At 42.0% G+C, this 121,896-nt stretch overlaps 1 protein-coding gene and 1 long non-coding RNA gene across 2 annotated transcripts; one reads left to right on the forward strand and one right to left on the reverse strand.

Annotated features, from left to right (window-relative positions):
- Window positions 1-40,000: 40,000 nt before the first annotated feature.
- Window positions 40,001-61,007, reverse strand: ADTRP (androgen dependent TFPI regulating protein). Its single transcript, XM_070749110.1, has 6 exons — window positions 60,552-61,007; window positions 56,612-56,746; window positions 51,745-51,846; window positions 44,767-44,882; window positions 40,911-41,062; window positions 40,001-40,154 (listed from the first exon to the last, which is right to left on the reverse strand). The coding sequence occupies exons 1-6, from the start codon at window positions 60,720-60,722 to the stop codon at window positions 40,108-40,110; spliced, it is 723 nt and encodes a 240-aa protein (XP_070605211.1). The 5' UTR covers window positions 60,723-61,007; the 3' UTR covers window positions 40,001-40,107.
- On the forward strand, window positions 60,376-112,647 carry LOC139165872 (uncharacterized). Its single transcript, XR_011558827.1, has 3 exons — window positions 60,376-60,569; window positions 68,137-68,226; window positions 112,569-112,647. It is a non-coding gene; the product is annotated as an uncharacterized lncRNA (long non-coding RNA).
- The last annotated feature ends 9,249 nt before the right edge of the window (window positions 112,648-121,896 follow it).

Here is a 121,896-nt window from a genome sequence, read left to right on the forward strand (position 1 = left end):
CAGAATAAAAACCAATGGAAAGCTGCCCTGCTAACATTTTTGTGAGAATGTGTAAGGCTATAGGATCTGAAATGCAAAAATTGGGAATACCAGTAGATGGCAGCAAATCAGAGGTGACTCTGTCTCTTTGCTGCCATCTAGAAGTTTGTAGACCACAACTCTGGTAGCTGTACATTCTTGTTGTGATAAGCATATCTGCTACCCATGCCGTTCACCACACAAATTTGCCGACTCCATTCTAATGGCCTCCAAGTCTGCAGTGCCCAGGTTCCTCCGACAGCCATTGGAGGATGCTGACACGAAATACTGTAGAAGTACTTGAACATCTTACTTGGGGGAACAGATGGTTATTTTAAATATATATATACAGTATTTATAACACTGGTGCACAAAGCATCTGGCCTAGATAATATACATCATGTTTAATTTTAGAACCAAATCAATGTCCTAGTCACATTGTTTCCTATAATGGGCATCCTGATTTTTCCATAGCTTATAGACATGATGGGAATCTACTTTCCCTGCAGATGATGCTCAAATGGTTAATATTAATAGGTTATGAGCCCATTCCTTTGTCTTTTGTAGCAAACATGCTGTGGCTTAAAGGCGGAACTCTTACTTACGGGACCGCCTTCTGCCGCACAAATCCCAGGTCCTACAGAGTTGGTCTTCTCCAGGTTCCATCGACTAGACAATGTCGTCTGGCGGGAGCTAGGGGAAGAGCCTTCTCTGTGGCAGCCCCGGCCCTCTGGAATCAGCTCCCCCCAGAGATTCACACTGCCCCCACCGTCCTTGCCTTTCGCAAAAGCCTTAAGACCCATTTATGTCGCCAGGCCCGAGGCAGTTAGAGCATGCCCCCCCCTTCTTTCTGACCATGAAATGTTATGTGTGGATGTGATTGAGTTAATTGATTGTTTTTTAAATATAAGGGTTTTTTAGAATTTTAACTATTAGATTTGTATGCATGTTATTATTGTATTGTATTTTGTGAGCTGCCCGAGTCCTTGGAGAAGGGCAGCATACAAGTCTAAATAATAATAATAATAATAATAATAATAATAATAATAATAATAATAATAATAATAACAACAACAACAACAACAACAGATGATCCACTGGAACTTGTGTCGGAATTACCATTTACCAGTGGCAAAGAACTGGTGGGATCATAAGCCTGAAAAAGTGGTCAAAAATGAGCTAGCAAAACTACTGTGGGACTTCTGACTTCAAACTGACCGAATTCTGAAGCATAACACACCAGACATTATGATTGTGGAAAAAAAGAAAGTATGGATCATCGACATCGTAATCCCGGGAGACAGCACAGTTGAAGAGAGGCAGTTAGAGAAATTAGTGAAATACGAAGATCTAAAAATCAAGCTGCAACGACTCTGGCATAAGCTCGTGAAAGTGGTCCCAGTGGTACTTGGCACGCTGGGCGCAGTGCCAAAGGATCTCAGCGGACATTTGAAAACCATCGGAATTGACAAAATCTACATCCGTCAATTGCAAAAGGCCGCTTTGCTGGGATCGGCAAACATAATTCGCCGCTACATCACACAGTCCTAGGTGCTTGGGAAGCACCCGACTGGTGATGAAATACGAAATCCAGCATAGTGATCTCGTTTGCTGTGTTGTATTGATAATGATGATGATGATGATGATGATGATGATGATGATGATGATGAAGAAGAAGAAGATGATGTTCAGTAGTGGGCTGCTGCATGGACAGTGCACAGTCCCAGTTGTAAAAATGGAAAGGCACACGCATCTCTGTGTCCCCAATGCGTGCACATGCCTACCCTTGTGGGATTCAGCTGTGCATGCGCAGGAAGTGAAATTTTGTGCGAGGATGCTCACGAGAGAGATATTTCACCGATTTTTGGTGTTTTTTGCTTCCGCGCAGATGCAAAAACAAAGAAATTGGCAAAAATCTGCAAAATTTCACACAGGCAAGCATCCTCATGTGAGATTTCGTTTCCTGCGCATGTGCGGAAGCCAAATTTTGTGCCAGAACACACATGCACGCACACCGGACGTGCCTGAGACCAGGAGCACACCGGGACAATCGGTGACAGGGAGCCCTTCACTGTGGAGTTTGTGAGTTTGATGCTAGGTAGAGGCAGATATAAGGTCTCCTGCTTGGGCAGGGGGTTGGATTGGATGATCTTGCAGGTCCCTCCCAACTCTGATAATCTGTTGAGTTAAATACTCTTCTGTGGTTTTATGAGTACAGTAGTACCTCTAGATACGAGCTGCTCCACATGCGAGTATTCCAAGTTATGAGCCAAGACGCGAGCAAAATTTCTGTTCGACACCCGAACTCAAATTTGGGATACGAGCCGAGCTTCCACTAGGTGGCGCAAGAATTCCATGCTTCCAGTTATCTCGGTGTGAAAAACAAAGTCTAAAGGCATTCGTTCGAGATGCGAGTTGATCGACATACGAGCTCGGGTCTGGAATGAATTAGACTCATATGTCGAGGTACCACTGTAAAGAGAATCTGGTTTTTTTTGTAAAAATCAAGAATCTTCTGCACTTTTCTTACTGATTTTGGATGTATCACCACTGAGATAAGTTATAAATCCTTCTCTTAAATACTTAACATAAGTCCTGTCCGTGATTTGTAATTCTGGAAAAGGAACTGTCCTCTTCCAGAGGGCCCATTAATTATTACATACACTAAGCGTATGTTGTTAGTGTAGTGTATTATAAGGTTAGCCTATAAATCTAACCTTACATCTGGCAAAGTAAATGAATCAGCTCCATGATTCAGGAACGATCAGTTTGTTGTGTTTTAAAATAAAAGACAGAATTAATTAACTAAAGCTGACTGAAGACCAAGCAAACATTTGTAAATTTATTTTTGCACAAGTCTGCTCGCTGAGTGAGTAGAAATTTATTTATCTATCTATCTATCTATCTATCTATCTATCTATCTATCTATCTATCTATCTATCTATCTATCTATCTATCTGCCGCATGAATCCCAGCGACCGATTAGGTCCCACAGAGTGGGCCTTCTCCGGGTCCCGTCAACTAAACAATGTCGGTTGGCGGGCCCCAGGGGAAGAGCCTTCTTTGTGGCGGCCCCGACCCTCTGGAACCAACTCCCCCCAGAGATTAGAACTGCCCCTACTCTCCCTGCCTTCCGTAAACTCCTTAAAACCCACCTTTGTCGTCAGGCATGGGGGAACTTAAACACCTCCCCCGGGCATGTACAATTTATGTATGGTATGTTTGAGTGTGTTTGTTAGCAAAATGGGGTTCTTTTAAATATTTTAAATTATATTTGGATTTGTTATAATTTGTTGTGTTGTGCTGTGAGCCGCCCAGAGTCTGCGGAGAGGGGCGGCATACAAATCTAAATAATAAATAAATAAATAAATAAATAAATAAATAAATAAATAAATAAATAAATAAATAAATAAATAAATAAATAAATAAATAAATAAATAAATAAATAAATAAATAAATAAAATATTTATTTATTTTTTGGATTTGTATGCCGCCCCTCTCCATAGACTCGGGGGGGGGGGCTAAAAACAGTGACAAAAAACAGAATGTAAAAATCCAACACTACAACAGCTAAAAACCCTTGTTACAAAATCAATCATACATACATACCATGCATAAATTGTAGAAGCCGAAGAGGAAAGATTATCTTAATTCCCCCATGCCTAATGGCAGAGCTGCGTTTTGAGGAGCTTACAAAAGGCAAGGAGGGTGGGGGCTATTCTAATCTCTGGGGGGAGTTGGTTCCAGAGGGCCGGGGCCACCACAGAGAAGGCTCTTCCCCTGGGCCCCGCCAACCGACATTGTTTAGTGAATTAAATTTGAAGTGAGCAATAAATGAGGTAGCCCCCTGAAACAGTGTCCACCGATTCTTGCCCATATTCTACTTATTTAATAGGTAGCTGACTCCCTGTGAGCATCAAGTCTCATATTCAAAGTTGTTTAAAGTATGGCACCAACAACTTTTCACCTTCTAGAAAAGAAAGTTGGAACTGCATTTCTTTCATTAGAAAATATAGGATCGCATAGTGTCAGGTATCTGGTGGATAGGGTTTATGGGGCTAAATTGAATAGCCTGCCTTACGTGACTTGAGGATCTTCCAAAGCAGATTTATTTTATTTTATTTACTATATTTTCGGAACACAAGATGCTTTCCCCCCAAAAAAGAGGGTGAAAATCTGGGTGCTTCTTATACTCCAAATGTAGTCCCACTCACACACTCCATGCATCGCATTTTTGTTTCAATGGAGACTCTTCAAAAGCATTTGCAGTTGGCAGCACTACGATCCCTTCCCTGATTCCAAAACAGCTCATGTGGAGGCCAAAAAATAATAATTGTTGTGGTTGGCTCTGGCCCAGCTCATGCCCCAAGGACTGTGGATGTGGGGGAGACATCCACATGCTGCAGGCCTGTTTTGCCCCCAGTGGAATCTGTGATGAAGGCTCCTCTGACCAAGAAGACATGAGTGACAGGGAGGAGGAGAGTGTGGTAGACAGCTCAGAAGGAGATCAATTATCTATCTCCTCCTTGGATTCAGAACAAGAGTTAATGATATAGCCACGCACGCGGAGAGCAATGCATAGGCAACAACAACTGAGAGATTATTATCAAAGAAAATGAGGCCACCTGTGGTTGGGTGGGGCTGTGGTAATAAGTGAGGCTGCTATAAATAGCAGCCTGTGGGTTTGGCCATTGAGGAGGATTATCTGATCCTTGTGTTTCGTGCCTGCTTTGCTGACTTTGACCTTTTGTGTGCTGATTCTTCCCCACTTTGAAACTAAACCAGGGCAAAGTGTGTTTCACTTTGTGAAAGAAGAAGGACTGTAAATTGCCTCACAGCTGCAAGCTAAGTATCACAGAACTGATAAGGGACTTGTACCAATTACCAGTTTGTTTGGAGACAAGTGCTCTTTGCTATACCAAAAGAGGGCTTGGTTTAATTTTCATTATAAAGAACATTGTTTTGAATTTTCAAACGTGTGTGTGTCTGAATTTTGTACCTGTGAATTTTCGGGAGGAGTCTACCAGAGAGCCCGACAGAACAATAATTAATAATAATAATAATAATAATAATAATAATAATAATAATAATAATAATAATAATTTATTAGATTTGTATGTCGCCCCTCTCCGAGGAATCGGAGCGGCTCACAAAAGCAATAACAATACAATACAATACAAATCCAATATTAAAAAAACTAAATGAAAAACCCCTTATTACTAAAAACCAATCAATTCTATACAATCACACCACTCTCAAATGCTAAAGTCAGAAGGATAGGGGAGAGAATTAATCCCCCCATGCATGGCAGCATAAATGGGTCTTCAACATCTTGTGGAAGGCAAGGAGGGTGGGGGCAATTCGAATCTCTGGGGGGAGTTGATTCCAGAGGGACGGCCCCCCCACAGAGAAGGCTCTTCCCCTAGGCCCCACCAGATGACATTGTTTAGTTGACGGGACCTGGAGAAGGCCAACTCTGTGGGACCTAATTGGCCGCTGGGATTCATGTGGCAGAAGGCAGTCCTGTAGGTATTCTGGTCCGATGCCATGTAGGGCTTTATAGGTCATTACCAACACTTTGAATTGTGACCAGAAACTGATCAGCAGCCAATGCAAGCATCTCATTTCAGGCGATGGGCCTGAAATGTGAGGATCATGGAGGGAAGTATTTTCAGGTGGCGGATCCCGTCCCCGATTCCAAAAATGGTGAATGTGGCAGGCATTGCCAACTGAAAATGCTTTCCTCCAAGATCCTCGTATTGCAGACTTCGTTTTTGGAATCAAGAGGATTAGAAACAGTATCAGTTGTAAGGCGGGTTGCAAAAGTATGCAAAAAAAGGAACGATGCTTTGAACATAGTCTTTGGCTAGGCTGAGCACTTTGAGTTTGCATCTAAGTGTGCAATATTTCTTTGGTGAATATTGTCAGCTTATTTAAATTTTGAAAGGCGTTCTTTAAAATTAATCAGAGATAACTTCCATCCTTGGTGCACATAGCAGACATTGTCTTTGGTCATGTCAAAAAAACATATGGAATGTAGCATGTTGGAAAGATTTGAGGTTGACCTGCAGTTTTCAATGTTCTCTCTCTCAGTTCTCCCATGGTGAATTGTTTCTTCATGTCCAGAGGACTAAGACAAATCCTATATTGATTTCTTATATGCTTATCATTCACAGTAAGCGTTCAGAGCTCTTCAAGAAATCATATTTGTTGAATAGATTTCACTATTCACTCGGTTGCAGAAACAAACCACAGGCTCAGCCATTTCACTTTGGAAAACGAATCTCCTCAAATAAAAATGCTAGTGCTCTCTTGGTGGAGGAAATGGCTTATAATAAAAATAAAAGGCAAAATACCACTGAAGTGCTTAGCAATCATTCAGTCTTCCCAGTAGGGCAATAGAAGAGATTTTAATGCAATCTTCTATCTGCAGCCTGGAGAACAATAGAATGCTGGAATGTTTTTCAATTTGTTATTATAAAGTTTTGTGTCACATAGATGAGCCAATAATGCTAACACAAGATTAGAGAAATAATTAGAATGGTGCAAAAATATTTCATCTTCAGAATAGATTGTCCAGAATATTAAAGTTCTTTGAGACAACTTCCTTCTTTACTTCTGGCAGATCAAAGTGAATACAATGATACCTCGTCTTACGAACCCCTCTTCATATGAACTTTTCGTGATACGAACCTGGAGCTTAAGATTTTTTTGCCTCTTCTTCTGAACTATTTTCACCTTACGAACCAGAGCCGCCGTTGCTGGGATGCCCCGCCTCCGGACTTCCATTGCCAGCCGAAGTGCTGGGATTCTCCTGAGGCTCCCCTTGCTGGGAAACCCCACCTCCGGACTTCCTTTGCCAGCCGAAGCGATGGGGTTCTCCTGAGGCTCCCCTTGCTGGGAAACCCCACCCCCGGACTTCCTTTGCCAGCCGAAGCGCTGGGGTTCTCCTGAGGCTCCCCTTGCTGGGAAACCCCACCTCCGGACTTCCTTTGCCAGCCGAAGCGATGGGGTTCTCCTGAGGCTCCCCTTGCTGGGAAACCCCACCTCCGGACTTCCTTTGCCAGCCAAAGCGATGGGGTTCTCCTGAGGCTCCCCTTGCTGGGAAACCCCACCTCCGGACTTCCTTTGCCAGCCGAAGCGCTGGGGTTCTCCTGAGGCTCCCCTTGCTGGGAAACCCCACCTCCGGACTTCCTTTGCCAGCCGAAGCGCTGGGGTTCTCCTGAGGCTCCCCTTGCTGGGAAACCCCACCTCCGGACTTCCTTTGCCAGCCGAAGCGATGGGGTTCTCCTGAGGCTCCCCTTGCTGGGAAACCCCACCTCCGGACTTCCTTTGCCAGCCGAAGCGCTGGGATTCTCCTGAGGCTCCCCTTGCTGGGAAACCCCACCTCCGGACTTCCTTTGCCAGCCGAAGCGATGGGGTTCTCCTGAGGCTCCCCTTGCTGGGAAACCCCACCTCCGGACTTCCTTTGCCAGCCGAAGCGCTGGGGTTCTCCTGAGGCTCCCCTTGCTGGGAAACCCCACCTCCGGACTTCCTTTGCCAGCCGAAGCGCTGGGATTCTCCTGAGGCTCCCCTTGCTGGGAAACCCCACCTCCGGACTTCCTTTGCCAGCCGAAGCGCTGGGATTCTCCTGAGGCTCCCCTTGCTGGGAAACCCCACCTCCGGACTTCCTTTGCCAGCCGAAGCGCTGGGGTTCTCCTGAGGCTTCCCTTGCTGGGAAACCCCACCTCCGGACTTCCTTTGCCAGCCGAAGCGCTGGGATTCTCCTGAGGCTCCCCTTGCTGGGAAACCCCACCTCCGGACTTCCTTTGCCAGCCGAAGCGCTGGGGTTCTCCTGAGGCTTCCCTTGCTGGGAAACCCCACCTCCGGACTTCCTTTGCCAGCCGAAGCGCTGGGATTCTCCTGAGGCTCCCCTTGCTGGGAAACCCCACCTCCGGACTTCCTTTGCCAGCCGAAGCGCTGGGGTTCTCCTGAGGCTTCCCTTGCTGGGAAACCCCACCTCCGGACTTCCTTTGCCAGCCGAAGCGCTGGGGTTCTCCTGAGGCTTCCCTTGCTGGGAAACCCCACCTCCGGACTTCCTTTGCCAGCCGAAGCGCTGGGATTCTCCTGAGGCTCCCCTTGCTGGGAAACCCCACCTCTGGACTTCCTTTGCCAGCCGAAGCGCTGGGATTCCCCGGAAGCTCCCCTTGCTGGGATTCAAAGCAGCGCCGGCAAAAATGAAGGGAATCACACCAGAAACTGGGAGACAAACCATCCAGTGCGCATGCACACGCCAGGAAAATGATCTTCCAATTTTCGGCACATGCTAACCTGCCACTTGTCTTCCAGTTTCTGGTGTGCATGCACACGCAAAGACCAGCTGGCCGGTGAGCATGTGTGTGCCAGAAACCAGAAGATTGTCTTCCCAGCGTGTGCCATTTGCAACTGGGTGGCTGCTCTTCAAGTTTCCGGGACTCCCGCATGCTTCTCTCCTCCTTCTCAGGTTCATACACACAGAGCAAACATGAGAAGGAGACGAGAAGCAGCCAGGTTGAAAGCTAGAAGACTTGGCCAAATTTTTCTGTCGGTTCTGCAGGCGCAGCTTGATAGGCTTGGCTTGGTGGGGTGGTGCCTCCCCTCCTTGCTGTGAGTGATCTCAAGTTGGCCATGCCACATGTCACATGGTACCATCACCACCAAGCCACACCCACAGAATCGGTCGGGGAAAAATTGAATGTCACCCCTGAATAGGAGCACACCAATGGCAAAGGCCATCTAATTTTAAATCCAAGCATCCCAAGGGCATCATATTTATCTCTAGGATATGTATCTCTAGGATATGTAGTTAGATTTGATTTCGGGAAGATGCACACAGTACCTAGTCTTGATGCATAGTGTGAATTTTATGAGTTGGCGCACAGTGGCTGTGACAAAGGAAAGACTACAGTTTGTAGCCAAATAGTCATGTATGTGCACATGTATGTAGTTTTTTTTTTATTCTCTTGATGAAGAGAGTGACATAGGGGAAGGTTTGGTAGGGAAGGTTTGCCTGTTTGAAGATGACTCTAAAGTGTGCAATTGGGTTGATATTCCTGAAGGCGTCTGTAATATGGCAAATGATTTAGCTTTACTAGATAAGTGGCCAAAGCAATGGAAACTGCAGTTTTATGTTTCCAAATGTAAAATAATGCGCTTGGGGAAAAGGAATCCTCAATCTGAGTATTGTATTGGAGTTCTGTGTTAGCAAAAACGTCAGAAGAGAAGGATTTAGGGGTAGTGATTTCTGACAGTCTCAAAATGGGTGAACAGTGCAGTCAGGTGGTAGGGAAAGCAAGTAGAATGCTTGGCTGCATAGCTAGAGCTATAACAAGCAGGAAGAGGGAGATTGTGATGGTGAGACTGTGGAATACTGTGGAATACTGTGTTCAGTTCTCGAGATCTCACCTACAAAAAGATATTGACAAAATTGAACGGGTCCAAAGACGGGCTACAAGAATGGTGGAATGTCTTAAGCATAAAACGTATCAGGAAAGACTTAATGAACTCAATCTGTATAGTCTGGAGGACAGAAGGAAAAGGGGGGACATGATCAAAACATTTAAATATGTTAAAGGGTTAAATAAGGTTCAGGAGGGAAGTGTTTTTAATAGGAAAGTAAACACCAGAACAAGGGGGCAGAATCTTAGGTTATTTGGGGGAATGATCAAAGGCAACATGACAAAATATTATTTTTCTGAAAAAGTAGTAGATCCTTGGAACAAACTTCCAGCAGACGTGGTTGGTAAATCCACAGTAACTGAATTTAAACATACCTGGGATAAACATATATCCATTGTAAGATAAAATACAGGAAATAGTATAAGGGCAGACTAGATGGACCAGGAGGTCTTTTTTCTGCCGTCAGTCTTCTATGTTTCTATGTTTCTATAACTATTTGCAATACATATTTTCCACATGCTACATGTAAAAAGAGATGCAACTCGCCAACTATCTGTTTGGTCCTATGGCTATCCAACAAAGCAACAAGAAATAGTGAGGGGAGGAGGTGTGTATCTTCCTTTCTCTGCAGCATTTGTTTTTGGCCCGTCTGGAATGTGACCCATTGTTATTGCAGTTGCTTAAATCAAGCCTTTGGTTTATCGTATAGTCCAGGCTTATGAATAATTTCCCTGGGGGATGGGGCAGCATTCTTCATTCGTACGGCGTCTCTCGGCCAGTCGGCAGCATTTAAGTTCTTGTCCTCTTAGTATCCTGTTGTGATGTATGACCTTCTGTTCGCCCCTCTTGGATTCAGGCTGCTGTTGGACAAAATGCCTTTGCTCAGGAAAGTCTCATGTGGCGCCTGGAAAGGGGGGGGAAACAGCGCTGGAGTTGGGCTATGTTCATTATATTTGTGGTGCGCGTACACATTCACACATAACATTCGCAAACATGTGGTCCTGCTGGAGCAAAAGGAAAGCGGACTCCGTTCCCATTTTGGAAGGTTTGATGATCCGGAAGAATTTGACACACCCGCAGAACAGGTGGAACAAAAGTACCTGTGCTACCTGCACAAAAGCGGAAGGGGGCAGGTGCCTTCTTTTGAAACTCTCCCTGAAAGCCTCCAGCTGAAATGAATAAAAATTACAGTGTGTTTGTGTGTGTGTTTTTGTGTGTGTATGTGTGCGAGAGAGAGGGAGACAGAGAGAGAGAGAAAGAGAGAGAGAGAGAATTAGATCATGAGTGTCAAACTTTGCCATCACATGAAATATCACGACATTTTGCCCCTTTGTGAAATGGGGTGGACATGGCCAGCACGACATGCACCCAGACCAAGAACCGCCAGTTTGACACCCCTGATCTATCTGTCTGTCTGTCTGTCTGTCTGTCTGTCTGTCTGTCTGTCTGTCTGTCTGTCTGTCTGTCTATCTATCTATTTATTGTTAGAGTTGAAGGGGACCATGCAAGTCATCAAGTCCAACCCCCTGCCTGAGCAGGAATTCTAAAGCACCCCAGCCAAATGGCAGTCCAATCTCCTCTTGAAAGTGTCCAGAGTTGGGGAGTTCACAACCTCCGCAGGCAGGTTGTTCCACTGGTTGATCGCTCTGACTGTCAGGAAGTTCTTCCTTACTTCTAGGTTGAATCTCTCCTTGGTCAGCTTCCAGCCATTGTTCCTCGTCCGGCCCTCTGGTGCTCTGGAGAATAGAGTGGCCCCCTCCTCTCTGTGGCAACCCCTCATATACCTGTATACAGCTATCATGTCCCCTCTGGCCTCCTTTTCTCTAGGCTATCCATGCCCACTTCCTGCAATCTCTCTTCGTAAGTCTTGGTTTCAAGTCCCCTAATCATTTTGGTTGCTCTTTTCTGCACCTCTCCAGAGTTTCAATGTCTCTTTTGAAGTGTGGTGACCAGAACTGGATGCAATACTCCAGATGTGATCTGACCAGGGCGTAGTAGAGCGGTATTAATACTTCCCTGGTCTTGGAGTGTATCCCCCTGTTGATGCAGCTTAGGATAGTGTTGGCTTTTTTGGCCGCTGCTGCACATTGCTGGCTCATGTTTAGTTGATTATCCACCAAGACTCCATGATCTCTTTCGCAGTCACTACTGCTAAGTGGGGTTTCTCCCAAGCTGTATGTGTGTCTAGGTTTTTTTTTTACCAAGGTGAAGGACTTTGCTCTTGTCGACGTTGAACATCATGTTTGTGTGTTCATGCCAGGTGTGTTTGTGTGTGTGCATGTGTGTGTGAGAGAGAGAGAGGGAGGGAGGGAGAGAAATAGATATATAGAGACAGGGAGCCAGAATTGTGGTCTTTGTTCCAACCAGTTAAATTAGATCGTATAACATAAAATATAAATACTAATAATGAGAAATAGCATAATGATCAATATTGTATATAAGCAGCAGTATCCATAATAACAAATGTTGCTAGTTGTTATGCTTTTGCTTCTCTGGAAAAGGGTCTTGGTCTGTTTTATTTAATAGTTACTATCTACCAATTTGACCACTGCTCTCCACATCCCTAACCCTTAGATCTTCAGCCCCAGAATTTTCCCTTAGTATTATTTTTCCTTCCCGTCTCATTTCTCACAAATGGAAATTCCCTTTTCGGCATATTTGGTGACTTAAGCTGCACTCCTGAAGTCATTGAGTCATTTCTGAAGTCATTAATCTAGAACAGGCATAAAGAAATTCCTAGATCTGTGGGGAATTCCCCAGAATCCTTATTTCAACTCCTTATTTTTTTTAAAAAAACCATTTATAATAAAGAGATAACAATTGTCTGTCTCCTAATCACCATCATCATCATAATCCCCAAGAAAAATGTAGGTTTCCCAAAGGAAATATTTGCGTGGATCTAGCATGCTTTTTGCAAGAGTGAATCAGGGTTACCCTACACGGCTGAGCTCAGCATTTCTCAAGCTGTGTGTTTGATTGAGACGAAGGCTTAGTTTGGGTTATCCCGCTTGCTTGAAAGAGAACTAGAATATATCAAATACTTCTTGAACAGGATAGAATAAAAGAGATAACTAAAAAAACCAATGATAGCATATGAAAAAAATTTACAACACGAGATACATATAGCATACTGGGAAAGAACTTGGACTACAATAACTAAAATAACCCTCTCAGATGCATATAAAGAAAACTACTATAAATTCTTTTACAGATGGTATATCCCTCCAGCTATGTTAGCAAAGATTTACCCAACATTACAAGATACATGTTGGAAATGTAAAAACGAAAAAGGCGCCTTTTTTCATATGTGGTGGTCATGCCCTAAAATACAAAAAAGTTGGAAAATAATTCATAACTGGCTCACTGAGATAATCAAAGAAGAAATAGAATATACCCCAGAAGGTATGTTGTTAGGAATCTGGAGGAGACATTACTCCAAACAAACCTTACTTCTTATAACCCATGTAAACACAGCAACAAGATTAGCAATAGCACAATTATGGAAGAACGAACAGACCCCAATGGAAAATTTAATAATAGATAAAATATATAATTGTGTGGAAATGGACGAAATTACTAATTCAATTAAGGGAAATAAAATCAACAAATCAAAAAGAACATGGCAAAAATGGCATGAATGGATTCAAAAGGGAATATAGAAATAATATAATAACAGGCAACAGTACAATTGAAATGAATGACAGATACCTTGTAAATATTTTTATTTATCATTCAGGAATTGTAATAAATATTAGACAACAAATGTATAAGAAATAATGCACACGAATGAATGTAGTAGGTTAAAAAATAATGTAACTCACTAACAAAGAAGTTTTGTGATCTGTAAAAACGGAACAAAATGTGATCTGAATTTTCTTCAATGTGAAAATATAATAAAGAAACTTTTAAAAAGAAAAAGAAAGAGAAGTTGGAAGCAAATGGCCTGAAGAGGCCATATGCTGAAGAAGTTGCAGCTTAAAGATGGGTGTAATTGGAGGAGGAGGAAAAAATATTTCTTGCCCTTGTTCTAATGAAATAAATCTTCCTTCCAGAAAACAGTGACGATTGCGATATGTGGTGACTGTGAATAGCTGACTGGGGTGATTTGCAGCTTTTTATAGTGGACTCCAGGCTGAAATTTGACCATCTCTGCTCCAGCTAGATACCTGCCTTGGGCTCACAAATCGGTGGACAAGCAAGAACAGGTGCTTAAGTAAATATAATTCCCACCATGTTATCGGCCAAATTATCAGACCTAAGGCAAGTTTCAGCCATGGGCAGTCCAGAGGGGTGCATTCTTCATTAATTTGTTTGAAAGCCCTTCATGGCACCGGACCAGATTATCTCAGGGCCCGCCTTCTGCTGCACGAATCCCAGCGACCAGTTAGGTCCCACAGAGTGGGTCTTCTCCAGGTCCCGTCAACTAAACAATGCCGCTTGGCAGGACCCAGGGGAAGAGCCTTCTCTGTGGCGGCCCCGGCCCTCTGGAACCAACTCCCCCCAGAGATTAGAATTGCCCCCACCCCCCTTGCCTTTTGTAAGCTACTTAAAAACCACCTCTGCTGTCAGGCATGGGGGAACTGAGATACTCTTTCCCCTAGGCCTTTACTATTTTATGCATGGTATGTCTGAATGTATGTTTGGTTTTTACTTTAATGGGTTTTTAATTGTTTTTACTATTGGATTATTGTGTATACTGTTCTATTATTGTTGTTAGCCGCCCCGAGTCTCCGGAGAGGGGTGGCATACAAATCCAATAAATCAAATCAAATCAATCAAAGAGAAGCCCTAGTATCGGGGTGGCACAGTGGTTAGAGTGCAGCTCTGCAGGCTACTTCAGATAACTGCTAGCAGTAGTTCAGCAGTTCAAATCTCACTACTGGCTCAAGGTTCACTCAGCCTTCCATCCTTCCCAGGTGGGTAAAATGAGGACCCAGATTGTTAGGGGTAATATGCTGATTCTGTAAAGCGTTTAGAGAGAGGGCTGTAAAGCACTATGAAGCAGTATACAATTGCTGCCAACCTGCCTTCCATTGAGGACCTGTATACTGCACAAGTCAAAAAAGACAGTGGTAAAAATATTTACTGACACCTCGCATCCTGGACATGAATTGTTTCAACTCCTACCCTCAAAACGTCGCTACAGAGCACTGCACACCAAGACAACTAGACACAAGAACAGGTTTTTCCCGAACGCCATCACTCTGCTAAACAAACAATTCCCGCAACACTGTCAACTTTTTACTAAGTCTGCACTTCTATTTCTACTAGTTTTTTCCTCATCATTCCTATCATGCTTTTTCTCCCACTTAGGACTGTATGACTGTAACTTGTTGCTTGTATCCTAAGATTTTTAATAATATTGATTGTTTCCTCATTGCTTATTTGACCCCTATGACAATCATTAAGTGTTGTACCACATGATTCTTGACAAATGTATCTTTTTCTTTTATGCACACTGAGAGCATATGCACCAAGACAAATTCCTTGTGTGTCCAATCACACTTGGCCAATAAAGAATTCTGTTCTGTTCTATTCTATTCTATTCTATTCTATTCCATTCCATTCCATTCCATTCCATTCTATTCCATTCCATTCAAGTCTAAATGCTATTGCTATTGCTACTGATGGTGGAGGGAGAAGAAATACTGCTGGGGCAGCTGTTCCCAAGGAAAAAGGTACCCTGTGACCTCACGGCTGCTGCAACATGCTAACCCACTGACAGAAACAGTTGCAAGCTGTTCTCTCTGCTTTTTAGCCTGTGAGTGAACACACTGGAACAGTGTTTGGCAACTTTTGGCAACTTTAAGAAGACGGGACTTCAACGCCCCAGAGATCTGAATGTTGCCAAGGCTGAGAAAGACCACATTGGAGTATTAAAAGGGGATTCCCAGAGTTCTGTTGCCCCCCCAAAATGTCCAATGAACATACCTTTTGTCTGTGACAAAGGCATCTATTGGGGTCAAAAAATATCAAGACAATAGCCAAGAGCACACTTTAAAAATAAAAATCCACCCTTTTAGATCATTGGGGTCATAAATTCAATCAGAGGAACAATAGTTCTCCTATTTACAAGTTTGGCAACATTTTCAGAATAAAGGAGATTGATGAAACTTTCTCTTCATTTGGGCTCTACGAGAATTTTTAAGAGCAAACTTTGGCATTTAAAAAATGCTCCTGTCTCCATCGATTTTTTTTTTGTCTGGCTGGAAAGGATAACAAAGGTCAAGACCTTCAAATTATCTTTCATAATTTCTTTGGTACAGGATGAGTTCAGTTAGAGATAACATTCAGCCCTATAGTCAGAGCTTTGGAAGCACAACACAATGGATTTTTGCTAGAAACAATCCAGTTTGTCAGTGTCGGGGATGCTTCTATCCGTCAAGTTCTATATTTTCCAATGCCAGGGAGACACCCTGGCCAGATTATATTGCAAGAAAGATAAAACTTTATTTAGCTGTCCAGATTGTTCTGTCACAGCAGGTTGGCTATAAATACTGCCAAATTAAAATTGGCAACTAACTCTCTCTAATGTATAGAGTGAGTTTTTGCCTAATGGGTTTTGTTTGAGTTACAGTGAACTTTACAGTAAGACCAGAATGGTGCAGTCAAACCTTTAAATTTTGCTAATTGACAACAGAGACTCCATGATTGTATTCACATTTATTATTTAGTCAGCAGTGGGCTACGAGCCGGAATGCTAAATTGCGCTTGCCGCAGCGGCTCATAAGTTTGTTTGTTTGTTTGTTTGTTTATTTGTTTGTTTATTTGTTTGTTTATTTGTTTGTTTATTTATTTATTTATTTATTTATTTGATTTGTATGCCACCCCTCTCCATAGACTCGGGGCGGCTCACAACATACAATAAAACAATTCATAGCAAATCTAATAAATAAGAAAAAACATTTAAAAAACCCATTATTAAACCAGACATACACACAGACATACCATACACAAATTGTATAGGCACAAGGGGTGGGGAATGCCTCAATTCCCCCATGCCTGATGGCAGAGGTGAGTTTTAAGGAATTTACAGAAGGCAAGGAGGGTGGGGGCAGTTCTAATCTCCGGGGGGAGCTGGTTCCAGAGAGTCGGGGCCACCACAGAGAAGGCTCTTCCCCTGGGACCCGCCAGACGACGTTGTTTAGTCGACGGGACCCAGAGAAGGCCAACTCTGTGGGACCTAACCGGTCGCTGGGATTCGTGCAGCAGAAGGCGGTCCCGGAGATATTCTGGTCCGATGCCATGAAGGGCTTTATAGGTCATAACCAACACTTTGAATTGTGACCGGAAACTGATCAGCAACCAATGCAGTTCTAGCGGGACCACCACGATTTTGCTGCTGTACCTGTGGAGGAAGCAAAACCGGGCACAGAACTGCAGGCAGCACGCGCAGAAGCAAAAAACCCTCACCAAAACACAGGCACACCTGTGGTTCCGTGCGCGATTTTGCTTGCTCCACAAGTGCAGCAGCAAAATCGCGCTGGTGTGGCAAGCACAATTTAGCATTCTGGCTCGTAGCCCACCGCTGTATTTAATCCATTTAATATCCAGTATATATTTTATATTATATTCAGTCAGAATACAGTAGTACCTCTAGATACGAGCTGCTCCACATGGGAGTATTCCAAGTTACGAGCCACGAGGGGAGAGAAATTTCTGTTCCAGACCCGAGCTCAAATTTGGGATACGAGCCGAGCGTCCACTAGGTGGCGCAAGAATCCTTGCTTCTGGTTATCTCGGAGGGGAAAAACAAAGTCTAAAGCCATTTGTTCCAGATACGAGTTGTTCGACATACAAGCTCCCTTCTGGAACGAATTAAACTCGTATCTAGAGGTACTATTGTATTGTTGTTTTTTTCAGGCACAAACTGCTTTTTTAAACTGCTTTTCATCCCTTATTTACTTTTATTAGTAACTCAAGACAGGGAACAGATATAATATTTCTTCCTCTTCCTATTTTCCACGCAACAACCACCCTGTTGTTCTAGAGAGAAATCCCAAATTAAAAAAACGATGTAATCTCAGATAGGACAGGAGTGGGAGAAAGAGGTTCAGGGTAGCCACACCCTAGAACAGTGATGGTGAACCTTTTCTTCCTCAAATGCCAAAAGAGCATGCACGCACTCTATCATGCATGCACGAGTGCCCGTACCCATAATTCAATGCCTGGGGAGGGCAGAAACAGCCTCCCATGCCCTGGAGCCCCTCTGGAGGCTGGAAATGGCCTGTTTCCCAACTTCTGCTGGGCCCAATAGGCTCGTGTTTCACCCTTCCCAGGCTCCAAATGCTTCTGGAGCCAGGGGAAGGTAAAAACACCCTCCCCCATTCCCTCAGAGGCTCTCTGGAAGCCAAAAATGCCCTCCCAGAGCCTCTATGAGAGCCAAAATCAGCAGGCCAGTACACACATGCATGTTGGAGCTGAGCTAAGGCTCATGTGCCAGCAGATATGGCTCCAAGTGTCACCTGTGGCACCCATTCCATAGGTTCGCCATTACTGCCCTAGAATCTCTCAGGATAAATCTGTAGGTAGTCCTCAGTTTATGACTTTGCTTTTCGAGAGATCACAAAAGGTGATCACGTGACCCTTGGATATAAACACATGCCCAAGCATCTGAATTTTGATCACATGACCAAAGGAAGCTGCAACAGTTGAAAATGGTGATAAGTTACTTTTTCCAGTGCGGTTTAACTTTGAACAGTCCCTAAACAAAAGCCTCTAAGTCAAAGATTACCTGTTGTAGGTTAGAAGGCTATAGCTTTAGTCTGGCAAGATTCTGTCTCCCAGTTGTAAGCAAATATAGAATTGGACTCTATTGGATTTCTTTGTGTGTTTGGTCTTGGGCTTGGGCTTAACATCTATGGATTGGACTGACAGAGAATGACTTACCCAAATTCATGCCGCTGCCTTTTTGATAAAGGTGGGACTAAAACTCACAGTCTCCTGTTTTTTAGGCCAACCCCTTAATTACTAAGGGGTTGCCACAAAGAAGAAGGACTCAACCTATTCTCCAAAGCAATTAAAGGTAGAACAAGAAGCAATGGGTGGAAACTAAACAAGGAGACAAGTAACTTAGAACTAAGGAGAAATTTCCTGACAGTTAGAACAATTAATCAATGGAACAGCATGCCTCCAGAAATTGTGAATGATCCAACACAGGAAGTTTTTAAGAAGTTGGATAACCATTTGTCTGAAGTAGTGTAGGGTTTCCTGCCTAAGCAGGGGGTTGGACTAGAGGTCCTCCAAGGTCCCTTCCAACTCTGTTGTTGTTGTTGTTGTTGTTGTTGTTGTGGTTATATTATTATTATTATTATTATTATTATTATTATTATTATTATTATTATTATTATTATGTCAATACAACACAGCAAACGAGATCACTATGCTGGATTTCATATTTCAGTCGGGCGCTTCCCAAGCACCTAGGACTGCGTGATGTAGCAGCGAATTATGTTTGCCGATCCCAGTAAAGCGGCCTTTTGCAATTGACAGATGGAGATTTTGTCAATTCCGATGGTTTTCAAATGTCCGCTGAGATCCTTTGGTACTGCGCCCAGTGTGCCAAGTACCACTGGGACCACTTTCACTGGCTTATGCCAGAGTCGTTGCAGCTCGATTTTTAGATCTTTGTATTTCACTAATTTCTCTAGCTGCTTCTCCTCAATCCTGCTGTCTCCTGGGATTGCAATGTCGATGACCCATACTTTCTTTTTCTCCACGATCACAATGTCTGGTGTGTTATGCTTCAGAATTCGGTCAGTCGGAAGTCCCACAGTAGTTTTGCTTGCTCATTTTCGACCACTTTTTTGGGCTTATGATCCCACCAATTCTTCCCCACTGGTAAATGGTAGTTCCGGCACAAGTTCCAGTGCATCATCTGTGCCACAGCATCATGTCTATGCTTGTAGTCAGTCTGTGCGATCTTTTTGCAGCAGCTGAGTATGTGATCGATTGTTTCATCATCATCATCATCATCATCATCATTATTACTATTATTATTATTATTAGTAGTAGTAGTAGTAGTAGTAGTACTACTACTACTACTACTACTACAACATCTGGGGTAAAATATATATATATATAGAATGGGAGATGATGAGATAGATTACAGTAATATGCAGCAAGTTGCCAGAAAGGAGGGACACATTTCAAGAAAATAAAAAGACAAGAGACAGAACAATTTGGAACTGGATTGTGGGAAGAGGAAAGAGATTTAGGATAGGCACTCTTGAGAATCTGCCATTCTGCAGATACCAACCATACCATCTGCCATGGTATATCTGTTAGGTTAGGGTAATACAGTTTAATATGGCAAGGTTCTGTCTATGTGGTATAAGCAAATAAAGAACTGAAACATAGAAACATAGAAAACGTAGAAACATAGAAGATTGACGGCAGAAAAAGACCTCATGGTCCATCTAGTCTGCCCTTATACTATTTCTTGTATTTTATCTTAGGGTGGATCTATGTTTATCCCAGGCATGTTTAAATTCAGATACTGTGGATTTACCAACCACGTCTGCTGGATGTTTGTTCCAAGCATCTACTACTTCAATGCATTTTGACATGAAAATTTTGTCCCAGTACACATTGCTTGTTTGGTACTCAATGCACAAGCTAGAATCACAGGGTGCTGCCTTGTGACTAACTACATTTTTCCTTATGGGAAAATTTTGTTTGGAACTCGTTATTTTTGGTACTCATCATGCCTTTTGGAACAAATTAACTATGAACACTGAGGTACCACTGTACATTTTTCTTAGGTTAGATCAAGTTTGTTCTCTTTTTCTTTTTTCTTTTCTTTCTTTCTTTTTTTTTTTTTTTTGCAGTTATTTCCCTGCTGTGATCAGCTAGTTCTAATCTCAGTATGTTACTGAATCACTTGCATGTCCTAATACAGTTTTCCCCAGCCTTGGAATTCTTATGATGTAAAGATTTAAAATCCCAGGATTCTTAGCCGACATTTCTGTTGCAGCCAATTCCAGGATTTCAAAGTCTACACTGTACATTGAAAGGATACCATCATGTAAAGCAGTGTTTCCCAACCTTGGCAACTTGAAGACATCTGGACTTCAACTCCCAGAATTCCCCAGCCAGCATTTGCTGGCTGGGGAATTCTGGGAGTTGAAGTCCAAATACCTTCAAGTTACCATGGTTGGGAAACACTGATGTAAAGGATAAAGACTCTTTTGAATCCAGCTTGACTTCTGGTGATTGCAATAATTAAACATCCCTGTAATTTTTTTGGCAACAACATGAAAATCGTTGCCTCTGTTTTCTTCTGGGATGTTTTGCCAACTTCTGTGTCTCATCTACAGCTTAGGAATTTCCTGGTGCTCTCCCATTTGAATTAATATAGCTGTTTTATCTTCCTCCAAACAGCCAAGGTTGCACATATGCTTCTTCTAACTGGGCACTGCAATTTTTATGAATTTGCTTAATGCAAGGTTGGTTTCTATTGTCTAATTCTGCCTCTATGTCTAGATGTAAATCGAAGGCAATAGAGAAGGTATTTCAATAAGGACATTTGCCATGTCCTGGCTGAATGGGTTAAAATCAATGGGGAAGAACTGTTTTGAACAGAGAGGCAATTATGCTTTAATAATGAATGGTATTTATTTATTTATTGTTAGAGTTGAAAGGGACCATGCAGGTCATCAAGTCCAACCACCTGCCTCAGCAGGAATCCTAAAGCACCCCAGCCAAATGGCAGTCCAATCTCCTCTTGAAAGTGTCTCCAGAGTTGGGGAGTTCACAACCTCCGCAGGCAGGTTGCCCCACTGGTTGATCGCTTTGACCGTCAGGAAGTTCTTCCTTACTTCTCGGTTGAATCTCTCCTTGCTCAGCTTCCAGCCATTGTTCCTCGTCTGGCCCTCTGGTGCTCTGGAGAATAGAGTGGCCCCCTCCTCTCTGTGGCAACCCCTCATATACCTATATACAGCTATCATGTCCCCTCTGGCCCTCCTTTTCTCTAGGCTATCCATGCCCAGTTCCCACAATCTCTCTTCATAAGTCTTGGTTTCAAGTCCCTTAATCATTTTGGTTGCTCTTTTCTGCACCTTCTCCAGAGTTTCAATGTCTCTTTTGAAGTGTGGTGACCAGAACTGGATGCAGTACTCCAGATGTGGTCTGACCAGGGCGTAGTAGAGCAGTATTAATACTTCCCTGGTCTTGGAGTGTATCCCCCTGTTGATGCAGCTTAGGATAGTGTTGGCTTTTTTGGCCGCTGCTGCACATTGCTGGCTCATGTTTAGTTGATTATCCACCAAGACTCCATGATCTCTTTCGCAGTCACTACTGCTAAGCGGGGTTTCACCCAGGCTGTATGTGTGTGTCTAGGTTTTTTTTTTACCAAGGTGAAGGACTGTGCTCTTGTCGACGTTGAACATCATGTTGTTATTGTGGGCCCATAGTGTTAATCCGTCTAGATCTTTCTGTATTTTGAGCCTGTCCTCTAGGGTCCTCTATAATTTTTTATTCTCCATGAATGTAAGCATACTGTATTTGTTTAGTACTCTATGTTGGACAAGATACCACAGCATGTGATCTGAAAACAAGGCAATTGAAGTTCAAAACTATCTGCCTGAAAATGAAAAATAATAACAAAAAATAGATAGTTTTATCCAATGCCCAGCTTCTCCAACCTAGATTTTTCAGCTGTAGCTGAAACCAGTTCATATTTCTCCCTACCAATAAATGAAAGTATGTCACACTGTGAGTGAGTCAGTATTGCCAGAAGCTACAGTCAAAAAAGAAAACAGCCAAGGTATCTTTTAAAGTTAATACTATTTAAAAGAGTAAGATACCTGCAAAATAAGATACTCATTTACAAAATTAATATCCCATTTACAAAGATTCATCATTTCCTATTTCAGTTACAAATTGTTTGTGCATACTAGCCTTGATGAATGTCTATGGAGATTATCAGTCATCCAAGTCATGGTTGTCCCAAAGGTGATTTTGTTTATTGCAAGTGGCATGTTGTAATTAAAGGTGAGCATTAAATTATTCCATTGATTTTTATCAGATGGTACTGTATTTAAATAAATGCCTAGGTCAGGGGTAGGCTGTTGTGGTTAGCTCTGGCCCAGCTCCTGCCCCAAGGACTGTGGTGGCCTGTTTTGCCCCCGGTGGAATCTGCTGATGAAGGCTACTCTGACCAAGAAGACATGAGTGACAGGGAGGAGGAGAGTGTGGCAGACCGCTCAGAAGGAGATCAATTGTCTAGATCCTCCTTGGATTCAGAACAAGAGTTAATGATACAGCCACGCATGCGGAGAGCGATGCATAGGCAACAACAACTGAGAGATTATTATCAAAGAAAATGAGGCCACCTGTGGTTGGGTGGGGCTGTGGTAATTAGTGAGGCTGCTATAAATAGCAGCCTGTGGGTTTGGCCATTGTGGAGGATTATCTGATCGTTGTGTTTCGTGACTGCTTTACTGACTTTGACCTTTGTGTGCTGATTTTTCCCCGCTTTGAAACTAAACCAGAGCAAAGTGTGTTTCACTTTGTGAAAGAAGAAGGACTGTGAATTGCCTCACAGCTGCAAGCTAAGTATCTCAGAACTGATAAGGGACTTGTACAAATTACCAGTTTGTTTGGAGACGAGTGCTCTTTGCTATACCAAAAGAGGGCTTAGTTTAAGTGAATTTTCATTATAAAGAACATTGTTTTGAATTTTCAAACGTGTGTGTGTCTGAAATTTGTACCTGTGAATTTTTGGGAGGAGTCTACCAGAGAGCCCGACAGAACATAGGCAAAGTTGGCTCTTCTATGACATGTGGACTTCAACTCCCAGAATTCCTGAACTAGTATGAGTGGCTCAGGAATTCTGGGAGTTCAAGTCCACAAGGCATAGAAGAGCCAACTTTGCCTACCCCTGGTCTAGGTAGATTGTTGAAATTGGTGGAAATTTGTGTTCTTTGCGAGGTTTGTGGCTGGCACCTTGGGGGTGAAATCCAGCAGGTTCTAACAAGTTCTTGAGAATTGGTAGTGGAAATTTTGAGTAGTTCAGAGAATCATTAGCAGAACTTTTGAGTACGTTGGAAAACGGGCAAATACCACTTCTGGCTGATCCCAGAGTGTGGTGGGAATGGATATTTTGCAATAGCCTTCCTTCAGGAGTGGGTTGGGAATTGAGATTTGCAGTATCCTTCCCCTGGAGTGGGGTGGGAATGGAGATTTTGAAGTATCCTTTCCCTGCCACGCTCACCAAGCCAGGCCACAGAAGCAGTAGTTTAAAAAAATTGGATTTCAGCACTGTGGCACCTTTGCCTAAAATATTCCTTTCTTTGAAATGCACTATTTCCAGTGGTGCACAGTTCAGGAGCTCTACAGCGATTGACACAATGAAGTGTTTCACCCACTCCCAGGGCAACTTTTTCTCCTTGCCAGAGTTGATACAGTTTTGCAATGGTAGGAAATCATGGTGGTAGGCAGTGTTCCCTCTAATTTTTTTTGGGGGGGGGGGGGGGCGGAAAAGTATAGTGTCTGAGCGGCAGTCCCTTCGGGACTGGGCGGCACAGAAATAATAAATAAACAAACAAACAAATAAACAAACAAACAAACAAATAAAAAACCCACCCTGTTTTGCCTCAGAGAATTTCAAAATAATATACAGTGGTACCTCGAGATACGAGTTTAATTCGTTCCGGACCTGGGCTCTTAAGTCGAGCAGCTCTTATCTCGAACGACTTTTCCCCATAGGAATTAATGTAAATAATTTTAATTGGTTCCAGCCCTCAAAAAACTCACAAAGTTAGTCTAAATTATGCAGAAAGACATGTTTTTAATGAAGAAATGTACATGTACATATAAATGAATAATGAAGTTTCTTTCACTTAACTTGTAAACTTTCTTAAACTTTTAAATTTACATATGTTCAACTTCTCTGCCACCCAATCCTGTAGGACAGAGGTCCCCAACCCTTTTTGCACCAGGGACCGGCTTTAAGCGATCAAGAGAGGAATGGGTGAATGAATGGACGGAGGGTGGGAAGGAAGGAAGGAAAGAGGGAAGGGACAGGAACAGAGGAAGGAAGCAAGGAAACTTATGAAAGGGGAGAGTAAGAGAGGAATGAGTGAAGGGAGGGAGGGAGGGAAGAAGGTGGGAAGGAGAAAGAAAAGAAGAAATAGAGGAAGGGAATGTAAAAGAGAGAAAGAAAAAGAGCAAGAAAGAAAGAAAGAAAGAAAGAAAGAAAGAAAGAAAGAAAGAAAGAAAGAAAGAAAGGGGGAAGGGACAGGAACAGAGGAAGGAAGCAAGGAAACTTATGAAAGGGGAGAGTAAGAGAGGAATGAGTGAAGGGAGGGAGGGAGGGAAGAAGGTGGGAAGGAGAAAGAAAAGAAGAAATAGAGGAAGGGAAGGTAAAAGAGAGAAAGAAAAAGAGCAAGAAAGAAAGCTGCAAGCACCCCCCCGAGCCCCCCAGGCCGGCTGCAACCTTTTAAAACACGCGCGCCGCTTCGCAGCTGTCTCCTGAAGCCGAACGCGGAAGTTAGCGTTTGGCTTCAGGAGACAGCTCCTTGGCGCTTGTATCTCGAATTTGGGCTTGTAAGTAGAACAAAAATATCTCTCCCCTCCCAGCTCTTATCTCGAGTTGCTCTTAAGTAGAGCAGCTCTTATGTCGGGGTTCCACTACTGTACTGTGTGTCTATAACAGTGAGCTCATAATAGGGCAACTCTATCAATATCAAAATGCCACTTAAATAGTTGAGCTAGTTTCAAACTAGATGTTGATTTTCTTTCTCTCTTCCTTACTCCCATTCTTTTTCTTTCTCTTTTCCTTCCTTTCTTTTTTCTATCTGTTTCTCTCTCTTTCTCTCTTCCTCTCTCTCTCCTTCCCTCTCACTCTTTCTCTCTTCCTCTCTTCCTCTCTCTCTCCTTCCCTCTCACTCTTTCTCTCTTCCTCTCTCTCTCCTTCCCTCTCACTCTTTCCCTCTCGGCTTCTGGGCAGGTTTGGAAAACTCTGAGTTGATGATGATTTTTAAGTGAGAGATTGCTCACTGCTCAGCTTAGAGGGAACCATGGTGGTAGGGATGATCAACAGAAATAATTATCCACTAACAACTCCTAGGAAAGTTCAAAACTTGCAAATGTGGTTTAGAATATCCCGAGGCAGCCATCCTCTCTCCTTCACACATCATGTAACACGAGAATACAGTAATCAGGGAAATATGTGTTAGTTATTTAGCAAAAGGGTCAAATCCATTTAGCTGGCATTACATTCTTGCTGTAATAACAATGGCAGGAAACCTGGGCGAGATGGGGAAACTTCTTAGTTGACTTCTGCCTGCAAACCTCAAGCCCAGGGTTGTTGAAAGAGTTGGCAGGACTTCAGCTGCTTTCTGTTTCTTTGTACCGAAATACCATGATTTGTTCGAATACAATGGTAGACCCTGGGGCCTCAAGCCAACTGAAGCAAAATTACAGGAACTTCACTCTCTTTTTAAAAAAAGAAATTGGCCAGGTAAACTGTGCTTGGCTGCATATTGCCACATTTAGAATAGAATAGAATAGAATTCTTTATTGGCCAAGTGTGATAGGACGCACAAGGAATTTTCTTTGGTGCATATGCTCTCAGTGTACACGAAAGAAAAGTTTGTTTGCCAAGGAGGTAAACAAAAAAATTGTTTGCAAAGGAGGTATATAAATCTAAGCTTCTGTATTACCTTTGGGGAAAACGTGTTCAAAATAAATCCACATGGTGGACATATGCATGAATAGATAGAAGACGTTTCAAACCATTTGCATTAATCTGGGCAGTGAGCTCCTGTATTCATTTTTTTTTTTTTTTTTAGAATTCAGATACATCCATGGGATGGCCTCCGGTTTCTTCAAATATTTGGAGAAATTACATTAAAAGCTATCTTGCCCAGTTTATTTTATTTATTTATTGGATTTATATGCCACCCCTCTCCAAGGACTCGGGGCGATTCACAACATATCAAAACAATATACAGTATACATATCGAAAAATCCAATTAATATAGCTAAAATGTCTTTAAAAACCCGAATAATTTTTAAAATCACTCATTCCCATTCGTACAGCAAGACATACAATGAAGAATGTCCGCTCCAAGTCCTCGGAAAGGGGCGGCATACAAATCTAATAAATTACAGTGATACCTCGTCTTATAAACCCCTCGTCATACCACCTTTTCGAGATACAAACCCAGGGTTTAAGATTTTTTTGCCTCTTCTTCCAAACTGTTTTCACCTTACAAACCCAAGCCGCCGCCACTGGGATTCCCCACCTCTGGACTTCTGTTGCCCGCAAAGCACCCATTTTTGCGCTGCTGGGATTCCCCTGAGGCTCCCCTCCATGGGAAACACCACCGACAGGGCGGGATTTCCCAGCAAGGGGAGCCTCAGAGAAATCGCAGCATCACAAAAACATAGAAGTCCGGAGGTGGGGTTTCCCATGGAGGGAAGCCTCAGGGAATCCCAGCAGCGCAAAAACGGGCGCTTCAGCTGGCAAAATGGGTGAGTTTTGGGCTTGCACGCATTAATCACTTTTCCATTGATTCCTATGGGAAACATTGTTTCGTCTTATAAACTTTTCACCTTACAAACCTCGTCCCGGAACCAATTAAGTTCGTAAGATGATGTATCACTGCATTATTATTATTATTATTATTATTATTATTATTATTATTATTATTATTATTATTATTATTATTAATTATTATTATTATTATTATTTATCATCATCATCATTATTATCATTATCATTATGTTTTTAGCATTTTATTTTATTATGTGGGTATGACATATGCTCATATGTCACACTCAAGGCCCAGCGGCCATACTTCGCCCATGGGCTGCTTAAGATCTAGCCGGTAGGGTCACCCTGCAAATAGAGAGGGCCAGCCTGCAGTGCCTCTGCCAGTGAAAACGAAGCTCGCGAGGGCCACAGGTGGCTCTCCCGAGCTCTGTTTTCTCTGGCAGAGGATTGCAGGAGGTTGTCACAAGGAAAAACGGAGCTTGGAAGCCCGACAGAAGTGACATTAAGTTGGCTGTGCTCACGGCCCGGCTGTGGCTATCTTGCCCCCCCCCCCCCGAAGTCAAATGCAACCCTGATGCAGTTCTCAATGAAATTGAATTGGACACCCTTATTCTAACCCAGTGTTTCTCAATTATTTTCTGTTACACACACACACACACACACCCCAGGGAGAAGTAAACATTTCACGCACATGATTGTTTACAATATTCAGCACGTTTTCGCTGAAAAAACTCAAGCAGCTTATCAGTGTGATTGGGTGTAATGTCTTTAAGTGACACCTTAATTTATTTGGCTTCATGCTGTCCGCTGCCAACATTTTTAGATGCAGTGAACATACCGGTCTTTCCTTGCCTCCCACCATAGTAACAATGAAGCCAAGCGCTACATACGCTTCGTCATATTTCCTCAGCTTTCGAGAGACCTACGTTTGTCACATTATCTCGGTCTCTCTCCTCCTTTCTTTTCATCCCTGTTCAATATTTTTCCATAGTGTCTCTTAGGGGTTTGTTATATGCACTTCATATCTCCTACTCTGTGCTGTGTGCTATTATTCGGTGCAAATAACCCCTACTCCCTGCGGCAAAAAAAGCACATTCCCCAGGGTCATGTGCCCCCCGCATCACTCCACACCCCCACAAGGGGGGGGCACTATTTGAGAAACACTGCTCTAAATCAAAATTAAGTTTCTTATTTTATTTATTTATTTATTTATTAGATTTGTATGCTGCCCCTCTCCGTAGACTCGGGGCGGCTCACAACACAATAAAACAGTTCATGACAAATCTAATAATTTACAATTTAAAATTAAAATATTTAAAAACCCCATTATTAAGCAGACATACATACAAACATACCATAAATAAATTATATAGGCCCGGGGGAAATATCTCAGTTCCACCATGCCTGACGACAAAGGTGGGTTTTAAGGAGTTTACGAAAGGCAAGGAGGGTAGGGGCAGTTCTAATCTCCGGGGGGAGCTGGTTCCAGAGAGTCAGGACCACTACAGAGAAGGCTCTTCCCCTGGGGCCCGCCAACCGACATTGTTTAGTTGACGGGACCTAGAGAAGGCCAACTCTGTGGGACCTAATCGGTCGCTGGGATCCGTGCAGCAGAAGACGGTCTCAGAGATATTCTGGTCCGATGCCAAGAAGGGCTTTATAGGTCATAACCAACACTTTGAATTGTGACCGGAAATTGATCGGCAACCAATGCAGACTGCGGAGTGTTGGTGTAACATGGGCATACCTAGGGAAGCCCATGACTGCTCTCGCAGCTGCATTCTGCATGATCTGAAGTTTCCGAACACTTTTCAAAGGTAGACCCATGTAGAGAGCATTACAGTAGTCGAACCTCGAGGTGATGAGGGCATGAGTGACTGTGAGCAGTGAGTCCCGGTCCAAATAGGGCCGCAACTGGTGCACCAGGCGAACCTGGGCATGAAGCAGATATTTCAAATTCTCCCAGTAAAACCAATGCACTTAACAATATTTAACGCTGACTGGCTCATACCTGTTTTTTCCCTCATAAAACATGTATGGCTGAAGATATTCAGGCTGATAACACATCCGTGGGATTTATTTTACACTGTACACCAGTTGCTCCCAGTTGGCACCATAAGGCAGTTGCCTGAGGCATGATAGAATGAGATAAGAAAGCATGGAAGATGTTAAAGGGCTGAGCTGGTGCTACAAATTCCCAGCCACTGCAGAGTTAAGCAGGATTTGTGTAGAAATCTTGTTCTTTGGAAAACATTTTCTCTTAGCTCTTGGGCTTATCTCTCTTTGGCTGGGTCAAAGAGAGAAAAGTTCATACAGATCTACAAAACAGCTCTCAGCATTATATGTACAAAGTCAAGCACTAAAATGGCAAACACCCACAAAAAATGCTTGCAGTTTTAGCCAAAAATAAACCACAAGAGGGCTTTGACACGAAACTCTCTTCCTTCCAGCACTTAAAACTTGATAACATTTTTGTCAGTTGGCTTTTAAAGAGGAGCTTTGCCAGAGTTCTTCCACACTTTTTATTCTAAAAATATGCAAAATAGGGTAAGATGAAAAAAAAACACCAAGTGGAGAAATACATTAAAAAAAAAAGTCTACCAGGATTATAATACACACTCATGTATTATGAGAAATCCGTTCAAACTATCTTCCTTTTTTTGTAGCTTTGCATGCAGCTTGCATTATATGGACCGAGGTGACTGGAATGAATGTGAAGGAAACATCTCCAAATAAAACAGATGGTGACTGTTTTAAACAGGAAGATGCTTTACATGCATGACATATTTGTAGGACAATCCTTCTTCCACTGGAAATGAACATTCAGATTAAAGGATGAAAGGCAAACCTGTCATTCAAAAAGACTCCTATTACGTTCTTTTCAACAATGCAATAATCTATTAATAAACACATGACATAAAGAGAACTTAGAAATGTACTGCTCAAAAAATTAAAGGGAACACTTGAACAACAGACTATATCTTCAAGTAAATCAAACTTAGGAAGCAACACTGATTGACAATCAATTTCATTTTGTTGTCAGCACATTCAACTTTGTACAAAACAAAGTATTCAATGAGAATATTTCATTCATTCAGATCTAGGATCTAAGTGTTTCCTTTATTTTTTTTGAGCAGTGTACAATTACAGATTTTTTTAAAAAAGAGTCTTGCAAGTGTTTATTCCCATCCGAGGCAACAATGATAGTGTTGTGGTTAGCTCTGGCCCAGCTCCTGCCCCAAGGAATGTGCAGGTGAATGTGGGGGAAACATCCACATGCCGCAGGCCTGTTGCTCCCGATGGAATCTGCCGACGAAGCCTCCTCTGACCAAGGAAGCGTTAGTGACAGGGAAGAGGGGAGTTTGGCAGACAGCCCAGGAGGAGATCAATCATCTGTATCATCCCTGGATTCTGAACAAGAATTAATGACACATCCATGCATGCGTAGAGTGATGCATAGGAGACAACAACTGAAGGATTATTACAAGAGAAAATGAGGCCACTCGTGGTTGGGTGGGGCTGCTGTAATTAGTGCTAGATAAAAGTGCAGCTTGGTGTTTTAGCCTTATGGCAGTTTATCTGATTCATTGTTTCGTCAAGATCGTGGTTTTTGTGCTGTTCAAGATTGTGTGTGGACTCTCTGGAATTTAGAATTGGACTCAATTTCCCAGTTATTGGGTGAGAAATTGGATTGCATTTAACCTGTGCCTTGTGTGTACCAGAAAATCCCTTTGACATTTTCTGTTTATAAAACCTTTTGGGTTTTCCTTTTACCATGTGGTGTGTGTCTTCCTGGACTAATTACCCTGTAATTACGGATGGTTGAAACACGTCGACAGAACAGATAGTTTCAAGGTATGGCTTACCAGCAGACTTGCAAAAATGCATGTTCATATTTGCAGGGGGCACAAATGATTTCTTTATATTACTACTTCTTCAGCTATTTGCACAGGTTGAATGCGGTTGCTGCATTTATGTATGCCGCCCCGAGTCTACGGAGTCTACGGCATACAAATTTAATAAATAATAATAATAATATTAAAAAAATTAATAAATAATAATTTGTGCACTTGAGCAAAACGAGAGGAATCCTTTCAGTAAAATACAGCAGTCTGGCTGCCCTTTCCAATCTGATTTTCCCGAGTTAAAATAAACATTTATTTACAACTTCCCACTGATATTTTATTTTTCATTCCTCCACCTCCTTCTTTGAATAATTGTCACTGGCATTTTTGAAAGGCTGACTTGGTGTGCCATTTTGGATGCATAATAGCCTCCATACAAAGCAGCCCCCAGCTCTAGAAACTGTTTTGTTTTCAAGAGTTGTCGCTGAGCCAGGAGTGGGAGCACACACAGTAGCACCAAATATTAGTTTTGGCAGTCCTTTGAGCCACGCACAAGGACCATTGTTCACTTACTGGCAACAAGGAAGAACTGAGAATGTGTAGCTGCTTAGAATGGGGGGGGGGCATGTTCCTTATCGGGGCATGTCTTAATTTTTTGATACATGCACAATGTAAAGTTCAACCAAATTAAGTAGTTGAGCAATTCAGTAGAATAAATTGTTTGTCGATGAAATGGCACAGAACAATTTGTTCGATGGGAAAGTACGTTCTGTGCTCTGAGGCTACCAGGTAAGAGTTTGGCTTTATTTTCCAATCAAATGCTGTGCTGTATTTAATAACGCAAACGGAACTTTTGCTCATGTCATTGAATTTCTTGCCTCCTTCCCCTTCTAGAGTGAATTGCAAGTATTTCTCCGATGGTCCCCAGCTCTTCAGAATAAACCCTGGGTGAGAAACCGAAGTCATCTGCGTGGCAAAGGTTGTGGTGCAAATGACATGGAAAAACTACTGCCTACAATCATTAAAAGCATTTACACTTGCAGGGAAATTTTGGTACAATGCAGGAAGATTATCATGCAGATGTTTTATTAATGAATGAAAAGGCAACTCAGAGGAAGATGTCTAAGGCCAGATTAAAATAATAATAATAATAATAATAATAATAATAATAATAATAATAATAATAATAATTTATTGGATTTGTATGCCGCCCCTCTCTGCAGACTCGGGGTGGCTAACAACAATAATAAACACAACATGCACAATCCAATAATAAAACACAACTAAAAACCCCTATTATAAAACCAAACATACACACAAACATACCATGCATAACTTGTAATGGCCTAGGGGGAAGGGCTATCTCAACTCCCCCATGCCTGGCGGTATAAATGAGTCTTGAGTAGTTTACAAAAGACAGGGAGGGTGGGGGCAGTTCTAATCTCCGGGGGGAGTTGGTTCCAGAGGGCCGGGGCCGCCACAGAGAAGGCTTTTCCCCTGGGGCCCACCAAACAACATTGTTTAGTCGACGGGACCCGGAGAAGGCCAACTCTGTGGCACCTTATCGGTTGCTGGGATTCGTGCGGTAGCAGGCGGTTCCAGAGGTAATCTGGTCCAATGCCATGTAGGTCTTTAAAGGTCATGACCAACACTTTGAATTGTGACCAGAAACTGATCGGCAGCCAATGCAAGCCACGGAGTGTTGAAGAAACGTGGGCGAATCTTGGAAGCCCCACGATAGCTCTCGTGGCTGCGTTCTGCACGATCTGAAGTTTCCGAACACTTTTCAGAGGTAGCCCCATGTAGAGAGCGTTGCAGTAATCGAACCTCGAGGTGATGAGGGCATGAGTGACTGTGAGCAATGACTCCCTGTCCAAATAGGGCCGCAACTGGTGCACCAGGTGAACCTGGGCAAACGCCCTCCTCGCCACAGCCGAAAGATGATGTTCCAATGTCAGCTGTGGATTGAGGAGGATGCCCAAGTTGTGAACCCTCTTTGAGGGGGTCAGTAGTTCCCCCCCCAGGGTAATGGATGGACAGATGGAATTGTCCTTGGGAGGCAAGACCCACAGCCACTCCGTCTTGTCTGGGTAGAGTTTGAGTTTGTTGACACCCATCCAGGCACCAACAGCCTCCAGGCACCGGCACATCACTTCCACTGCTTCGTTGACAAGTCTTCATCTTGTCCGGTATTAACCCAGTGGTTTTCAACCTTTCTAATGCCATGACCCCTTAATACAGTTCTTCATGTTGTGGTGACCCCCAACCATAAGTCTAGCACAAGTTCTCCCAACAGAGCTATAAACTGATTGGCAGGAAGGTCAAAGGGATACCCCCACTGTAAACGCCTGATTGATGGGATTCTAAAAATATGTTCCAAGTCGCCAGAATAGAAGCTTTTGTCTGTTCCCATGGTCTTGGGTGACCCCTGTGAAATGGTCGTTTGACCCCCAAAGGGGTCCCAATCCCCAGGTTGAGAACCACTGTAATAACCTTTTCAGTTAATAGGGAAAGGTACAATTTTTGTAAAGACCTTTGTAAAGATCCAGTTGTGTCCAATCTAAGAGGTGGTGCTGATCTCCATTTCTTATCTTAGGGAGCTAGCAATGTCCAAAGATGTTTCTGTGGTCATGTGGCTAGCGTGACTATATTTATTTTATTTATTATTTATTACTTAGATTTGTATGCCGCCCCTCTCCGAAGACTCTCCTGCCGAGGCCAGGAGTGGGTTATAACTTACCTTGCCTCCGGTTCATTTCTTCTAATGTGCAGTTTACTCATGCACACCATTGGCCTTTCTCCCTGCATCTGTTGGCCAATGTTGCTCACAAGTAAACTCTAGCTAGGATCTCCCGTATGCTTTTCTTGCAGACTAGGTCAGCTGGGAGAAACACATGGGAAGGGCTCCAGGGTTCCAGGAGGGAGAGCTGGCAGAGGGGTGGTACCGGCAGCGGTTGGACCGATGCATGAAGCGAAGCACATGGGAGATCATGCCACTAGAGCCTTTCTCATGTGTTCCCCCCACCTGCCTGGCCTGAGGAAAGCATGCAGGAGATCCTAGCTGCCATTTACTTGTAACGATTTCCCGCACAATCCCCTCCCTCCCTACCCGAATCGCATCAATCCATCTCCTGCCAGTATTACCCCTCCAACAGCTTTCCGCCTTGGAGCCAGGGGTGGGTTTTAACTTACCTTGCTGCTAGTTCACTTCCTCCCACGTTGCGTGGGTATACCGCATGGGCTGGGCGTACCCAGTGGCAAAAAAATTAAAAAGCCAAAAACAAGATACTGACCCATGCGCAGTGTAGGAAACTCGGCTTCTGCACATGTACAGAAGGAAAAAACTCTGGGGGGTTTTTAATGTAAAAAATAAAAAAATGGCAGCTGCCATAGACCAGCATCAACCAAACTGGTTCCGTGAAATCATCGTGACACCACCAGTGGTTTGCTACCAGTTCCTGTAAACCAATCCAACCCGGGAGGAACCCATCTCTGGTGTAAGCATTGCTATGGACTGAAAGTCTACTTGAAAAGTAATAACATTTTACCAATAGATGGTGCCAAATAGTTGCTCTTGAATCACTTTTTCTTTTCATTTTAAATTAACATAAAGTTTAGTTTATGGAGATAGTTGACAAAGATACTATTGAGAAGCTTTTAGAAACTAAAGAAACTAAAAATGTGATTCCTCTTAAGCTTTGTTTCAGCTGGACGTTAAAAACTATGTTTTATGACTGGAAAAGGTGTAGAAATAATGGCCAAAATAATCAAAAGGTTGGAAAAGCCATAAAGTTAGTGTTTAACTATTTAAAAAAGGTGCAAAAAAGGGCAACAAGTATGATGAAGAAAATGGAGCACCTCCCTTATGAAACCAGGTTACGCCTTTTTTGCAGCCTTGAAAGACAGCGTTTAAGGGGTGACTTAATCGAAGTGTATAAAATCATGCATGGGATAGAAAAGGTGGATAGAGAAAAAATCTTCTCTCTATCACACACTAGGACGAGGGGGCACTCCCTAAAGCTCGTAGATAAGAAAGTGAGGATAAATAAAAGGAAATATTTCTTTACCCAGAGGGTCGTTGGTTTATGAAATTCACTTCCAGAAGAGGTTGTGACAGTTGTCAGCCTTGATAGCTTCACGGCAGGATTAGACAGATTCATGGATGCCTAGTTATTGAAACAGATGTCCATGTGCCGCTTCTATGTTGGTTGAGGCAGGCAGGATTCCCTTGAGTACCATTTGTTGGGGATCAGGGGAAAGGGAGGGTCTTGCCTTCTCTTCCTGCTCAAGATCCCCATGGACAATAGATGGGCCACTGTGAGACACAGAATGCTGGACTCGATGGGCCTTGGCCTGATTCAGCATGGCTCTTCTTATGTTCTTATGTAAAACCTAAATATTGGGGAGGTGGAGCCACGACATTTGTATAAATTAAGGGAGTATATAAAAATTATTTGTCACACATCTAAATTCTAATGAGTAATAATTTTCAAGGACAACAAACATTGCAAAGTCAACCTATAAGCTGAGCTGCATCAGGGTTGTGTATGATCTTGTGGATATGTGGGCGTGGCCAGCTCGACGCCACTTGTGTCAGGAGTGCCTGTGGTGCGCCAAGCACTCTGCCAGCAAAAACAGGCTCACAAGCTCCATTTTCAGCCGTGACAGCCTCCTGCAATCCTCTTGCCAGCGAAAATGAAGCTCCATTTTTGTTGGCAGAGGCACCGCAGGCCGTTCCTTTGCTGTTTCCAGAGTGGCTTTGTGGGCCAGAATTAAACACCCCCCGGGCCACATCCAGAGCGGATTCTGGATTCCGCTGCTACCGGTATGCTGCGCACGCAGCTTTGCTTCTGCTGTGTGTGTGTGTGTGTGTGTGTGTGCGTCTCAGTGAGATTTTGTTTCTGCACATGCACAGGAAGCAAAATCTCGCAAAGGGACACGCGAGAGATTTCAACTATTTTTTTTGCTTTCGCGCATGTGCAGAAGCAAAAAACCCCCACCAAAATCTCTCTCACACAAGCATCCCCTCGCAGGATTTAGCTTCCTGTGTATGCACAGAAGCAAAATCTTGGTGGGACGCGCCCATATGTCCGCATCAGAAGCAAAGCTGCACATGCAGCTCAATATTTGCTACAAGCACACCGTCCTTATCCATACCCGTAGCAACCCGATATTCGCTGCAAACAGCCCCCGGGCCTTGAGTTTGAGCCCCCTGCAATATGCTCATCGCCAGACTAATAAACATCTGATGGATTTTAAGGGAAATTAAATCAATCCCTGGGGAATGTCTTATGACTGCCATATTTCAATATATCATGTCTCCCAACAAAAAAAGAAGCATGATTCCAACAGATATTCTTATCCTTCTTAGTGGCACCTGGCTTCACGTACAAGTCATTAGACCAATAAAAGGCTATTCGTAGCTCAGGGTTGAAAAGTTTATTAACTTTTTGTCCTTTGATTATTTAAGATTAAAGACCTGACATTGCAGAGAAAATAGGAAGCTTTCAGAAATTTCCAGTCATTCTGAAATAATTTTTTTAAAAGGCTGATTGAATTTTGAATACTTTATTCTTTCTTTTTTGTTTTTGAATGTATATTTAGTAGGAGTACTAGACATACTAATCTTGATAATTTTATACATAAAAATAAATGAAATATATTATGGTGATTTGAGTAGATTTGCTTAAGTAATACGATATTAGGTTTATTTTTTATTGTCTTGGTTTAGCTTATTAATAGGGGTTAACAAATATGCTTTATATTAAGATTAAAAATAATGAAGTATAGTAGTTGGATAACAATAGGTAGTATAAATGTTTAAGGTTGCATTTTTTTGTTTTCTATATTTATTAATAGATAAAATAAGGTTTTATAAGGGTTTTTAGTCATTTCTGAAATAAGCATAAAGAGGGAAGGAGGCACTACAGCTTATTTTTTAAGATCTTAAAGACATGGTTTTTACTAATATTAAAGGAACATTAATGGTGAATTTAATTAAGAGTATAATTGGGCTTATCCAGATGACAAAATTAGAAAGAATGGAGTAAGGGTGTGTGATTGATACTGAAATTAAATAGATGGGATTTAGGAATCTGTATTTTGAATATATATATGACTTACTAATTCAATACTATTTTATTGTAACAAAAATAGAAGGTATATTGTTTTTTGTATGTTATGTGGAGAGGATTTTTTTAAAAAAAATTACACGCCCACCCCCCAAAAATTGGTCACTCATCAGCTCTTCAGAATTGCATTCAACCTGAAAAACTGCAGGTGCCACCTTCCTCACTAAAAGCCCAAAATCTGTCCTCTTTTATACATAGTCCTCACTTACCAACCACTCATTTAGCAACTATTCAGTTACAAATGATGCTGAAAAGTTACCTTATAGCCAATTTATGACTGCATCCCTGTCATGTGATCACCATTACATGAGTTGTGAGCCTGATGTGTGGTTGCATCCCTGTCACGTGATCTCCATTACATGAGTTGTTGTGAGCCTGACGTGTAGTTCACCCCCTCTTCTTCCTTCCCCCCAGAGCAGATTGGAGAGAAAGACATTTCAAGAGAATAAGCAGTTTGTGTAATGTGCTTTCGGTTCCTGTTGTGGTTAGCTCTGGCCCAGCTCCTGCCCCAAGGAATGTGGAGGTGGATGTGGGGGAAGACATCCACATGCCACAGGCCTGTTTTGCTCCCAGTAGAATCTGCTGACAAAGTCTCCTCTGACCAAGGAAGTGTGACAGGGAAGAGGGGAGTTTGGCAGACAGCCCAGGAGATCAGTCATCTGTATCATCCCTGGATTCTGAACAAGAATTAATGACACATCCACACATGCGTAGAGTGATGCATAGGAGACAACTGAAGGATTATTACAAGAGAAAATGAGGCCATCTGTGGTTGGGTGGGGCTGCTGTAATTAGTGCTACAGATAAAAGTGCAGCCTGGTGTTTTAGCCTCATGGCAGTTTATCTGATTCATTGTTTCATCAAGATCGTGGTTTTTGCTCTTCAGGATTGTGTGTGAACTCTCTGGACTTTAGAATTGGACTCAATTTCCCAGTTATTGGGTGAGCAATTGGACTGCATTTAACCTGTGCCTTGTGTGTATCAGAAAATCCCTTTGACATTTAAAAAGGGAGCCGTTTCTGTTTTTGTGTTTATAAAAACTTTTGGGTTTTCCTTTTATCGTGTGATGTGTATCTTTCTGGACTAATTACCCTGTAATTATGGGCGGTTGAGACACACCGGCAGAACAGTTCCCAGCCATAGGTTACCATTGTGACCGCATTGCTTTCGTGTGTACAAGACAGTAAGCGGGGATGAAACTTAGTCTTCTCAGTTTTGAGCCAGAAAGTTCTTCACGTGATTTCCCATTTAGCGATGGCTTCACTGATGAGGAATTGTTGTCTCTATTAGGACATGAAATGAGGACTACCTGAATTGTGATGTTTATCGTTCAGGCATTGGCAGCACACTCAACCTCCTGTGAATAAAACATGGCTTTCTAGAATAATGGTTGAGTCAAAAGGCAATTGAGTGCCTTCACTGTTATAGATCCCGCATAAATGTTTTTGAAATCATGTTTTATGTGGGGAACACTCTACATTGCCCTTCAGTTTGATATTCATTGGGGGGGTTTTCCCCTTATTATGGCACTTTAATTTTTAAGAGTAGACCTAGTCACAATTTATTTTCTGTAAATTAACTGAAATTGATCCTATTCAGGCTCTAAAAGTAAACATATAATGTAATAATTAGAAATAAGCCTCTGGCTTTCTTATTCATCCTCTCTATATATGCAAAACACAAGAACTATTCATTAACTTATTTATAGCATTAATCTTCTTTTCTTAAATCAAGTTATTTTGGTTCCATCTCCCCCGCCGCCGTTTCAAGTTCAATCGGTCTGAATTCCTGGATTTTTTTAATAGGTTTATTGTTTTTAAAAAGAATATACAGGTAGTTCTCATTCGATAACCACTTATTCAACAACCTTTATATGAAGGGTGGCCAGTGACTGGTCCTTAAAGTGCTGGTTGCCACAGCACTTCTGCTGTCATGTGATTTCTGATCTAGGGGCTTGGCAACCAGCCAGGATATCCAACCCCCCCCCCCCCCCCCAAATGATGCAACTGTGATTTCCAACCTTCCCCGTTGGCTTCCCACAAGCAGTGGAGGAGCTGGGAGGAAGTTCTGATCATGTGAGAATCTCACTTAACAACCTGCATGGTTTTTCCTTAACGACAGCAACATGGCAACTGGTTGGATTGCCGTTGCTAAGTCACATGACGTCATGCTTGATGACCTCATCACTTAGCAATAGAAGTTCCAATCCTAATTTACAGTCATTAAGTAAGTACTACTTGCATGCAAATTTCTAAATTATTGTTATTTGCAGCTTAGGCTCATCTAAAGAGGTCAAAAGGAAGATCGGATGTTATTCCATTTTATCCTCAGAATAATCCTAATTCATTCTGGCCATTTTTGTGGGCCTCAGCTGCCTTACTGGACTCTCCTATCTATTATTTAACACTGAGCATTTTATAGTCTCAGATTTCATATTACAGAAAGCCAATTATCATTAAAAAAAAATACGTGACTGACTTTGGGGTGTTTTGTTCTGCTACCGTTTAGTAATTTGTACTGCCACATGTTGAATAAAGAAAACAGCTATAAATGTATCTGAATAAATTTAGAATTGCAGTTGAATGAGAGGAAAAATAGATTTTTGCCTCACTTGTTATGCACTTGGGTGACAAAATCATGTTAGTCATCTGTGTTATATTTGTCTCAGCAGGTACTGATCATCCTATATAACAATGATGGCGAACCTATGGCACGCATGCCCAAAGTGGCTTCCTGGAGCCATTTTGCTCGGCACGCGTGTCACCGGTTCCCCTTCCGGGTTTCTGGTGCGTATGTGTGCATAACAATCAGCTGGCCTTTGTGCATGCGGCTGTGCTGGAAAATGGAAAGTTTTCTAGTGTGGGCATGTGTGCCAGCAACCGGAAGACTAGGGAAGTTCACTTCCCAGTGCGTGCGTGCGTGCGTGCGTGCTCATGCCCCCTTTTCAGCTCCTCTTCCGGGTTGCGCGGCTGACGAGGTGCCAGAATAGTTTGCCAGCACTGCTATATAACAATCCGAATTATCTTATCAATGGCAATACTTTGGTAGATTTTTCCTGGATCTTTTTTCTTCTGTGCTAGCAGAACTTATTATACTAAAGAATTTATTTTGGCTTTATACAGAGAGATTTCGTAGCATTTTTTTTAGTTTCATCATCTGTCTAGCTCTTGGGATGGCACCATCAGCTTTTCATTTATTTGTGTTTCTTCTTGTCAACATCAAGCGCTGGAACTTCATTACCTGTGCAAAGGCATAAAAGGTAAAGAAAAATGGGGGGGGCAGAAATAATGAAGATTTAAACACAACATAGTTTTGTTGTCTGCCAAAGAGGTGTCACTACCTTAGGAATCGGCAACTGACAGCTACTGGCAGTGCTGCTGACTTTGGTATGTGATGAAAAAGATAAATTGGGAAATTAGTAAATAGAGAATAATATTCTTACTTCTGCTCACTTCTCAGCATGGTTCGTGAATGGAGAGCTAAGCATTTGTTTGGTTTAGCGTGAACCTACCCATTATGTCTAGGGATTATCTGTAAACAATACCAGTATTGGATTGCTAAACAAATCCTGGCTTAGTATTATACACAAATGAGAGTATTGAGTCTGCAGCAAAAGAAACCATTTACTAGGAAAAGGGCCTTTTGTTACCCACAAATAGCCAATTCTTGGCTGAGAATTAAACCACTGTGGTGGAATACACCAGGGGACTACAATCTAGATCTCATAACTTTCTAGTTTTATGCTGATTAGCTTATTTATTCAGCCTAGCCAAGACTTATTTTCATACGCTAAGCAATAGACAGTACCTGAATATTTCCTATTCTTGAAGAATATACTTATCATAGCCTGCTATTTTTTTAAAGTCTCATTTTCTAATGAATGTACAAATCAAACTATGACAAATGGATAGAATTCTGGATCAAAACATACTCAAAAGTAGATACATAAATGTGTTCTGATAACATTAAAGGATTTCTTTGTAAGAGTAGACTCACCCCAAATCAGGCAGTTGAGAAATCTTCCTAAGATGTAGTAAAAGAAAACGCTCACAACGACAATCCCTAAAAACACTATGATACCAAGTGGACTTAAAAACTTGAAGAGAGGATATAGCCATTTTCCTGTTTTAGCAAAAAGGTAGAGAATCCTGGAAAGAGAATTAATTTCTTTCAGTTAGGATATCTCATTATGAAACAAACAAGATCAATTGGTTCAAGTTTAATTATAGTTAGAATACTCTTCCTAGTAATGATCAACTCAAGGATCAGTCCATCAACTGTGCAATGATCATCCATCCATTCATGTATCCATGTGTCCTTCCACCCATCCAATACAGAATTTATATTTCTGCCTTTCAGCCAGAAAGACTCCCAGAGAGGCAATGATCTCACTGAAGATGGGATCAATTCCATGCGATCTGTGATACTTTTGATACACTAAGCCTTCTTCAGTATAGAAATGCACACCACACTTTTATTTGTTTGTTTATACAGTGGTACCTCATCTTACGAACGCCTCTTCTAACGCACTTTTCAAGATATGAACCCGGTGTTTAAGATTTTTTTGCCTCTTCTTCCGAACTATTTTCACCTTACGAACCCAAGCCGCTGCTGCTGGGATGAAGGGGTTTCTTTTTTTCCCCTTTTTTGAAGAAAGAAAAGGGAGGGGCGGCTTGGAGGGGGAAAGAGTGCATTTAAAAAACTAGGAGAACAGCGTGCTTGCAGGCACTGAAAGAGTGTCTTTTGAAGAAAGAAAAGGGAGGGGCGGCTTGGAGGGGGAAAGAGTGCATTTAAAAAACTAGGAGAACAGCGTGCTTGCAGGCACTGAAAGAGTGTCTTTTGAAGAAAGAAAAGGGAGGGGCACCCCCTTGCCTTTCTTCCTTCCCACTCACCCTTTAGCCTAGCCTTGCTTCTTCCACCCGCCCCCTGTAGCTGCTCCTCCCTGCCCTCTGTTCGCCTCCGTTCTAAAGTTTGGGATTTTCCTGAAGGATTTGCACGCATTATTTGCTTTTACATTGATTCCTATGGGAAACATTGTTTCATCTTAGGAACTTTTCACCTTACGAACCACCTCCTGGAACCAATTAAGTTCGTATCGTGAGGCACCACTGTATTTGTATGCCGCCCACTCCCGAAGGATTCAGGGCGGCTCACATACAAAGGCCTAACATTCAACATTGTCACTCATGCGACATCACACCATATCCTCCCTATTGCAGCTCTACGCTAGTGGAGAGGTCTAATTAATGTAATACAGGTAGTCCTCGAGTTACAAATGCAATGGAGCCTGCCCATTCCATTTGTAACCCAAGGATTTATGGGAGTGAATCTCATACCTTGAGTAAGCTCACTCCCTCCTTTTGGCCACACATTCGCTAATCCAATGTGAGGCTTTTTAAATGTGCGAGGTATTTCAGGGTGGGGAAGGCCATGGGGATCCTACTGGGGGAACAGGCCACCTGTCTAAGACCACCTAAAACCACCTTCCCGACCCACTGAAATACCTCATGCTCCCCAATTGCTTCCCCCCACCAACCTGCCATGCTGGGTCACCTACTTGTGAAATTCTAGCAAGCAGTTTCCCCTCCAGCCCTCGTGTGCCCCACTGACAATCCGCCCTCTGAGGGCCTCCTCCGACCTCCAAAGGCTCCATTTCGGCCTGCAATTAGCCAGGGGAGGCCTCTGCATAGCCGAACAGGGCTTCTGATGGGCAGATCTACCCCTCAGAAGCTCCATTTCAGCTGGCATTGTGCAGGATGAATACTTCAGAGCCTTTGCAATTGTTCATAAGGGCGAAGAACTGCCATGATGCTGCAAGATTTATAGCTTCAGGCCTCATTCAGAAACAGTAGGAGGCACTGATCGTTAACTTTGAATGTTCATTAAGGGAATGTTCATAACCTGGGGATTACCAGGAACTAAATTGAAAATAATCATGAAATTAAGTTTGAGATATAACTAAGATTGGTTGCTAAACAAGGCAATTACTAAACAAGGACCCTATAGTGAACAATATGAATGTTTCTAATTCAATATTTCTCACTGAAGTCTTTTAATGGCAAGGTTAAGAAATATTACATTTTCTCAATATTGTTGCCTGAGGCCAGGGGCATCCAGGGTGAGAGGATAACAAGCAAACAAACAATTAAGATAGAGACTATGGCTGCTCATTTGAAGTTCTGTTCTTTTTTTATATACATCATGTGCCTGTGTCTTCAATTACATGCATAAAGCTACATTTTGTAAAACTTTTCTTACCCCCTTGTTTATGTCCCACCTATTATTCAGAAATAACAGCAGAAATGTTATTTCTATTATCAGATACATATTATCAGATATATCTGTTATCAAAGTAAGGAACAAGATGATATTAATACCTAATTTCATATGCAGAAGCCAATCAGTATTTCAAATCTGGGAATGACCCAATATATCTGAAGAGGTGCAAAGCAGGCTGATGGAAAGACAGAACTCTTATCACCTACCACTTCATTTTATTTTCACTGTCCGGCATCACTTGCCTGAAGCAACCAGTTTATTTAGTTGATTATTAGGCTGGCCTAAAGCAGCAAATATCTAAATAACAGCTAGTATGATTAGGCTGGTTTAGGGATTTTCTTCAATACAAATTTTCCTAGCTGATATTCTCTTTGTTGGACTACAAGTCCTATAATTCAGGCTTCTAAAAAAGTTGTAGTTCAGTATTTCTGGTGGGTACTAAGTTGAAGAATACTCATGCAAACTTTATATTTGAAGGAGGGTTGGCAATATACTATATTCCATAAATTACATTTCCCATTTGCTATCACTGTTAGGAACTATAATTTTGCAACATCAAGGGGACCTGGAGGTGTTTCTCGTCCTTGTTTAAAACAGAAGTTTTGAGAAAAGTTTAAAACAGCAAAACTAATAATAGAGGCAGTGATTGTGCAAACTGGTTCTAGGGAATAGCAATTTGATAAGCAGCATGAACAATCTGATTTAGGAGTTGATTTAGGAGTTGATTATGCCAAGGTGTATAATGCAGATTCCAAAGTCCGTCAAGGTCAGATCAGAGTTCATTGAAGCTGTATTTGAGGATTTTTTTCCCCTTTAGGAAGAAGAGAATGAAGTTGCTTCCATCGAGGGCACTGAGGTAAAATATTCAATTAAGTGAAGAACAGAACTGTTTCCTCGCTTTTTGCCAAACATCATGTAAAACTGCAGGAAAAACAATTACTGCCCAGTTGCAACCTGACTTCCATTGAGGACCTGTATACTGCATGAGTCAAAAAGAGGGTCAAGAAAATATTTACTGATCCCTCCCATCTTGGAGATAAATTGTTTCAACTCCTGCCCTCAAAACGACACTATCTATAGAGCCCTGCACACCAAGATAACTAGACACAAGAACAGTTTTTTTCCTAAACGCCATCACTCTGCTAAACAAACAATTCCCTCACCACTGTCAGATTATTCAGTAAGACTGCATTACTATTGCTATTAGTCTTCTCATCCATCTCCTCTCTATCACACATCTCTATCACACATCTCCTCTCACTTATGACTGTATGACTGTAACTTGTTGCTTGCATCCTTACGATTTATATCAATATTGATTGTTTCCTAATTTCTTATTTGTACCTAATGACAATCATTAAGTGTTGTACCTCATGATTCCTGGCAAATGTATTTTTCTTTTATGTACACTGAGAGCATATGCACCAAAGACAAATTCCTTGTGTGTCTAATCACACTTGGCCAATAAAGAATTCAATTCAATTCAATTCAATACAATACAATTCTATTCTTCTATTCTATTTTAAAAACAAATAAAACAAAATCATTTATTCATTTATTTTTAGAAACTTACCAAAGTTGATAGGCCAGTGCAACCATTCCGAAGATAATGAGGCTTTTACACACTGATGGATACTGATGATGGGTAACAAGTATTTCTACCAGGGTCAAAGGCAATATCAAAGTGTGCTGGAAAAAAGACAGTGCTTTAGACAAATTGCATTTGTGATGCAAAAAGTGCAACCCCTCTGCTAACACAGAGTTATATTTTGGGGTAAGTGGCAAGCAGAGGTGGGTTCCTCCCGCTTCGACCAGTTTGCCTGAACCAATAGCATGACATCATTCTTCTGCCGCTTGAAAAGGGGCCCTTCCTCCCACCCCCAAGGTTTATACTGACCTTTACTCCTTCTCAAGCCCAGCTGATCAGCTCTTCAGCCGGGTTTCGGGCTGATTTTGAGCTACTGAGCATGCGGTGAAGCAATGCACAAAAGGTGCACTTCCGTCGTGATGTGAACCATTGGGGAAGCTAAGTAGAACCCACCTTTGGTGGCAAGGATATAGGGAGGTCTGGCTACTCCAATAGGCAACAGAGATCTTCCAAAGAATCTGTAGAGGTACACACACACACACCAAAAAAAATGGAGCCCTTCTTTTCCTCCTTAACGTGGCTTTTTAAATGGAAAACTAAAGGAAGGAATTTGGGAGCATTTCAAAGAGAAGTTGTAGTCCACTGGTTTCTAAGGAACAAGCTACGAACCTGCCAGAGCAATTGGAGAATAAAAGTCCTCCTGAAAGAAGCAATGTATTTTTAAAAAAGTTTGTAATTCTTCTATCCCAATTCTGCTGCCTCCAGATGGCAGCAACTGACCAGGCTTGGCTTGATTCAGAAGCAAAACCATGTTGAGCCTGGATTAGTGTACTTGGATGGAGAGTTAAATAATCTCAGAAGAAAACAGCAAACCATCACTGTTTATCAAGAAATGTGTATAGAAGGGAGTCTATTAAGTCACCAAAATCATTATTCTAGATTTTACAGTCCCTTCTTTATTTCTTAAGTCACTTTAACAAATCAGATATTTGTAGCATTATTACCATATGTATGTATGTGTATACAGTGGTCCCTCGATTTGCGCGTTCTCGATTAGCGCGAAACGCTGCAACACGGTTTTTCAAAAAATATTATTTAAAAAAATAAAATATTAAAAAATAAAAAAATTTTTATTCTGTTCCCTGAATGGAGACCGCCGGCCGCTCAATCGGGCCGGCAGGGAACAGAATGGAGCCTTCCGCGGCGGGGCTGGTAAGGGGGGGAGCCGAGGGGGGAGCCGAGCCCAGCCCCGTGGCATTCGCTTTCCTCCCGCTCGCAGCCGACTGATCGTGGGCTCCTTCGCAACCTCGGAGAGCTTCCTGGTTTTCGTGAGCTTTCATGCCCTGGAAGCTCTCCGAGGTTGCGAAGGAGCCCACGATCAGTCTCGGCTGCGGGTGGGAGGAAGGCGAATCCCCCGTGGGCTCCGTTACATCTTCCGCTGCCAGCCAGGCCATGCTGGCGGCAGCAGAACAATCGCTGGCTGTCAACTTTTCTTTTTAAAACTGGGCAGGAGCTGACTTGCCTCCCCAGTGCTAAAAAGAAAAGTTGACAGCCAGCGCTGCGACTGACGGAATGCTGGCGGGAAGACCAAGGGAAGGTTCCTTCAGCCGCCCAACACCTGATCCGCTCCGCAGCGCGGCAACGGGGAAACCCCATCTTCGGCTCCTCGCTGCTTCCGCGCTGCGGAGCAGATCAGCTGTTGGGCGGCTGAAGGAACTTTCCCTTGGTCTTCCCCGCCACCCACATGCAAACTCCACCATCTGCGCATGTGCGGCCATGAAAAAAATGGCGCACATGCGCAGATGGTGTTTTTACTTCCGCATCCAGCATAACGCGGAAATCGGTTAGCGCGGGAGGTCTTGGAACGTAACCCCCGCGCTAACCGAGGGATCACTGTATACATACTGCTCAAAAAAAGCAAAGGGAACACTCCAATAACACATCCTAGATCTGAATGAATAAAATATTCTCACTGAATACTTCGTACTGTACAAATTTGAATGTGCGCAACAGCATGTGAAATTGGTTGTCAATCAGTGTTGTTTCCTAAGTGGACAGTTTGATTTCATATAAATTTGATTTACTTGGAGTTATATTGTGTTGTTTAAATGTTCCCTTTAATTTTTTTGAGCAGTGTTTGTGTGTGCATTTGTTTTCGAAGATTTTCACTGATATATGTATGTAGATTGTTCTGAGTTTGGGTTTTCGCCCATGTAATATTTTGAGTGTCTTTGTGACGTTTCAGCAAAATCACATTCGCCATTATCAAGTTGAAGCTATTGGCTTCGTGCTGCTTTGAATATTCAAAGCAGCACGAAGTCAATAGCTTCAGCCTGATGATTTTCTATTTTCCAAATTTGCAAAGAACTGATAAAGAAATCACTGCCTAGCAAGGCATAAGTAGCCCAGGTTCGAATCCTAGAAGTGTATGGCTTGGCTGATGAAAGCTAAAAATCTTGAAATAGATCTATACCAGTCTCCCTTTATTTCTTTATCAGTTCTTTGCAACCCTTCCCCTGGTACAAAGCTGAAGGGATCAGATCCTGTAGCCTAGAGGTTAATTCTCAGAAGCTGCAGGATCAAATCCCAGTAAGGGTATGGCTAACTGATGAGGCCAGAACTAGGCCAAAATAGTACTCTCCTAGTCTCCCTTAATTTTAAAAATTCAGCAAAAACATGTCACACACACACACACACACACACACACGAACACACACGGTATGGGTGTCAAATTTGCCGCATCATATTGATGTCACGTAATGTATTATATCTTTTTTTTTTGCCTTCATGAAGCTGGGGGTGGGCGTAACCTGAGTGTGACCCATCCCATTTTGACACCCTTGTTAAAGTATACAGTACTACATTTTTACTTATATAGTCTATAAGGGGCATGTGAAAGAGTTGAATGGGTAATTATGAAACAAAAACCCCCAAAAGATTTGTGGATGGTAAAGCTGAGCTGGGCAAGGATTTTTTTTAAAAAATCATTTAAGTTTGCCTCATTTTGGTTTTATCCATTCATAACAGCATGCAGTGAAAGAACAATACAGTTTACAACAGCAAATTAGCTCACAGTGATTAATGTTGATACAGCCAAAGACAACAATCATTGCATGATTGGCCACTTATTGCAAAGTTTTCTATTTGCCAATGGCTTTTAATTAGCTCTCCTGAATGAATTACTTTGCTAGACAATAGAAAGCTGACTGTAGAAATGACATTAGTAATGGACCATATACTGCGGCTGAAAGCTAGTTGAAAGCCCTTTAAATGCATTGTGTTTTCTTCTCTGGAAACCAGCCCTTTCTCATAGCAATTTTTAATATAACTTCAGTCAAACTGCACACCATGAGCCATTAAAAGCAATTAAACTTCATTTCCACAATAACATATTGTTTAATTTACCATTCATTCAAATAAATGCAAGCTTTGTATTTTGAGAAAATTAAAAAAAAAACCTGTTTAAAAAGCAAATCTTTATAATTATGCCTCAACTGTCATCAATCTTTGAGGGTTGATAAAATGGGATGGTGACTCATTTTTACAGTTTTCATTCTCAAGGGTTTTTTTTTCATTTACTTGTAGCAAATAAAAAACCAACAAGAGAAAATTATTATCATACTCCTGATAATAAAAAGAGAGAAGGGAAAACCTAATTGGAACAAGGCATCTCACTGTAAATAATCAAAATACATGAAGTTTACTTCAGTTGCACATATGTACACTTTCAGGATGAGTTCTGTATTGCCTTGCTTTTATTTATTTATAAACAGAGTTATTATTTACTTATTCATTTAAAAAGTTTTGCTTTATTCAGTATCTGCTGCTCTGAAATTTTATGAAATTATAATAGCATGTTCAATTTATGTTCAATACTAAGAAGATTTAACATTTTCCTTAAGGACGGACTGCTGTGTTATTCCTAAGGGAAGACTTTACAGTTTGATTTGTTTGTAATGCTGGTACAAAGTACTCCTTGTTTAGCGACTGCCTCATTTAGCAACTCTTCAATTATGAGTCATAATTTATGACCACAATGAAAAAGAAACTTTATATATTTACAAACTTTGCTACTCTATAAAGCAAAAGAGAAGCTGAAGTAACACCATTAAGCACCATCACAATGTCACATAGTGACTGCTTTCCTTAACAATCAAGTTCCTGGTCCCAATTGTGGACACTAAGTAAGTACTATCTGTATCTGCAGGTGTATCATAATGCTGCAGATTATTTTATAACGCTCATTTAGGATCTTTTTCATTTTCAATTTGTACCTAAAGTGCTGCCAGTATGTCTTATGTCACATCCCCATGAGGTTGCCTTCTTTTCTTTTCCAGTCCATAACTGAGACAGACTTACATTATCATTAACCGTACCAGTTGTTAAGATAGAGTTTTCTTAACTGCAGTGATTCACGGTGGCAAGAAAGGTTGGCAAATAGGGCAAAAAGCAACCGTCTTGCTTAGCAACAGAAATTTTGTGCTCCGATTATGGTTGTAAATCAAGGACTACCTGAGCTCTGTTACTGCTGTCTTTTTACTGCTGTGTTAAATAACTGGAATCATGAACTGAACTGTCTAATTTAATCTGGGTCCAATCTTCTACATCTGTAATATATCAAAATACTGGTGTCAAATTACTACTGTTATTATTAGTAGCATTTTGTTGTATTTTAATTCTAGGAGGGAGAGCAGTGATTTTGAGATTTTCTATCACAGGTTTCCCAAATCTATCTACAGCTGTTATTATAGAAAAAAGGGGCTTCACATGCACCATTTATTGGGTTAGATTGGCTGACTTGCCAATTGGCATTTCTGGAGAAACTGATGATTTTCAACGTTCGCTACAATTATTTTCAAGGAGCTACCAGGAGTCTCGGGAATCTTCTGAAACCCCATTTGACAAACTTGGTCTTCATGCCATATTTTTAATTTTTGATGTTAACCTTGCTTAAAATCCAAGAGCTCCAGTCAATTTGTCCCAGCTCCTGCACACCTAGCAGTTCGAAAGCATGCAAATGCCAGTAGATAAAGAGGTGCCACTTTGTTGGGGAAATACCTGGGACATGAAAGGCCATAGGCAATGGTGATGTCACTGGTTAACCCTTTCAACCTGGAAGTGCCTTGAATAGATGCTTCCAACACCGAACATAGTAAGAGCCTTGCTCAATCTGGTACCCTCCACACTTGGGGGATTGTGGGAACCTGACACCTTGAGCAACATAGTAGTGCTTTGTCCTTTTTAATGCTTTTCTTCAGCTTCAATTAGCTTTTTAGTACTATTATGCATTTGTTTGTAAATGAATTTAAATTGTTTAGATAATTTAAAATATGAAATAGATGATAGCCGAAGGAATTAACATCTAGCTTTTCTCATCAATTAAATAACTAATATTGAATAATTTGCTTTTTGAGGGATGCCACTCTATTTCTAAAGAAAAATGCCTTCTAAGACATCATGACTTCTAAATTCTTTGGATTGCATCTGCCCTCATTTTCCAGTGATGTCAGTGGACATTTCTTTTCTAATATAGCATAAATAGGGACCCAATCTCTCTAAAGCAAGCTGTCAATTAATTAAATTCCTCAATGTCCTTTGAAAGGGAAGGATCCAATCCATCCCTTCTTTCATTAAAAAGAGATCAATCCATCTCACTCACTGTTTAGTGCCAATTGCACAATTGGGGCGCTCTATTTTCTGTTTTTCTTTTGTAATTAAAAAAGTACCGGTAATACTGATACGATATCAAGCTGCTTTCAGTATCAGAAGACACAAGACTTGGGCCGTAGAATCTGCATGTTTTCAGTGGTATTATTTCCACTCTTCAGCTCATCTCACTTTAATATGGGCCTCTGTGTAATTAAACCAGCTTAATTTTTTTTATTATTTCTTACATTTATATCCTGAGAAATTTAAATAATTTCTCTTTGTGATCATAACCCCTCAAGCGCTTGAGAAAATGATTATTGTTCCCAATAAACAAGTATGCTTCTAGAATAACTTAAAACTCATTAGTGCCAGTCTAATACTTCAGCTGCCCAAATATATTGCCTACAAAAACTGCTAAAGCTACAATGGGCCCAGACCAATCCAATTCACAAGTCAAAATGTAGGTTTTTTGTTTTCTATCCATTCTTACTGATCATCTTCCTCAGAGCTAACTTTCCACCTGTGTGTATGATGGAAATTAATGATGGAAAGTGTTATACATTTTGTATATATTTGGAATGTTATAAAAATTGGAGAAACGGGTCATGGCACGTAGCATCATCCTGAGATAAGAATCAATAGCCAGTAGCCATGACAGAGCAAAAAAAATGTCTACGTATTGTCCCTCGTTGGCTTTGCTTAATGTCATATCATATGAATTTAGGCTACAAAATAAATATATAACTCATCAGTTTTCATAAATGCTATAGTATATTTAATTAGTTAGTATCCTCATTTGATGCTGCTACAAATCTTAGTTGGCAACACTTATATTATGGATTTTACACTGTTTTATTCCTTCCCCAAAATTTTAAACAATTATTTGTATTTCCAGTCTTTCTGTATTTATATAAATATGGTTCACTGCAAAACCTTTTCTGCGGGAATCTAGAAAAGTTATATTTGCCCCTCATGTAATGAATTCACATCTTTCCATTGATTTAAGTTTGTCAAAGATGAATTCCACTAACATTTCCTCCAGAGCTTCAAGGCTTTCTTTGGCAATTCACACTCCCACTTTTGCATATAATAGTATGCAAAATTAAAAGAAAGAAAATGAACTCTACAAACGAAAAATTGTGATGTCTGGGCATGATTCTGCCAATTTAAATATTTTCTCTTTAACTTTTTATAACAGATTAAGTGTGTGATTGACTATTGAGACAAATGAACCTAAATCTGAATAATTAGCTGGAATAATATGCACAACTTATTCTGTTTTCGTTATGTTCAGCTTTGTTTGTTTTTACTCACCATTCCATGATTAATCCATTCAGGAATAATTGGATCCAAATATTTTGGGTAAATAAGTTCTCGATCATAGAAGTATATACTCCAAAATGTAACAAACACAAACTAGAACAAAGCAAACAAAAAAGTATTGATTGGCCAATTCACAATGAATGTTTCAGGGTTCCAAATAGCATCCAAAATCAAATCAGAGTCTGAGTCCAAATATTCCTCAAAGTCCCTATTATTAGAGCCATGTTGGTACATCTGGGTGAAACCCGAATCTGAAGTCCTCCAGGTTTCACCACCCAGTTGAAAGTTCAAGCCCTTGTCCCCATACCTACAAATCCATCACGTTCTCCAATCTCCAAGTGCCATGCTGGCAGAGTCTATCCATCTCCTTCCGTGCAGTGGAGAGGCAGAGACAAAGGATGATCTTACCTTTCCATAGTATGGAATCATACTACCTCCTCCCATTTCCCCACAATAGAAAATGAATAATATAGAGTGTGGCAGGCCAAAGACTCCAAATAAAATGGCTTTGGCCTGAAAGAATGTTTATCTACAGCAGTGTTTCCCAACCTTGGCAACTTGAAGATATCTGGACTTCAACTCCCAGAATTCTGGGAGTTGAAGTCCAAATATCTTCAAGTTGCCAAGGTTGGGAAACACTGATCTACAGAATATACGAGGGTTGCCCATAAAGTAATGCACCACATTTTTTTTCTCAGCCTACAGTAATGGTATGAATGCGAAACTTTAGATATAAATTATTTGAATTGTCAGGAGTGTGTGTGTAGATTTTGTGTTTCTTCAGACAGATAGCATAGCTGCAGCAGTGTTTTCAAATGGCATCTATGATATACGTACGTTACAAACAACGCGTCGTCATTGAATTTCTCACTGCGGAGAAAGAAACTGTTGGAAACATTCACAAACATTGTTCCCTCAGACATCCACTTGTTTGGGCCATTAAAGGATGCCATTCGCGGAAGACATTTTGAGGATGACGAAGAGGTGATTCCCACAGTGCAGAAATGGCTTCGTGACAAGAACAAGGAATGGTACTGACAGGGCATATACACCATTGTGTCTCGCTGGAGGAAGGCCATAGAACAGGATGGAGATTACGTGGAAAAATAGGGTATGTAGAAGAAACATCATTCTTTCTTGTGTGTAGGTTTCATTGTGCTCAATAAACAATTGTTGAAGAAAAAAATGTGGTGCATTACTTTCCGGGCGACCCTCGTACCTATCTTATAGTGTCTGTCCATCCATCCATCCATCATCCTCCGGCCCTCCCTTGCTCCTTCTTAAAGCAGCAGTAGATATTTAGTGGTATCAAACAATAATAATTTTGAAAAGTATGTACATTTACACTTACAAACAATTTCGGAGTGGGTTTTTAAAATTGCCACTTTTAGATCAACTGTTTTTGAAATGGGGGGGTGATGGATTTACTTAGACAAGGTTTTGAGACCTTCTATCTGGACCGAGACTCACTGCTCACAGTCACTCATCACCTCGAGGTTCGACTACTGTAATGCTCTCTACATGGGGCTACCTTTGAAAAGTGCTCTCTACATGGGGCTACCTTTGAAAAGTGTTCGGAAACTTCAGATCGTGCAGAATGCAGCTGCGAGAGCAATCATGGGCTTCCCTAGGTATGCCCATGTTACACCAACACTCAGCAGTCTGCATTGGTTGCTGATCAGTTTCCGGTCACAATTCAAAGTGTTGGTTATGACCTATAAAGCCCTTCATGGCATCGGGCCAGAATATCTCCGGGACCACCTTCTGCCGCACGAATCCCAGCGACCGATTAGGTCCCACAGAGTTGGCCTTCTCTGGGTCCCGTCAACTAAACAATGCCGTTTGGCGGGACCCAGGGGAAGAGCCTTCTCTGTGGCGGCCCCGACCCTCTGGAACCAGCTCCCTCCAGAGATTAGAACTGCCCCCACCTTCCTCGCCTTTCGTAAACTCCTTAAAACCCACCTTTGCCGTCAGGCATGGGGGAATTGAAACATCTCCCCCGGGCCTATACAGTTTATGTATGGTATGTTTGCTTTTAATAATGGGTTTTTTAGTGTTTCTCTTAAATTATTAGATTTGTTATATATTGTTTATTATTGCTGTGAGCCGCCCCGAGTCTACGGAGAGGGGCGGCATACAAATCTAATAAATAAAATAAATAAATAAATAAATAGTTTCTGGTTAACTATAATAATCTGGACCAGGGACTCAGGTGCTAAGCCATACTGTCATAAAGCAAAACATCACATGACCCACACCAACATATGACTGCTGTTCTAGCAGTTCCAGTTGCTGCTGTGAGGTGAATCCAACTGGTTCTTGTGACTTCATACGATTGACATTTACGACTTCCTACACTTTCCTCATTGACTTTGCTCATTGTAAGCCTGTAATGAAGGTTGCCACGGAACGGCAGTGGCCAGATGACCATGGAATACTGTGATGTTGTAATTGTGAGCCAGTTGCCAAGTGCTTGTATTGTGATAATGTGAGCACAGGAGTGCCACAAAGGCTGCAACTACAAGAATCAGTCATTAATTTCCTTGTTCGGCACCATCAGAAATTCATATCCTTGTGAATGGGTAATTGCTAAACAAAGACCTATAATAACAATGTCTGCCTTAATTATTTTTTAGAAATAATTTACAAAAGCAATCTAGATCTAGATGGAATCAATAGTCATTTAATTTATGAAAAAAGGATATAAGGCAGGAATAGGCAGCCAGTGACTACAGGGAACACGAGGTCTTCAAATATCATTTTTTTGGTTCTTTGACATCTGATGAAAACATACCTTTTTCTGCTATTTCCAGTTGGAAAACAGATGAAAGCTGTAATATATAGTCTCAAAGGTGCAAGTATAAAAGAAAGATGTTCCCCTAATAATCCATCCCATCCACATATGTACTGCTCAAAAAAATAAAGGGAACACTCAAATAACACATCCCAGATCTGAATGAATGAAAGATTCTCATTGAATACTTTGTTCTGTACAAAGTTGAATGTGCACAACGGCATGTGAAATTGATTCTCAATCAGTGTTGCTTCCTCGGTGGACAGTTTGATTTCACAGAAGTTTGATTTACTTACTTGATTTACTATATTGTGTTGTCTAAGTGTTCCCTTTATTTTTTTGAGCAGTGTATATGTTGCCTACACATTTTGCAGTTCTCCTTCCCGAACCTCAGCTAAAGTTTTTAGCAGTTCTACTTCTCACTGTCTTCATTCTGTTCATTAAATCAAGATCACATTCTGACTAGGATCTCTAGAGCAAATTTACACTTGTGGGCCTTTCAACATTTTCTAGTAACATCTAGCAACCTTTTCTCCAGCATTTTACTTGTCTTGTTTATCCAGGAATGACAACATTGCATTGGTTGCCGATCAATTTCCAGTCACAATTCAAAGTGTTGGTTATGACCTATAAAGCCCTTCATGGCATCGGACCAGAATATCTCCGGGACCGCCTTCTGCAGCATGAATCCCAGCGACTGGTAAGGTCCCACAGAGTTGACCTTCTCTGGGTCCCGTCGACTAAGCAATGCCGTTTGGCGGGACCCAGGAGAAGAGCCTTCTCTGTGGCGGCCCCAACCATCTGGAACCAGCTCCCCCCAGATATCAAAGTTGCTCCCACCCTCCTTGCCTTTCGCAAGCTCCTTAAAACCCACCTGTGTCGTCAGGCATGGGGGAATTGAAATTTCCCTTCCCCCTAGACTTATAGAATTTATAAATTGTATGCTTGTATGTATGAGTGGTTCTTTAAATTGGGGTTGTTTAAATTGTTTTAATATTAGATTTGTTTACATTGTCTTTTATATTGTTGTTAGCCACCCCAAGTCTTCGGAGAGGGGCGGCATACAAATCTAATAAATACAAATACAAATACAAACATTCATCAGTTCTATCTGTTCCGCTGCTTTATACCCATTAATATTTTTGTTTTTATTCATATCTAGGAACTCTTAAATATACATGACTACCACCAAATTTAACTAGAATACATCTTGCATGACTACCACCAAATTTAACTAGAATACATCTTGCATTGGTAGAGAAAATTGTACCTGTTATGGGTTTTCCTCCCAAATACTCATTCGTTCGTTCGTTCGTTCGTTCGTTCGTTCGTTCGTTCGTTCATTCATTCATTCATTCATTAGATTTCTATGCCGCGCTTCTACACAGACTCAGGGTGGCTCACAACAAAACAGATACAAAAATGCAATGTATAAGAAATCTAAATTTAAAAATCAGATCACTAAAACAACCATCCACACTCATCCCATGTACATTCCAATTGTAGGCCGGAGTTAGGTGCAACACTCAACGTCCCCAAGCCTGCCAGCAAAGGTGAATTTTTAAAGCCTTGCAGGAGGCCAGGAGGGAGGGGATGCTATGAATCCCTGGAGGGAGTTGATTCCAGAGGGCCGGGGCCACAACAGGGAAGGCTCTACCTGTAGGCCCCACCAGGCGGCATTGCCTAGCTGACGGGACCTGGAGAAGGTCAACTTTGTGGGACCTAACCGGCCATTGAGATATATGCTTGAAATTATCATATCAACCAGACCAACAAGGCTTCCATTTTAAAAGGAATATCTTCAGTATGACAGGATCTGGGTTCTTCACTCAAGAATTAGGTTCTTCCTACAATAGCATTTTTGTTATCCTCAAAATGATGTACTCCTTCCTAAAACCTCTATAAACATTTGGAAATAATGTACTAAACAGGGTATCAGCTGCAATTCGCTCCTGCTATAACACTAGGAATTAAATTAAAATCAAATTATTGTTTATGCAAATAATTATCCAATTCATAGTACATATAATTAATCTTGCATTGATAAATATTATTGCAACTTACTGAAGATAGTGGAAAAACCAAGCTACTAAAGATCAAGCCCTTTAAGGAAATCAGGGTCGTGGCAATTCTTTCTTTCTTCATTAGCATGACTGCACTGGTCAGCAAAGAAACTGCATAGAAAATAACCTGCAAAACCTAAATTAATTACATCTAATGAGCAATTGAACATCCAAAATTAAGTTGTACATACTGTACCTCATCAAATTACATACTTATGCTTTAGAGGACAGTTTTCAGATTAAATGTATTTTTCTTGCTGGAAATGTTTTAATGATTTAGTTTGGGTGATAGGCTGTCTCATTTAATGAACTTAAATAAGAGAAAGCAATTCAAAATGTAAACATCCAGTCATTACAAGAAAAAAACACCTAAAAAAAGGAATATGGTTTCTACTATGGGAGGAATTTTAATACAAAAGGGTTATTTCATAATACAGTGGTACCTCTACTTACGAACTTAATTTGTTCCATGACCAGGTTCTTAAGTAGAAAAGTTTGTAAGAAGAAGCAATTTTTCCCATAGGAATGAATGTAAAAGCAAATAATACATGGGATTGCACTGGGAGGGTGGAGGCCCTGTTTCCTCCCAGGAGATTCCTAGAGAGGCCCCATGGAGGCTTCTCCCTACTTTTTCCAGCCCTGTTTCCTCCTAGGAGATTCCTAGAGAGGCCGCACAGAGGCTTCGGCCCTCCTTTTCCAGCCTTGTTTCTTCCCGGGAGATTCCTAGAGAGGCCCCATGGAGGCTTCTCCCTGCCTTTTCCAGTTATAGTTTTGGAGGCTCGGGCTTGTAATGGAAAATGGTTCTTGAGAAGAGGCAAAAAAATCTTGAACACTCAGTTCTTATACTAAAAGTTCCTAAGTAGAGGCGTTCATAGGTAGAGGTACCACTGTATCTAAGTCCACATGAAGTTGTATAATATTATTCTGATTAGCAGTACTGGCTTGGATGTGATGCATCAGAACAATCCAGTATTCTGGGGGGAAAATTGAATCATCGAAATAGAGCAATTCAATATACAAACAATAATCAAAGAGAACAAATCAAAGTGAGTTGCCGCTTCAATCTTGCATTCCACTTCAATGGGATTCAATTAAATCCCTTTTTTCAATTTAATTGAAGCCTTTATCATTTGAATCGTCCCCATGGTAATGCATCAGAAAACATTATACAAGATAAAGCCTATATTTGATGGAATGATGCAACTGCTTGAGACACGAATAATAGAAGGAAAGAGAGCTAACCTCTCATTGGTTCCCTTTGACCATCCATGTCATTTTCTTCTGCTGGACCAAATTTGCCATAGGGTTTATCTTGCATTACAGATTTGTCTACTACTTCTACAGCTTTGAAGTAATATTCAATGACAGTCCAATTATTTTGCCACAAACTCACTGGAGGATAGGAGAGTACCATCTTGTTTGTTTGTCACAAGCAGTAAAATGTCTAGGCTAGCTCTTACAATTATATCCCAGATACTTGATTGTTTCTTGATTGCTTATTTGTACCCTATGACAATCATTAAGTATTGTACCTCATGATTCTTGACAAATATATCTTTTATGTTTACCGAGGGCATATGAATCAATGGCAAATTCCTTGTATGTCCAATAAAACTTGGTCAATATAGAATTCTATTTTACCCCACCAAAATACCAATTTGATACAAATATATTAAGGAGTATTATGCCAGGAAACCAGTATTTATTTTACTTTCCTTCCTATAAAAGGGGAAAGCAATCTTTGGGGACATATTTGGAGTCTTGGGTAGATATCGGGGAACTCTCACAAAAAAAGCTGTCATGACAGAAAACAGAAAAGGTGGATGGAATTGGCCATAGAATATTTACATACCAGAAGGCAAACTGATCAAATCCTTGCCATCCTGCCTAAACAAGTAGGATTAAGGGACAAGAAATGTGGTAACTGCTTTAAACTATTTCATCATATTGCCAGCTCCATCCATATAAGGCTTCTAATTGGGCAGAATTCAGGTCAAACACCTAGGCACGAGTCCAGAAAATTGCAGGCCAAAGAGGTTGCTGTGTTTAGGGTCTTAATCCTCACCGTATCTTAGAGTAGGTACACATATGGACATATGTATATATCTATGAATAATTTGAAAGTACTACATGCTTGGAACAATGCACTGTGTTTCTTTGATGCAACTACCTGAATAAATGTGATATTATGACTTTATATATAACATAAACAAGAGAAATGATCCATAACAAATGCAATTCAACATCTAACAATGGTCCATCTTATTTTGTTTCCATATTAAAAGCAAACCTTATTGATTGATAATGTATGAAATCTTCAACATGTACTATGCTGCAGCAGGATCATTCATTTAAAAATTCTTTATCAAAGGTTTTTTTAAAAGGTTAAAAACTAATGTAGAGCAAACAGAAGAAGAAATCTAAGAGCAAGGTAAAAGTACAAGAAAGGGAAAAACAAAGATAGAAAAGAACATGTTAAAAAGAAATGGCTTCCAATCTTCTTTATAGTAGTTATAAATTACAAACTTATCTTTTTCTCTAAAGTTACATGTCTTTCTTCTTTTTATAATCTCTCCTGTCAACTCATCTAAAACACAGATCGTAAGTTCATTGTCTATAGGTGAACACTTGAAAAATTAGAATATCGTGCATTGCTTCATTTTAGTTTCTCTTCTTGGCACTGCAAAGGTGAACAGTGATCCCTCGTTTTTCGCTAGGGATGCGTTCCAAGACCACCCGTGAAAAAACGAATTTCCGTGAAGTAGAGGAAAGATATTTTTTAATGTATTTAACAACTATTTGGACTTTTAAAACCCACCCTTTGCATTAAACAGTCATTCTATAATGTTTCTCAGCTGGAACTACATGTGATATCCTACCAGTTTCTTTAATAGAATACAGCAGTACTGTAGAATTTTATGAATTTTTAATGGATTTAAAACTTTTAATGGATGTAAGCCCCCTTTGAAAACCCGTGAAATAGCGAATCCGTGAAAGATGAACCGTGAAGTAGCAAGGGATTACTGTATTATAAAGATCTGGGAAAGGCCAAGGTGTTTCTGTGGGAAGTTTTCTGCACATCTGAAATGTCCATAAAAACAATCAATCCTATGCAGCCATTTCTTCATATGTTTCATTGCTGGATTTCTATAGGACCCCTACAAATTGCTTGCACATGTCCTGCCTCCCCCCACATTAAACTCACAGACTGACTATTTTGCTAGGTGTATAAACTCATATAAACCTGGTGTATTAATAATAATAATAATAATAATAATAATAATATTGTTGCTGTGAGCCACCCTGAGTCTGCAGAGAGGCGCAGCATACAAATCTAATTATTATTAATTATTAATAATAACAATTAATAACAATTATTTATTTATTATTATTATTATTAATTATTATTATTATTAATAATAATTAATAATTAATAATTAATAATTATTAATAATAACAATATCATCGTCGTCATCATCATCATTATTATTATGCTGGCAGGGCATTGATCTTGCAATCAACCCTCACACAAAACGTTGCGTATTTTTAAATAGTTTGGGGTTGAAACGTTTGGGGTTTATTTGTTGTAAGCCGCCCAGGGCCCTTGCAGAGTTGGGCGGCATACAAATCAAATCAATCAATCAATCAAAGCGTGAGTTGGCGGAAGAGATTTGATCTTCGAGGTCTCCTTATCCGTCTTGTGCATTCCTTTATATTACAACTCTAGCGGGGGGGAGGGAACAAAAGCAGCTCCCCGACCCTCCTCTCTCTCGCTGGCTGGCTGCCTTAAAGCTTCCACAGGCTTTTCCCCACATATTTTACCCGTCCAACACCTGAGCTGGAATCCCACAGATTCCCGCCACGCTGGGTTTATTCGAAGTACAATTAGGCGCCTCATTTGGCGAGGCTGAAGAAGGCCCGAAGGCTGGCCGCGCACTTACCACGTTGAGGAAACTCAGGTATTTCCACTGACTGCCCCAAAACGGGTTGAAGCTGCCTGGGGGTCGGGGGGACTTGTGCACGTTGCCCAAGACGTAGCCGCTGGTGTAGAAAAAAAACACATACCAGGCCAAAACAACGGCGTAGTAGACGGGGCGGGCAGACGGGTGCATGGTGGCGGCTGGGAGCGAGCCCGGTAGGCAATTATTTTCCCCTTCTCGCGTCTTTCAAGGCCGCGCACCGCAGAGCCGCAAGAGCGCCGTCGGGCGGCTTTGCACAGACCGTGCCGGCTGACACTTGCGGCAGCCCCGGCCTGTAAAACTTTGGTTTTCCTTTTTCCCGCCCGTGGTTTGTTGTCTGGGAACGCTCGCACAAATTCAGTTATTCGGACAGAAATATCTAGACGCGAGTCGCTGCAGATAAACCGCCCTTTGGGCTTTTTGCTTTGATCATTTATAACAGTGTTTCCCCACCTTGGCAACTTGGAGATATCTGGACTTCAATTCCCAGAATTCCCCAGCCAGCGAATGCTGGCTGGGGAATTCTGGGAGTTGAAGTCCAGATATCTCCAAGTTGCCAAGGTGGGGAAACACTGATTTATTACAAAGGTGGGGCAAGTTTGCATAACTCAAATTATGCATAAATAAAGTAGGTATGGAGGCCAGTTTCATCAAAGGGGAAAAACCAGTTGCCTATCAAAAGAGATGGGCTGAAGTTCGCCCCAGAAGTGTTTGAACATCCCTATTGCATCATCTTGAGATAGAAAGATAAAATGTATTTATTTTATTTATTTGCCAAACATGCATAGGATAGTATAAACATAAGTAAAAAGCAAGGATAAAACTTCATACAGTTTTATCTCCTCCTTATCTGCATGATAACGGTAACGAGTGTTAAACTCTACCTGTTGCATTTTTTTACTTTAACATATTTTGCAAGATATATTGATTTGCACCGGTGTGCACTTTCCAGTGTTTAAATCCTAGCCAATATTTAACTCCTTAAAAGTGCACTGTGATGGGGATTGTGTGGAGCAATCATGAAAAAATGACAGACTATAGATCAGTGTTCCTCAACCTTTCTAATGCCACGACCCTTTAATACAGTTCCTCATGTTGTGGTGACCCCCAACCATAAGTCTAGCCCCAATTCTCCCAACAGATCTTTAAGCTGATTGGCAGGAAAGTCAGAGGGATACCCCCACTGTAAACGCCTGATTGGTCGGATTGTAAAAATATTTTCCAAGGCGCTAGAATAGAAGCTTTAGATCCTAACACCATGGAAGCTTTAGATCCTAACACCATGGAAAATTTGTCTTTTCCCATGGTCTTAGACAAACATGAAATGGTCGTTCGCTCCCCAAATGGGTTCCAACCCCCAGGTTGAGAACCACTGCTATAGATAATAGAGCCAGCTGCTCCCAGTAATGGAAGTAATGCATGTTTTTTTTTTTTTTTTTAAATGATTTTTCTGTGTTTCACGATTTACTAAAAGAATGGAATACAAATATTCAATTACTGGTAGAAATGGATCCAGAATGATCCAGAAAATACATCTCTGCATAGCATATGAGAAATATATCCAGATTTCCAAATCTAGAGTTTCCATGCTGTTTATATTGTGCTGTCTTGCCATCTAATCTATGCAAAGCACTCCACAGAAATATTACTCCCCCTTATGCATAGAAGTGTGTTTTGGTTTTTTATCGTAGAGGAGCCCCAAATAACGGCCCCTAAACTATTAGAACAAATAGTTTAACACAATAACAATAACAAAATGTGAGCTTCCCATCTCTTGTGAAAATGCCTTAAGAAGTTTGATAATACCCTGAATGAATCAGTGAGTGCCAAATTATAGGTAATGTTTATAGGTACTGTATTCAAAGGCTGTAGCTGAAATGATTCTCTTCCCAGCAGAAAGTATGGTTCCGCAGAAAGTTTCATTCTTGACAATGAATCACACAGCATAGCACCATTCTCTGTAATTGGGCTTCTAATAAATGTGTTTAGGCTTAAGAGCTCAAAGCTCGGTATACACTGCTCAAAAAAATAAAGGGAACACTTAAACAACACAACATAACTCCAAGTAAATCAAACTTCTGGGAAATGAAACTGTCCACTTAGGATGCAACACTGATTGACAATCAATCTCACATTCTGTTGTGCACATTCAACTTTGTACAGAACAAAGTATTCAATGAGAATATTTCATTCATTCAGATCTAGGATGTGTTATTTGAGTGTTCCCTTTATTTTTTGAGCAGTGTATATAGACAAGATTGTAGTCTTCTTAATCACTGAAATCTTTCTTTTTGAGTTAGATCGCTGTTTTACAGTCTATTTTTCATCTCAAGTAGTAAAGAGGTGGGGGCATGTCTGTTCCTTAAAGACTCAACTACATCACGGATTCTCCAGAGGTTAGATTGAAGAGGCATAGGATTAATTTGCAAGTTGCATCATTAAAAAGAGAACAATTATGCAAATAATATGCATCTGGAAAATCTACACATGGCATCCTTATGTTAGAGAAAGGTGAGCTGCTGCTGAAAACATAATTTATTGGAAGTAACCTGTACTGTGTACCCTTGGTTTGAGAACTAAATTTACTTCAATTGCCTCTTGAGGAAATAAGACAGAGGGAACCTGCTTAAACTTTGATACCATCATCTAAATTCTCTCGAAGAGATGTAAACACTCTGTTGGCAGTTCCATTCTAATTTGTGGCAGTTCTAGTTTGTCACAATTATTAGATTAGATTAGATTAGATTTATTGGATTTATATGCCGCCCCTCTCCGCAAACTCGGGGCGGCTCACAACAAGGTAAAAACAATACATAATAACAAATCCAGTACCCACCAATCCAATTACAATTTTAAACTAAAAAATTCATACAAAAACAACAACCCCAGAATATTAAAAAACACGCACACAATCAATCTAACACCTTATGTCTTAAGGCCTTGCCTTAGTGTTTTCTAATGACAAGAGATAAAGACTGCTTTTTATAAGTTTTCATATTTCTAAATGTAATTATTTATTTATTTATTTATTTATTCATTCGTTCATTCAATTTTTATGCCGCCATTTTCCTTAGACTCAGAGCAGCTTACAACATGTTAGCAATAGCACTTTTTAACAGAGCCGGCATATTGCCCCCACAATCCGGGTCCTCGAGTATTATGTATGGCATAATGCAGAATTCTATCATGTTCTGGAGCTTTCTTTCATTTCAGTAGAAACATGGCAGCTTGCTAGGTTGGAGGTTAGCAAGCCCATATTCGAGACTCAAAGACTGACATTATTTGCTCTACCTCATGCTAGGGACATGAAAGAAATCCCAACTGGACATCCCCGGACAATGGTGATGTCACCGGCTACTCCTTTAGTATGAGCAATAGCACTTAGATTTATATGTAGAATAGAGTAGAATGGAATGGAATAGAATAGAATAGAATAGAATGCTTATTGGCCAAGTGTGTCCTTAGTGCATATGCTCTCAGTGTATATAAAAGAAAAAGATACATTTGTCAAGAATCATGAGGTATAATACTTAATGATTATCATAGGGGCCAAATAAGCAATGAGGAAATAATATTAATAAAAGTCTTAAGAATACAAGCAACATGTTACAGTCATAAGTGAGAGGAAATGGGTGAAAGGAATGATGAGAAAAAACTAGCAGAAATAGTAGTGCAGACTTAGTAAATAGTTTGACAGTGTTGAGGGAATTATTTGTTAAATACAAGATGAATTATGATTAGAATCACTCAGGGAAAGGTTAACAGGGGGAAGAAGAAGTAGAAAGGGAAGGGAGTAGAGAAGGAGTGGAGGGAAGTAGGAAGAGAGAAAAAAGGAGAAAGGAGATAGAAGAGATTGAGATGGAGGGAGGGGAGTGTAAAGAAAGGAGGAAAAACACTGATAAATAATAGTATAATATAGGTGCAAAAACAGGATATTGATTCATGATAGATTGGATAAAAATGTATGATTATGTGTTCTGTCTGGGTCTCCCCAGACGCCAACACCAACTAAAAAGAGTATCCAGACACACTGGTAAAAAGCAAAGGCAGTTTATATATTTGAAAGCAAACACAGGTAACAAAAACTGTTCTTACAGACAGGAACGTTATGAAGCTTCACAGAGGTTTCACGACGGCCAGGCAATAAAACAGGATTCTTGCTGGCAAAAACAACACTGGAGGTAATAAAACCCATGCCTCCCCAAGTCTTCAGCCTTCGAAGCCACAAGCCAGGATCAGAGACGCCAAGAATCAAAGCAAGGTCACAGGACTCCCAATTGATAACTCTCCACAATACAGTAAGGGCGGGCCTGCCTTTTCAACCCTGCTGAGGAGAACCACACCCAAACCCAGCTGTTACCAATTCAGGGATGGAAATACCGTGCTAATTGGCCCCTTCTTTGGGCTGCCCGTCTCTGCCTCATATCTATGATAGCCTGGGCGTCTTCATCTAATGAATCCAGGCTACTCGCTGGGGAGAGCCCCCCCCCCCCCGGGGGGTCTCAGGCTGCTCTCCCTCCTCCTCTTCCTCTTCTGCCTGGTCCTCCCCCTCCTGTTCATTGTCCTCCCCCTCTGAGCATGGATCCGGCAGAGTTCCAGCCGTTCCCTGAGGAGCCTCAGGCGGAATCACAACAATTATGTATGTTGTTTATATGTTTTAAGGTACATGCATAGATATTACATATGGAAACTATGGAGAAAAAAATAAAAAATGCTAGAAAAGTTTATATATTGCAAATAATGATTCACAAGATTTTTAAAAATAATATATAACTGAGACCAGAGGTTTTTCTTTGGGAATGGATGGACAAACAATTGGAAGAAAAGTCACAAAACTTGGTTTTTTGCAGATGAGAACTGCAGAGAGATTATTGTATGCACAAAAGTGAAGAGCATTAGAGAAATGGTTGGTGAAGATGATAGAACCTTCTTTGATGGCTAAATTGACTTCTTTGAGCCAAGAAAAGACAATATTAATATTTATTGCTGACTGGAAACCCCTTATGGATTTTTTGTATGTGTAAAAGAGAAAATAAATGAACTTTCGGATTTATGATTTTGGTAGGTAGACAGGATAAATTATAGAAAGAAGAGGATCTTGTTATAAGTATAGAGCAAGAGGTAAATGTATAAATACTTTAAATGTTTCCTATCAAAGGAAGATAAATTGCAGCAAGTGAAGTGCAATATTATGAGGTTTTTCCCCTCTAAAAGTATTTGTACATTTTTCACATGTATAAGCTACTCCATTTTTGTCTGGGAGGTTTGCATTCCAGCAGACTTTAATTAACATTTTTGAAGGCATATAATGTGCTTCCCCCCCCCCCTTTTTAACTTACAAAATATTTTTCTCTTTTAAAAATATCCAGTGCCCAGGGCAGCTTTTGATTTTCTGTTTGTTCTTGATCTGTACTCCCCAAAGTACTAGCTGCTTGATCCAATTTCCAATCTGTCTATTCTTGGTTTTTATTCCCCTGTTCTGTTACAGATAAAGATTAAAGCATTCTGTTAGAATTGTCAACAGAGCGCGCAAAAGCTTTGCCTCAATCCATAAAGACTTCTAGTCAAAAGTACCCCATCTACTGTATATGTAATATTTTTATCTCGAAGAATAGTTGTCAAAAATGTCGTATGTGTTCTTTTTCTTTATAATTGTGAATTCTAATCAGATATATTTCAATGATTGGTAATTGGTTAAAGAAAATGAAACAGAGGATTATAATAAATGGAGACAATAAATGGAGACAATTGTTGTCTTACCTAACATAGCATAACTGCGGTGGGATTCTGTGATTGCTTTTAAATAAAGCTCAGCATTTACATGTAATTGCATTGGTTGCCGATCAGTTTCCGGTCACAATTGAAAGTGTTGGTTATGACCTATAAAGCCCTTCATGGCACCGGGCCAGATTATCTCCGGGACCGCCTGTCACGCTGTGGATTGACAGCCTCCAAAGACATTAAGAAACATCCTGTAGTTAAATAGTTAACTCTGTTTGTTAATGTAGCTCCTCCCTCTCTATGATGTAACACTGCTTTGCTCACTTCCTCCCTCACGCAGGAAGAGAAGCTGGCAGACATCTTCTTTATCTTACTAGCTAAGATGTAAGACGTGCTTTTATGCCTCTCCGGCAAAAATCCTTTTTTTCTACTTTTTACAATAAAAGTTTAACTTCATTTAATAATGAATGCTTGTAGCTTTAATTCCTCGACCTCCGGAAAGCCTCACTTCAGTCCTAACAGGCTGAGTTCTCTCAGTGGGATCCTCTTTCCGTCACCGCCTTCTGCCGCACGAATCCCAGCGACCAGTTAGGTCCCACAGAGTGGGCCTTCTCCGGGTCCCGTCAACTAAACAATGTTGTTTGGTGGGATCCAGGGGAAGAGCCTTCTCTGTGGCGGCCCCGGCCCTCTGGACCAACTCCCCCCAGAGATTAGAATAGCCCCCACCCTTCTTGCCTTTCGTAAGCTTCTTAAAACCCACCTCTGGGGGTTTTAAGGGGGAACTGAGATATTATTTCCCCCTAGGCTTCTACAATTTATGTATGGTATGTTTGTATGTATGATTGGTTTTAAAATGAGGGTTTTTAGCTGTTTTAGTATTGGATTGTCGCATGTTGTTTTTACCACTGTTGTTAGCCGCCCCGAGTCTACAGAGAGGGGCGGTATACAAATCCAATTAATAATAATAATAATAATAATAATAATAATAATAATAATAATAATAATAAATTATAGAAATGCAGAAGATTGTGTAGTTAATTGATGTAAGAATCTTGAGTCAAAAATTCCATATTTACTGATGGTGCATCTGAAGTCACAGTATATTTCTCTTATTTTTTGGATTATAAAACACACCGATGTATAAGATGCACCTTAGTTTTTGGGGAGCAAAACGGCGAAAAGAATCTGCTTACCAGGTATTCATCTGACTAGTGTCCTTTGCCCCAACATTATTTTTTCCCCTGGTTAGTGCTTTAAAAAACCTTTATTCGGAGAGAGTAACTATGAAAGAGCTTGCAAGCCGGTAAGAGCTGGGAACATTGTTAGTAGGTTAGGTTAGGTTTATTGGATTTATATGCCGCCCCTCTCCGCAAACTCGGGGCGGCTCACAACAATAATAAAAAACAGTACAGTACATAGTACCTGGTTAGGGTTGGAAAGAAACATTTAGAACAAGTAAAGCAATGGGAAAAAACCCTACAAATACAGGGTTTGGAAAACTTTCTTCACAGAGAGTAACAATGAAAGAGCTTGCAAGTAGGTAAGAGATGGGAACATCGTTAGCACCTGGTTAGGGCTGGAAAGAAACATTTGGAGCAAGTTAGAGCAATAGAAAAAAACCCTGCAAAGACTTAGGGCTTGAAAAACATTCTTTGCAGAGACAAACAATGAAAGAGCCTGCAACATTAGAGCTGGGAAGATCATTAGTAGCTACTTAGGGGTGGGGGGAAGCTACATTCAGAGTATAAGATGCACCCTAATTATCAGCCTCTTTTAGGAAGGAAAAAGTTGTGTTTTATATGCTGAAAAATATGGTAGTCCTTTTATTGTTTCTTTTTCTTTTCAGATTTCAACTCTGTGAATCTTCAGAGTAGTGTGCTTCTCTGTTTGCAGGAACCATGCCTTCAGGATTCCTGATCTTTCAAGGAGAAAGGAGGTTTGATACCCTTTCAGGTCTCTTTTGAAGGAACTGTTGAGACTATTTCCTTCTTTCATCTTTCTCTTTTTCTCTCCTTTTCTACTTGCCTATGGCCAAATATAGACAGCATGAAATAAGAATGTAGACATGGGATCGTAAGCAATGAATTGGATTAATTCATTTTCTCCTTTGTATGGAATAAGACAAGACTTTTTTTTGTTACAATACCTGTCCTTTTTTCTCAAGAGTTTTAAGATCAGCATTATTGAAGACAATCTATGTGTAATATTTTTATCTCGAATAATAGTTGTCAAAAATGTAATATGTGTTCTTTTTCTTTATAAATGTGAATTCTAATCAGATATATTTCAATGATTGCTATATGGTTAAAGAAAATGAAACAGAGGATTATAATAAATGGAGACAATAAATTGTTGTCTTACCTAACCTAGCATAACTGCGGTGGGATTCTGTGATTGCTTTTAAATAAAGCTCAGCATCTACATGTAATTATAGAAATGCACAAGATTGTGTAGTTAATTGATGTAGTAATAATCTTGAGTCAAAAATCCCATATTTACTGATGGTTTTCTGATGTGGCAATAACTAACCAGAAGAGAGATCTCAAAACAGGATGCAAGACTAGTTGAATCTTTGGTCTAATAATTCATCAGGGTTGATTTAATTTCTGGCTATGTTTTAAAAGGAACAATCCCTGTATTAAATATAGGGTGCTATAAGCTAGCCACTTACACATTGTCAAAAAAGGAGAAATGCCTCTCTCAATCACACTGTGAAAGATTGACAGGTGAGTTACATGTGCTTTTAGCCTGCTGTGTTGACTAATGATGGTCCATCTTTCAAGGCCTCCTTTCTCTCTTCTTGTCGTCCTTTATCCTTCAATCAACTTGGAATTGAACTGACTCTGAAAATAAAATAAAGATAAAACAAGGTATAGTAACTCAGGGTCACTGTATAAAATAATAAGGAAGAGAATGAAAGGAAAGGAAGGGAGGGAGGGAAAGAAAGAAAGAGCGAGAGAGAGAAAGAAGGGAAGGCAGCAAAGTAAAGTAAAGGGCTAGTATCAAAAGAGTACTGCACTCACTCATCTGAAATGCTACCACTTCAGTCCAGTCCGGTGTAGTAGTGATGGATGGTGATTTGGAGAACTGGTAGCAGCAGCAGCATGAGGGTTCGCCCACCTGTCCGGACGTCACTATTTTTTAACCCTCTGCACATGCATAAAGCCTTCTGCGCATGTGCAGAGGGTGAAAAGGTGCATGCTTCCAAGCCGATAGGGGAGGTAAGTAGATTTTATCGCTGACCTGTAAAGTTGTAGCTGTACCAGAGTGAAGACTAATAAAGTGACAGAACAAGTTCATTTACATGATCTCTGTCCACAGTTTTAATTAAAAGGACCAGAAATTGGACAAAAATATCCTGTATTCTATAATACATTCTCATTTCTCTCTTAATACATAACTTTTGGGTTTTGTTTTGACTTTTTTGGGGGAGGGGGAATACTGTAATGTGCTCTACATGGTGCTGCTCTTAAAAAAGTATCTGGAAATTTAAGTTGGTTCAAAATGCAACAGCCTGCATAGTTCTGTACGAGATTGCCTCTTGTGGGAGCTGCATTGTTAACCGTTTTGTTTCCAGGTGGAAGTCAAGGGGCTGGTTATGATCTTTAAAGCCATCATTGCTTGGGGCCAAATTATTTGAAGGACCATCTCTTCCCATTTACATCTACCCAGCCATTAGTGTGGGAAGGCAAGATAAGTTGCTGGTCCCTATTATGTTTGGTATGAATGTGCTGTTTGGTTTAAAAAAAAATAATGATAGGGTTTTAATATTAGATTTGTTCCACTGCTATATTGTTTTTATTGCTGTTGTGAGCCGTCCCGAGTCTTCGGAGGGGGCGGCATGCAAATCTAATTTTTTTTTAAAAAAAATCTAGTGGGATCAAGGAAAAGAGCCTTCTTTGTGGTCGCACCCTTCCTTTGGAAGTCCCGGAGATATGATGGACCCTCACACCTTGATACTTTTCGGGAAAGCCCTGAAGAAGTGCTTCTGTCAGTGCATTTGGACACCCCAAGTTGATTTATATAGACGTAATCAAGTGGCCTATTTACCGCTGCCAAGGGGGAAGTAGGGAGTTTACGATTTCTTACATTATGAACTTTTAATGTTGTAGGATGTCCAGAGTCACTGTGTGTGAGTTGGGCAACCAGTGGTAGGTTGCTGGCAGTTCGGACCAGTTCTTTAAAACCAGTAGGCCCCTGTCATTTCATTGTTGATAATAATGGGACTTTAAAATTTGGAAGAAAAATCCATTTTATCTTCTATTTTCCTCTCTTCTGCATAGCACTACCTGTGCTCTTAAGTTAAGTCAAAGATTCCAAGATATCTAATTCGTTTACTTCAGATTCCTTCCAAAACTCCGAGCTATCTTTATAGATTTTTATTCACTGAATTAATCATCAAAAGATAAAGCCTTTTAAGGCCACCAAATCAATAACACTGTATCTTCAATTCTTTGGAATTCTCCCATGGTTTTTTCTGATTAAAACAACCTGTCTCTTCATTTATTCAAACACTTTTCAAACATCTTACTTCTTGTTGGTAATAAACAATAGTACAATGGAAACTTCCTCACTTCCTCTCTAATGCGCTTTAAAGGGAAAAGGCACACATTTCAGCAGAAATCAACGAAATTTCAGACTTAGTCCATTTATTTTGTTTATAGGTGGCAAACCTATACCTAAAACTCAAGTGCAGTTAAATACAGGAGGTATAAATTTGACTCGATTTCCCCATGCACAAATGAAGGCAAAATTTGAAAAGGGTGTGAAATAATTAAGAGGGAGTAGGAATGAAACTGAATAGAAAGCACCAAAACCTGGTTCAATGACCATGGGATTACTGTGCTTGATTGGCCATCAAACTCACCTGACTTGAACGCCATAGAGAATCACCAAGAGAAAAATGAGAGACATGAGACCGAACAATGCAGAAGAGTTGAAAGCCACTATTGAAGCATCCTGGTCTTCCATAATACCTTAGCAATGCCACAGGCTGATAGATTCCATGCCATGCTGCATTGAGGCAATAATTGCTGCAAAAGGGGCCCAAACCAAGTACTGAGTACGTATGTATACTTACACTTTTCAGAGTTCGGATATTGTTCTATGCACAATCCTTGTTTTATTGATTGCATATAATATTCTAATTTTCTGAGATTGTGGATTTGGAGTTTCCGTGAGCTGTACTCCATAATCATTACAATTATGACAAATCGCGCCTTGAACTATCTTGTCTTGCATGTAATGAGTCTCTCTTGTGTGTTAAGTTTCACCTTTTAAGTTGCATTACTCAAATAAATGAACTTTTGCACAATATTATTATTATTATTATTATTATTATTATTATTATTATTATTATTATTATTATTATTATAGTTGAAAAGTCATCAAGTCCAACCCCCTGCTTACACAGGAAACCCTACAGCACCCTAGCCAAATGGCAGTCCAATCTCCTCTTGAAAATGTCCAAAGTTGGGGAGTTGACAACCTCCGCTGGCAGGCTGTTCCACTGGTTGATCGCTCTCACCATCAGGAAGTTCTTCCTTATCTCCAGGTTGAATCTCTCCTTGGTTAGCTTCCAACCGTTGTTCCTCGTCCAGCCCTCTGGTGCCCTAGAAAATAGTGTGACCCCTCCCCTCCGTGGCATCCCCTTAAATACCTGTATACAGCCATCATGTCACCCCTAGCCCTTCTTTTTGCTAGACTATCCATGCCCAGTTCCGTCAACCTTTCCTCGTATGGCCTGGTCTCTAGTCCTCTTATCATTTTAGTTGTTCTTTTCTGCACCCTTTCCAGAATCTCTATATCTCTTTTGAAGTGTGGTGACCAGAACTGAACGCAGTATTCCAGGTGCGGTCTGACCAGGGCCTTATAGAGTGGTATCTGGTCTTGGAGTGTATCCCCCTGTTCATGCAGTTTAGGATTGTGTTGGCTTTTTTAGCCGCTGGTACATATTTATTTATTTATTCATTCATTCATTCATTCATTCATTCATTCATTCATTTATTTGATTTTTATGCCGCCCTTTTCCTTAGACTCAGGGCGGCTTACAACATGTTAGCAATAGCACTTTTTAACAGAGCTAGGCTATTGCCCCCACAATTCGGGTCCTCATTTTACCCACCTCCGAAGGATGGAAGGCTGAGTCAACCTTGAGCCGGTGATGAGATTTGAACCGCTGACCTTCAGATCTACAAGTCAGCTTCAGTGGCCTGCAGTACAGCACTCTACCTGCTGCGCCACCCTGGCCCATGCTTAGCTGGTTATCCACCAAGACTCCAAGATCCCTTTCACAGTCACTTATGGTGAGTGTGGTTTCACCCAGTTTGTATGCATGTTTTGGGGTTTTTTTGCCTAGGTGCAGGATTTTACTTTTCTCTACATTGAACCTCATTTTGTTCGTTTCGTCCCACTGGACAAGTCTGTCTAGATCTTTCTGTATCCTGTGCCTATCCTCTGGGGTGTTGCCCACTCCCGCCAGCTTGGTGTCATCTGCGATTTTAATTAATTCCCCCTCTATTCCCTCGTCTTGGTCATTGATAAATATGTTAAGAGTACTGGACCTAGGACTGATCCCTGTGGTATCCCGCTGCCTACCTCTTTCCGTGTGGACTTAGTCCCATTGAGGGCTACTCGCTGGGTGCGATTGGTCAGCCAGTTTTCAGTCCATCTTGTTGTTTTACTGTCGATCCCACTCTTCTTTACTTTGGAGAGTAGAAGGTTGTGGTCCACCTTGTCGAATGCTTTGCTGGTCTAGGAATATTATGTCCACTGCGTTTCTCTGGTCTACTGATTTGGTCACATTCTCGAAGAATGAAATGAGATTGGTTTGGCAAGATTTGTTTCTGATGAATCCATGTTGGCTAGTGGTTATTACGTTGTTCGATTCAAGGTGGTGACAGATCTGTTTCTTGATTATCTTTTCTAATATTTTCCCAGGAATAGACATTAGGCTGATCGGTCTGTAGTTTCCTGGGTCTGTTTTTTTGCCTTTTTTGTAAATAGGGACCACGTCAGCTCGTTTCCAATCGTCTGGTAGGTCTCCTGTGATCCAGGATTTTTGAAAGATGTGGTACAGAGGTTCAGTGATGACATCAGCAAGCTCCTTTGGGACTCTGGGGTGCAGTCCATCTGGTCCTGGTGATTTGTACTCATTGAGTTCCAATAGATTAGATTAGATTAGATTTATTGGATTTATATGCCGCCCCTCTCCGCAGACTCGGGGCAGCTCACAACAATGGCAAAAACAGTACATAGTGACAAATCCAATACCCACCAATCCAATTACAATTTTAAGTTAAGAAATTCATAAAACAATCCCAATATATATAAAAAACAAGCACACAATCAATCAAACAACACGGGCAAGCGGGAGATGTTTCAGTTCCCCCATGCCTGATGGCAGAGGTGGGTTTTAAGGAGTTTACGAAAGGCAAGGAGGGTGGGGGCAATCCTAATCTCAGGGGGGAACTGGTTCCAGAGGGTCGGAGCCACCACAGAGAAGGCTCTTCCCCTGGGTCCCTCCAGACAACATTGTTTAGTCAACGGGACCCGAAGAAGGCCGACTCTGTGACCTAACCAATCGCTGGGATTCGTGCGGCAGAAGGCAGTCCCGAAGATATTCTGGTCCTCTGCCATGAAGGGCTTTATAGGTCATAACCAACACTTTGAATTGTGACCGGAAAGTGATCGGCAACCAATGCAGACTGCGGAGTGTTGGTGTAATATGGGCATACTTAGAGAACCCCATAATTGCTCTTGCAGCTGCATTCTGCACAATCTGAAGTTTCCGAACACTTTTCAAAGGTAGCCCCATGTAGAGAGCGTTACAGTAGTCGAGCCTCGAGGTGATGAGGGCATGAGTGACTGTGAGCAATGATTCCCGGTCCAAATAGGGCCCCAACTGGCGCACCAGGCGAACCTGGGCAAACGCCCCCCTCGCCACAGCTGAAAGGTGTTTCTCTAATGTGAGCTGTGGATCGAGGAGGACGCCCAAGTTGCGGACTCTCTCTGAGGGGGTCAATAATCCCCCCCCAGGATAATGGACGGACAGATAGAATTGTCCTTGGGAGGCAAAACCCACAGCCACTCCGTCTTGTCTGGGTTGAGTTTGAGTTTGTTGACACCCATCCAGGCCCCAACAGCCTCCAGGCACCGGCACATCACTTCCACTGCTTCGTTGACTGGACATGGGGTGGAGATGTATAACTGGGTATCATCGGCATATTGATGATACCTCACCCCATGCCCTTGGATGATCTCACCCAATAGGTTGTCTCTTACTGTATTTTTATTAAAGTAGTGTTTTGTTCCAGTTTTGATTTCTGCAGCTGTTGTTTTGTTGTTGTTTTGTTATTTCTTTGTGCATGAAAACAGATGTGAAAAAGGTGTTGAGCAGTTCTGCTTTCTCTTTATTGTCCATTACTTCTGTGCCGTCTCCTCTTTTTAGTGGACCGACTGCTTCCTTGATTTATTTTTGGGTGTTTATGTGTTGGAAGAAGCTTTTTTTATTGCCTTGGACTTTTGTTGCTAGGCTTAGTTCGTACTGGGCTTTTGCTGTCCTGATTTTTTTTTATTTTTTTTTTTGCAGATTCTGGCTGTTGGTAATCTGCCTTGGTTATGTGTCCTTCTTTCCATTTTTTGTACCTGTCTTTTTTATCGTTCAGTTTGTTAGCTAGGTCTTTGTGTAGCCAAGGTGGTTTGTTTTTGGATTTTGTGTGTTTCTTTTTCTAATTTTTTGTGTTTCACCAGTACATGTATTTTATTATCCAGTAACTAAAATTCAACAATTAATTAAAATGGCCCACAAATGTTATATTCTAGGATGCATGTAAAGTCGATTATTTCCCTTCTTTCATTAAGTAATAACCTCCATGGTTTTAATTGTTCTGATACAATATGTTCCCCATCCTTGTTTTTTATTGCTGAACTATATAGCAACATCATCCACAAGGGGGCTCTCAGCAAGCTAAACCCATCTCTTCTATGCGTTCAGGTAACTTCCAGGCATGTATAAAAAGAATAGGATTTGCATTGTGCTGCCAGGTTGATCATCTTGTCAATTTAACTCTTCCCTTCCAACAACTATGTTATTCTATATAATCAGAATTAAGATTTATAGATTGCAATCCATGACATATGGAGACCCCAGATTGAATAACTGTATTCTAAGATGCAATGAATAAAGCCAGAGTAGCATTTACAGATACAGCAAAGTAGGCCTCTCGTCATAACCCAGATATTTTAAATTAAATCTTGTCGCTGTTCCTTAGAAATGGCAGTAAGTAATGTTGCAAAACCTTAGGAAAGCTGTCCAAGACTTAATGCCTTTACATCAATTGCATCAATATCAATCTAGGATCAACACCATGTCACAATTGCCTCTCAGCTTTAGACTTCTGATTAACTTCCAGCAGTTTTGTTGGAAAAAATTTCCCCAGTTCGTTCTCAGCTGGGACACACCGCAGACGCTGAGAAGAAATGGATGCAGAAGCCAGCTGCCAGGAATTTAATGTAGGAAGGAAAGAAGCAAAAAGTGACACAGCTCCAGCATTCCTGGCTTGCAAGCAAATTTGGGAGTGTGACCCTGAGCCTTTTATGCTTAATTTCCCTTCGAAGCTTCTGCAACTTGATGATGAGTTTCTGATTGCCATGGATTTTGTTTTCTTGTTTTACTGGGTTAGTCTTGGTCCCATGTCTTTTTTTTTTCCTGTTCTAGGAGTTAATCTTGTCAGGGAGGGAGGGAAAAGGATTTTTGGTTTACCTTGGAGAGTTTATTTTTGCCTGATTCCCCTTATCTTAATGGCTCTACTTAAGTGGTTCTGTTAACTTTCTGTTACTTTTGTAACAGCTATTAGCAGGGCTGCTTTGAGTTTTCCTTTCAGCTGGTACATCTTGGTTTTCTTAGAGGGGGAAGTGCTGGCTTGAGTCTCTTGGCACTGTTTTCTGAGGTTTCTGGTGCTGCAAGGTTTCTGGCACTCTCCTTTTGGGGTGTACTTCCCACAGTTTCATTTCGGCTTAGGAGGAAGTGTTGTAGCATTAACCCTGCTGTTAACTTCGGGTCTGTGAGACCTGTTTTCGAACTTTGAGATCCTGTAAAAAGTTCTCCCTGCATATCTGAAACTTGAAATTTCATGAGTTTGGATCATTTCAGGGATTCTCTCTATGAAAATTTTTTGGGAGGTGGGGGGCTTCTTTCTTGCTGAAAAAAAAGTCACACTTGTACTGTTCCCAGGTCACCCTGACCGAAAATTCTTCATTTGAGGTGCTTATGTTTGGTCAATTTGAAAACTTTTCTCACTTGGAAGGTAGTCTGAACATTTCTGCACACAATGATATCAAAATTGAACTGAAATAATTGATGCTTGTTGGTTTATTTTGATGATAAAGGGCGCCCCCTCCCCTTTTTGTGAACTTTTTTTCAATTTATAGATAGTTTAGCCTGCAAAATGCGTTCAATTTTAATAAAGTTGCTGTGAGATTGGTAGTTTGAACATTATAATAGAGGCAAGGATGGAAAGCTAGGATCCTCAGATTTAGCCAAGCTTAAACTTCCATCCATAGTTCCCTCTAAGCTGAGCAGTGAGCAATCGCTCACTTAAAAATCATCATCAACTCAGAGTTTTCCAAACCTGCCCAGAAGCCGAGAGGGAAAGAGTGAGAGGGAAGGAGAGAGAGAGGAAGAGACGAAGAGAGAGAAACAGATAGAAAAAAGAGAGGAAGGAAAAGAGAAAGAAAAAGAATGGGAGTAAGGAAGAGAGAAAGAAAATCAAAATCTAGTTTGAAACTAGCTCAACTATTTAAGTGGCATTTTGATATTGATAGAGTTGCCCTATTATGAGCTCACTGTTATAGACACACAGTACAGTATTTTATTTTGAAATTCTCTGAGGCAAAACAGGGTGGGTTTATTTATTTATTTATTTGTTTGTTTATTTATTTATTTATTTATTATTTCTGTGCCGCCCAGTCCCGAAGGGACTGCCACTCAGACACTATACTTTTCCGCCCACCCCCCAAAAAAGTTAGAGGGAACACTGCTTCCATCATCTTTAAATATTGGCCATGTTGATTGAGAAAGCTGAAAAGTTTCAGTATCATCAGAACAGGGGTCCACAACCCTGTAGAGAGCCTTAGTGGTCCAGTGGTAAGAGTGCAGTACTGCAAGCTTCTTCTGCTGATCACTGCCTGCCAGCAGTTTGGCAGATCGAATCTCAGTAGGCTCAAGGTTGACTCAGCTGATCCCTGTGCCAGAAAGGTTGGGGACTGCTGATCTAGAAGATCACAAATTTGCCATCTCTAATATAGAATATCTTCCTGAGGATCTTTCTTCCTATAAAAATCATTCCAACAGCACAGCATGAAATTTTTCCAGAAGTTACAAAAGGGTTTGGAGGGCTTCCTTGTCATGGCTACAGTCTAAGTTCACAATTGTGTCCCCCCAGAAGAGTGTTGTATAAAAATGGAATTCACGAAAGAGTAGCAAAGTAAAAGCTATAGATCAAAAAAGAAAACATTAATATGCTAATGCTAAACAAACAAACCCAGAATGATTCTTCTTCTGATGCCAGAAGGAATATTCTATAGATAAAGAATCAAAAGTTTGTCAGAAACTTCATCTCATAAGAACTGCTTACCACCTCTTCATTGATTGAAACTGAAACAGTTTTGGATTGTGTACCAAGACTCATACAAACAAGTGTAAAAGAGAATGGAATACAGTGTTCCCTCGATTTTCGCAGGTTCAAACTTCACGAAAAGTCTATACAGTGGTACCTCGAGATACGAGTTTAATTCGTTCCGGACCTGGGCTCTTAAGTCGAGCAGCTCTTATCTCGAACGACTTTTCCCCATAGGAATTAATGTAAATAATTTTAATTGGTTCCAGCCCTCAAAAAACTCACAAAGTTAGTCTAGATTATGCAGAAAGACATGTTTTTAATGAAGAAATGTACATGTACATATAAATGAATAATGAAGTTTCTTTCACTTAACTTGTAAACTTTCTTAAACTTTTAAATTTACATATGTTCAACTTCTCTGCCACCCAATCCTGTAGGACAGAGGTCCCCAACCCTTTTTGCACCAGGGACCGGCTTTAAGCGATCAAGAGAGGAATGGGTGAATGAATGGACGGAGGGTGGGAAGGAAGGAAGGAAAGAGGGAAGGGACAGGAACAGAGGAAGGAAGCAAGGAAACTTATGAAAGGGGAGAGTAAGAGAGGAATGAGTGAAGGGAGGGAGGGAGGGAAGAAGGTGGGAAGGAGAAAGAAAAGAAGAAATAGGGGAAGGTAAAAGAGAGAAAGAAAAAGAGCAAGAAAGAAAGAAAGAAAGAAAGAAAGGGGGAAGGGACAGGAACAGAGGAAGGAAGCAAGGAAACTTATGAAAGGGGAGAGTAAGAGAGGAATGAGGGAAGGGAGGGAGGGAGGGAAGAAGGTGGGAAGGAGAAAGAAAAGAAGAAATAGAGGAAGGGAAGGTAAAAGAGAGAAAGAAAAAGAGCAAGAAAGAAAGCTGCAAGCACCCCCCCGAGCCCCCCAGGCCGGCTGCAACCTTTTAAAACACGCGCGCCGCTTCGCAGCTGTCTCCTGAAGCCGAACGCGGAAGTTAGCGTTTGGCTTCAGGAGACAGCTCCTTGGCGCTTGTATCTCGAATTTGGGCTTGTAAGTAGAACAAAAATATCTCTCCCCTCCCAGCTCTTATCTCGAGTTGCTCTTAAGTAGAGCAGCTCTTATGTCGGGGTTCCACTGTACACGATTTTTCAAAAATATTAATTAAAAAATACTTTGCGGGTTTTTTCCCTATACCACGGTTTTTCCTGCCTGATGACGTCATATGTCATCGCCAAACTTTCATCTGCCTTTAATAAATATTTTTTTTAATAAACTTGGTGAGTAATGATCTAAATGGTTGCTAAGGGAATGGGAAATTGCACTTTAGGGGTTTAAAGTGTTAAGGGAAGGCTTGTGATACTGTTCATAGCCAAAAATAGTGTATTTACTTCCGCATCTCTACTTCGCGGAAATGCAACTTTCGCGGGCGGTCTCGGAACGCATCCCCCGCGAAAATCGAGGGAACACTGTAATATTGTTTTGAAATGGGCAAGTAAAAAATGCTCCAAAATGAGTAGATCCTAGTAGGATGCATTTTGTAATGGAAGAATGGGCTACAAAGCAATGTGACAGTTTGAATACTTATTACAGAAAACATTTGGTTACAATTATCTCAGCTAAAAGGTAACCACTTACAGAATTTAGGGAGATAAATACGGACTCATCACATATTGGATGACCTTATGTTAATAAGCAGCAATCTATTTTTTTTCCATCTGCTCTTTTCATAAATCAGTAGGACCAACATGATGCTCCAATGTCAGCATTACTGTAATTTCAATAAATTCAAAAATCCAAAAAGGGATAAAGCTTTTTTCGAAGAACTACAGTTGAGTTGGCTTTCTTTTTAAGTTCATCGCAATTGATTTACAGACCTAAAATGTAGATTCTGTATACCATCACGATTGTTAATTACATCTTATAACATCAGTTTTCCTCTGAGAGCATTATTTAGCCTCACAGAAGCCTAATGATACATTAAAAATAAAGATAATGATTTTCCAAAGGCTAATCTGTGAACCTCAGAGTTAAGAAACAATGTCTGGCCATTTTCACATGAGAATGGTGCACCAGTTCAAAAGCAACTGGGGAATTCTGCAATCCTACAATGCCTGCTGTATTCATAAGCTATTTTAGTTTCTGGCATCTGAAGTCACAGTAAATTTAGTCCTTTTATTGTTTCTTTTTCTTTTCAGAGTTCAACTCTGTGAATCTTCAGAGTAGTGTGCTTCTCTTTGCAGGAACCATGCCTTCAGGATTCCTGATCTTCCAAGGAGAAAGGAGGTTTGATGCCCTCTCAGGTCTCTTTTGAAGGAACTGCTGAGACTATTTCCTTCTTTCATCTTTGTCTTTTTCTCTCCTTTTCTACTTGCCTACGGCCAAACAAATATAGACAGCATGAAATAAGAATGTAGACATGGGATCGTAAGCAATGAATTGGATTAAATTCATTTTCTCCTTTGTATGGAATAAGACAAGACTTTTTTTGTTACAATACCTGTCCTTTTTTTCTCAGGGTTTTAAGATCAGCATGATTGAAGATAATCATAGATCATCTGCTTTGGAGGGATTAAGGAATGGCAATGATAGAGTATGAGAAATACCTTCTGTTTTAGTACACGTTCCCATCTTCAAAAACATTCACAAATATTTGCTTAAAAGGTGAAAGTTCCTTGAAGAAATTCTGAGTAATCGTGTTGTGTTCAATTTCCTGTTCACATGATATTCTCAACCATCCATCTATACACCATCCAGACTGAAATGTCGGTGACAATGGTTTATTGAAAAATTAGAATCAGTGTATGCATAATAGCATATGCATGCGTGCTTACACCCACAATGCTATTATTATTATTATTATTATTATTATTATTATTATTATTATTATTATTATTATTAATTAGATTTGTATGCCGCCCCTCTCTGTAGACTTGGGGCGGCTCACAACAACAATAAAACAATTCAAGATAAATCTAATAATTTAAAAACATTTTAAAAAACCGTTATTGAAGCAGAATACACACAAACATACCATACATAAATTGTATAGGCCTGGGGGAGATGTCTCAATTCCCCCATGCCTGACAGCAGAGGTGGGTTTTAAGGAGTTTACGAAAGGCAAGGAGGGTGGGGGCAGTTCTAATCTCCGGGGGGAGCTGGTTCCAGAGGGTCGGGGCCGTCACAGAGAAGGCTCTTCCCCTGGGACCCACCAAACAACATTGTTTAGTCGACGGGACCTGGAGAAGGCCAACTCTGTGGGACCTAATCGGTCGCTGGGATTTGTGCGGCAGAAGGCGGTCCCAGAGATATTTTGGTCCAGTGTCATGTAGGGCTTTATAGGTCATAACCAACACTTTGAATTGTGACTGGAAATTGATCGGCAACCCCCCTGTATAAGCACAAAACCTTCATGCTGCACTCAAGCATGCGCACAATCCCCTCCCTCATACTGTTCCTCCTGCATATACGCACAGGCCTCACTGAACCCTCCAGACCTCTGGTAGGCCCGTTTGGCTGTTTTTCATTCTCCCCAGGGTTCAGAAAAGCCTTTTGAAGCCTGGGGAGAGTAAAAAGCAGCCCAACAGGCCAATGAACTTCCGGTTGGCCCATTGGGCCATTTTTTGCCATCCCCATGTTTTAGGAGGTTTTCCTGAAGCCTGGAGAGAGCGAAAACGGACAAAAAGAAGGCCGAAAAGCAGCTGGCCATCAGAGGTGGATTCCAACAGGTTCTGACCAGTTTTGGAGAACCAGTAGTGTAAATATTAAGTAGTTTGCCAAACCGGTAAATACCACATTTGACTGGCCCTGCCCCATCTATTCTCTGCCTCCTGAGTGTTGTGGTTAGCTCTGGCTCAGCTCCTGCCCCAAGGAATGTGCAGGTGGATGTGGGGGAAACATCCACATGCCGCAGGCCTGTTTTGCTCCCGATGGAATCTGCCGACGAATCTGCTGTAATTAGTGCTGCAGATAAAAGTGCAGCTTGGTGTTTTAGCCTCATGGCAGTTTATCTGATTTATTGTTTCATCACGATCATGGTTTTTGTGCTGTTCAAGATTGTGTGTGTGGACTCTCTGGACTTTAGAATTGGACTCAATTTCCCAGTTATTGGGTGAGCAATTGGACTGCATTTAACCTGTGCCTTGTGTGTACCAGAAAATCCCTTGACATTTAAAAAGGGAGCTGCTTCTGTTTTTCTGTTTATAAAAACTTTTGGATTTTCCTTTTATCCTGTGGTGTGTGTCTTCCTGGACTAATTACCCTGTAATTACGGGTGGTTGAAACACGCCGGCAGAACACCGAGTCCCAGCTGACTGGGAGGAAATGGGGATTCTGCAATAACCTTTCCATGGAGTGGGAGGGGGGGAATGGAGATTTTGCAATATCCTTCTCCTGCCACGCCCACCAAACCATACCTATAAAGCCAAGCCATGCCCACAGAACCGGTGGTAGTAAAAAAAATTGAAACCCATCACTGGCATGAATGCACACTGGATCTGACATAGGGCAACCCCTCGCCTCATAGGTTTGCCATCATTGTTCTAACACATTTTCGGTAATTAGTAAGACACTGGATTCCATAGGAATGCAAACTTATGAAAGTATTTGTATTTCCATGCATATACAGTGGAACCTCGGTTCTCGATCACAATCCGTTCCAGAAGTGTGGTCGAGAACCGATTTGGTCGAGAACCGAATTAATGTATCCCATAGGAAATAGTGGAAATGAATTTAATTGGTTCCCAGCCCATTGACTTGCTGGGAACCAATTAAATCTACAGTATTTCCTCCATTTCCTATGGGATAAAGATCTGAGGGGACGGGGTGAGAGGGAATGGGAGTCGGAATCCCAACACGCCCCTCCTGGCCGCCCTCTTAACAGCCGCCCAGTCTCTACCTTGTAAGTGCTCCAAGCTGCAGGAAGGGTAGGGCTGGCTGCAATAGCAGCAGCTTTGGGGGGCTACTTTCCTCAGCGGTTCAGTTCGTTACATGCAGGCAGCTGCACCAACTTTTTCTTTCCCGGCAGCTCCGGCGGCTTCCCTTCATCACGTGACGTTCCTGACGCTGCTGCTGCTCCTCGAAGGGAAGCCAGCGGAGCGGCCGGCGGCAGGAAAGAAAAAGTTGGTGCAGCTGCCTGCATGTAATCAACTGAACCGCTGGGGAAAGGAGCCCCCCGAAGCTGCCGGTATTGCAGCCAGCCCTACCCTTCCTGCAGCTTGGAGCACTTACAAGGTAGAGACTGGGCGGCTGTTAAGAGGGCGGCCAGGAGGGGCGTGTCGGGATTCCAACTCCCATTCCCTCTCACCTCGTCCCCTCAGATCTTACATTTCGGGTAGTAAACAAAATTTTCTGTTCAGTATCCGAATTTTTGTTCGGATACTGAAGCAAATTTTTGCAGAAAATTTTGTTCGGTATCCGAAATGTATGAAAACAAAGGCGTTCGAAAACCGAGGTACCACTGTAATCCTAAATTAGTACAAACTTGCAATGGTCATCTTACCATAGAGATGTCAGGGCTTCCCCCAAAGAATCCTGTGTGTTATGATTTAGTGAAAATGCTAAGTTCTTTTGCATTTCCTTCCCACCATTCCTAGAGTTGCTAAGAATGAAAGCTATGAAGTGATTAAATCAGTCTAAGTCCGTCCACGTAATTCCCGCTCTTATTCCAGCGAACACAAAATGCCTTTGCATACAGCTGTATTGTTCCTGCCCCCCTACATACCAAATTTATTTTTATAGACAAAGGGAAACCCAAGTAGGTACATTAAGCATGCAGAGTTGTTTATTTTTCCTCGTAAAAGTCGAAAACGGTGATAAGAATGTTATTATTGCATACTACAAAACTCCCATTTTAAGTCAGCAGGAACCAAGCAACTGAGAATGGCAAGAAGCCATTTGATCGTTTACTACTAATTTGCAAATTTATGAAGCAAATCCCCTGTACCTGGTGATTAGTCCCTTCAGCAGCAATTCTCATGCCATGAAAATAGAGGCAAAAAACATACATACACTGTAGCTTTCTCTGCATGAGCGGCTGAGCTTTCTGAATCACAGCCCAAAACTAATGCCCTCCATTGAAACAAGCTGGCTCTGTGATACGGACAGACAAAAGCTAGCAAAAATTTCAAGTGCCCCAGTCAAACACAGTCTAAAATTACATGGACTTTTGATGGGAGGACAACGCAAGATCATATGCTGCAACGTCCTGCCTGTCGGCGACTACTTCAGCTTCAACCACAACAACACAAGAGCACACAACAGATTTAAACTTAATATTAACCGCTCTAAACTTGACTGTAAAAAATATGACTTCAGTAACCGAGTTGTCAAAGCGTGGAACTCATTACTGGACTCCATAGTGTCATCCACAAACCCCCAACACTTTACCCTTAGATTATCTATGGTTGACCTATCCAGATTCCTAAGAGGTCAGTAAGGGACGAGTACAAGTGCACTAGAGTGCCTTCCGTCCCCTGTCCTATTGCTCTCCTATATCTCCTATACCTTTCTTCTATTCCTATATCTCTTCTTCTATTCTTTCATTGATATGTTCTACAGGATTACTATATCTTCTTTTCTATTATTTCTTAGATATATTTTACTATGAGTATCTCCTCTATAACCTTCATCATGTATTTTACTATGTGTATATAGATATGTACCCACACTGACAAAATCAGTCTCCCTAAAAGAAAACCAAATTAAGATGTTTTACAGGTGGCACCTTCCACCAAATAGAATAGCAAAAATGTTCCCTAAGACCTCCCCATTATGTTGGAAATGTAAGAAGGAAATAGGATCTTATTATCATCAATGGTGGACATGTAGTAAAGTCAAGCTATATTGGAAAATGATAGAAAAAATAATAAAAGAAATAGTAAAACAGGAGATAGAAACAACCCCGGAATTTTATTTACTGGACATAACTAATCAGAGATACAAGAAAGAAATTTTACACCTAGTTATTCATATTTTGACCGCGGCCAGGATAATAAATGCGCAAAATTGGAAAGGGGAAAATATCCCCAAAGAAGAGGAAGTTATTGAGAAAATATTAGATTGCAATGAAATAGATATGATGACAAGACGGTTAAAAGATCAAGAATAAACAGTATGGAATAAAGTGTATATATGGATAAATAACAAGAAATATTAAAATAATGAATAAATAAATAAGAGAATTATATTAGCAGTTATATGATTTAAGATTTATGTTAGAATTAGCATTGATATGATTTAAGAGTTATGTTAGAATTAGTTTATGTATGAATATTTTTTACATAAGGTAAAACAAATTTCTTCTTTTCATTTAAAGCAATAAGTTGAATTTAAGTATTTTTTGAATGTATTCCTTTTCTGTATCGAAATTTTACTTCTAGAATAAGCGGGGAAGATACAACCCCATTTTTAAAAAAATAGATATGTACCCACTAAAACCCTCATTGTGTATTGGACAAAATAAATAAATAAATAAAATAAAAGCAAACATGTTTGCATCATTTCAGGCAAGTCAGACTTAGATAATTCTCTACAAAATCACAGTCAGAAAGGTTAAGGGGATCCACCCTATCTGATGAAATGGAACCTAAGATTCTGATATGCTGATTTTTAGAGTTACTGATTATTGTAGAAGCTGGAAAGAAAAAAAACGTATTTGTGGCTTACTACCCATCTGATCGCTAGTTTGCATCATATTTATAATCAGAACAAGTAACACCTGTGAATCAATAAAAGGATACAGTTATTGCACTTTAGTCACCGAAGGCTAAGGGCAATAGCAATAGCATTTCGACTTATATACAGTGTTTATTTATTTATTTATTGGATTTGTATGCCGCCCCTCTCTGGAGACTCGGGGCGGCTAACAGCAATAATAAGACAGCGTATAACAATAATCCAAAACTAAAAACAATTAAAAACCCACTATAATAAAAAACCAAACATACATACAGACATACCATAGCATAAAGGCCTAGGGGGAAAGGGTATCTCAATTCCCCCATGCCTGGCGGCAGAGGTGGGTTTTAAGTAGCTTACAAAAGGCAAGGAGGGTGGGGCAATTCTAATCACTTTATAGTGCATTTACAGCCCTGTCTAAGCGATTTACAGAAGCAGCCTATTGCCCCCAACAATCTGGGTCTTCATTTTACCCACCTCGGAAGGATGGAAAGCTGAGTCAACCTTGAGCCGGTGGTGAGATTTGAACTGCTGAACTACAGCTAGCAGTTAGCTGAAGTAGCCAGCAGTGCTGCACTCTAACCACCGCGTCACCCCAGCAAGGCCTTTGTGTTTTGCAGAAGCAGCATGCTTAATTTTGCTCACAGGATTCATTAAGTTGAGACTCTTCACTTCCATTAGTTGAAAATTTACTTTATGAGCGAAAGACATTGCGCAGCTGCAGCAATGTTTTGAAATGGCATCTGTAAGTGATGTATGTTACAAGCAGCGTATCGTCATTGAATTTCTCACTGCGGAGGAAGAAACTGTTAGGAACATTCACAACCCTTTGTGTGCAGTTTAGGGAGAATCTGCAGTTGACAGAAGTACGGTTAGTTGCTGGGCACAGAGGCCATTAGAACAGTGTTTCCCAACCTTTTTTGAGCCGCGGCACATTATTCACATTTTCAAAATCCTGGGGAACACTGAACCGGGGGGGTGGGGTGGCTAAAGAAAAGTTTTGACAAAAAAAAAATCTTCCTCCATTTCGCTCTATTTCTCCCTCACTCTTTCTCTCTCTTCCTTCCTTCCCTTCTTTCTCTTTCTCCATCCCTCTTTCTTTCTTCCTCTCTCTTTTGCTCTCTTTCTCTCTCCCTCCTTCCCTCCCTATATGTCTTTCTCTCTCCGTTGCTCTCTCTGCCTCTCTTGCTATATCTCTCTTTCATTCTCTCTCTTTTTCTCTCTCTTTCTCTCTCTCTTTCTCTCTCTCTTGCTATCTCTTTCTCTCTCTCTCTCTCTCTTTCTCTGTCTCTGTCTCTCTTTCTCTCTCTTGCTAGCTCTCTTTCTTTCTCTCTCTTTCTCTTTCTCTTTCTCTCTCTCTCTCTCTCTCTCTGCCTCTCTTGCTATGTCTCTCTTGCTCTCTCTCTCTGCCTCTCTTGCTATGTCTCTCTTGCTCTCTCTCTCTTTCTCTCTCTTCCTTTCTTCTCTGCGGAGGCCGGCGAAGGTTTTTCTTATTTTAAATGTTCCGGGTGGCAGGGGGATGCGGAGCCCGCACGCACACACCCCCGACATTCCAAATCCTGCCTCAGCTGTGAGAAGAAAAAAGCGCTCGGTGAAGGGACTGCATGCAAGAGGGGCCGGGCGGGCTTTAGCAGCCCAATGAGGAGGACGAGAAGCCGCTGCAGCTACCCCCAATCCCCCCCTTCCCTGGGTACCTTCCAAAGGCCCCTGGAAAAAGGCAGGAGGTAGCAACGAGGCGCGAGGACAAGCAGGCAGCTTGGCGGAGGGGAAGCGCTGACGGGCTCTCCTCCTTCCCCACCCCCGCGCTTCTCTCCCGCCCTGGCTTTTGCTTCGCCCGCAGATTTCCCCGCAGTTCAAAAGGAGGCAAGAGGTGGCCTGGATGAAATTGCGGGGAAATCATGGGGTGAAGCAAAAGCCAGGGCGGGAGAGAAGCGCGGGGGTGGGGAAGGAGGAGAGCCCATCAGCGCTTCCCCTCCGCCAAGAGGTTATTGCCGCCGCCTCTGCCTCCACTCAGGGAGCCATCGTGGTTGAGCTGAGCGAGAGGAAAAGGCGCGGTGACCACGGTGGCTCCCTGAGTGGAGGCAGAAGCGGTGGCAATAACCTCTGTGCTTTCTACGGCAGCGTGGCTGAGCTGGACGGAGGGAAGCGGCAGCTCCCACTCGAGGAACCCACGGCAACGGGCAACGGCTTGGTGGGAGGCGACGGCGGGAGACACAGGCGGTGGGAGGAGAGGGAACTAGGAAGTGACTGTGAAGCCCAAGATCATCCACAGGACGACACTCAGGCAGGGGCGCTGGCAGCGCCCCGCCCAGCTGGAGCTTTTCGCGGCACACCTGGCCATGTCTCGCGGCACACTACTGTGCCGCGGCACACCGGTTGGGAAACGCTGCATTAGAAGACGGTTCAGCAGAGCTCCAAGGCTTTGTGACCAGAACAAGGAATGGTACCGACAGGGCATACATTCCCTGGTGTCTCGCTGGAGGAAGCCATAGAACGGGATGAAGATTACGTGGAAAAATAGGGAGTGTAGAAGAAACATCATTCTTTCTTGTGTGTAAGTTTCATTGTGTTCATTGTGTAATGCACTTGGGGAAAAGGAATCCTCAATCTGAGTATTGCATTGGCAGTTCTGTGTTAGCAAAAACTTCAGAAGAGAAGGATTTAGGGGTAGTGATTTCTGACAGTCTCAAAATGGTTGAGCAGTGTGGTCGGGTGGTAGGAAAAGCAAGTAGGATGTTTGGTTGCATAGCTAGAGGTATAACAAGCAGGAAGAGGGAGATTGTGATCCCCTTATATAGAGCGCTGGTGAGACCACATTTGGAGTACAGTAGTCCCTCGCTGTACCGCGCTTCACCTACTGCGGCTTCACTTCATCGCGGGTTTCTGAGGAAGTCGATCGGCAGATTTAAACAGCCCGCCGAACTCGATCGGCAGGTTTTTTTAAAAAAAAAAAAATCTAAAATTGTAAATACTGTATTTAAATACTGCATCTAAAATAAATACTGTGTGGGAAGGGTTTATAAACACTTAAAACAATGAAAACTTACCAAACAATTACAATATAAATACTTAAATAAGTACTATCAGTCGATAAATTCCCCATCGCGGATTTCACCTATCGCGGCGAGGTCTGGAACGTAACACCAGCGATAGGTGAGGGACTACTGTACTGTGTTCAGTTCTGGAGACCTCACCTACAAAAAGATATTGACAAAATTGAACGGGTCAAAAGACGGGCTACAAGAATGGTGGAAGGTCTTAAGTATAAAACGTATCAGGAAAGACTTAATGAACTCAATCTGTATAGTCTGGAGGACAGAAGGAAAAGGAGGGACATGATCGAAACATTTAAACACGTTAAAGGGTTAAATAGGGTTCAGGAGGGAAGTGTTTTTAGTAGGAAAGTGAACACAAGAACAAGGGGACACAATCTGAAGTTAGTTGGGGGGAAGATCAAAGGCAACATGAGAAAATACTATTTTACTGAAAGAGTAGTAGATCCTTGGAACAAACTTCCAGCAGACGTGGTTGGTAAATCCACTGTAACTGAATTTAAACATGCCTGGGATAAACATATATCCATTGTAAGATAAAATACAGGAAATAGTATAAGGGCAGACTAGATGGACCATGAGGTCTTTTTCTGCCGTTAGTCTTCTATGTTTCTATGTTTCAATAAATAATTGCTGAAGAAAAAAAATGTGGTGCATTACTTTCTGGGCGACCCTCGTATGTGTGCTGTGCAAAATCTCTCTCTCTCTCTCCCCGCTCACTCCTTCTCCCTCTCTCTCTGTCTGTCTTTCCTCTCCCGCCTCCCTTTTACAGAGACTGCACCCAAACCAACCGTAAGGAAGATGTGCTTCACTCTAAGAAGCGACTACCGGGTGGGTGGGGAATGTCTATAAAGATATAATCGTTCCATCTCTAGAACATCCGTTGTGCTTTGCTGGCATTTTATCACTTTTCAAATACAGATCAGGAAGGAGGTGCCACTTTGTAGCGTCAGCAGCCTTCAGGATATGTTCCCTACGGGGAGAACAGGGAATCTTCCTAATTCGATTGCTCACTCGTTTACAAATTTATGATGCAAAGCCCCCATACCTGCTGATTAAACATTTTCGAGACACAATTCTATTGCCTGGAAAAGTGAGGCAATAGCATACAGAGTCTATTACATCCCTTCTCCGAGGGCTTTTTCCCACATGCATGTTACCATGATACAAACATCCACTGGCAACATTTGCTGCGTCCCCACGGCACTGCTTTCACCTTGTTTCCCTCCTATAAGTGAGACAGATGGAGTTGTCTTTAGTCATGTTCTTTTCCTTACTCCAATATTCCCCAGGTGTAGCCTCAATGTATATAAAATGTGTTAGGTGCAAACTCCCTTAATACAGGAAACCAGTCAGGGAATATTAACCGCTCCAAACTTGACTGTAAAAAATATGAGTTTAGTAATCGGGTTGTCGAAGCATGGAACTCATTGCCGGACTCTGTAGTATCATCCCCTAACCCCCAACACTTTATCCTTAGACTATCCACGGTTGACCTCTCCAGATTCCTAAGAGGTCAGTAAGGGGCGTACATAAGCGCACTAGAGTGCCTTCCCTCCCCTGTCCTATAGTCTCTCCTATATCTTGTATTTCTTCTCTACTATATCCTCTATAACCTCCATTGTGTATTATTGTGTATTGGACAAAATAAATAAATAAATGCAGAATGCAGCTGCGAGAGCAATCATGGGCTTTCCCAAATATGCCCATGTTACACCAACACTCCGCAGTCTGCATTGGTTGCCGATCACTTTCCGGTCACAATTCAAAGTGTTGGTTAAGACCTATAAAGCCCTTCATGGCACCGGACCAGATTATCTCAGGGACCGCCTTCTGCCGCACAAATCCCAGCGACCAGTTAGGTCCCACAGAGTGGGCCTTCTACGGGTCCGGTCAACTAAACAATGTCGCTTGGCGGGACCCAGGGGAAGAGCCTTCTCTGTGGCGGTCCCGGCCCTCTGGAACCAACTCCCCCCAGAGATTAGAATTGCCCCCACCCTCCTTGCCTTTCGTAAGCTTCTTAAAACCCACCTCTGCCGCCAGGCATGGGGGAACTGAGATACCCTTTCCCCCTAGGCCTTTACAATTTTATGCATGGTATGTCTGTATGTATGTTTGGTTTTATAATAAGGGTTTTTAACTGTTTTAATATTGGATTGTTATATGCTGTTTTTATTACTGTTGTTAGCCGCCCCGAGTCTACGGAGAGGGGCGGCATACAAATCCAATAAATAAATAAGTGAATGAATGAATGAATGAATGAATTCAGTGGCTTAAAGCAGAAGTAACAAAAGCAGGATAGGGATCGGTGATTTAACGTGCCAGCATAATTTCTTGCCAGGTGAAGGACAGATGTAGAACACCTGGAGTCAACAGTGGGGAAAGATCCTCAGTCACAACCAAAAAGAATGCAAATTACATCTTGTAAAATTCAACTAGAAATGGCAAAAAAACCACAGCTACATGGTTTCCAATCAAAACTCGCACATGATACCGAGCCATAGATGCAGTGCCATATTTAGATAGCCCCAAAGAAGATGAGTCTTTTTAATATGCAAATGAACTGGAAAAAGAACCATTTTATCCTTGCAATCCTCCCTATTTACTCAGTCAAAAATGTAGCACAAAGCTGCTAAATTAAACATGTTCCCTTCTTGTTGCCCGGTTTAAAAAAAAAAAAAAGAATGTAAGAGTGGCATTGTAAAATCTATCTGAAACGGGAAAACAACAATACAAAAATGTAACACTAGTAGTAGCTGATTACGGTAATTAATTTGAGTGTATATGTGTTTGTTTATTTTTAATTAAAAAGGAAAAGTGGCAACAATATAGGTTGTGAGCTAAAGATTCCTAGGGAAGCCACTCAGAAGCGGTATGGAGTAAGAAGCACAAGGGGCTTTATGTTAGGAGTGTCAAACTCAAGGCCCGTAGGCCGGATTTGACCCATGGGGTGCTGAGGCCAGTCTAGAAATTTATTTTTATTTTTTATTTATTTATTGGATTTGTATGCCGCCCCTCTCCGTAGACTTGGGGCGGCTAACAACAATGATAAAAACAGCATGTAACAATCCAATAATAAAACAACTAAAAACCCTTATTATAAAACCAAACATACACACAAACATACCATGCATAACTTATAACGCCCTGGGGGAAGGAATATCTCAACTCCCCCATGCCTGGCGGTATAAGTGAGTCTTGAGTAGTTTACGAAAGACAGAGAGGGTGGGGGCAGTTCTAATCTCGGGGGATTTGGAGAGGGCTGGGGCCGCCACAGAGAAGGCTCTTCCCCTGGGGCCCGCCAAACGACATTGTTTAGTTGACGGGACCCGGAGAAGGCCAACTCTGTGGGACCCTATTGGTCGCTGGGATTCGTGCGGTAGCAGGCGGTTCCGGAGGTAACAAAGGAATACCCCACGGTGCCTCTGCTATTGAAAACGGGGCATGGGGGGACAGGCACACCCACCATACCTTGTTTTCAGCCTGGATAGCTCAGGGGTAAAATGCTAACAGTTCAGGTGTGCTGATAGCTTCCAGTAGTTTCCAATTTAACCAACCACATGACCATTAGCGTTACTGACCTACCTCTTTCAAAATGGGACCCTACTGCAGAGAAAAGATGGTTCAAAGTACACCATTGCTCAACCAATGATCATCAGGGTCAAGAAAAGTGGAAGTAAGGAGAATGCCGCTGACCCTAGCTGGAAATATCTTAAACAACTTAAAGCTAAATCCGACTAACTACAGTGGTACCTCTACTTAAGAATGCCTCTACTTAAGAACTTTTCTAGATAACTTTTCTAGAACTGCTGATACAGTTCTACAGAGGAATCATTGAGTCTGTCATCTGCACCTCTATAACTGTCTGGTTTGGTGCTGCAACCCAACAGGGCCGACACAGACTTCAGAGGACAATCAGAACTGCAGAAAAAGCAATTGCTGCCAACCTGCCTTCCATTGAGAACCTGTATACTGCACGAGTCAAAAAAAGGGCGGGGAAAATATTTACTGACCCCCTCACATCCTGGACACAAATTGTTTCAACTCCTACCCTCAAAACGTCGCTACAGAGCACTGCACACCAAGACAACTAGACACAAGAACAGTTTTTTTCCGAACGCCATCCCTCTACTAAACAAATAATTCCCTCAACACTGTCAGACTTTCTACTAAATCTGCACTTCTATTCTACTAGTTTTTCTCATCATTCCTATCACCCATTTCCTCCAATGTTGACTGTATGATTGTAACTTGTTGCTTATATCCTAAGGTTTTTATTAATATTGCTTCTTCATTGCTTATTTGACCCCTATGACAATCATTAAGTGTTGTACCACATGATTCTCGACAAATGTATATTTTATTTTATGTACACTGAGAGCATATGCACCAAGACAAATTCCTTGTGTGTCCAATCACACTTGGCCAATAAAAATTCTATTCTATTCTATAAGAACTGGGTGGTCAAGATTTTTTTTGCCTCTATTTAAGAACCATTTTCTGCTTAAGAACCTGAGCCCGGAAAAAGTTTCCCAGGAAATTTGAGAACGGCATGAAGGCCCGGCCAGTTTCCTGCCAATCCCCTTTTAATCCTGGCCATTTGGGCTGCCAGAGGAGCCTTTTGGTGGCACTTAAGGGGGCTTTGGCAGTGCAGAGCAAATGAAGCATTTTCCTTTCTCTGGGCGCTTGGAGAGGGAATAAGCCTCTGCCAGCGCCCAGAGAAAATAAACGCCCCCTTCGCTCTGGGCAGCCGAAGAGTCACCACAGGGAAGGAAAAGCGCTGGCTACAAAGCGAGCGAGAAGAGAGGGGAGCCCTTCAGCATGGGAAGGAAGAGGCTGCAGGTAGCAGCAGCAGCAGCAGCAGCCAGTGTATGGGAGGCAGCCTCGCGCCAGTTGTATTGGAGGCGCATGCTCCTTGCCGCCTCAAAGTCCCTCTTTTTTTAAAAAAAGCCTTAAAGTTTTGGATTTTTTTTTATTTCCCTCACCTCACCTTCTTCCTTTAGCAGCGACTGTCCCCCTCCTCTTCTTCATCTTCCCCCCCACCCACCCAAATTCCGAGCTTTTATTTTGTTTCCTAATGGGTTTGCACGCATTATTTGCTTTTACATTGATTCCGAAGGGAAAAATTGCTTCTACTTAAGAATGTTTCTACTTAAGAACCTGGTCACAGAACGAATTAAGTTCTTAAGTAGAGGTACCACTGTAATTGTTTACCTCTTTTATTGCTTTGTGTACTACTTTTATTCTTATTTAAGTATTTAAATGGTTAAATTTGTATATCGTGGTATATCTTCTTTTTGTAGGTCGTTACCATTGGGGCAAAGAAGCGACGCCAAAGACAACACTTTTATTGTTCTTATGTAAGTGTTTGTGCGCCTATTATTGTTTTGTGTATTTCGTTTAATCTTTTTAAAGTATTAATTGCATGAAATAATTGGCATATTTTCTTTTTGTAGATCCAAAAAGGGCAAAGAAGTGACCACGCCCACCCGGTCACCTGAACACAAAGCACACCCAACAAGTCACCTCACCACCAAACCACACCCACCTGAAGCCACACCCACCCGAAGCCACACCCACCTGACTTCCAAGTCAGGCCCACAGAACTGGAAGGGAAAATTTTAGAATTAATCACTGGGACGGCTCCTTCAGAACTCTGCCAATGAAAATTGGATGTGGGGGCCTGCGCACAGCCTCCCCCATGCCCGATTTGGGCTGGAAGCTGCAGGAAGCTGTCCAGGCTGAAATCAGGGTGCAAGGGCTGTGCACGGCCCCACCATTCCTTGTTTTGGCTGACAGAATGTTGTAGTCCATCCAATCTCTTGCCTCCCTGTGGCCAGCCTGCATAGGACAACTACAATGCTAATCCAACCTTTGAAGAAATCCAGTTTGACACCCCTGGTCTATGACAATTTGCCACAGCCAAGTTGCTACAACCAGCTCACCACAGTGAACTAGCCACAGCCAACTTGTAATTGCCAACTTGCAGTGGAATAACTTGCCACGGCCAATTTGGTATGGGACAAGTCAAATGTTACACGATTACGGAGAGGGGCGGTGTACAAATCTAATAAATAAATAAACAAACAAACAAACAAACAAATAAAGGAAATCATGGAATAGAACAATTAAACAAAATGAAATGTGAATCACATTACTTAATGAACTCAATCTGTATAGTCTGGAGGACAGAAGGGAAAGGGGGGGACATGTTCGAAACATTTAAATATAGGAAAGTGAACACAAGAGCAAGAGGGCACAGTCTGAGGTTAGTTGGGGGGAAGATCAGAAGCAACGTGAGAAAATATTATTTTACTGAAAGAGTAGTAGATGCTTGGAACAAACCTCCAGCAGAGGTGGTTGGTAAATCCACAGTAACTGAATTGAAACATGCCTGGGATAAACATATATCCCTCCTAAGATAAAATACAGGAAATAGTATAAGGGCAGACTAGATGGACCATGAGGTCTTCTGCCATCAATCTTCTATGTTTCTATGAAAATATTTTTTTATTTATTTTAAATAATTAAACTGAATTCCTAAATTGCTCTATGGTGAGTTGTCCTGCAGCTAGTTGGCCCATTCCAAACACAAGATGAGGTGTTACCCCATCCAATGGTGAAATCCTATTTTGTTTTACGACCGGTTGTGTGGGCGTGGCTTGGTGGGTGGGTTGTGGCTTGGTGGGTATGGCAGAGGAAAGATACTGCAAAATCCCCATTCCCACCAGAGGTAGCATTTGCCAGTTCCCCGAGCTACTCAAAATTTCCGCTACCAGTTCTACAGAACCTGTCAGAACCTGCTGGATTTCACCCCTGATCCCATCCCAGCTCCTTGTGTTGAAACACAGCCTTGCTTCCTACTTCTTGATTTGCCCTCTGCTTTATCTATTTGGGAACTGAATGTTGCCTAATCACGTAAGACCACTGACACAATAGCCAGAAAACTCTCTCGGATGTTTACACCAAGTTAGCTAAAGTTTCTTTTTTTCTTTGCAGATGTGCTCATTTCCAGACAAAGCATTCATGTACTTTTTTTTTCTTTTCAAATCATGTCTATGGATCTACATTAAATCCAAATATGTTCTTGTAATCAAGGATGAAATCACGGCTAACTTTTCTCCTGAAGTATCTTAAAGCAGTGTTTCCCAACCTTGGCAACTTGAAGATATTTGGACTTCAACTCCCAGAATTCCCCAGCCATCATTCGCTGCCTGGGGAATTCTGGGAGTTGAAGTCCAAATATCTTCAAGTTGCCAAGGTTGGGAAACACTGTCTTAGAGGATCCACCTTCTAACAATTAAAATAATCATGAAAAATAAGAATAGGACATCTAGTGGGCACATGAATGAAGTGCCTGTAGGAGCAGCAATCTAGAATTTTGGAGGTCCTAACAAAGGTATACTTTAAATATCCCCTGTGGTCCAGCATGATTAGATCATGTTTTGATGCTTTCTGATAGAGCAGATAATTTTTCTTACAGCTTTTTGATATTTCGTGTTCATATAACCTCCTGATTTTCTGTAACTTCTTGCTCACTGTCTGTGAACTCTCATTAAAACAGTTTTAACTCTCTTATTTCCATGGCACTTTCCTTGGTTGTATTTTAAGAAATGCTATATTTAGAAATGCTGCATTTCTTATTTCTGTGCTGTCGTCTTTCCTGTCTTTATTTTAATGCCTTCAATTTCCCAACATTAAAGCTGAAAAATGAAAATAAGTGCTGAATGTCATCCTTTTATGTAGGCTGTTTATTCAGAGGACTCGGCTGAGCTGGCAGCACTTAGTTGATCTTGATTGATCCTAAAAAAGACCTAAGTAGGGACAGACATGGTTACAACCTGGATCGGTGTTTCTCAACCATGCCAGCTGGGGACTTCTGGGAGTTGATGTCCACATATCTTAAAATATACTTGTTGAATCCTATGTAAATAGTTGCTCCTATGTAAAAAATGCTGTCTCTATACAAGCTGTGTAAAAATAGAAGTCGCGCCTGATTGGCTCAGACGCTGACAGTTCTCTTTTGGCGGGAGCCGCAAAAGTATAAAAGGAGCGCTTGTTCTCTGTTAAAGTTAGACGCGTTCCAGCTGAATGTCACTTGTCTTAAAGAGCTGAAATAAAGGAACCATCTTGTTAGCCTCCTGTCTCTGGACCCTTCACTGGCGATGTCGGTCGGAAGAACCACGCTCTCACCATGAACAACCTTCCAGTCGGCCGGGCTCCTGAGTTCTTCGATCTGGAGAAAACCTCCTGGGACGCCTACATGGCCAAGTTCGAGATCTTCCTCGAAGCTGCCGGGATGAGGGACGCCGACACCGAACGGAAGCGGGCAATCTTCCTGAACTACTGCGGCTCAGAGATATTCGATCTCGCCCAGACTCTAACTGATCCGCTACCGGCCAACTCCGTCGCTTGGGATGTCCTGAAAACCAAGCTCGCCGCCCACTTCAAGCCCACGAAGCCAGCCGTCGTGTTCCAGCACCAGTTTTCCAGAATGGGCCAGCTCGAATCCGAGTCAATAAACCAGTACACTACGCATCTTCATACGGTGCTGTCAAAATGTAAGTTTGACAACCCAGAAGCTCGCCTCACCGATGCCCTCATTTTCGGCATGAAAAATGCTACGGTCCGCAACAAGCTCCTCACAGAAGACGAGCCTTCTCTCCAAGCAGTAATCAAGCTGACACAAACCGCAGAAGTCGCCGACGCTGCTGCCAAGGAGTTGAAGAAACATGACAAGCAGGAAGTCGTCGCCCAGATCGACTCCAAAGCTTCCCGCGCCAAGGCCCCAGATGACCTCAGCCCACCTGCCTTCTCCGAGGACAACTGTTTCCTGCTGCAACAGGACCAGTCGAGACAACCCAGATACCCTCGCTCCGTCGCCCCCTGCTCCGGCTGCCAAGGGAACCATCCGCGCCAACGCTGCCCTTTCCGGGACGCCATCTGCCGCCGCTGCAACCGCCGGGGCCACATCGCCGAAGCCTGTAGAGCCCCCATGCCAGAAGACTCTTTTTCCACCCCGCGGCCTCCTCGGTTCCAGACCCAAACAGCTCAAACGCGCGAAAACCGACTTCCTCGGTTTTCCGGCCGCAGAAACTACTCAACCGTCAACCGCGACTACGCAAGAGGTAAAAAACATTTTTCCGTAAATAGCACGGCGACAAAAAACAGGAGCAAAATCATAATTTTGCTGCTCCTAAACAACAAGCCGTGCAACATGGAACTGGACACTGGGTCTAAGTATACCATTATGCCATGGGAAAAGCTAAAATTGTACATGCCTAGTCTCTCAAAATCTGATCTTATGCATACTACTTTAGGAATTAAGGATTTTCAAGGGGGAATAATACCAGTATTGGGAAAGGTAAATGTGCCAATTATGTTCAAAAATGTCAAATGTAACCTTCCTTTGATTGTTGTTGCAGGGGCTAGGCACTCTCTTCTGGGATTGGCATGGATGGATCCTTTGGGTATTGAAATCTCTGGTATTTGTAATGTCAAATCTGATGACATTCCCAACTGCCTGCAGGAATTCCCTGAGGTTTTTAGCTCCACTTTGGGGTCTTACAAAGGGTCACCTATCTCCTTTTCTATTGACCCTAAGGTCCCCCCTGTCAGGCTCAAACCCCGTAGGGTTCCCCTACCGCTTCTTCCAAAGCTTGATCTACAGCTTGACAAGCTTATAGGCCAGGGCATTTTAGTCCCCGTGGATCAAGGGCCTTGGGAAACACCCATAGTCACGCCTTTAAAGCCTGATGGCTCTTTGAGGGTTTGCGCTGACTATAAGTCAACGCTTAATAAGGCCCTCCAGCATCACCCTTACCCCATTCCAGTGGTGCAACAACTTCTTCACTCCCTGGGGGAAGGGAAAGTGTTCGCCAAGATCGATTTGGCGCAAGCTTATCAACAGCTCCCTGTCGATGAACCAACCGCACTCGCGCAGATTATTGTCACTCACAGGGGGGCGTTTAAATGTACCAGATTGCAATTTGGGGTAAGCATAGCCCCTGGGATTTTTCAAAGCATAATGGAACGCTTGTTGTCAGGAATTAAGGGCACTATTCCCTATTTTGATGACATATTGATTTCAGGAGAAAACCAATCTCAACTCAACCAGAGAATAAGGGAGGTATTACATAGACTGCAAGCTAAAGGTCTAAGAATCAAACCAGACAAGTGCGTTTGGGGAACTAGCAGTGTGGAATTCTTAGGGTATAGGATTGATGGCGAAGGCATCCACCCCACTCCTGAAAAATTAAAAGCCATTAGAGAAGCCCCAGAGCCACAGAATAAGACAGAATTGCAGGCATTTTTAGGCCTTCTAAATTTTTATTCTGTTTTTTTAAAGCAGAAGGCAACAGCAGCAGAACCTCTACACCGGCTGCTTCAGAAGGGAACTCCTTGGACATGGGGGAGAACTGAGCACGAAGCCTTTTCGCAAATAAAGCAGTTGTTAACTTCCAAAAGTTTGGTAGTTCAGTGTAGCACTTTGCTACCCGTCAGGCTTACGTGCGATGCGTCCCCGTATGGGGTCGGGGGGTCTTGGCACATGTCTTGCCAAATAATACAGAAGCCCCAATTGCTTTCTTTTCCAGGACAATGACTAGTACTGCAAGAAATTACAGCCAGCTAGATAAAGAGGCTCTAGCTATAGTGGCTGGGGTAAAAAAGTTTCATAACTACCTTTTTGGCAGGAAATTTGAGTTAGTCACTGACCACAAACCCTTGCTAGGCCTGCTAGCCCCTAACAAACCAACACCTCCGTTTATGTCTCCTAGACTAATCAGATGGGCATTGTTTCTTTCAGGTTACCAGTATGAGCTTATTCATAAAGGAGGTAAAGCCATCAACCACGCAGATGGTCTAAGTAGGTGCCCCATGGCAGAAATAGTTGAGGACCCAGCCCCATCTGCTGATGTTTTAATTCTAGAGCTTGAGGATAACCCACTAACAACAGCAAAAGAGGTTGCTGACCACACTCAGCAAGATCAGATTTTACAAAAGGTGGTAAATTGTGTACTCAAGGGGTGGCATAACGACTCTTTAGAAGCAAACTTAATTGAGTTTAAAAACAAAAGACTGGAACTGTCATATGTAAAGGGTTGTCTGTTGTGGGGTGACAGAGTAATCATTCCTGAAAGTCTAAGGACTAAAGCACTCACTATGTTACATGTGGGCCATCCTGGTATTGTCAGGATGAAGGGCTTAGCTAGGGGGCACTTATGGTGGCCTGGTCTGGATACAAACATTGAAAGGTGGGTAGCCAAGTGTGACCCATGCCAAGAGTCACGGCCAAATCCCCCCAAAACAGCTCCAGTTGAGTGGGAGCAACCTGCAGGGCCTTGGTCCAGGGTCCATATTGATTTTGCAGGGCCAGTGGGGTCTCAATATTTCTTGATAGTGGTAGATGCATTTTCAAGGTGGGTTGAAATTATTGCAATGAATAATATAACCACTAGTGCTACAATTAAGGTTCTGCGCCATTTGTTTGCCACCCATGGCTGTCCTGACATCTTAGTGTCAGACAATGGGCCCCAATTGACAGCCAGGCAATTTGAATTGTTCTTGGATAACTTGGGGGTCAGACATGCTCTCATTTTGCCTTACTCGCCGTGGGCTAACGGGTTGGCAGAACGGTACGTTCGGGTGGCAAAAGAGGCATTGCGCAGGTCAGGCCCTGGGGATGTACAACAGCATCTGGACCAATTTTTGTTAACACAACATATTACACCTAACTCCCACACACACAAAAGTCCTGCTGAAATCCTAATGGGAAGGAAACTTAGATCCCCACTGGATAGATTACACCCAAGGTATTGTACTCATAATTCTATGTATGTAAATCCTGAAAGACAATTGTACTTGGGTCAAAGTATTTTTGCAAAAAATTTTGATGGGGGGTTAAATTGGATGAAGGGAACAATTGTACAGCAAACAGCTCCTAAAACTTATGTTGTAAAATTGGATGATGGCCGATTGTGGAGAAGGCACATCGATCATTTATGAAGGCGCATTGAGGCCTCCCCTGTACAACCCGCTAATACAGACTCTTCCCCCCTACTAGACCTTAATGCGCAACCCGTCTCAATGGACATACAAATGGACTTACCAAGACGGGAAAGGTCCTCCAGCGATGTCGAGCCATCTTCGTCCTCGGAGGTCGGTGTTGTGCCTGCCCACTCAACACAGCAGGCCGGAGCTCAGCCTCGGCCCCAGCCGCACTGTGGAGGTACAAGCGAACCGACCTCCACCGTTGAAAGCGAGGACTCGAATGATCTGCGCAGGTCAGAAAGAACTCTGCGTAGGCCAAGCCGATTGGAGGACTTTGTCACATGGCTGGCAGATTGACTTGTCTCTGACTAAGGAGGGAGGGGTGTGTAAATAGTTGCTCCTATGTAAAAAATGCTGTCTCTATGCAAGCTGTGTAAAAATAGAAGTTGCGCCTGATTGGCTCAGACGCTGACAGTTCTCTTTTGGCGGGAGCCGCAAAAGTATAAAAGGAGCGCTTGTTCTCTGTTAAAGTTAGACGCGTTCCAGCTGAATGTCACTTGTCTTAAAGAGCTGAAATAAAGGAACCGTCTTGTTAGCCTCCTGTCTCTGGACCCTTCAATACTGCTCAAAAAAAATAAAGGGAACGCTCAAAGAACACATCCTAGATCTGAATGAATGAAATATTCTCAGTGAATACTTTGCTCTGTACAAAGTTGAATGTGAACAACAGCATGTGAAATTGATTGTCAATCAGTGTTGCTTCCTAAGCGGACAGTTTGAGTTCACAGAAGTTTGATTTACTTGGAGTTATATTGTGTGGTTTAAGTGTTCCCTTTATTTATTTATTTTGAGCAGTGTAGTTAAAGTTGGGTAACAGAAATCTAGATGGAATCCAAAGCACTAGGACAGTGATGGCAAAACCTTTTTGATTCATGTGCCAAAACGGTGTATGTGCGTGTGCTAGTACATGCACGCGTGCCCACACCCATTCCCCTCCATGCATATGCACCCCACCTGTGCTGCCCCCTGCACATGTGCACAATCCCTCCCATCCCCGCGCAGGGCCATAGGCCTCACTGAAGCCTGGGATGGTGAAAAAATGGATAAATTGGCAAACCGGAATTTCAGAAAACAGACATCTGTTTTGCCTGTTGTGCTATGTTTTGTACTCTGGAGCCTTCAAGGAAGCTTCCTGAAACCCCGGAGTGCAAAAATCCAGCACATCGGGTAAACCCAGAGTCAGTTTTCCGAACTTCCGGTTTGCCCATTGGGCTGTTTTTTTCCACTCCGGGCATAGTTCCCTCTAAGCTGAGCAGTGAGCAATCGCTCACTTAAAAATCATCATCAACTCAGAGTTTTCCAAACCTGCCCAGAAGCCGAGAGGGAAATTTTATTATAATTTCTGTGTCGCTCAGACACTATACTTTTCCGCCCACCCCAAAAAAAATTTAGAGAGAACACTGACTCCGGGGCTTCAGGAATCTTCCCTGAAGCCTCTGGAGTGCAAAAACAGCACAACAGGCAATCCAGAAGTCTGCTTTTCTGAAATTCCGGTTTACCTGTTAAGCTTTTTTTTTTTTTTGCACTCCAGGGAGAAACGGCCTTCCCCAAGGCCGAAAATCGGCTAGCTAGTGTGCACGTGTGCGCTGGAGCTGACATAGGGCAACACCTTGAATGCCTTCCAATATGGCTGCGCACGTTCCGTGGGTTTGCCATCACGGCACTAGGAAGTTAAACAAAGCAATATAAAGCCCTTCCTGAAAGTAGAAGAAAGCAATAGAAAACTTTGCCCATGTTTTTCTGAGAAAATTACAGGGAAAGGGACCAAGCGAAATATCTGCCCCACTTTCTGTCCTGTCATTTTAGCATAAAAGAGAAAAAGGAAGCACAGTGGTACCTTTCCTTACAAACGCGTCTACTTACAAACTTTTCTAGATAAGAACCGGGTATTCAAGATTTTTTTGCCTCTTCTCACGGAGGCTTTTCCCTGCCTTTTCCGGTTACAGTTTCGGAGGCTCAGGTTTGTAAGTGGAAAATGGTTCTTGAGAAGAGGGGGGAAATCTTGAACACACGGTTCTTATCTAGAAAAGTTCGTAAGTAGAGGTCGTTCTTAGGAAGAGGTACTACTGTACTGGTTATGAATCAAGGGTTGTCTTCTCTAGGCACTAGAGCTGATATAGTCTGTATGCTATCATGAAAGGCATGCTTTTAAGAAAAAGCCACAAAGAAGGAATTAAAGGGGCGTACATAAGTGCACTGGTGTGCCTTTCGTCCCCTGTCCAATTGTCTTTCCTTTCTTTCACCTATCATATATATTCTCTTCCTTTCATATATCCTCTCCTCTAAGTTCACTTTTACTCTTATATATATTACTACATGTCTATTTTTCTTCCTATGTATTTGTATATTGGATAGATAGATAGATAGATAGATAGATAGATAGATAGATAGATAGATAGATAGATAGATAGATGTAGAGAAAGAGATATCCTGGCCTTTTTGCGCTCCTAGATTCTGCCTTCCAAGTCCAGGGTTGCCATAAATGCTTCCAAATCTGTCCCATAAGAGATTTATTGATCTTGGAGCACAAGTGCTTCTCTTCCTTGGATGTACATTGGCAGACATTGGGACTTGCCAAGCGATTTAAATTTTTCAGTCTCAAACAGCTGGCAAACTGCAAAGCTTTTCACAACACACCACAGGGCAGAGCATTTCCCGATCTCAGTTACACTAAGCATTCCTCTTTCTGACACGCACACAGCATGAGAGTTTAACACCTATTGGATTTTCACACCACTGAGCAAAGAGGGGGTTTCCACTGGTGTCGTGTTTCCCTGCAGCAAAGGCACTCGAGCAAAGTTCACCATGCTGGGACGAAGGCAGTCTCTTTTTCATGTCGAAGCGAAGAGGGAGTTTCACCTGTTGGTAATAAGAGCTTTTCATTGGCCCTTTGCCCTTAATTCAGTACTGGCGTTTGTAGCTCATCTTGATTTCAGCAACCCTGAGTCCACAATAGCTGCTATTATTATTATTATTATTATTATTATTATTATTATTATTATTATTATCTTCTCAGGGGCCGCCTTCTGCTGCACGAATCCCAGCGACCAGTTAGGTCCCACAGAGTGGGTCTTCTCCGGGTCCCGTCAACTAAACAACGCCGCTTGGTGGGACCCAGGGGAAGAGCCTTCTCTGTGGTGGCCCTGGTCCTCTGGAACCAACTCCCCCCAGAAATTAGAATTGCCCCCACCCTCCTTGCCTTTCGTAAGCTACTTAAAACCCACCTCTGCCGCCAGGCATGGGGGAATTGAGATAGTCTTTCCCCCTAGGCCTTTACAATTTTATGCATGGTATGTCTGTATGTATGTTTGGTTTTTATATTAATGGGTTTTTAATTGTTTTTAGTATTGGATTATTATTGTATGCTGTCTTATTATTGCTGTTAGCCGCCCCGAGTCTCCGGAGAGGGGTGGCATACAAATCCAATAAATTAAATGAATGAATGAATGAATGAATGAATGAATGAATGAATGAATGCATGAATGCATGAATAAATAAATATTATTATTATTATTATTATTATTATTATCATTATCATTATCATTATTATTTATTAGATTTGTATGCCGCCCCTCTCCGTAGACTCGGGGTGGCTTACAACAGTGATAAAAACAATATATAATGACAAATCTAATCGTTAGAATCTATAATAACAAAAATACATTTAAAAAGTCTAAAAAACAAGGAACCCAATATATAAAACATACATACAGTCATATTATGCCCAAAAACTACATAGGCAGTGGGAGATGTCTCAGTTCCCCCACGCTTGACGACAGAGGTGGGTTTTAAGGAGTTTACGAAAGGCAAGGAGGGTGGGGGCAGTTCTAATCTCTGGAGGGAGCTGATTCCAGAGGGTCGGAGCCGCCACAGAGAAGGCTCTTCCCCTGGGTCCCGCCAGACGACATTGTTTAGTTGACAGGACCCGGAGGAGACCAACTCTGTGGGACCTAACCGGTCACTGGGATTCGAGCAGCAGAAGGCGGTCTCGTAGATACCCTCGTCCGGTGCCATGAAGGGCTTTATAGGTGATGACCAACACTTTGAATTGTGACCGGAAACTGATCGGCAACCAATGCAGACTGCTAACTAAATAAGAATTATTCTCAATTTAAAAATGAAATAATGAACAATTCCATTGTTGTTTATTGAGATCGCTGAAATTCCTCTCTCAATTCCTAGCCCACTTGCAGAGGTCAACAGATTTAACAGATTAACGGAGTTGGAAGCAGAGGTGGAATCCAGCAGATTCTGAGATGTTCTGGAGAACCAGTAGCGGAAATTTTGAATAGTTTAGAGAACCAGCAAATACTGCCTCTGGTTGGCCCCAGAGTGGGGTAGGGATGGAGATTTTGCAGTACCCTTCCCCTGCCATGCCTGCCAAGCCAAGCCACGCCCACCATACCACATCATGCTCACCAAACCATGCCTATAGAACCGGTAGTAAAAAAAATTGGATTTCACTACTGGTTGGAAGGTACCTTGCAGGTTATCTAGTCCAAATCCCTGTCCAAGTAGGAGACCCTACATCTGCCTCTATCTAGGATCGAACTCACAACCTCCTGATTGTGAGGCAAGAGCTCCATCCCTTGCCCATGTTGTTTTGGTGTTAGATTGATTGTGTGCTTGTTTTTTAATATTCTGGGGTTGTTTTTTTATGAATTTATTAGCTTAAATTGTAATTGGATTGGTGGGTATTGGATTTGTTATTAGGTATTGTTTTTACCTTGTTGTGAGCCTTCCCTCGTTTGCGGAGAGGGGCGGAATATAAATCCAATAAATCAAATCAATCAAATCATATATCCATCCTAAGATAAAATACAAAAAGTAGTATAAGGGCAGACTAGATGGACCATGAGGTCTTTTTCTGCCGTCAGTCTTCTATGTTTCTATTTCTGGACAGTTAGAACAATTAATCAGTGGAATAATTTATCTCCAGAAGTTGTGATTGCTCCAACACTGGAAGGTTTTAAGAAGAGGTGGAGCAACCATTTGTCTGAAATAGTATAGGGCAGTGATGGCTAACCTTTTTCTCACCATGTGCTTTTGGCACGCAAACCAAAAAAGGTTTGCCATCACTGCTCTATAGCGTCCTCTTGAGAGAAAAAGTTGAAACAGTTTATGTCCAGGATGTGAGAAGTCTGTAGATATTTTCACAGCCCTCTTTCTGGCTTGTGCCATATACTGGTCCTCAATGGAAAGCAGGCTGGTTGCAATTATTTTTTTCTGTCTATTGAAGTTTGTCTGTCTTGTTTAGTTGCAGTGCCAAACCAGACAGTTACAGAGGTGCAGATGACAGGCTCAATAATTCTCCTGAAGAACTGTATCAGCAGCTCCTTGGGCAGTCTGAGCTTTCTGAGTTGGCACGGGAAGAACATTCTTTGTTGTGCCTTTTTGATAATGTTTTTGACATTAGGTGTCCATTTTAAGTCCTGAGATATTACAGAACCTTAAAAAACTTGAAAGGTTTCAACTGTGGATATTACTGTGTTTCCCCGAAAATAAGACACTGTCTTATATTAATTTTTGCTCCAAAAGTTGTGCTACGTCTTATTTTCGGGGGGTGCCTTATATTTCTCAAATAAGACAAATTAACAGGCAGAAAAGCTGACACCCCCAAAGAAAGTGTACCGTACGGTATGCTGATAACGGTACGGTACCTGTCAGTATGGCACCCACACACACAAACTATTGCAGCTTCCGGCCACCAGAGGAACTACAGTCTACGCACTGTAGTGGAGACTGTAATGGCGATGAGACAGCAGCAGATTGTGTCTGCTGTACTGGACGGTACAAAGCGATGGAAGGGGCCAGCAGGGGACGCCACATTATTACGGTACCGCTATGAACAGCTTTGAATGGTACCATATGTTTTTCCACTGTACCGTATGTAAACTTGTCTATGCCTTATTTTCGGTGGGTGCCTTATATTAGCAAATTCTGCAAAACCTCTGACATGCCTTACTTCCGGGGTACGTCTTATTTTCAGGGAAATGGTATTGTCTACAATTGTAAGAGATGGCAGAATAGGAGGGCTTCTCCTAAAATCTATTATCCTCTCTTCTGTTTTGAATGTGATCATTTCAAGATTGTTCCGACTGTATCACAGGACCAGTTGTTCAACTTCCAATCTGTATGCAGATTCATCTTCATCTCAAATGAGATCAACCACTATAAGATGCACCTGAGTATAAAACGCACCAAGATTTTGAAGAGGTAAATAGGAAAAAAAGAAGGTTTTGCCCTTCCCGGCCCCCAGGAGCATTGTGCTGTGAATTGAAGATGAATAAATTTATATGTATGATAGAATGAATGTGGATGACTGGTTTTAAGAAATTGGGGTTTTAGAAATGGATTTTAACTTTAGATTTCTACATGTTTTGTATGTCATTTGTTGTGAGCCGCCCTGAGTCTGAGGAAAAGGGTGGCATAAAAATCTAATTAATAAAATAAATAAAATTAAATTTAAAAAAATGGGGCACACAGAGGCTTTGCGAGGCCTGCAGAGTGTTCCTGAGGGTTGGGGAGGGCAAAAATCCCCTTTTCATGGGCGGGTTCGGGAAGCCAAAAGTAGCTGTGTTCGGTGTACAGTGATGCCTTGTCTTATGAACTTAATTGGTTCCAGGACGAGGTTCGTAAGGTGAAAAGTTCGTAAGACAAAACAATGTTTCCCATAGGAATCAATGGAAAAGCGATTAATGCATGCAAGCCCAAAACTCACCCCTTTTGCCAGCCGAAGCACCCATTTTCACGCTGGTGGGATTCCCCTGAGGCTTCCCTCCATGGGAAACCCCACCTCCGAACTTCCGTGTTTTTGCGATGCTGCAGGGGAATCCCAGCAGGGGAATCCCAACATCACAAAAATGGGCACTTCATCTGGCAACAGAATGGCAACGGCATCCCAGCAGCGGCAGCGGGTGAAAATAGTTTGGAAGAAGAGGCAAAAAAATCTTAAACCCCGGGTTCGTATCTCGAAAAGTTTGTATGACGAGGGGTTTGTAAGACGAGGTGTCACTGTATAAGACGCACCAACATTTCTACCCTCTTTTAGGGGGAGAAAATACATCTTATACTCCAAAAAATATGGTACTTTAACAGAGGGATCCTTTGAAATGCAGACATTAGTATGTAGAGAAAAGAGTAATCGAGAGAACACATAGCCTTGAGGCTAATTGTACAGATATCTGATATGATTTTGCCTAGCTTCGCTTGATGCCTCCTAGCTCTGTTAGAAAGGTTATGAACCATTTACAAGCGTGGTCAGGCACAGCTAGCTCTCAATTTTTAAAAATTCTGTCTCGGGTCATCAAATTGAGCATGCACAAATATGGTTTGATTGGCTGTATAGGTAGAAAAAGAGACATTTGTTGTCATACCTTGGCCTTAAAAATTTCAAAAGCCTTTCAACAACTCTTCAAAATGGGCCTGGACATGTCTGAAAAACTGCGCAGACCACATGGTTATATTGGCCATTAATAATGGGGTAGCTCTGATTTCAATCACTTGAGATCTCTGAATTTTCCCATAAAATAGCTTCACCATAAAAGATTGATTGATTGATTGATTGATTGGATTTGTATGCCGCCCCTCTCCGTAGACTCGGGGCGGCTAACAACAATGATAAAAACAGCATGTAACAATCCAATTAATAAAACAACTAAAACCCTTATTATAAAACCAAACATACACACAAACATACCATGCATAACTTGTAATGGCCTAGGGGGAAGGAATATCTTAACTCCCCCATGCCTGGTGGCATAAGTGAGTCTTGAGTAGTTTGCGAAAAACAGGGAGGGTGGGGGCAGTTCTAATCTCCGGGGGAAGTTGGTTCCAGAGGGCCGGGGCCGCCACAGAGAAGGCTCTTCCCCTGGGGCCCGCCAAACGACATTGCTTAGTCGACGGGACCCGGAGAAGTCCAACTCTGTGGGACCTTATCGGTCGCTGGGATTCGTGCGGTAGCAGGCGGTTCCGGAGGTAATCTGGTCCAATGCCATGTAGGGCTTTAAAGGGCATGACCAACACTTTGAATTGTGACCGGAAACTGATCGGCAGCCAATGCAATGCAATGCAAGATGTTGCAGTTCTCTTTCCATTCATTACATAGTTCCAATTCACACGTACATGATTGGATTTGTCTAATTGCATTACAGTGATCCCCCGAGTTTCGCGATCCCGATCTTTGCGAAACGCTATATCGCGATTTTTCTACCCGATGACGTCACTCCCTTCCTTTCTCATCTTTCTTTCTCTCTCTCTTTCTCTATCTTGCTTCTTCCTCTCTCACACTCTCTTCCTCCCTCTCTCATCTCTTTCTTTCCTTCTCTCTCTTTCTCTATCTCTCCCCCTCTTGCTCTCGAGCGGCAAGCGAGCAGCCGAGCGGGCGGGCGAACGGGCAAGCGGCAAGTGAGCAGGCAGGCGGGCGAACGGGCAAGCGGCAAGCGAGCAGGCGGGCGGGCGAATGGGCAAGCGGCAAGCGAGTAGGCGGGCAAACGGGCGAACGGGCGAATGGGCAAGCGAGCAGGCGGGCGGGCGAACGGGCAAGCGGCAAGCGAGCGGCCGGGCGATCTTGGGGTTTCCCCTTTGCCTGGGCGGCGGGGAAGACCCCATCTTCGGCTCCTCGCTGCTGCCGCGCTGCGGAGCAGATCAGCTGTTGGGCAGCCGAAGGAACCTTCCCCGGTCTTCCCCGCCGCCCACACGCAAACTCCACCATCTGCGCATGTGCGGCCATGGAAAAAGGGGCGCGCATGCGCAGATGGTGTTTTTACTTCCGCACCACTACATCCCGAAATATCGATTATTGCGAGGGGTCTTGGAACGGAACCCTCGCGATAATCGGGGGATCACTGTATATAAAAGATTTGGGGCTCCATTGCTGCCTTCATCCCATGCAGCTTATCATTTAAAATATATTTAATATTTGGAGGTCTGTCCTGCTGTATAACTGTAGGAAGCAGATTGAGGCTGTCTCTTCCCGCTGCTCTTTTTGTTACTCTCTCATGCCATGTCTCTGCTTTCTGAACCATCTGCGTCCTTCCTCTTTAGTCTGTTGTTTGGGCTAAGGAAAGAGGTCCCCTTAATCCATCCTTCCATCCATCCCCAAAGCTGATTTTAATTGGACAAACCAGTAAATTTTTCATGCCAGCCGCAGATGTGTTGTGCATTCACCAGATCTAGCAATCTCTCAGCCAGCATAAATTCAGCATGCAGTTGCTCTGGATATCTAAGAATAGAATGGAATGGGATGGGAATGGGAATAGGAATAGGAAATAGAACAGACCGCCTGCAAAAGTCGAATTTCCGCGAAGTAGAGATGCGGAAGTAAATACACCATTTTTGGCTATGGACAGTATCACAAACCTTCCCTTAACACTTTAAACCCCTAAATTACCATTTCCCATTCCCTTAACAACCATTTACTCATCATTATTACTGGTACTCACTGTTAAATAAGACACTTAGTGATCCTGATATTTATAAACATAATTATTTATTAACAATTATTTTTTTATGTTATTTATTTGCAAAAATTATTATTTTGGCGATGACGTATGATGTCATCAGGCAGGAAAAACCATGGTATAGAAAAAACCCCGCGAAGTATTTTTAAATTAATATTTTTTGAAAAACCGTGGTATAGGCTATTCGCGAAGTTTGAACCCGCGAAAATCGAGGGAACACTGTAAGTGGGAAGAGATAGGTACTACCAAGGATGAGAAGAAGAATAGTAATACAGTCTTAGTAATTAATCTGACAGTGTTGTGGGAATTAGTTGTTTAGCAGAGTGATAGCATCTGGGGAAAAACTGTCATTGTGTCTAGTTGTTCTGGTGTGCAGTGTCCTATAGCACAGAGGTCCCCAACCGCCGGTCCGCGGACCGGGACCGGGCCGTTGGGGTTTTCCAGCCGGTCCGCGGCGCCGCTGCCCTCCTGGCAGAGGACATTATGCAGGACAGGGTGGGGCGTCGGGCAGGGCGGGGAGAATCAGGAGGCTCCTTTGGCGGCTGGGGGCTGCCTGGCTTTGTGATTTTGGCTGGGGGGGAGTTAGGAAGGTCCTACTTCTCTCCCCCCCCCAGCCAAAAACTCAAAGCCTATCTGCTGGATACGGGCGATGAGCGGGACGAGCAGCGCTGAAGCCGGTGGCTGTGGCAGCTGCTGCAAGAGGCTTCCGCGCCGCTCTGTCCCACTCATCACCCGTATCCAGCAGATAGGCTTTGAGTTTTTGGCTGGGGGGGGAGAAGTAGGACCTTCTTAAGTCCCCCCCCAGCCAAAAACTCAAAGCCTATCTGCTGGATACGGGCGATGAGTGGGACAGAGCGGCGCGGAAGCCTCTTGCAGCAGCTGCCACAGCCACCGGCTTCGGCGCTGCTCGTCCCGCTCATTCCCCGTGTCTGGCAGAAGCTGCTGCCCGAGTGCTCTTGGCTGGCGGGATTCAAAGTGCTGGGGTGGGGGGTGTCCTGACAGCCCCCCCACCCCAGTGCTTCACCTCCCGCTGGGACACCCCCCACCCCAGCACTTTGAATCCCGCCGGCCAAGAGCACTCGGGCAGCAGCTTCTGCCAGACACGGACAATGAGCGGGACGAGCGGCGCCGAAGCCGGTGGCTGTGGCAGCTGCTGCAAGAGGCTTCTGCGCCGCTCGTCCCACCCATTGCCCGTATCCAGCAGAAGCTGCTGCCCGAGTGCTCTTGGCCGGTGGGATTCAAAGTGCTGGGGTGGGGGGTGTCCCAGCGGGAGGCGAAGCACTGGGGTGGGGGGGCTGTCAGGACACCCCCCACCCCAGCACTTTGAATCCCGCCGGCCAAGAGCACTCAGGCAGCAGCTTCTGCTGGATACGGGCGATGGGTGGGACGAGCGGCGCGGAAGCCGGTGGCTGTAGCAGCTGCTGCAAGAGGCTTCCGCGCCGCTCTGTCCCACTCATTGCCCGTATCCAGCAGATAGGCTTTGAATTTTTGGCTGGGGGGTGGAGAAGTAGGACCTTCCTAACTCCCCCCCCCAGCCAAAATCACAAAGCCAGGCAGTCCCCAGCCGCCAAAGGAGCCTCCTGATTCTCCCTGCCCTGTGGAGAAGTGTGGAGGGCTGCGTCACTAAGCTCCACCCCTCCATAACCCCACCCCCATATGACCAAAGCCCCCCCCCCGGCCGTGGAAAATTGGTCTAGCTTAAAGCCGGTCCCTGGTGCAAAAAAGGTTGGGGACCTCTGCTATAGCAGTGATGGCGAACCTTTTTTTCCATGCCCACACCCATAATGCAATGCCTCCCACACCTCACTAAAGCCTCCAGACATCCGGTAGGCCCGTTGGACCATTTTTTGCCCTCCCCAGGCTTCGTTGGGCTGTTTTTGCTCTCCCTAAGCTTCAGGAAACTCTAATAAATTAATTAAATAAATAAATAAAATTTGAATTTTTTTTTTTACAAGGAGAAGTCTCAGCAAATCATAGAATGCTGGCAAAAAAAAAACCCCATACCAAAAAACCCCCGCTAGGTGGAAAGACCTGCTGTGTCGTTATGACAAAACAAATTTCTCCGTATTTTTGTTCTGTGGGAAAATATGTGAATTGATTGTAGCTGGTTTTTCTTTAGAGCCGAGGGAAAACTGATGATCATGGGGTCACAGCCATATTAAAGCACGCGGGTGTTGAAATTAACAAGTCATTCAAATTACATAGGGCTTTTACTGGATGATTAGGAACCTCGCTTGAAATGCATACAGTATATATTATCTCAACAGTTCATTACATATTTACGGTGAACAGGGATTATTTTCTACCCGGCAAATTTCACTGACATTTCAGTCAAATATTACAAATGGAAAGAGGGGGAAAAAATTGAAGCGCAGATATAAGAGATCTGCATAACCTTTGTTTACAAGGCTGGTTCTACTGTCCCCAACAGCCACCTTGAATGTTGGATTGAGACGAGCAAGACCCATCAAACCTCCTGATCCAAAGCATGGAAGGAGCATTCAGTTACACTCTTCAAGAGGTCTTAAAAGGCTGGCTGGTCAGAGAATGAATATAAATGCTTCTGCTAACAGGGAAATAAAGATGTGGAATTTTCTTATTTGTTTCTATCCTTGGGAGGTGAGTCTTCTTTGCCTACTCAAAAGATTTACACGTGAAGAACACTTTATTCTAAGGTGAAATATACTGCTCAAAAAAAAATAAAGGGAACACTCAAATAACACATCCTAGATCCGAATGAATGAAATATTCTCATGGAATACTTCATTTGCGCAACATGGCTATAGTTATAAGTAGGAAGAGATAGGTACTACCAAGGATGAGAAGAAGAATAGTAATACAGTCTTAGTAGTTAATTTGGGAATGAGTTGTTTAGCAGAGTGATAGCATCTGGGGAAAAACTGTCATTGTATCTGGTGTGCAGTGCCCTATAGCAGTGATAGCAACCCTTTTTTTTCCCATGCCCACACCCATAATGCAATGCCTCCCATGCATGTGTGCAGGCCTCACTGAAGCCTCCGGACGTCCAGGAGGCCCATTGGGCCATTTTTTTGCCCTCCCCAGGCTTCAGGAATATGGATGGCAAAAAACGGTCCAATAGAAATTCAGAAACGAAATATACTGGAAAAACCGCGGCTACCATATGCCGCCGAATTAGCAAGTTAAAATCTTTAGAACTGTTATCAACAGTTCAATGGGGGGGGAGGGGGAGGGAAGGAAGAGTCAGAAGAGCTAAATGATAACGAACTACAGTGATATAGCATTTTAAAAATTTGAATCCATAACCGGTTTGGGTTTCGATATGTATATTGATTGGATAATGTCTAACTGAACAGAATAACCATATTATATCTGTGATTATATGTTATCATAATGATGTTAAACACGATACATGTACTCTTCCTCCCTTTGTATATATTTTTTTTGTAAATTAATAAAAACTATTAAAAAAAAAAAGAAATTCAGAAACGAATTTCCGTTTGGGCCGTTTTTTGCCCTCCCCAGGCTTCAGGAAGGCCTCCAGAGCTTGTGGATAGTGAAAAATGGCTCAACGGGGCTACCAGAAATTCAGCAATGAACTTTCAGTATTTATATATTTATTTCTTTGTTTATTTATTTATTTGTTCACATTTATATGCCGCCCTTCTCCTCGCGGACTCAGGGCAGCGAACACCAATAAAATAGATACAAAATTAAAAAGCCTGACAATAAAAACTTTCATTCATCGTTCATTCATCAGTAGGCTGGAACAGACATGTTAATGTTCAACGACCTTCCCACCCCTGCCGGCAAAGCTGTGTTTTTAGGGACTTTCAGAAGGCCAAGATAGTGGGGGCGGTGTGAATCCGTGGCACATGTGGCAAAGGTTCACCATCACGGGTGTATGAAGTCTATTCCTTAATTGGCCCTACCCTACAGGATTAACTATAAGTAAAATCAGCTTCAAGTTGTTTTGAAGCGTTGACTTTACATACAAATTCATATTGCTTGTCATATTGCAAAAATGCCAAACTTCATTGCTATGGCCTTTTTCCTGGATGTGCATTATCCTTTTCCTGAGTTCAGTTCCAATAGATTTCTTAAGTTTTTACAGAGATAACTACAGGCATGGACTTTAAACTCTGCCACTACAATTCCTTATTGGACGTATAATAATTCTTATTAGAGCTGTGCAAATCTTAAAAGAGATGCTTCACAGTGCAGAGCAGTGATTTTCAACCTTTTTTGAGCTGCGGCACATTTTTTACATTTACAAAACCCTGGGGCACATTGAGCGGGAGGGGGACTAAAAAAAGTTTGGACAAAAAAATTCTCTCTCTCTCTTCCTCCCTTTCATTCTATTTCTCTGTCCCTCCCTCTTTCTCTCCCTTCCTCTTTCTTTCTCTCTCTCTGCATCCCTCTTTCTTTCTCTTCCTTCCTTCCTCTCTTTTTTGCTCTCTTTCTCTCTCCCTCCCTCCCTCTATGTCTTTCTCTCTCTCTCCTTCCCTCCCTCTCTTTCTCTCTGTTGCTTTCTTTCTCTCTCCCTTGTTCTCTTTCTCTCTCGCTCTTTCTCTGTCTTGCTTTCTTTCTCTCTCTCTTCCTTTTTATTTCTCTCTCTGAGCTTCACGGCACACCTGACCATGTCTCGCGGCACACTGGTTGAAAAACACTGGTGTAGAGGAACACAGATGGAGCCCTGCTTTTGATAATTGAAGTCTTTTGGCTTCAAAGGTTGACTTTTAAGCCTTTTCGCTTATATTTCAGCAGACTGCAATTCTCTTGAAGAGTTTATAGTTTTATTCTGTGCTATATTTTACAAACAATTGAAAACACAATGGTACTAATGTACAAGTGCTAGGAGAGAAATGATACTTCATCAACCAACAACTTATAACACATTCTCAAAAAATCTGTCAGTTTTGACCCCCCCCCAAAAAATAAAATAAAATAAGACATCCCCTGATAATAAGGCCAATCAGGCTCTTGAGTGCATGGCAATAAGGCCAAGCACTTATTTCAGGGTTCAAAACATAATAAGTCAAGGTCTTATTTTGGGGAAAACATGTACAAAGCCTTTGAAGGAATTATTGGGTTTTTCCATTTTGAAGATTTGTATTGTTTCTTGTATTGTGATTGATTTGGGCCACTTAAAATATGAGATTAAAAACTAATGTAGCTTAAATGCAGTTTATTTCAGACATTCAAAACAATATTATAATTTATTTTGCTTTTATTTAGAAAATATCTATTTATCCTTTCGTAAATCTGCCTGCCTGCCTGCCTGCCTGCCTGCCTGCCTGCCTGCCTGCCTGCCTGCCTGCCTGCCTGCCTGCCTGCCTGCCTGCCTATCTATCTATCTATCTATCTATCTATCTATCTATCTATCCATCCATCCATCCACCCACCCACCCATCCATCTATCTATCTGCTATGTATCATCTTCTCTATATACACACAAACACAAACACGTTATGATACACGCATATTATCCTAATGATAACAGCAAAAAATGCTGAAAAACCAAAAACAACTCTACTTAACATGTTATATGTCTACATCTAGCTAGGTGGCAGCACTTGGTAAACTTTTGGCTAGGTTTGAACAGTTAAGGCTACCTGATGAGTATTTGGATGGGCAGCTATTAGGAAAGTCCTAGGACAGTGATGGCAAACCTATGGCACGAGTGCCACAGATGCTGGCACGTGAGCTGTTGCCCTAGCTCAGCTCTATCATGCATGTGTATGCCAGCCAGCTGATTTTTTGCTTGTACAGAGGCTCTGGGAGGGCATTTGTGGCTTCCAGAGAACCTCCGGGGTGGTGGAGGAGGGATTTTACCCTCCCCTGGCTCCAGGGAAGCCTTTGGAACCTGGGGAGGGCAAAACACGAGCCTACTGGGCCCACAAGTTGGGAAACAGGCCGTTTCTCTCCGGGTGGCGGGGGAAGCTGTTTTCACTATCCCCAGGCAATGAATTATGGATGTGGGTACTGGCGCATGTGCGATAGCTTGTGCCCACACTCTTTCTGCACCCGAGGAAAAAAAGGTTCGGCATCACTGGCCTAGGATTATAGGCTAACCTGAAAAGTCAGCAAAAGCAAATGTAATCTTATATTATGAAGAAAGTTACATTGACGCAATGACATTAGGGGTGGAGTTCCACTTAGAGAAGATGACATCTTCATCTTTTTATAGCTCAACACTAAGTCAACTGCTTAACTTACACAACATATAAATACCCCACTCTATCTTACTTCCTTTCAAAATTCACATACTGTACTTCCAAGTTATAGTATTATCACTTTTACTGGTGGAATTCTCTGAGGAGAAATATTAATAGAAATATTAATAGTAAGGTGGATTATTGTCTAGCACAGTGATGCCGAACCTTCTTTGGTTTGCGTGCCAAAAGCGAAGGGGGGAGGACGTGCATGCGTGCCCACACCCATAATTCCATGTGTGCCCCCAGTGTATTTGCGCTTGACCCCCCCCCTTTTTTTTTTGCTTTCCTCAGGCTTCAGAGCCTTTATAGGAGCCTGGGGAAGTTGAAAACAGCCTACCCTAGGCCCTCCAGAAGCCAGAAATGGCCCATTTGCCAACTTGAAGCAGGCCATTTCTAGGCTCCAGAGGTCTTCCAGGGGGGTGGGAAAGGCCGTTTTTGCCCTCCCCAGGCTCCTAGAAAGGCTCTGGAGCTTGGGGAGAGCAAAAAATGGGCCGTCCCCACTCCCTCCAGAGGTTGAAAACAGGCTGTTTCCCTACTCCCAGTGGGCCTAGAAGGCCCGAAAATCAGCTTGCAGGTGCACAGATGTGCACAGGACCTGAGCTTGCAAGCACACCCGATATGACTCTGCGTGCCACATGTGTGCCATAGGTCCGCATAATGAATGTGACCTAATTTCAGGGAAATATTTTTTTGTCAGGCTTATAGCAGATGCTATTTGGATCTTTATATATTCATCAGCAAAAAGGCCTAAAAATCATTTAGCATACACAGCAGGCAGCAATTGCATCTCCTATTGTAGTGTTAATCATTGAAAAAAAAAGGTATTTCTTCTAGCGCTATCTTTTTCCTCCCACATGTGCCTCATGCTCATGTTCTAAATACCATAGATGCTACTGTTTTTCTTATACCTACCATGCAGTGATTACATTTCAGCATCTATCCTGTTTAAATACTACAGGACACATTTCTACTGTGGAGTTGATGCAAAAGCAATTTTTCCCCCTCACATAACTCTGTGCGCATATTCTACAAATACAGTACTCTATATAAGGGAATGTTCCTATCGTGTTTTGCCACCCCACCAAAAATATAAATAATATCCACAAGATTTCTGAGGCCAGCCAGTATTTAGTATAGAATAGAACAGAATTCTTTATTAGCCAAGTGTGATTAGATACACAAGGAATTTGTCTTGGTGCATATGCTCTCAGTGTACATAAAAGAAAAAGATACATTTGTCAAGAATCATGTGGTACAACACTTAATGATTGTCATAGGGGTCAAATAAGCAATGAAGAAACAATCAATATTAACAAAAATCTTAGGATGCAAGCAACAAGTTACAGTCATACAGGCTTAAGTGGGAGGAAAAGGATGATAGGAATGATGAGAAAAAAAATCTAGTAGAAATAAGAAGTGCAGACTTAGTAAAAAGTTGACAGTGTTGAGGGAATTATTTGTAGAGTGATGGCGTTCGGGAAAAGTGTTCTTGTGTCTAGTTGTCTTGGTGTGCAGTGCTCTGTAGCAACGTTTTGAGGGTAGGAATTGAAACAATTTGTGTCCAGGATGTGATGGGTCAGTAAATATTTTCACCGCCCTCTTTTTGACTCGTGCAGTATACAGGTCCTCAATGGAAGGCAGGTTGGCAGCAATTGGGGTTTTTTTTCTGCAGTTCTGATTATCCTCTGAAGTCTTTGTCGGTCTTGTTGGGTTGCAGAACCAAACCAGACAGTTATACAGGTGCAGATGACAGGCTCAATGATTCCTCTGTAGAACTATATCAGCAGTTCCTTGGGCAGTTTGAGCTTCCTGAGTTGGCGCAGAAAGAACATTCTTTGTTGTGCTTTTTTTAATGATGTTTTTGATGTTAGGTAACCAGTTTAGGTCATGAGATATGATAGAACCTAGAAATTTGAGGATCTCTACTGTTGATACTGTGTTGCCTTGTATTGTGAGAGGTGGAAGGATGGAAGGGTTTCTCCTAAAGTCTACCACCATTTCTATAGTTTTGAGTGTGTTCAGTTCTAGATTGTTCCGGTCACACCGCAAGGTTAGTTGTTCAATCTCCCGTCTATATGCAGATTCAACATTGTCTCGAATGAGTCCGATGTTGTATTGTCTGCAAACTTCAGTAGTTTAACAGATAGATCGTTTGAGAGGCAGTCATTGGTGTATAGAGAAAAGTGGTGAGAGTACACAGCCTTGGGGGGGGCTGTGCTTATTGTACATGTATCTGATGTGATTTTTCCTAGCTTCACCTGCTGCTTCCTGTCTGTTAGGAAGTTTATTATTCAAAGTAGAAAAAAATACAAGGATAGATATTAGGCAGATGAAGAGTTGAAGAGACAATATGTATTAGGAGCCTGTCTTAAATGTCAGATTTCTAAATAAAAAAAATCATTTATTCCAGCATCATAAATATATTTTTTATTAAAGGACATCTGATTGAGCTAACTTTCAACAAAAAAATACTTAAGACCTCAACTTTTTCAGTTTACAAGTCCATTTTCTACCACTACAATAAGAGGTTGATTTTCTCACTCTTACTTCTGGGACAGCCTCCATTATTTGAATAGAAAAGGTAGAAGCAATACAAGTAGCCCTTAACTTATGACTACAATTGAGCCCAAAATTTCTGTTGCTAAGTGAAACATTTGTTCAGTGAATTTTGCCCCATTTTACGACTTTCCTTGCCACAGTTGTTAACTGAATCACTGCAGTTGGTAAATTAGTAATAAATTCAATTCAATTCAATTTATTAGATTTGTATGCCGTCCCTCTCCGCAGACTCGGGGCGGCTCACAGCAATAAAGTGGTTTCCCTTATGATTTTGTTTGCCAGGAGGTTGTAAATTGTGATCATCTGACCTCTGGACACTGCCACTTTCATAAACATAAGTCACTTACCAAGAATATGAATTTTGATCATGATCATGTGACCATGGGGATGCTACCATGGTCGTGTGAGAAATAGTCATAAGCAGAGGTGGGTTCCTACCAGTGCACCCCAATGTGGTAGTCCAGCAATGGCCCGCCGATTATGCAATTTGCATGCGACAACTCTGGTGTTGTCTTTGCTGGTCCATGCATGGTGCCATTATTTTTTACTAATTTCTAGGCTTTTTTTCCTTCTGCGCATAAGCGGAAGCAAAATTGCGCAAGGGACACTCATCCACACGCAATGTTCGGTGGTTTTTTTGCAATGAGCTGGGGTGGCGCAGCAGGTAGAGTGCTGTACTGCAGGCCACTGAAGCTGACTGTAGATCTGAAGGTCAGCGGTTCAAATCTCATCACCGGCTCAAGGTTGACTCAGCCTTCCATCCTTCCGAGGTGGGTAAAATGAGGACCCGGATTGTGGGGGCAATAGGCTGGCTCTGTTAAAAAGTGCTATTGCTAACATGTTGTAAGCCACCCTGAGTCTAAGGAGAAGGGCGGCATTAAAAAAATCAAATAAATAAATAAATAAAATCTGCGCATACACAGAAGCAACATTGCATGAGGGGAAGCTCACACTTTCAGTTTTCAACAATTTCTTGTGCAAAGCAAAATCATGTGAGCACACATGCGTGAAACATGATGCGCACACAGAGCATGGAAGTAGGAGAAATCCCCCACCCCTGGTCATAAGTCACTTTTTTCAGTGATGTTGTAACTTTGAACAGTCACTTAAATTTACTGTTGTAAGTTGAGGATTGTCTCTATTCTGTGTTCCTGGAGTGCATGCATAAGGGGGCCTATGTGTGTGAACCTGGTAAACACAAGCTACAAGTCTACAACTGGGGGGAAAGTCTTGAGTCTAAGGAATCTTTCAGAATAAAAATTCACTTCAGCACTGGCAATAAAGGGTCCACGGAATAGTCCAAGATGAGATCTCCTTTCTAGGCATTCCTTTTAACTTTAGTAAAGAAATAGGCAATAAAAAAAGATTAACATATTATATTAGGACACAAATTAAGATTAAAAAAGGCTGTAGACTGCAAAAGATTATGCTACACAATAAATCTCACTATTTTTGCTGATTTCTTATAAAATGCTTTGTCTTGTTAATATATTTCATAACTTTTTTTATGAGCACTTTCATGAATTTTTATAGCTGGCTACAGTCTTTGCTAAATCATATGTGAGAAAATATAAGAGAATGAGCTAGCATTTTATTATCTTCTTTTTTTTGCAAATTGATCCTGAATATTTGTCCAGCCATATGAAATGGCTCATTTGCATACTTTTTCCTTTACCTGCTGCCTGCTTAATTTGCTTCATAAAATATAGCTGGCATTTTACCTCATTTTTTTAAAATGAAGAGCTTTATTATTTTTCATCTAAACTGCAAGGCAATAAGAAAGCTCAGCATTGGTAAAAAATCAAAAGTAACATTTCAGATTATTGAAGGATTATGATTTAACTTTAACCATTTTGTAGACTCTGTGTCTCATGACTCTCATGCATTTGTTCCAGCGTAGTACTGGTTCAAGTAGTTGTTTTAACAGTAAGAAATGTGGCCTTTGTTCACATATTGAACCAAGTTGTAATATAGTTTGATCTTGGCTTAGGGCGTTATTTATTTTATGTATGTATTTATTTGTGCAATTTATATAGAGTAGAATTATTTACTGGCCAGGTGTGATTGGACACACAAGGAATTTGTCTTGCTGCATATAATCTCAGTGTACATAAAAGAAAATATAGATTTGTCAAGAAACATGTAGTACAACACTTAATGATTGTCATAGGGGTCAAATAAGCAATGAAGAAACAATATTAATAAAAATCTTAGGATACAAGCAACAATATGCCATCCAACTCCAATTGGATTCTATAAATAACAATAATTAAAAACAATATAAAATATAATTACAATAACAATAGTAAAAAAACATCATTCATGCCAAAAACTGAAGAAGCGTGGTTTACAATCAATGGCTTTTGATGAACACTGCACATGAACTTAACCTATGTTATTTATCCAATGTATGACAGTTAATAATAAACCACAGCCTGTCATGAGGCATGAACTATGAAGAAGTTTCATCTGTTGATTTTGGGTCTCTTTGATAGCCAGCCATGCACAAACTTTTACCCAATGCCCCTTTCTTACTAGAAATAAGGCTAGGAGGGTATAAACATCCTCCAGGTTACGTTTATAAAGTTTAGGCTAAGCCTTTAAAAAAATTAATTTGCCTCAACAATACTTTGCAAAGACGCTATTCAAAATCAATCTAAACTCCAAGATTGTGGGGGTCGGGGCAGGAAAGGCAGCTGTCACAGGTAAACTGACACCAAACAGTTAATAAATGTCTAAAGCAGTGTTTCCCAACCTTGGCAACTTGAAGATATTTGGACTTCAACTCCCAAAATTCCCCAGCCAGCAAATGCTGGTTGGGGAATTCTGGGAGTTGAAGTCCAAATATCTTCAAATTGCCAAGGTTGGGAAACACTGGTCTAAAGGTTGGAGCCGATTCTTTCCCAAGCTCTTGGAGCAGAGTTTCTAATAAGCCTCAGGCAATTTTGCCAAAGGCGCCTGACAGGCATTGGCAACATCAGAACTCAAAGGCACTGGAACTGA

Source organism: Erythrolamprus reginae, chromosome 3 (assembly GCF_031021105.1).
Source record: "Erythrolamprus reginae isolate rEryReg1 chromosome 3, rEryReg1.hap1, whole genome shotgun sequence".
Taxonomy (NCBI): domain Eukaryota; kingdom Metazoa; phylum Chordata; class Lepidosauria; order Squamata; family Dipsadidae; genus Erythrolamprus; species Erythrolamprus reginae.

Coding starts and splice junctions, on each gene's coding strand:
- ADTRP (XM_070749110.1), bottom strand. CDS start 60,722: ATGCACCCGTCTGCCCGCCCCGTCTACTACGCCGTTGTTTTGGCCTGG. Junction 51,847..56,611: donor TGGTTTTTCCACTATCTTCA/GTAAGTTGCAAT, acceptor GCTTTGTTCTAG/TTTGTGTTTGTTACATTTTG. Junction 40,155..40,910: donor TCTCAACTGCCTGATTTGGG/GTGAGTCTACTC, acceptor GCCTTTGCACAG/GTAATGAAGTTCCAGCGCTT.